The 132868-nt window shown below is 59.8% G+C and overlaps 40 protein-coding genes across 40 annotated transcripts in view; all 40 read right to left on the bottom strand.

The window, feature by feature from the left end:
• LMXM_24_0400 (conserved hypothetical protein) overlaps positions 1–727 on the bottom strand; it is a gene marked incomplete at both ends in the record, with an annotated part of 1983 nt that extends 1256 nt beyond the window's left edge. Inside the window, one exon of the mRNA XM_003875803.1 lies at positions 1–727. This exon is cut by the window's left edge and continues 1256 nt beyond it. Within this exon, the coding sequence (XP_003875852.1) occupies positions 1–727 (727 nt within the window).
• A 1332-nt stretch (positions 728–2059) lies between these two features.
• Positions 2060–4375, bottom strand: LMXM_24_0390 (conserved hypothetical protein; the record flags this gene model as incomplete). The annotated part of the gene is made up of 1 exon (XM_003875802.1): positions 2060–4375. The coding sequence occupies one exon, from the start codon at positions 4373–4375 to the stop codon at positions 2060–2062; it is 2316 nt and encodes a 771-aa protein (XP_003875851.1).
• A 2157-nt stretch (positions 4376–6532) lies between these two features.
• On the bottom strand, positions 6533–9508 carry LMXM_24_0380 (ppg3-related protein-like protein; the record flags this gene model as incomplete). The annotated part of the gene is made up of 1 exon (XM_003875801.1): positions 6533–9508. One exon carries the CDS (start codon positions 9506–9508, stop codon positions 6533–6535), a length of 2976 nt encoding a protein of 991 aa, XP_003875850.1.
• A 2242-nt stretch (positions 9509–11750) lies between these two features.
• LMXM_24_0370 (putative aspartate aminotransferase) lies at positions 11751–13046 on the bottom strand (the record flags this gene model as incomplete). The annotated part of the gene is made up of 1 exon (XM_003875800.1): positions 11751–13046. One exon carries the CDS (start codon positions 13044–13046, stop codon positions 11751–11753), a length of 1296 nt encoding a protein of 431 aa, XP_003875849.1.
• Positions 13047–18032: 4986 nt separating this feature from the next.
• On the bottom strand, positions 18033–19388 carry LMXM_24_0365 (putative CMP-sialic acid transporter; the record flags this gene model as incomplete). Its single annotated transcript, XM_003875799.1, has 1 exon — positions 18033–19388. The coding sequence occupies one exon, from the start codon at positions 19386–19388 to the stop codon at positions 18033–18035; it is 1356 nt and encodes a 451-aa protein (XP_003875848.1).
• Positions 19389–24826: 5438 nt separating this feature from the next.
• LMXM_24_0360 (putative UDP-galactose transporter) lies at positions 24827–26239 on the bottom strand (the record flags this gene model as incomplete). The annotated part of the gene is made up of 1 exon (XM_003875798.1): positions 24827–26239. One exon carries the CDS (start codon positions 26237–26239, stop codon positions 24827–24829), a length of 1413 nt encoding a protein of 470 aa, XP_003875847.1.
• Positions 26240–28974: 2735 nt separating this feature from the next.
• Positions 28975–29745, bottom strand: LMXM_24_0350 (conserved hypothetical protein; the record flags this gene model as incomplete). Its single annotated transcript, XM_003875797.1, has 1 exon — positions 28975–29745. The coding sequence occupies one exon, from the start codon at positions 29743–29745 to the stop codon at positions 28975–28977; it is 771 nt and encodes a 256-aa protein (XP_003875846.1).
• A 1502-nt stretch (positions 29746–31247) lies between these two features.
• On the bottom strand, positions 31248–34175 carry LMXM_24_0340 (conserved hypothetical protein; the record flags this gene model as incomplete). Its single annotated transcript, XM_003875796.1, has 1 exon — positions 31248–34175. One exon carries the CDS (start codon positions 34173–34175, stop codon positions 31248–31250), a length of 2928 nt encoding a protein of 975 aa, XP_003875845.1.
• Positions 34176–35115: 940 nt separating this feature from the next.
• LMXM_24_0330 (conserved hypothetical protein) lies at positions 35116–38238 on the bottom strand (the record flags this gene model as incomplete). The annotated part of the gene is made up of 1 exon (XM_003875795.1): positions 35116–38238. The coding sequence occupies one exon, from the start codon at positions 38236–38238 to the stop codon at positions 35116–35118; it is 3123 nt and encodes a 1040-aa protein (XP_003875844.1).
• Positions 38239–40528: 2290 nt separating this feature from the next.
• On the bottom strand, positions 40529–42178 carry LMXM_24_0320 (putative fumarate hydratase; the record flags this gene model as incomplete). Its single annotated transcript, XM_003875794.1, has 1 exon — positions 40529–42178. The coding sequence occupies one exon, from the start codon at positions 42176–42178 to the stop codon at positions 40529–40531; it is 1650 nt and encodes a 549-aa protein (XP_003875843.1).
• A 1686-nt stretch (positions 42179–43864) lies between these two features.
• On the bottom strand, positions 43865–44824 carry LMXM_24_0310 (conserved hypothetical protein; the record flags this gene model as incomplete). Its single annotated transcript, XM_003875793.1, has 1 exon — positions 43865–44824. The coding sequence occupies one exon, from the start codon at positions 44822–44824 to the stop codon at positions 43865–43867; it is 960 nt and encodes a 319-aa protein (XP_003875842.1).
• A 1022-nt stretch (positions 44825–45846) lies between these two features.
• LMXM_24_0300 (conserved hypothetical protein) lies at positions 45847–51210 on the bottom strand (the record flags this gene model as incomplete). Its single annotated transcript, XM_003875792.1, has 1 exon — positions 45847–51210. The coding sequence occupies one exon, from the start codon at positions 51208–51210 to the stop codon at positions 45847–45849; it is 5364 nt and encodes a 1787-aa protein (XP_003875841.1).
• Positions 51211–53479: 2269 nt separating this feature from the next.
• Positions 53480–54196, bottom strand: LMXM_24_0290 (conserved hypothetical protein; the record flags this gene model as incomplete). The annotated part of the gene is made up of 1 exon (XM_003875791.1): positions 53480–54196. One exon carries the CDS (start codon positions 54194–54196, stop codon positions 53480–53482), a length of 717 nt encoding a protein of 238 aa, XP_003875840.1.
• A 4633-nt stretch (positions 54197–58829) lies between these two features.
• On the bottom strand, positions 58830–60890 carry LMXM_24_0280 (dynein intermediate-chain-like protein; the record flags this gene model as incomplete). Its single annotated transcript, XM_003875790.1, has 1 exon — positions 58830–60890. One exon carries the CDS (start codon positions 60888–60890, stop codon positions 58830–58832), a length of 2061 nt encoding a protein of 686 aa, XP_003875839.1.
• Positions 60891–61718: 828 nt separating this feature from the next.
• LMXM_24_0270 (putative protein phosphotase) lies at positions 61719–65855 on the bottom strand (the record flags this gene model as incomplete). The annotated part of the gene is made up of 1 exon (XM_003875789.1): positions 61719–65855. The coding sequence occupies one exon, from the start codon at positions 65853–65855 to the stop codon at positions 61719–61721; it is 4137 nt and encodes a 1378-aa protein (XP_003875838.1).
• Positions 65856–66744: 889 nt separating this feature from the next.
• LMXM_24_0260 (conserved hypothetical protein) lies at positions 66745–76269 on the bottom strand (the record flags this gene model as incomplete). The annotated part of the gene is made up of 1 exon (XM_003875788.1): positions 66745–76269. One exon carries the CDS (start codon positions 76267–76269, stop codon positions 66745–66747), a length of 9525 nt encoding a protein of 3174 aa, XP_003875837.1.
• Positions 76270–77415: 1146 nt separating this feature from the next.
• On the bottom strand, positions 77416–79233 carry LMXM_24_0250 (putative ATP-dependent RNA helicase; the record flags this gene model as incomplete). Its single annotated transcript, XM_003875787.1, has 1 exon — positions 77416–79233. One exon carries the CDS (start codon positions 79231–79233, stop codon positions 77416–77418), a length of 1818 nt encoding a protein of 605 aa, XP_003875836.1.
• Positions 79234–80271: 1038 nt separating this feature from the next.
• LMXM_24_0240 (WD repeat protein) lies at positions 80272–81672 on the bottom strand (the record flags this gene model as incomplete). Its single annotated transcript, XM_003875786.1, has 1 exon — positions 80272–81672. The coding sequence occupies one exon, from the start codon at positions 81670–81672 to the stop codon at positions 80272–80274; it is 1401 nt and encodes a 466-aa protein (XP_003875835.1).
• Positions 81673–82709: 1037 nt separating this feature from the next.
• LMXM_24_0230 (putative protein kinase) lies at positions 82710–84341 on the bottom strand (the record flags this gene model as incomplete). Its single annotated transcript, XM_003875785.1, has 1 exon — positions 82710–84341. The coding sequence occupies one exon, from the start codon at positions 84339–84341 to the stop codon at positions 82710–82712; it is 1632 nt and encodes a 543-aa protein (XP_003875834.1).
• Positions 84342–85955: 1614 nt separating this feature from the next.
• Positions 85956–86975, bottom strand: LMXM_24_0220 (hypothetical protein, unknown function; the record flags this gene model as incomplete). The annotated part of the gene is made up of 1 exon (XM_003875784.1): positions 85956–86975. The coding sequence occupies one exon, from the start codon at positions 86973–86975 to the stop codon at positions 85956–85958; it is 1020 nt and encodes a 339-aa protein (XP_003875833.1).
• Positions 86976–87918: 943 nt separating this feature from the next.
• Positions 87919–88932, bottom strand: LMXM_24_0210 (putative transcription elongation factor; the record flags this gene model as incomplete). Its single annotated transcript, XM_003875783.1, has 1 exon — positions 87919–88932. One exon carries the CDS (start codon positions 88930–88932, stop codon positions 87919–87921), a length of 1014 nt encoding a protein of 337 aa, XP_003875832.1.
• Positions 88933–90024: 1092 nt separating this feature from the next.
• On the bottom strand, positions 90025–90732 carry LMXM_24_0200 (transcription elongation factor-like protein; the record flags this gene model as incomplete). The annotated part of the gene is made up of 1 exon (XM_003875782.1): positions 90025–90732. The coding sequence occupies one exon, from the start codon at positions 90730–90732 to the stop codon at positions 90025–90027; it is 708 nt and encodes a 235-aa protein (XP_003875831.1).
• Positions 90733–93678: 2946 nt separating this feature from the next.
• On the bottom strand, positions 93679–96120 carry LMXM_24_0190 (conserved hypothetical protein; the record flags this gene model as incomplete). The annotated part of the gene is made up of 1 exon (XM_003875781.1): positions 93679–96120. The coding sequence occupies one exon, from the start codon at positions 96118–96120 to the stop codon at positions 93679–93681; it is 2442 nt and encodes an 813-aa protein (XP_003875830.1).
• Positions 96121–97201: 1081 nt separating this feature from the next.
• Positions 97202–98809, bottom strand: LMXM_24_0180 (putative ATPase domain protein; the record flags this gene model as incomplete). The annotated part of the gene is made up of 1 exon (XM_003875780.1): positions 97202–98809. One exon carries the CDS (start codon positions 98807–98809, stop codon positions 97202–97204), a length of 1608 nt encoding a protein of 535 aa, XP_003875829.1.
• An 835-nt stretch (positions 98810–99644) lies between these two features.
• Positions 99645–100373, bottom strand: LMXM_24_0170 (conserved hypothetical protein; the record flags this gene model as incomplete). The annotated part of the gene is made up of 1 exon (XM_003875779.1): positions 99645–100373. One exon carries the CDS (start codon positions 100371–100373, stop codon positions 99645–99647), a length of 729 nt encoding a protein of 242 aa, XP_003875828.1.
• An 891-nt stretch (positions 100374–101264) lies between these two features.
• On the bottom strand, positions 101265–102134 carry LMXM_24_0160 (conserved hypothetical protein; the record flags this gene model as incomplete). Its single annotated transcript, XM_003875778.1, has 1 exon — positions 101265–102134. The coding sequence occupies one exon, from the start codon at positions 102132–102134 to the stop codon at positions 101265–101267; it is 870 nt and encodes a 289-aa protein (XP_003875827.1).
• Positions 102135–103911: 1777 nt separating this feature from the next.
• On the bottom strand, positions 103912–104574 carry LMXM_24_0150 (glycosomal membrane like protein; the record flags this gene model as incomplete). Its single annotated transcript, XM_003875777.1, has 1 exon — positions 103912–104574. One exon carries the CDS (start codon positions 104572–104574, stop codon positions 103912–103914), a length of 663 nt encoding a protein of 220 aa, XP_003875826.1.
• A 936-nt stretch (positions 104575–105510) lies between these two features.
• Positions 105511–106695, bottom strand: LMXM_24_0140 (ankyrin/TPR repeat protein; the record flags this gene model as incomplete). The annotated part of the gene is made up of 1 exon (XM_003875776.1): positions 105511–106695. The coding sequence occupies one exon, from the start codon at positions 106693–106695 to the stop codon at positions 105511–105513; it is 1185 nt and encodes a 394-aa protein (XP_003875825.1).
• A 1952-nt stretch (positions 106696–108647) lies between these two features.
• On the bottom strand, positions 108648–110315 carry LMXM_24_0130 (G-protein (beta)-like protein; the record flags this gene model as incomplete). The annotated part of the gene is made up of 1 exon (XM_003875775.1): positions 108648–110315. One exon carries the CDS (start codon positions 110313–110315, stop codon positions 108648–108650), a length of 1668 nt encoding a protein of 555 aa, XP_003875824.1.
• Positions 110316–111124: 809 nt separating this feature from the next.
• On the bottom strand, positions 111125–112441 carry LMXM_24_0110 (conserved hypothetical protein; the record flags this gene model as incomplete). The annotated part of the gene is made up of 1 exon (XM_003875774.1): positions 111125–112441. The coding sequence occupies one exon, from the start codon at positions 112439–112441 to the stop codon at positions 111125–111127; it is 1317 nt and encodes a 438-aa protein (XP_003875823.1).
• A 919-nt stretch (positions 112442–113360) lies between these two features.
• LMXM_24_0100 (conserved hypothetical protein) lies at positions 113361–114200 on the bottom strand (the record flags this gene model as incomplete). Its single annotated transcript, XM_003875773.1, has 1 exon — positions 113361–114200. The coding sequence occupies one exon, from the start codon at positions 114198–114200 to the stop codon at positions 113361–113363; it is 840 nt and encodes a 279-aa protein (XP_003875822.1).
• An 839-nt stretch (positions 114201–115039) lies between these two features.
• Positions 115040–115783, bottom strand: LMXM_24_0090 (conserved hypothetical protein; the record flags this gene model as incomplete). The annotated part of the gene is made up of 1 exon (XM_003875772.1): positions 115040–115783. One exon carries the CDS (start codon positions 115781–115783, stop codon positions 115040–115042), a length of 744 nt encoding a protein of 247 aa, XP_003875821.1.
• Positions 115784–116290: 507 nt separating this feature from the next.
• LMXM_24_0080 (conserved hypothetical protein) lies at positions 116291–117829 on the bottom strand (the record flags this gene model as incomplete). The annotated part of the gene is made up of 1 exon (XM_003875771.1): positions 116291–117829. The coding sequence occupies one exon, from the start codon at positions 117827–117829 to the stop codon at positions 116291–116293; it is 1539 nt and encodes a 512-aa protein (XP_003875820.1).
• Positions 117830–118528: 699 nt separating this feature from the next.
• Positions 118529–119848, bottom strand: LMXM_24_0070 (conserved hypothetical protein; the record flags this gene model as incomplete). The annotated part of the gene is made up of 1 exon (XM_003875770.1): positions 118529–119848. The coding sequence occupies one exon, from the start codon at positions 119846–119848 to the stop codon at positions 118529–118531; it is 1320 nt and encodes a 439-aa protein (XP_003875819.1).
• An 892-nt stretch (positions 119849–120740) lies between these two features.
• On the bottom strand, positions 120741–121970 carry LMXM_24_0060 (conserved hypothetical protein; the record flags this gene model as incomplete). Its single annotated transcript, XM_003875769.1, has 1 exon — positions 120741–121970. One exon carries the CDS (start codon positions 121968–121970, stop codon positions 120741–120743), a length of 1230 nt encoding a protein of 409 aa, XP_003875818.1.
• Positions 121971–122582: 612 nt separating this feature from the next.
• LMXM_24_0050 (conserved hypothetical protein) lies at positions 122583–123983 on the bottom strand (the record flags this gene model as incomplete). The annotated part of the gene is made up of 1 exon (XM_003875768.1): positions 122583–123983. The coding sequence occupies one exon, from the start codon at positions 123981–123983 to the stop codon at positions 122583–122585; it is 1401 nt and encodes a 466-aa protein (XP_003875817.1).
• A 465-nt stretch (positions 123984–124448) lies between these two features.
• LMXM_24_0040 (putative 60S ribosomal protein L17) lies at positions 124449–124949 on the bottom strand (the record flags this gene model as incomplete). The annotated part of the gene is made up of 1 exon (XM_003875767.1): positions 124449–124949. The coding sequence occupies one exon, from the start codon at positions 124947–124949 to the stop codon at positions 124449–124451; it is 501 nt and encodes a 166-aa protein (XP_003875816.1).
• Positions 124950–125366: 417 nt separating this feature from the next.
• Positions 125367–125867, bottom strand: LMXM_24_0030 (conserved hypothetical protein; the record flags this gene model as incomplete). Its single annotated transcript, XM_003875766.1, has 1 exon — positions 125367–125867. One exon carries the CDS (start codon positions 125865–125867, stop codon positions 125367–125369), a length of 501 nt encoding a protein of 166 aa, XP_003875815.1.
• Positions 125868–126332: 465 nt separating this feature from the next.
• LMXM_24_0020 (putative clathrin coat assembly protein) lies at positions 126333–127784 on the bottom strand (the record flags this gene model as incomplete). Its single annotated transcript, XM_003875765.1, has 1 exon — positions 126333–127784. The coding sequence occupies one exon, from the start codon at positions 127782–127784 to the stop codon at positions 126333–126335; it is 1452 nt and encodes a 483-aa protein (XP_003875814.1).
• Positions 127785–128461: 677 nt separating this feature from the next.
• Positions 128462–129817, bottom strand: LMXM_24_0010 (pyruvate dehydrogenase (lipoamide) kinase,putative; the record flags this gene model as incomplete). Its single annotated transcript, XM_003875764.1, has 1 exon — positions 128462–129817. The coding sequence occupies one exon, from the start codon at positions 129815–129817 to the stop codon at positions 128462–128464; it is 1356 nt and encodes a 451-aa protein (XP_003875813.1).
• Between the last annotated feature and the right edge of the window lie 3051 nt (positions 129818–132868).

Below are 132868 nucleotides of genomic sequence, written 5' to 3'. Positions count from 1 at the left end.
TGAAGTTGCACCAACGCCTACTCGCCCCAGCCTGCTCAGGGCGCAGGCGCTCTGCGAAGTACTCCACAATCGACTCCGTTGTCAAGCCAGGTTGCGTGCTCATCCCGCTTTCCTCGAAGTTGATCCTGGTGTACTTGTGCTCGACAAAGATCACATCCCTCGGCTGAAACTGGCGACGGCTGATCATCGCCACGCCGCCAGCGTACTCGACGAGCTCGATGTCCGGTGAGAGGCGCCGCAGTCCCAACTCGTCACACAGCGGGGCTTCGATGGCGTCAAGAGCCGCCGTCGCAGCTGCCGCCGTCATGCGCCTCTGCTCCCGCTCTGCGCGCAGGAGTGGGCGCAAGTATCGCAGCGAGTGCACAAGGGCGTCGAACGGGAAGCCGCCGCGACGCCGAGCCTCGATGAAGCGCATCCACGGCTTCCAAGCATGCGGGTCGAGTCTCGTCGCCGCTGCAGCCATCTCCCAACTCGCACGGAAATCACTCAGGCTCAAGTACGCGTTCGACATGTTCGAGTAGAGCAGCACGTGTAGTCTCCGCGCCTCCTCAGATGTTGTCGAGGACGTGGCCGACGTTCCCACAGGCTTGACATCCTGTTGCTGCTCGCCTGCATCGGCTTCGATGAGGCGGATGCCTTTCTTGTAGGTCACAATCGCGCCCCTGGCGTTGCCGGACGCAAACTGCGCGTTCCCTTCGTTCTTGAGCTCCGTCAACACCGCCTCCATACTCCGTCGCTACGTCGCTGAGGGAAGGCAGGTGTGCTGTGGTGGAGCGCCGACCAGCAACTGAAGTATGGGATACCGAAAAGGGCACCGCGGGAGCTGCAGCCTCCTCTCACGTGTGCCTGTGCGTTAACCCGACAGCGTCTGTGCCTCTCTGCACTGCTCTTCGGCTGTCGCTATTTCCTCCCTGGGCGTGCTCGTGTGGTTCTCTGCGCGCTGTTGTCGTCGTGTGTGTGTGTGTGTGTATGGCGGGGCAGGGAAGGCCAGGAGGCCAAGGCGCAGCGGCCAAGGACGGCGCTCTTCTCCAGCACTCCGTCGGCCAGAGAGCCGCGAGTGAGATTCAGGCGAGGAACGATACAAAGGCGTGGCGGAGATGGGGTGTGGCACACAGCGTAAGGCGCACACACGCACGCGCACGCTCTCTCTACCGCACAGAGGACTTACGTAGGATGGTGCGGTGGTGCGGAAGAGAGATCAATGACAGAAGACCGGTGTGCGGGCGCTTGTGAGCGTGCGTGTCGATGAATGCACGTGTGGCCACACGTAACGCAGTACCGCAACTATCACCGCCGCACACGCGCGTGTTCATAGAGGACAGGCGTGGGTTTGCATCACCGTGGAAGAGGTGAGGAGATGCTCGTGTGCATGTATGTATGCACAGAATGGACGAGTTTCGGAGGGAGGATGATGTATGTGTGGGGGGAGGGAGACAGGGGAAGAAGGAATTTGGTGATCAGAGGCCGCGGAGAGCGACGACCCTCGATGCGGGGGCGTGCAGACAGAAGTGGAGAGAGGCGCACGTACGCGTTGCACCTTGTAAGCAGACGGTTAAACTGCCCCCTTCATCCTTCCGTTTCTTCTCTCGCCAACACGCACACCCCCGCAGTCGTTTCACTGACCATGACGTCACACTGGAAGATGCGGAGGGGAGGCGGGGGCTCACTCCACCCTCTCCTCTGAGCACATCTGTGTCTGTATACGCAAAGAAAGGCGGCCTTGCTTCCTCAACGCCACCCCCCACACACTCTCCTCTCCTCCATGCAAGGGACGGTGTTCGTTCAACGAACAACACCTTGTCCTCCACCGGCGCACGCGCACATATCCAGTATGAGAACGAAGGACCACCGATGCGCTTCAGTCCACCGATTCCTTGCCGTAATTTGATGAAGCAGCCCATCATCTGAGGAGTCGCCCACGCACTCGGCAGCCGCAGCGCCGCCAAGAGACACCCAAAATAGCATGCACACAGGCTACCTCACACCGCCGCGTTATACCACGCAGGCTGAGAAGACAGAGGAGGCCTTTACCCCTCCTCCCTCGCCTTCGCCCTCCGTCTTAGCGGAGGTGTAACACATCCATCCAGCTGATGCGGTGCTCGGCGAAGTCGGACATCAAGACCGATATAAGCACAAAGTGATCCTGGTAAGACCCCACCGGCAGCGACGCCAGAAACCAGTCCATCCACCGGCGGTAGTTAAAGTACAGGAAGAAACTCAGGCGACCCAGCAGCTTCGCCACACAAGACGCCTCTGCATTGATGGACGCGGGTAGCTCACCTGTGTAGTTGAGCCACTCCGGCTTCGGCTGGGCGCTCTGCAGATCCTCGTATGGCGGGGGCAGCACGAAGATGCGCGAGCGCGCCGGCACCACCGCGGTGCTGAAAGGCAGCGCTGATGGTGGGAGTTGTGGACCGCGAACACCGTGGCATGACAGTGGCAGCAGAGGTCTTTCGAACTGACAGCGAGATTGATGAAGCAGCTGCACCGCTTTCCGCAGCCCCTCCTGCGAGTCCGCCACGGCCTCACGGAAGGCCTTCATGTAGAGAAGCTTGACACGCTGCTGCTCCCACCTGCCAGCGACGACAGTCACGCCGTAGGGGCGGGCGATCCACCACCACCATCCCGCCTCCCTCTCTGTGTCCGTTGGCGCACTGGAGCTGCGAGTGGCATGGCGGTGTACAAGTGCCAGTTCCACCAGCTGCTGAACTGCCCTCGCCACGTTCTGAGCACGCCTGTTGATATTCACGTCGCTGATCATCACCATGCCAGGCACAGTCACGTGCACCGCTGTAGAGGTGCTATTCACGTGAAGCTCGAGCACCCGCGGCTGCTCCCACGGAGCGCTGGCCGCGTCCTTGGCGGCACCGCCATCGTCGTTCCTTTCCATCGTCAGATCATCGTCGCCATCGTCGGTGTCAGGCATTGTCGCGTACACCGTCACGCGTGGTTGCTCAGGCGCCGCGTGGCCGTCGGCCGCCGCTTCAGTGGCACCGTTTACGTTGGTGGCAGGGCTGCCGCTCCGGTGCTGGGCATCCATGTGCCGCATCCACTCTGCTCCCAGGATGAGCGCGGCTGGGCGTACGTGACTCACGCCTGTCTCTGTCAAGGAGTGAGCAGAGAGCAGCTGGCTGAGGGACGACTGCAGCGACGAGTCACCCAGCACCGAGCTTTGATGAGTATCCTGCTGTTGGCTCGCTAGTGAAGTCATCGAAGAGGCGGGGAAGGACTTGAGCGGTCTCGTACCCGCGCCGTGCACCCACGCTCCAAGAGTTTCATACGGTGCCATTGATTCGCGCAGCTGCAGCGCCGCGGTGACGAGCGGCGGAGGCCACTGCTCCAGCACAGAGTCCGGGAAGATTCTCTCGGCTGGGTTGGGCAGGAGCCGCAGAAACTGCAGCCCCACTGACGCCTCCGTCGCAGAACCGGAGAGCAGCAGCCACGGCGCGCCGCTGAGCAGAGCGTAACGGTACCCCTGCAGCAGCCGCTGCGCGTACACGGAGGAGACAGCGTCCTGGTCAGGGGTAAGCCACGTGCTCTCCACCACCACAGCCGCCATTGGAAGAGCATCGGAAAAGGTGTCGTCGGCGGCAGACGGTGTGGGGCTAGGGCGTGGTACATCGTTTTGGCTAGCGGCCTCGGCAGCGGTGGCCTTCATCCGAGCAGTGTAGTTGGCGGCGAAGCGCTCAGCATCGACGGTGTAGAGTTGGAGAGGACGGGTGCGCACGTGTCCGATGGCGGCATCGTAGGCCAAACCTACGTCTCCGTACTGTTGCAGTACCTTGGTGTCATGCACGAGGGCTGCTGTGAGCGGGAGGGTATCACTGCGCGTCATCCAGAAGCGGAAGCCTGCGTCGTGTGCAATGTACAGGACTAGAATGCAGGTGAGCACCGTCACGTTCATAACGCGTACCCTTGACGCCGGGTCCATCTTCGCGACAACGGGGGGAGGGGGAGGAGTTCTAGCGCTTGTGCTTATCTGTGTGCTACCCTGCAACGCACGTGGGGATGCCGTCGCTGCGCTCAGTACGCGGCGATTCTCGAGGGCTCTTTGGTAATCCGCGGGCAGCAGCTCCACCCTGTGCCAAGGAGTCTGGAGAGTAGCAGGTGTGCCCTTGATTGGAGGCCGGCAACCTGGAAGCCATGGCAGTGGACACGAAATGAAAAGGCAGGGTGGAGGAAGGGGGGAAGAGGGGTTGTCGACACGGTGGCGAGAAGAGGGAGAGAAGATGCATGCCGTCTCAGTGCCACCTCCCAAACTCGTGACTTTCGTCTGTGTGTGCGTGCGTTGAGGATACGAGTGCATGTTCGCAATGACCCCTGAGGACACCGCAACACTTCCTCCCCGCTCCTGACACTTCCCGTCGCCGCACATTGTTGAGGAATTTCGGGCGCTTCGTCTTGCGACGCGTATCTTGTCCTGCGTTGTGCTCGTTGTCAAGGTATCTATTCGGTCGTCTACTCTGTGCTCCAACTCCTTACCACCAGCCCTGCCACAGGCCCCACCATCGGCGTCGTGCGAGGCAGCGGCACACACACACGCGCACGTTACAGCAATGTGCGCCGGCTCAGTCACGGGTGCACGGCCCCTGCCTCAAGCCCTACCCCCACCATACCCGGTCCGCAGGTGGCGACCTGCTATGTTCCTCGGGATGACACTCACCCTCCCCACCAAATGGGCGGTGGGGTCCAGGCGAGATACGCTCGGGTCACGCACACGCACTGCCCATCACACAGATGGCACAAGCGTGGGCGCTGCAGCAGGAGGCACCGACGCAGCGCCGCCTCCCCTCCTCCCCCAGGACCTGACCGCGGACATCAGCAGCGGCACAGCATCGCACTGGCCTCCCTGTGCCACAGGCGCCAGACCCTGTCCGCGACCAGAGGTGGCTCGGCATTGGCAGAGACAGAGGTTGAGGGGCCGCTAGGCTCCCCCTACAGAGAGAGTGGGTGTGAGCTGGTCCCTGAGACACCAGGCACTGAGGTCTCCTCCGTCACGAGGGGTTGTGCCCTTCGCTATGGAAACGTGTGCTCACCCGCTTCTCCAGACAGAGGCCCTGCAATAGCCGGGACTTGAATAGACGAGGAAAGCAACAGGAGAGAGGGACGGATGCCATGAGAGGTAGATGTCCAGCCATGTACAAGCGAGTGAGGCATCCACATAAATCGGACGTCAGTGGCGTGTCGTGAGCGGGCGAGGCCCGTCGAAGAGCACAGCGAGCTAACGGGCGGGGTGAAAAAACCCTCCCCCTCCCCCGACGACGAAGAGGATTGGGGGAGAGAAGATCAAACGCACAGAGACGAAATTTCTAAGGGTGAACAGGGAGGGAGGGGGAGAGGCAGAAGAACGGGTGATGCTGTGCCGCCGACGCGGCGTACACACATGCACACGTAGCCGGCGGCGCGCCACATCTATAGCAGGAGGACGGGTGGACGTGTGTAGACACGCCAACGGAAACGGTGCCTAAAGCCGCAACTACGTACATCACATACACACACACACATGTAGATGCGTAGGTGTGCGTAGAAGAAGCGAGGAACGCGCGGTGGTGCGCTGCATCCTTTAGAGCCGAGCAACCGCCAAGCAGCAATCAGCGCGCGCACGACGCCGGGAGAGAGAGAGGAGGTGGTGGTGGCGGGGGAGGGGGGGCACGCACCGAAAATGGGGATCACACAAGAATTGACACACGCACGCAACGAGAAACGTTTTGTTGTCTCCTTTGACAAAAGATCAGCGATTAGGAAGCAGTGGCACACGCGCGTGTGTGGGTGGCGATGGGTGGTGATGGTGACCTACCCCGACCTTGTCACGGGATGGGCGTTGACGAGAGAGGGAGAGAGGAGGCGGGCGACGTGGACTCCAACACACAGCAGTAACACAAAAAAGAGTTTCACAGTTATGCACAACCGTGAGGAAGACGGTAGAGGCGCTTCGTTCTCTCCCGCCTGGCCGCAAGAACACTGTCTCCCAGTAGCGCACGGCATTGCATCCCCCTTCCCTCCCCTCGACCCCCTCTCTTCTCGGCGCAAGGAGACGAACATGTCATGCCCTTCTCCATCCACAGCCGCAGTCACACGGGCACCACCACATGACCCAGGCACGTGAACGACCGCTGCACGGGGGGGGGGGGCTGCAGCGCGCCGGTGCGCTAATCTCTTCTGCGAAACGCGCACACATCAGCAGAAGATCCCGGCTGCTCCTTCTGCTCGCTGTGAATCGCGCTCGCCACCCCACCCCCTCCCCCTTCCAACCCAGCACCCACCACTCCGTCCCCCTTCCATACAAGTCGTCACGCGCCAGCGGTTCCCATGTTTCGCAGCGCCTTCGATAGTGTAAAGCCTGGCATGCTTCAAATAATTGTGGAGCTGACCCACGTGTGAAAGGGCGGCGCCCGCTTCCTCGCTTGCTCTTTTTCGACACATTTGGCAGACAAACCTGTACGCTTACGCTGGCAGCCCTCTCTGACGTCTTGCGTCCCCCCTCCCTCCCTCCCTCCCTCCAGCAGCAGCACCACCCACATCTTTACGGCACTCACCATGTGGGAAGTTTCAGCTTGGTTGGCTTCGCAGGTGTGGTGTTGGTGGTAGTAGACACCGCTTGGCTTCCTGCTGACGGCTTCGTTGCCGCGGTGGAGGCCCTTGCCGTGCTCGAGCCGATCTTGGCGCGTGGTGCAGGAGCCGGGATGGCCGAGGTGCTGTCGGAGCTGCTGCTGTCTTTGGCTCCGTCGTCGCCGTCGTCGTCCTCGTCAAAGGATGACCTCCGCATGTGGGTCGGCTTGGAGGCGGCGACGTTTTTGCCCTTATTTTGGATCGTGCGCGCGGAGGTGCTGAGGCCGCCGTATGTGGCCTTCCCAGGCACGGACGAGAGCGACGTCATACTGACGTTGGCAGAAGACGCGTCATCGTCGCTCTCTACCTTTGTGCGTCGCTTCTTTGAGTGCATGGACGCCGCGGCGGCCGAGGTGATCGCCTTGCTGGACACGACCGCCTTGGGAGGCGTACCGGTCGCTGCTCCCGCGTCGCTCGAGCCGTCGTCGGCATCGTCAAAGGAGTTGTGCACTGCCTTCGTTTGGGGCTGCTGCTTCGCCGTCGCCGCTGTGGGCTTGGCAGCCGCCCTCTGTGGCTTGGTGTGGCTGAGTAAAGATACGGAGGAGGCCGAGGATAAGGAGTCCGAGCTACTCGCCTCCTCCGCCGCGAAGACGCGCTTCAACGTTGCCACCTTCAGCGCGCGGGCAGCGGGGAGCACCTCACTTTTACATGACGAGGACGAGGAGCTGGAGACAACCGTTCGTGAAATACTCTTCTGACTCGTGGTCTCTGAGCCTCGTCTCGGATCACGCACCCGCGGCTGCGACTGCGCAGCAGAGGGTATCGCGTTGCCTTTACGTATCAGCGCTTCCGGGGGCGACTGTGCCGACGGCGACGCACCTCCGCCTTCCAACTGACGTGGCGCGGCTCGACTGACGGACGCAGCTGAGCTCCATGCGTGACTCGAGCTGCTGACAACAGTGCGCACTTCGACAACAGCAGACGCCACAGCCGCCTCCTCAGAACCACCGCGCCTGCCGCTCGCCTCATATTTTTGGTCCTGAATCCACAGCTTCCGTTCCGCATTCGTCGGGCTGCTTGATACGGAGAGGGAGCTCATTGACGAGGATGCGCGCCTGACGAGAGGCCGGTAGTACGGCGCCGGCAGGGCCCCGAGGCGCCGAGCCTCTTCTCTCAGTACGCCGATCGGCATCTTGATGGCAGCAACTCTTCGAGGCTTCACCTGCGATGAGATAGAGGAGCGTTCTGGCGTATCATGCGACGACCTTAGCAGCCTCGCGGAAGGAGGCACGTACGGCGCAGCGTACGCCTCGTATCTCCGCGTGCTGATGGCGCTACCCACCCCGCTACACGCACTTGGGCCGCTGCTGACGACGCGTTGACTCGGCCCTCTTGCATCCCGCAGCTCTGCCCGCAGGCGCATTATCTTCTCCTTCAGATGCTTCACCTCATCCTTCTTCTCCTGATACAGCGTTGCCCAGGTAAGCTCGCTTTGCTTACCACTGATGAGGCGCACAATGTCACCCTCATACTGCGCCAACGCCGCCTTTCGGTCGGCCTCGGCACAGTAGAGATCCGTCATAGCAGCATGATGGTGGCACACGCGGGAGACAAGGCGAACAAGGTGCGACGAGTCCGCGTCCTTGAGCGCCGGTGGCCACGGCGATGGAGTGTTTGCCGGAGCACAGGCGGCGGATGATGCTGCACCGACCGGCGAGACTGCCGCGCCACCGCGCGAGGCGAGCAGAGACTCTAGCAATTCGTACAACCGTCGCTGCTGAGGCGCCCCCGCATCCTTTGCAACATCGTCCCCCTCGCCGTGCGGCGTGCGACCGCTTGTAGACATTATCATCTGCACTTTGCTTGGCATCTCTGACACGAGCTGCGCGAGCCGGTCGTACTCGTCGTGCAGGAGAGGCCGTAAAGTGGCGGAGAAGGAGCGGGCCAGCTCGTCTTCGTCTTTCTTTTCCTTGAGCAGCTGTTGTTGGTGTTGGCATTCAGCGGCCGTGGCGCTGCTCTGCGACTGCGCTAGCATGGTCTCTGCAAGCTTCAGCTCGTACTTGAGAACGGAGATTTGGGTGTTGAGCTCCAGTGCCCGGTTACTCTCCTCTTGCGTCTTATGAAACGCCACCGTACGCAGAAAGCTGTAGCTCAGCATCTGCCGCGTGGCAATCTCGTCTGAGATGAGGTCCCCTCTCCTCGTCTGCTCCTGCAGCTGAACCGCCAGCGCATCCTTCGCAGCCGACATCAAGACAATGCAGCGATCCTTGTCAGAGATCTCCATCATCAGCGTCTGCACCTCATCCTCCAGACGCGCAATATACCGCTCTGCCTCTACCTCGGCTGCGCTGATGGCACCCGTCGCATCGGTGCCGCCGCTCGGTAGCGCACAGCGGCCCATCCGCTCCTGAATGTGGCCGTGGGGTGTGTTGAGAAACAACGACCCGCCCATCGCGGCAGAACGGCCGCCATCCTTGGCAATCCCATCCACGGTGCCGCAGAGCGAGTCAGCGACGCCGCCGTACGAGCACCAAGATGTCGCGTCGCAGGGCGGCATATCCAGAGTGCGGCTCGCGGGCGCCACCCGCGGTGCGCTGATGGCGTTATAGCTCACCTCGTCGCGTACAGCGGCGGCTGGGAAAATATGATTGTACTGTCCCTGCATAAGCAGCAGCCCTTCTAGCTCTTCCAGACAGCGGTGCTGCCCCGGAGGGGAGACAGAGTACGGCACCGGCGACCAAGGCAGCGGCACGTGGGTGCTGCGGTGGCCCGGTGCAGCCTGTCCGATGCCTTGCGGGTCGACGTGGCCTGCATCATCCATGTAAGAGCGGTATTCCGTTCCGCTACCGTGTGCGCCAGCACCACGCCGCTGTGTTCGTTCCAGCCAGCGGTCGAACGAAGAAGAGGCCCGCGCGTGCGCTTTCTTGCCCCGTCTGCCGCGATCCTGGTCTTGCAGCATCGCGGCCCGCCGTCAGGGAGCAAGCACGCAGCAGCAACAGCAAGAAGTGGGCAGACGATACCCCAGATGCCAAGTATTTCGCAAGCAGACACGAGGCAGGGAGTCGGAGTTGGAGAGCAAAGTATGACCAGCACGCTCCTGGGCAGGGCGAGGGCGCGGACAACGTCTTTGTCGGGCTCGTCGTCTCTTCCACTGGCCCCTCAACGCCTCCTCGTGGAGCCTTGCGTTACGCTGCTGTGCCAGTTCAGTTCGGGACGGTGCAGCCCTCGCTGCCGGAGGGGATGCCGGTCGAAGACGCGTGCGTGTGTGTGCGTGTGCGTGCGCACGTGTGTGCGCTGAGGGAAGGGATAGAGGTGGCCCGGAGGGAGGGAGGGAGAGAAAGCCATGGAGGGCACCGCCTTATGTGTGACACGAACGCACGGGCGACTTCTTCAGTGCCCTCATGGGGGAAAGACCTATACAGACGTCACGCACACAGGTGCACGGCGGACCTCTGAACAAGACCCCACGCCGTATGGGAGATGCTACGAGCAAGCCGAGACGGGCCGCCTGACATAGTGAGCACGGGTGTGTGGTGACGTGAGAAGGAGTGGGGAGACCCGCCCCCTTTCCCTTCTCTCGCTCTCCCCACCTCCTGTGTTTTGGAGGCGGTTCGCACACACACAAACGGATGGGCGCGCCGTGCAGCAATGACTTTGTGTTGACGCTCTTCTAGGTCTGTTCTGTCATTTTTCTTTTCCCTCCTTCTCTAGTTGCTGCAGTCGTGGAACGCTTGCAGTCATCGACGACCCATTCTCTCCACCCTCCCATCCTCATGGATGGGAGCGCGGTGCAAGCCGTGCGGTTGGTTTCAGGGGAATGGATATGTGACCCAGAAAAAGCATACCCTTCCTTCCTCTTCCCTTCAGCCACACCTACGTCGACACACCTGAGCAAGTAACCAAAGGGAGTGTCGCGCGTGTCTGTGTATGTGTGGCATGGCGTGCCGTGAGCTCAGTCAACGGGGTTCGAGGTATACGGAGGGAAGGGAGGCAGAGGAGGGGCGGTGGCCCTTGACGCCTCGCAATCCTAGAACCCCCACAAAACAAGATATCCATCATGGGCCGCCACCGGCTCCCGCTGCGCACCTCACGTGCATCAATGACGCGGGCACACACACACACACACAGAGACAGAGAGACATGCACAAGATACATTAGCTATCGAAACCACGAAGGCCTCTTCGCAGTTCCAGGGTGGGTTTTACGGGGCGTAGGGGGGGGGGGAGAGGAGGGAGGGGGGCAAGGAGCCAATAGCCTAGTGTTGACGAGCACGAGCAGAGATAAGTCCACCTGCGCGACGTCGACGCCCATGGGCCGGGCTTGCTGGGCATTCGCTTCTTCTTCCGCCGGCAGGAGTGAGGTGGGGTGTGGGGCGAGGGAGGGCACCACTGCGGCGGCACGTGGGAAGGCGCCGCTGCGATTTGAGTATGCGCATGCGTGCCTTCATCTGCGTTCCGGCACCACAGCGGTGGAGCGCCGCATCCGAACACCCTACGACTCAGCGGCTGCTCGTTTTCTTCCGGAGGAGGATCGGCTGGTTTCGCAGTCGAACCCTCTCTTAACCCATAAAAAGCGCTTACATGCCTTTGTGTACGGCAACAGGCGCGCACGCAGACATGTTCGTCGCCACTCCCGGGTGTTGGGAGGGGAGGTGGTGGTGGTGGTGGGATGGGGGGGGGGAGTGGGGGTTGCCTTGTGTTCTCACCGCACCGCATCTGTGCAAGTCGTTTCGGGCGGCGGTGCGACACTTGCTTCGTGTTTTGCTGCCTTCGCGCCGTTCCGCTCCTTTTCACCGTTTGTGTGCTCCGTCGCCCGCTACGTCGGCGCCTTCCCTCCCACTCGCACGTTCTCAGCGCTGTGCGGGTGCACGTCTGCCAACACCCGCATGTGGGCGCCTCCTCATGTGCGGCACCGCACAACTCGGTGGATGGAGATGCCCAGGAGCGGGTCTCGGACGACCCGAAGGAAAGAAGAGCGCACAGGGCGGGATGGGGCAAGGGGGTGGAGCTGCACCGCTCAACAGAGCTGTGGTGACGCATTTTGCGCTTGCAGTCCGATACTGAGGCCCCGCACAGGTAGCGCGTGTGCTGGTCTCCTCTGGAGCAGTGGACGAGAGAGAGAGAACACATGCGCACCGACGCAGCCTGCTGTTGGCACGGAAAGGGACAACATCAGCAACGCACTCCGCACCTGTCCATCGTCTACTGGGACACATCGTGGATGGACTGGGCGACGTAGGCCACATTTTCGGAGCTCAGTCCAGAAAATGCGATGCGACCGTTGCGCGTCAGGTAGACGCTGTACTTCTGCTGCAGCGCCATCACCTGCTCCTCCGTCAGCCCCGTCAGCGACATCATACCTACACCCTTCTCGAGGTACTCCCAGTCGCGTGTCGAACCACAGGCACGCAGCTGGGCCACTAGACGGTGCCGAACATCCTGCAGTCGGCTCGACATCTGGTTCAGCTCCGACTTCCACAACTCGCGCAGCTGCGGGGTCCGCAAAATCTCGTCTGCGATGCGAGCACCGAAGATGGGAGGGTTGCTGTACGTGGCGCGAATCGTCGACTGCAGCTGCGACAGGACATTCACCTTCTCCTTCTGCGTGGTGCAGCGGATGTGCAGGGCGCCAGTGCGATGCCCGTAGAGACCAAAGCTCTTTGCCAACGACTGGGCCACCAGGTACGTGGGGACCTCTTGCTGATTCAACGCGCGCAGGACGTAGGCATCGCGCTCGATGTCGCCCGTTGCAAAACCCTGGTATGCCATGTCGACAAACGGAATGAGATCGCTGCGGTGCATGACGGCTACAATCTGCTGCCATTCCTCTGGCGTGGGGTCGCACCCAGTCGGGTTGTGCGCGCAGGCGTGCAGCAGGACGACGGAGCCGGCGGGCAGCTGGCGCAGATAGTTGAGCATCGCATCGATGCTCAAGCGATGCGTCTTCAGGTCGTAGTACGGGTAATAGCTGGCCTCAAAGTTTAGATGCTGCAGGATATTCAGGTGATTCGGGTAGGAGGGGCTCGGGATGTGCAGCGTCGCGGTGCCGGAGCCACCAGAGGAGCGCTGCAGTAGCTGCACGCCAAGGTGTAGGGCACCGGTGCCACTAAGAGTCTGCGCCGAGGCGATGCGGTCCCCTTGAACGTCCAGCATCGGTTTTCCAAAGCATAGTCGCTGCACGCTATTCACGAAGGATGGCAGACCCGCGATGGGTGCGTAGTCCATCTGCATGTCGCGCTCTACAATGTGCGACATTGCCTTGCGCACAGACTCCAGCACAAAGGGCTTGTTCTGCTCATCACGGTAGACTCCGATGCAAAGGTTCACCTTGTTTGGACACATGTCTTTGGCGAAGTCCGCAGCAATGCCCATGATGGCATCTGGAGGCGCGCGCGGCACGCCCGAGAAGTAGCTCGTCGACCCAGCGCGGCGGCAGCTGACCGGAGCCAGGCCAGCACTGCTGGCCACGACGGCAGAAGAGCACAGGTGGCGAAGCATATGCGGGCAAACGGCTTATTGAATGCACGTATGTGCTGGATGTATGGACGTGTGGGTGTGTACGGGCTGTGATGTGTGTGTGTGGGTGTGTGGGTGTATGGGTGCACCTAAAGAACGAGGCGAGGAGGCAGGAGGGAGGGCGGTGTGGGGGAGGGAGATGGAGGATGGGGAGGGGGCCGAGAGGGGAGACACAAATCCCCACCAAAGGACAACACACGCGCGAGCACGCACGCCCGCAGGAAACAACAGAGGTGCAGCCATGCGCGACAGCGAAACTCGAACAACCTTCCACATGGCGAAGGAAAAGTTGGGCTGGGTGGCGAGCGGGCGGACGGCAGCAGCGGAGGACAGAGTTAGGGGTACGAGTTGAATGGGAGGTTCGCCGAGAGAGAGAGACAGACAGGCAGACATTGTGGCTCAGGCAATGCGTGTATCTGCGACTTTTTGATTGTGGCAGCAGAGGAGAGATGGCTGGCAAGGACGAGAAGGCCAACGCTACCTGACAGGGAATCGAAGTGGTGGTGCACCACTTCATGGAGAGAGAAGAAACGGGGGTGCAGCGGACGTGAGGTGCGGCAGAGGAGCGACAGCCAGAGTTCGGTTCTCAATGCGAGCAAGCAGAGCGACAACAGAGGTGCGTTTGTACAGAAGCGTCGAGGAGGAAAGGGGAGGAGGAGGAGGAGGGCTGACACGTCTCGCTTGAAACACAGAAAAGGAATAGGAGAAGGACAAGAACGCAAGAGAGGAGATGAAAGAGGCGGCAGTCGTGTGCGTGTGTGTGTGTGTGTGTGTGTGTGGTTTTTCCGTTCTTGCCATGCCCTCTCCGCGGCACTACACTGTGCCAGGCTACCTCACGGCAGCAGGGGGAAGCTGAAACAACAACAAAAAACACGAAAGTTTTGACGACGCGAAAACAAACAAAAAAGACGTTCGCGAGTGCCCGCATCGTTTTTCTTCTGTTTCTCAGCTTACGGTTTGTTACACGGAGCATCTGCGCGGACGCTTACGTGAACGTTCTCGTCGTTGTCGTCGACGGCGGTGATGAGTGTGCAGTGCGCAAGGGTGACGGAGATGTTCTCAGGCCTTTCTTCCTTCTCTTCCTCTGCACCGCCATGTTTCGGGGGCGGGGGGTGGTGGTGGGTGGGGTAGAGGACACGGCATTGTGATGGGATGGTTCACCTGTGTCAGCCCGAGTGCTCCTGCCGCGCACCCACGACGAAGCGTGAGGGTATGTGTTGATATGGAAGAGTGGATACGCGGGAGAAAGCTGAGGAGAGGGGAAGGAGCGCAGGAGGGAGAGCGGCCCTACGCGAAGGTGCGAGAAGGCCGAGGCGTTCTATGAATCCAGCGTGTTTGTGTGTCTAGGGGTGGCAAGGCGGACATAAGAAGAGCAGGGGTGTCAACGCGTCCAAGTAGAAGAGGGGGTGAGGGAGTGAGGAGACCGTGACGGGCTCCTTGCCGGCGGTCCCGGGCCAGCCGCATGCGCTTTTCCGCACTCCGCCATCTATATCTCGGCGCACACATTCCGCCGCGTCTTATTACTACGCTCGCCGGTCTCCATGGATCCTTCAGGTGGAGCTTTGGCCAGGTCTGCAAAACGCGTCCCACTAAGCGGTGACGGGAGTAAAGCCGCCGGGGCACTGGTCGAGCACAACTTCACTATCGTCTGTTTCTGGGAGAGAGCATGCACAGCCATGACGCTGCTTGAACGACGGGCCGTAAAACATCTCTTGAACCGTCGCGAGTGAGCTTACACATATTGGTGGGAGTCCTCTTGTCGCGCAGTCCGTATAGACAGTGCCACCCGCTCCAAGCCACTAGAGGGGGGAGGGGCGAAGTGAGTTGCCGGTATGCCTCGTGCCTCAAAACTAAAAACAAAAAAGGTTCAACGGACAAGCCGCATCCCGGCACGTGAACTGCAGCACAATGCAGAGGAAGATGCCAATGGCACTAAAAGGGAATGAGGCTACACTGAGAAATGATGAGCCTGGGAAGGTACAGTACAGCATGGTGGGACACGGCGGGGTGAAGTGCTTTGCAGCAGCACGTGGGTGTCACCAGCGCAGCGCATAACGTTCCCCTACAAATGCCGTGTCGTGTCGTGCAAGGACAACACAAGGAAGCAACAACAAGAGAGCTGGTCTTTGCGCACGCTCATCACTCAGCTCCCTGTGACTGAAGAAGCAACGGCAACGAGATAAGAAGATGAGTATGTGTCTGTGTATGTGGGTGGGGGGAGGGGGGAGGAGGTGGAAGAGAGAGAGAGGGGGGAAGGGGAGGGGGAAGGGGAGGGAAACACGGGATGCATTAACAGGAACGCCCCGTCTTATGGGGCGTATCCAAGAAAAAAGATATATCGAGAAGCGGGGAGGGGAGGAGGGAGGGCGGGCGGGAAAAGATGAAGAATAACACCCACCACCGACACACCCACACACACACACACAGACACCGAAACACTTATACAGAAGCTACATGTACATATAGATAGATGGACATGCACGGCTAAGGGGGAGGAGAGAGGGGCGTTATACATATACGTACATACCTATGGGAGACTGTGTTGGCGTTCGAATTGTGTGGGGAGGGACCACAACGCCTCACCCACTTTCGCCAGACATGTATTGCCGGCATAACGGCATACATAAAAGGGAGGGGAGGGGAGGGGAGAAGGTACCAAATTCCATCTATGTGTTCCCATCCGGCTGCCGCGCCCACAACCCGGACTGGCCCTTGGCCCGGTCTTGGCGTCTTCCTTGATGTAAACGTGCGTTTTCGTGTTCCGTTTTGACGGATCCTTGTTCAAAATGAGTTTTCAAGCCGCGCAGCACGCTCTAGACTCGCGGGGGGATGCGGCATGTCGAGGTGCCCTCCGTTGAGCTACTGCCCATTCTTTTGCCGCTCACCGTTTGGACAGATGTGTAGAGGCACCCGAAGCCGATATATATGTGCGCGAGGGGGGAGAAAATGTTGGAAGAGGGCGAGCTGGCGCCACCAGCAACCACGGACACGCCCACACACACAGGACATATCTCTGTGTCGGATCACGTAATCCGTATCCAGCATGGTCTATGAGCACGCCTACACGAGCACACACACTCACGAGACAAGTGTTTATACCGGTACTCCTGTACGCAGAAGATGGGAGATGAGACCAACCAACCAACCAAACAGGTTCGCTGCGAACACCAATGGCAGCGCAGCACACCTGCACGCAGCGACAAGTTCGACAGTGACTGCGTATAGATGTCAATGCGGCACCGGTGCTGAGAGGGTATCAGGGTATCGAATGCAGTTGTATCGATTGGGGGGAGGGGAGGGGAGGAAGCCCCGCCCATGGCGAACCTCACCCAGAAAGCCACAAGATGAAGGACCTCTTCTACCACCTCTACTCGCCTTCCCTTAATACCTACCCGCGGTGCATTCCCCTCCATGCACGCACACACTTACGGCGCAGGCCGCCCATCGAGAGCGCGCAACAGAGGGCCTGCCGCCTGGGAATGCCTACCTGTGCGTGTGTGCAGAGGAGGGCAGGCTGTCTGTCGACCTACGCTGATATGGTAAAGCAGCATCCGCTTCCTCCCTCCTGCACTCTTCTTTGACACGATTAGCTTCCCCTTGCGGAGAAGCGCGCGATACACCGGGCCTCTTCCGCCGCCGTCGCCGCCGCCGCCGCCAACCCTGTGGCCTCTATGCACACAGGAGAGAGAAACAAAACGTAGGCGAGGAGAGATGCGTGGGGCTCACTCGAAAACACACACAAACGATGGAAGGGCGGGGGGAGGGAGGTGCACGACATGGAAGGGGGATGTCGGCCATGCGGCCTGCACGCCCGCGACGCATACACATGAAAACAAAAGATAAATGAAACACTTTAACATAAGAAATGGCAGAAGAAACACCGAACAGAGGGAGAACATGTTAAGCAAGCGAGCAAGCAGTCGCACATCGCTACACCACGACAGAGTCTCTCCCCTTCGACAAGGCCACTGTCTGCCCCCCCCCTCCTCCCTCCTCCACGCGAAGAGTCGGGGTGGGGAGGGGGGAATTCAACGACAACCCTGACGCAGGAAGCGAGAATCCGTGGCCAGACACTGTGCCCTTGAGTACCCCCCGCCCACACAGTGTCACCCTCCACCTACCAAGAACGCACGGCTGCCTTGCAGGATGTTGCGCAGACACGTCTGCACCAATGCAACCCGCCGCCATACACGCACCACGTGAGGCGTGCGTAGCAAACACCTATCGCACGTGACGGCTTGTGAGCCAACTTCGGCTCTTCAACGCGCCCCTTCCGTGAAAGGGGTTCCCGCTACACTCCAGCTGCGACCTCCTATCAACAGCCCTGCCACAGGCCCCACCATCGGCGTCGTGCGAGGCAGCGGCACACACACGCGCACGTTACAGCAATGTGCGCCGGCTCAGTCACGGGTGCACGGCCCCTGCCTCAAGCCCTACCCCCACCATACCCGGTCCGCAGGTGGCGACCTGCTATGTTCCTCGGGATGACACTCACCCTCCCCACCAAATGGGCGGTGGGGTCCAGGCGAGATACGCTCGGGTCACGCACACGCACTGCCCATCACACAGATGGCACAAGCGTGGGCGCTGCAGCAGGAGGCACCGACGCAGCGCCGCCCCCCCTTCCTCCCCCAGGACCTGACCGCGGACATCAGCAGCGGCACAGCATCGCACTGGCCTCCCTGTGCCACAGGCGCCAGACCCTGTCGCGACCAGAGGTGGCTCGGCATTGGCAGAGACAGAGGTTGAGGGGCCGCTAGGCTCCCCCTACAGAGAGAGTGGGTGTGAGCTGGACCCTGTGATACTGCGCGCTGAGTTGTGTGCGCACCCCGCTTCAGGAGTAACTGAGCTTTCCGCATGCACACAACAACACGGGCGCTGCATCAACACATGCAAGTAGGGCTACCGCCCACTGAGAAACACTGATGCGTCTCCCCTCCCCTATCCGTCGCTCAGCTCGAGGAGCTGTTACTTCTTGAGGGCGTACATGGTGGTGGAGGTGAGCACAAGGAGGGAGCCCATCAGAAACGACCCGTTCAGCGGCGTGTGGAACAGATACACGGACGCCGTGCCGCTCAGCACAATCGCGAACGCCGTCGAGAACGACTTGACGATGTTGTCGCAGTAGCGCACCACCAGAGCCACAAGAATCCCGCCAATTGCCTGCAGCACCACCAGGAACCACACCAGCCCGGTGAAGCCGTCGAAGAACGTGCTTGCGAACTCATCAACCCCGCCCGCCCCCTCTTCCGGCTGAAAGATCTCGCACAGGAACACAATGAAGAAGTACACGACGGAGAAGAACGCGAGATGGGTGTTGCGCGCCGACAGGTGAAACTGGCTGCCGCGCTTCTTCACCACGAACTCCATGAATACACCGGAGAACGCGCTCAGGAAGCCGCCAGCGAGCGCAGCCAGCGTACCCTCCATTGACCACGTGCTGGAGGTCTTTTCGGTCGCCGCAGCGTTCTCCATCTCTGATCGTGCAGCGTCGTCTGCCTTACTGGTTGTTATATCCGCTCGCGCGCTCTGCGCACCCATCTGTGCCAGCGTGATGCCAAACATCAGCGCCACCAGCGCGCCCCACCGGATCGGCGAGAGACGGAAGTCCAGCACGACCCGCATCATCACCGCCAGGAAGAGGATGCGCACCTGGTACAGGACCTGAAACACGGTCGGGTCCAACAGCTTCAGGGAGTAGATGAGCAGCAGCCCCTGGATAGCGTAGACGATGGCGGGCACAATCATGAGCAGTGTCTCCTTGTACTTGTGGTCCAGCCCGATGGCATGGCGCATGCGGCTCAGAAATACACCGGCGAACCTCCTTCGGGCAAACAGAACCCGCAGCGGGACGGCGTGATCGGGGGATTCGGCATCCATGTCCTCTATGACGTCGTCGAGATTGTGCGAGAGCTGACACGACGCATCCGCGATCGATTTGGGTGTCTCGGCAAATGTCGCGATATTGCTCCGCCCGGAACCCTCAACTAGCAACGCCGCCGTTGGTGTGGTGACTGCGTCGGCAGAACAGCGCTCCTGTTGCATTGCCCGCGCCTCGTCCAGGGCGCACCACAGGAGAGATAGAAAGAGCTTCACCAACTCCGTCGTGGCGAGAAAGTGCGAAGCCTTGAAGGTGACCGTACGCACCTCCTCCTCGTCCGTTTCTACACCGCCAGCAGCCAGCGGGTACTCTTTCCCCTGCTGCTGTGAATAGCTTATCAAGACCAGATATCCAGCGTTCTGCACCGCGAGCAGCACCAGCGCCATGGCATTGAAGTTGAGCACGTAGCGCCGCACCCACAGTGGCGAAGGAAAGCTGGCCATGTCGACGCTGCAGTGGTGGTGGTGTGACGTCCTAGAGCGGGAGGAGCGGCAGACGAAATGTTTCTTGAGAGATTCGTCAGAGCAGGCGTGGGCGGTGGAGGGCGAGAGAGGCGTTGAGGGGGAGAGCGTGTGGGGAGGTGCAGGCGAGACACGCCGTTTGCGCAGACACGGGGAGGGGAGGGGAAGACACCCGTCGCATCGACCCGCATTCGGCGGTGCCGCTTCACGCGGGTGGCCTTAGACCCTTCGGACGCTTGGCGCCGTATATGCATGCGTCATATTCTGGGGCGACTAACAGACAAAGTGGTGCGTTAGGGGCTCGGCTCGCGATGGGGGCGGGGAGGGGCGAGAACAGCGAGAGGCGCGGCAAGGGCGGGCAGCGCGACCCTTGCGCACTGTGGCACACCAAACAAACACAGCTGCTCTTCCATCCGTACACTCTGCCATCGCGCACAGCGCATCCAACGGACGCAGACACGCGACCACAGCGCGCCACCTCTGCGGCCGCCCCACAGCCACATCCTGGGCGTCTCGGACGAACCGTCTGCCGTCGAATCGGGCCATGCGCCTGGCGCGCTGCTCGTCGCCAGGCAGAGGCTCACGTGTGGACGGTGCGCCTCGATATAGGCGGACCGCGTCTGTCGTGCGCGTGACAGGGAGTGTCGGCTTGGCGTTGGCTCTTCTGGCGGTGCAGACGTCGCAAGCTCGTCAGCGTCGCCGTCGTGCGCCAGCTCACGGCAGCCAAAGACAGGCGGACATGAGGCGCGCGCGGCGGGCCCGCAGCGCCACGAATGGTGGCCAAGCGCGCCGCGAGGAGGGTGCGCCAGCCTCTAAGCACCGACCACGCGTGGCCCTCTGCGTCGTGGCTGGTCAAGTTGTCCGCGTCGCGGGGCATGCCCCAGCTCCGCGGCGCCACATTCAGCGCGATGGCAGCAAGCAAGGGGGCCGCAGCCTCCTGTCGCTGCACCGATGCGTGCATGGTGGCTAGGGGGCGGTGCGGCCGCACCTGGCTTGATGTCTGCCTGTGCCGCACCCTCGGCCCACGGCGAGCGAGGGAGCTCCGCCACGCGGGGGACTTGCCGCCGGCATTTCTTCGTCTGGGGGAGGGGGGGGTGCACCCGCAGCCCACCGGGAAGCAATGCGTTGGTGCACGTGCGCGGCACCGCACTGGGTCGATGCTTGCACACCCGTGTGGTACCTTGCAAAACACTGTGACATCACCGTCATCCAGCGTGTGCGCATCATTTGCTGAATGCGCAAACTCGACACCCTGTGCGACGGCGTAGGGATAAGGACGGGTTCGGCGAAGAGCAACGATGGAGTTGAAGCTCCGTAGATGGGCCTCCTCGATGAGGTGTTGCTGTTCGCTGCGTGTCTTTGGTGGTGCCAGCTATGACTGCGACTGCCCCGGTTCGAAGGTGCTCAAGAGGGCTTGCGCGGCGTTTAGCGAGCACTGTCGCACCAAGCGGTGGTGCCGTAGAGAAATGTCAATGCGGAAGGTGCCATGTAGAACGGGCGGAGGCAACCCGCCCTCCCTTTGGCAGGTCGAGGCGCAGTCGCTGTATTTATTTCGGCCATTTATGCACCGTGTCGGCAACGCAGCGCACCGGCTGGGCGTCTACGCCGAGGAGGGCGCGCCTTGTTTCGGGTGCGCACTCAGCTCCGCAAACCGCTCCAGTTTCCAGCGTTCTCTCTTCCGCGGGGCACACTGCCGCATGGCTTATATGGCAACCATGTCTGTAGAGAGTGCCGGGAGTGTGAGGTCATCCGCGCAGACAGCGTGGTGCGGCCCGGGGATTTTGCTGAGCTTCACACCCAGCGAGCCCGCTACAATGAAGACAGGGGCATACAGCTCACCCTTCTGGGACTCGGCGTGCAAGCTTGGCCATCACCGCTCTTGTCTTGCGAAGGCGAACACGGGTGCGACAATCGTCCACGGGATCTATGATCTCGCGGACAAAGTAGGGACTTTATGCTGCACTTTTCCAGCGCCACGAAAGCGACCGCGTTCTAGCGGGTCGAACGCGAGAGCGAAGTCCGCGAGCACTGCTCCTGTCTTGGGTCCTGACTGGCGCCGTTATACTCTGCGAATAGGCGAGTCCACAGCGTCCACGGTGGAGCTGTGAGGGCGGAAGCCAGAGTGCTATGGTTAAAGCCTGCTTTCCCGATGGTCGCGCAGTCATCGCGAGACCAGTCGCTCCAGTAACTTCCAAGGGTTAGGGTTAGGGTCAGGGTCACAGGGGCCGGAGGACGTAGGATCATCACCAGGCATGTGTGGTCATAGGAAGGACCCCATGGGCCACTCTATCCGTCTAGGAGGACTGCAGGGGGCGGCAGCGCTCTCGTAAAGACCTTTACCTGAGCTCTCTTGCCGTGTACTGGTAGGACCTTGACGTTGTCACAGAGAGCGTCGTCACGCCCGGGGCGGAGCCGCAGTGAGCTTCATCAAGCCCACCATGCGCTCACCCCTCGTCCTAAGAGGTTTGAAAGGCGTGGCGCCGAGGTCTCGGTGGCACACGGGGGGGGGTGGCGGGGCTGCCGGATGTCGCTTGAACCTTTGTTGGCGCATCGTCAGCAGTCCGTTGGCCTGCTCTCTCGCACTGAAGTGGCGGTCGTCCTGTCTCACTGCTGGTTTGTGCGGTGCGTGTGCGGACATGGACAGCCTGGATGCTTGCCCGCGATGGAAAGCTGCTGGAGGTGAGGGCGCTGTGGGGCTCTATCCATCCTCCCAAAAAACTCCCCGTTCAAGCTCGCTGATGGCCATATGCCAGAGAGGGCAATGCCCTGGCGACGCGCGGGACTGCCTTCTCACGAGCGACTTCCAGTCGCCTCAGCTATAGACGGCTTCACCAGGAGAGCGGCCTTTTCTGGCGGTCTTCGCTACTAGTATAGACATCAAACCTGCCTTATCCTAGCGGGATACTACGTAGCTTGCGTATGTGGGGTGTGGTGGCGGTGGGTGCGGCTGCATGGTCGATTCACCGTCCCTCCCCGGCGCGCTTTCGGCTTGTCCTTGTTGTGGAGGTCAGCACGGCGCCGTGATACTCGCGAATCTTCACTTCTCTGCGGCTGTGGTGGGCACGGTCTTTTCGGACTGACTTGCCAACCACGGCGCGGTGTCGTTTTCAGTTCGCTTGGGGAAAGGAGCACACTGGGGTGCCAGCCATCAATGGGGGCACCGGGCCATATCTCTCCCCGAAGCGGACAGTGAGCGCGACCACACACTGGCCATTCTGCTCCGTGATGACGGGGACACAATCTTACATGAGGCAGACGAGCGCCAGGGTGCCGTCTCCGGGGCCCCGTCTGCGCTGGGCCATGCCGAGGTGTCGTTAGCGCCTGTGCATGTCACGTAGTTGTGACTGGCCCAGTTTCTTTTTTTTAGCGGTGGCCTCAGCTCGGCCGGGTCGTCTTTCCGTACTCCACAGCGGGTGGTGCGGGCCGGTGTCCGTCCCGAAAGTGTGAGGAGTGGCTGCGACATTGCTTGGCATCTCATCGAGAACTCCCTGCGTCTAGTAAGGTCACCGCCGCAAAGTCAGACCGCCACTGCGGCAACCAAGTCTCTGAGACCGAGGAGAGGGCACAAAGCCGTATCCCTGTCCTGCGGTGTGCGCCCCGAGACGCAACAGCGGTGCGTCTCCTCCATCGCTACACCGCCATGGTGACCACCAGAGGGGATCAAACGCCTTGCAGGGGGTGTCCGTATGGAATGCCTCGCTTGCAGAGCACAGGCCTGTATCGAGGATGCTTCAAGGAGGCGGGCCGATCAACACCGCGCAACGTCGACCAGCCCACGGCGATTGCAGTGCGTGCAGGGCGGGCGAGGACCAGGATCACGTTCAGCACAACAGCAACATCGCTAAAGCACGAAAAAAAAGGAAGATAGATATATATGTATCTTGAACCGCCGGCACGACTCGTAGTGAGCTGGTCCAAAAATGACGACGGCCGCGAGTCTTTTCGGCTCCGCGGCAGCGGCTGCATGGCCCTCCCCTCCCTCCCACCCCCCACACACAGAGTGGATGCTACACTCCGACTACCACGCTGAGATGCCCTTCTCCCTCCCCCCGACACCATCTGAGAGTGAAAGAAAAGAGACAAACGTCCACGAGAACAAGACAAAATACGGAACAAGGCGGCTGGAGATGAGATGAAGGCGATGCCCTCGCATTGTTGGGCGGGCGGGGGGTGGGGGTGGGGGAGGAGGGGGAGAAGGGGGGAAGGGGGGGGCGAGCGTATTGAGAGAGATACGCATACATTGGGAAAGCGAGCGGCAGCGGTAAAATCCGCGATGCCGGAAAAATGCCGAGACGGAGAAGACGCCCATTTCCAGCAAGAAGCCATACACACACACACACACACACACACACACACACACACAAAAAAAAACAAAATAGAAGGAAAACGTGAAGGGCGTGAGGGGAGGGATGGGGGGAGAGGGAGGGAGGCCCTACATCGACAGTCAACCGCGGAAAGCAGCCCCCCTCCCTCCTCCTCCTCCTCGCATGCCGAATCAAATAGCGAATAACTCCACACAGAGCAGCGCTAAAAGTGATGCGTGCGTGTGCGTGTGTGTGTGTGTGTGCGTTGGTCTGTTTGCCCTACGCAGCGTCCCCGACACGTGCGCAACATATCCACGAGGGAGAGAGAGAGGTGCGCGTCAGGCAACACGCACACACACGAGCCAAATCGGCGCGCCGGTGATCAGGAAGCAGTGGTATGGATGCGAGCGCATCCAACACGTGGAGCAGTCGAAACAGCGAAAACAACGGCACCGAGGGCAACAACAAACACGGAGAGAGAGGAGCGAGTGGGCGTGGAGCCGGAGGTACTGCACACAGATACACACGCGCAAAATAGGAATAAAAATAAACGGCCTCCGTTCACGCGCACATTCTTAGATACCACCACCAGACATGCATACAGAGGGACACAAAGAGCGAGTGGGTTGGTGCTGAATAGCGCTGCGTGGGAGGCGGGGAGGGGGGAGGGAGCTGAGCTAAGACTCCAGAGAGTAAGAAAGCGTAATGAATACGAAGAAAAACGACACGCTCCTCACGACTTGTCGTCATTCACAGTCTCCCCCTCGCGCACCCAACGCACCGCGCCAACGGCGATGTCACGCACGTACGCACGCAGGCACATGACGCCTGAAACGGCGACGGCGCGCTATCAGGGAGCGAGAGAGAGAGAGAGAGACAGCTTGCCGGAGACAGACGACACACACACACAAAGAGCACAGATGCAACGATGCGCAGCCATTTGTTTTTCCTCTTTACATTCGCCAGGCGTCCACGTAGAGCACTGCAACGCGCATTACACTGCAGAGAAGGAGCCTCCGTATTCCCACCGCAAGACACACACACACAATGTACATGTACATGCACATGAGCCCACGAACAGACTCCCCTACAGTGTGGGGTCCCCCTGAGCTGCCTTCACTCACTCATAGTGTACATGGTGATGGAGGTGAGCACAAGGAGGGAGCCCATCAGAAACGACCCGTTCAGCGGCGTGTGGAACAGATACACGGACGCCGTGCCGCTCAGCACAATCGCGAACGCCGTCGAGAACGACTTGACGATGTTGTCGCAGTAGCGCACCACCAGAGCCACAAGAATCCCGCCAATTGCCTGCAGCACCACCAGGAACCACACCAGCCCGGTGAAGCCGTCGAAGAACGTGCTTGCGAACTCATCAACCCCGCCCGCCCCCTCTTCCGGCTGAAAGATCTCGCACAGGAACACAATGAAGAAGTACACGACGGAGAAGAACGCGAGATGGGTGTTGCGCGCCGACAGGTGAAACTGGCTGCCGCGCTTCTTCACCACGAACTCCATGAATACACCGGAGAACGCGCTCAGGAAGCCGCCAGCGAGCGCAGCCAGCGTACCCTCCATTGACCACGTGCTGGAGGTCTTTTCGGTCGCCGCAGCGTTCTCCATCTCTGATCGTGCAGCGTCGTCTGCCTTACTGGTTGTTATATCCGCTCGCGCGCTCTGCGCACCCATCTGTGCCAGCGTGATGCCAAACATCAGCGCCACCAGCGCGCCCCACCGGATCGGCGAGAGACGGAAGTCCAGCACGACCCGCATCATCACCGCCAGGAAGAGGATGCGCACCTGGTACAGGACCTGAAACACGGTCGGGTCCAACAGCTTCAGGGAGTAGATGAGCAGCAGCCCCTGGATAGCGTAGACGATGGCGGGCACAATCATGAGCAGTGTCTCCTTGTACTTGTGGTCCAGCCCGATGGCATGGCGCATGCGGCTCAGAAATACACCGGCGAACCTCCTTCGGGCAAACAGAACCCGCAGCGGGACCGTAGTTGCCGTTGGTTCAGCAGCCCCCCCTAACGCCACTTCCAGATCCTTCGTTAGCTTCTTGCTCGCCTGCAGTGTCTCACAACCACTGACGTAGATTGGCGTGGGCCCTTGAGATGATGACCAGTTCTCTAAGGACGAGCTGACAGACGCGTCTTCATCACGTATGAGGAAGATGCTCGCTTCAGACGACTTGGCTGCCTTGCTCGTACCGTCGCTGCTGCCATGGAGGAGCGGTGGTGACTCGGCGTCTTTCTGCATCTCGAGCAGGACATGAACGCTGCACCAGGCAATGGAGATGACGAGCTTTAGGATCTCGCCGGTGGCCATGAAATGAGACCCGGCAAATGCTTTTAGCGGCCTCATCCCTGCGTGTGCTGCCTCCCGATTAGAAGCTGCAATCCGCTGCTGAATGTATCCCATCAAGATTATAAAACCGGCGTTCTGCACCGCGAGCAGCACCAGCGCCATGGCATTGAAGTTGAGCACGTAGCGCCGCACCCACAGTGGCGAAGGAAAGCTGGCCATGTCGACGCTGCAGTGGTGGTGGTGTGACGTCCTAGAGCGGGAGGAGCGGCAGACGAAATGTTTCTTGAGAGATTCGTCAGAGCAGGCGTGGGCGGTGGAGGGCGAGAGAGGCGTTGAGGGGGAGAGCGTGTGGGGAGGTGCAGGCGAGACACGCCGTTTGCGCGGACACGAGGAGGGGAGGGGAAGACACCCGTCGCATCGACCCGCATTCGGCGGTGCCGCTTCACGCGGGTGGCCTTGGAGACCCTTCGGACGCTTGGCGCCGTATATGCATGCGCCATATTCTGGGGCGACTAACAGACAAAGTGGTGCGTTAGGGGCTCGGCTCGCGATGGGGGCGGGGAGGGGCGAGAACAGCGAGAGGCGCGGCAAGGGCGGGCAGCGCGACCCTTGCGCACTGTGGCACACCAAACAAATACAGCTGCTCTTCCATCCGTACACTCTGCCACCGCGCACAGCGCATCCAACGGACGCAGACACGCGACCACAGCGCGCCACCTCTGCGGCCGCCCCACAGCCACATCCTGGGCGTCTCGGACGAACCGTCTGCCGTCGAATCGGGCCATGCGCCTGGCGCGCTGCTCGTCGCCAGGCAGAGGCTCACGTGTGGACGGTGCGCCTCGATATAGGCGGACCGCGTCTGTCGTGCGCGTGACAGGGAGTGTCGGCTTGGCGTTGGCTCTTCTGGCGGTGCAGACGTCGCAAGCTCGTCAGCGTCGCCGTCGTGCGCCAGCTCACGGCGGCCAAAGACAGGCGGACATGAGGCGCGCGCGGCGGGCCCGCAGCGCCACGAATGGTGGCCAAGCGCGCCGCGAGGAGGGTGCGCCAGCCCCTAAGCACCGACCACGCGTGGCCCTCTGCGTCGTGGCTGGTCAAGTTGTCCGCGTCGCGGGGCATGCCCCAGCTCCGCGGCGCCACATTCAGCGCGATGGCAGCAAGCAAGGGGGCCGCAGCCTCCTGTCGCTGCACCGATGCGTGCATGGTGGCTAGGGGGCGGTGCGGCCGCACCTGGCTTGATGTCTGCCTGTGCCGCACCCTCGGCCCACGGCGAGCGAGGGAGCTCCGCCACGCGGGGGACTTGCCGCCGGCATTTCTTCGTCTGGGGGAGGGGGGGGGGTGCACCCGCAGCCCACCGGGAAGCAATGCGTTGGTGCACGTGCGCGGCTGCTGCGCACAAGGGAGGGAAACCACCCTCGTATTGGTCACCGGTACGTTGTCAAGGACGAGCTAGAAGGAGGCGCCACAGGCGTGGGGGCGAGACATGCATTTCGTGCTCGGGGTGAACACGGACGTGGACGGAAGGGTTGGAGGATTTTGGAGGCAGTCCGTGTTTGAGAGAGAAGGAAAGCGAGTGAGCGAGGACGTCAGCGACATGTTTTTTTTCCCTCCCCCGCGGACGGTGTGGCACGCAGAGGAGCTGCACACAGGCGATGCCAAAAGAGGTCTCATGTGCGCCCTCGGCATAACTTGCCAGCAAGCCAAGCCATGTCTGCCTCTGACTACTGGAGGATGTAGCAGCAGCTAGAGACGCCAGAGCCTCATCTCTTGACGAAGGGCCGCTGCCCCGCCCCTCATGCGCCTCACGCACGGTTCTTGATCACCCGCCTCACCTCACCAGGGCGACCGCGCGCGACCCAGCTTCGAGTAGTCTGGCCGTTAGTCCTTGATCAACCACTGAATGCCGAAGCTGAGCACAGTGTTTCGAAAGATAGCGCGCAGCACAGCAAGGATGTGCTGGATCTGCACACCTCCACGCCCACGCGATCGGACACGGGCCGTTCGAAGACAACCTCCCATCCGACCTGTCGCTGACGAGCGACTTCTCGTCGTCGCTCTCATCGCCTCCTTGGCCGCCACGGTTCTTGACGATGGAATATGTGTACCGGTGCCTGTGCGAGCGAAGAGGCGAGTCCAAAAGGGAACATCGCACACATGCACGGGCGCGCCCACAGCCAAGATAACGTCGTAGACCACTCGTCAAGTTGCAGGCCCGACGCAGCACGGGCGATAATGAGGTGCTTGCGAGGAGGAGGAGAGTGCGGAGCTGTGTGCACACACACACGTGAGTATGCGCGCGCGTGGTGGGGTGGATGGGGATGAGTGGGTGGGTGGGTGGGTGGAACACAGCCGACCGGGCAGCGACACTGGTGACGAGTGCACCAATACCAACAATACGGCAGAGAGGCTTGTCACGCAGCACAGCCTCCGTCGCCCAAGATAGTGAGCTCTGGCGCAGGCATCTCTTTACACGACACGCTTGCGCAGGACAGGGCGTGTGTGGACAGCAGCAGGAGGTACAGGAGCAAGGTCTTCACAGGCCGACAAAGCGATAAAGAATCAGATGCACTGAGCGTGCTCGCTCTCGCTCTTCTGCCTTCGTGTGGGTGAGCTTGTGTACTCCCTCCTCAGCACTTCTCGGCGCGCTTCTAAGCTTGCGGAAGCAGCAACAAGAAGAGAAAAGGCGCGGCCGCGTCCTCAAGTCGAACAAGAGACAGTGGACGAAAGAGTACGGGCAGGAGGTGCGAGCTGAAAGCTAGAAGGGTGTGTGGTGGGGCGGCCACCAATGCATCTACGCACAGATTTTGTGTAGGCGTAAACACGCCGACATCTTTACTGCATCGGCAGAGAAAGAAGGGCTCCAGGGCACTGCTCTACGGGGAGAGGGGGAGGGCGGAGTCGCTAAGACACGCCAGCCTGCGTGCATGGATACGCAGGCGTTATCTACCTGCTCGCCTTCAGCCGCGTGCATCGCGACTATCGCGGTACCGCCCATCGCCCGCCGCCGTCGTCGAGTCATCCGTGATACTCGCGTAATCCAGTGTGGTGGTGCGCTCTGTGGCGTCAAGAGGCGACATCCCTACCCGGTCCAGGTCTACAGGCTCCCCGTCGCCGTCGACGGAAGTGTACTCATCGTTCCAGCGAACGGTATACCGGCTGCGTGTGCGGTGAAGGTAGTCGTGGCGCATCGCCGCGAGGCGCCGCCACCTCGGTCGGCGCCACCGCTCCGTGATGAGCGTGCTGTAGAAGAGAAAAAAGCCGACCAGCAGGTAGAACACCAGGAAGGCAACTTGCACGCTCAGGTGCGAGGAGCAGGTGGTGTGGGGATTGCCGTCGGAAAACTGTCCGACCGCGATTATCCATAAAATCTCCCACACTACGTACAGCGAGTACACCGCGATGAGAGGGTTAGAGAAACACACGAGCCACTGTGACATCTCTTCTGGAATGCCGGCGGCGATCTGCCGTCTCGTCAGCACCACTACCAAGACAGCGAAAATCATATTGATGAAGCAGTGCGCCATGCCCGCGTACACCCACCGCCCCGCCACCGTTTCGCACGGGTGCGAAAGCACTACGGCAAAGCTCCAGGCCAGCAGGCTGCCGTTGATGATACACGTATAGACCGAATAGACACCCGACGGACGATCTGACGGGAAGGCTGCCGTCCAGCACAAATGGGCTGCATCTCGCACGCGCAGTCGCAGTGTGTGCACGTACACCTCCATGATATGCCCCCGTGTTTAGAGACACACGCCTACATGCGTGTGCCTTCGAGGGTGAGGTCGCAGAGGAAGCGCAAGAAACACGAGAGGCGGTGAACCTCCCAATGTGCTGGTACGCTGCTCAGTCGGAGCCGCCGCCGCAGGCCAGGCAAGTAAGCGACACCGCGAAGAGAAGCAGGAAAAGGAAGGGAGAGAGGCATACTCGGGTTGTCACCACGACTGCAGTCCCTGCACGTGTACCAGTGGCGCAGAGCGCGTACCCGTCCTGCTGCCCTCTGCGCTAAAAAGAGAGCGATGTACACAAGTGCAGAGGGCGGAGTGTCAGACTTCGGTGCACGCGACACGACGGCACGCCCATCGATGCCGCTTCCCTTCCTGCCTTTATGATTATTACATACATATACATGTATATGTATTTGTGGGGGGGGGGTGTTGTCTTTGCTGCACCTGTGGCGTGAAGAAGTCGACCTGCACCAGTGAGCCCCCGCCCCATGGAGGCAACAGACGGATGGGGGTGGGGAGCGGCGGCGACAAGAGGGCGCACATGTTCGGACAGAATCGAAAACTCCGCCCCCCCCCGCCCCTCCGTCCCTCCTCTTGATCATACACTGAACGGCTCAGCGCGGGCGACGGTCGTCGAGTGTGAGAGAGAATGTGACGGGCAACGGTGAACGCATTTATTTCCTTGACTTTATATGGACCAAGTCCCTTTCCCTGCCACACGACACACTGACTACCACCACCCCTCCACCGACCAGCCCTGCCACAGGCCCCACCATCGGCGTCGTGCGAAGCAGCGGCACACACACACGCGCACGTTACAGCAATGTGCGCCGGCTCAGTCACGGGTGCACGGCCCCTGCCTCAAGCCCTACCCACCCCCACCATACCCGGTCCGCAGGTCCCATAACAGTGGCTCCCACTATGCCGGTCGCCAAGTGGCGCAGCCCTCTCGGGGATGACACTCAGGCTCCCCACACGAGTGGGCAGTGTGAGGGCCGGTGTTGAGAGACACACTCCAGCCCCGCTTACACTCTGCTTGGTCACACAGATGGCACAAGCGTGTTCACTGTCGCAGGCTCCTCCAACGCCACGGCATTCCGGGTCTGACCACCGACATCCGCAGCGGTACATCTTTTTCGCCTCCTCTAGGGGGTAGGTGCCTGACCCTGTCACCACCGTGAGGTAGCCAGCGCCATCGAGGCGCTGATAGCGGAGTATAAAAGAAAACACTTATGCACATCAAAAGAATATCGCGCGTCTTCCTGCTTCGCATGTCTCTGCAAGCCACTCACTTTGGTCCGGCGGAGCGCTCACACGCGCCGACCATCCTTGGGGGTCTGAAGAATGACAGACCACCGAGGAAGACGGAACAGAAAGAAAGCGTGCGGCGCACACGCGCTCATGAATTGGACGAAGCACTCGGCAAGCTGCCCTACGTGGATGGTTTCCGCACTGGACGCGCCCGTCCCCTCCTGCCCCCTTCTGCCACAACCGTCCGGAGCCTATTCCGCCGGCATCGGGGGGAGAGCAACGGGATGCCTGGAAGGAGAGAGACGAGTGAGTGCGAGCAGCGCGGCTCCGCACGTCAGCAGCGCAATGACGCCGTCGAAGAGCAGCTTGGGGCAGAAGATGGGGAAGAGCATGAGGTGCGTCTTTTGAATATACCCGCTGAAACAGGAGATGGCCGACTGCACCAGCATAATATACGTATAGACGGTTAGAACAACACTGGCGGAGACCACCGCTCGCGGCGCGGGCGTGGAGAGTGCCACGGTAGCTACGGAGGTTTGTCCCTTCCGCGCCTCCTCACACGCCGCACCGTCAGTATGGCTGTCTTTCTCCGCCACGGCGGCGGCGGCGGCGTCAGGCCACGCGCGCAGGGCAAACGGAACCAGCAAGAAAGCGTGAAAGGTGCGACTGAGCACCAGTACACCGCCGGCATACATGTTGTAGCCGCGTATTCCTACGAGCGACGAGTTCCAGTCGATCGTATTGAGCATGCACTGGTGGCCTTCCGCGAAGAAGGCGACAAAGGCGGAGAGGTGCAGCACAACACCCTGCGTGAGTACTGGCTCGACGCGGAGCAAGCAACACAAAGACGGGAGACTGGTGCCGTACAACGCCACCACAATCGCCGTCCCCACGCGCTCGTTGCATAACGAGCTCAGCCACAGCACCGTGACGAGATACGCATAGGCAGTGTGGCCAGGGGTGGCGGCTAATGATGGCATTCGACTACAAGCGCGGCGCTGCAGGACTGACGACAACGCCGCCCACCTACATGCCAGAGGGTAAGCTGCAATACAGAGGAGCGGCGCGACGTGATGGGCCACAGGGACATGGTAGACCAGTGCCAAGCACGCACACGTGACAAACACAGTTGTGCGTCCCACATGGCGCGGGTACAACGCAGACCAGACGACGCCGCCGAAGAAGATGCCTGCTCGCTCAAACCGCAACCCAGCAGGCAATGTGCGCAGCGCGCGGTCGACAGCGCTCTCCGTGCTCACCGTGTGTGTGATGTGGGCGCGGTAGCGCAGCAGCATCGGCACGCCGAGTCGCAGTCCGACAACGAGAAGGCCGAGGAAGATCGTCTCGCGGGAAAGAATGGTGGCAGCCCGGCAGGCGCCGTCAAATCCTGTTAAACGGTACGACCGCTGCGCAGTGGTAAGCTTGGCGCCGTCGCAGGCAGACGACGGACCTGCGCGGCTCGATCGGCGCTGTGTCCACGACTCTGATACCCGCGGCACCAGCAAGAGCACAAGGAGCGAGCTCAGCAGCCCGAGCACCTCCGAGTCTTCGTTCACGACGAAGCTGTTCGAGAACACCGAGCACAGCCGGAGCAGCAGTGTGAGAGCTGTCCACCGCATAAGCCAGCCGGCACCGCTGCACGGCAGAACGTGCGCGCGGATGGTTGGGGACCACAGAAGGGACATGGCGCACAGCAGCAACCCGGTGGAGCCGAAGAACATGCCGAGGCGGCTCATGTCCGTGCGGGTGCGGCGAGCGTAGAGGCTCATGTCAGCTAGCTGCTGCGTGACGGATATCCCCGGCCTCGTCCACGGGGCGTCGCGTGGCACCTTCATCTCCGACTCCTTGAAGTAACGCTGCAGCTGGCGCAGATTGCACCGTTCGACGGCGTCGATGTCGGCAGAGGAGTTTGCCAGCGCCATGACCTCAGGGATCACGCGGCCAAGGTTCGAGTACGGAATGGGTCTTCCCAAGAGCACAGCCACGGTGGTCGTTACATCCACCTGATACGTCGCGCCGAGTCGGTCGCGCGGCACCCCAGCACGGGCGTGGCAGCTGCGGAGTCGGTCAAACTCAGCGTCCACACCATCTCGCCAGCGTTGCTCAATGAGCTCCTGCGCTCTCGCCAAGTTCGCACCGGGGGACGACGGCGGATGCGCGTGCGTCGCGCCTACCTCCGTGCCTGGGAAATACTCGGCGAACAAGAAGGTGTCCGTCTCCTGCGCCGAGCCACCACCGTGGTCACCGCTGTTCGTCATACCGTGGTCGCCTAGCACCAGCAGCATTGCGTTCATCGACGTCGCCCGCTCCCGTAGCGTGCGACTGACGTTGCGCAGCATCTGGTCCAGCTGCAGGATCTTGTCATTCATGAACGGGTTGTCGGAGTCGACGCGGTGGCCGACGTGGTCGATGCCGAGGAAGTGCGCCACCACGAGCCGTGCATGCCCTTCCTGCTCCTCTGCCTCGGCGTGGGAGGTGACCCTGGCCCGCGATACGGCCTCTGGCGTCTCGGCTGCCAGCACGCTGTACACCTCCGCCAGCACGGCATTGTCGTTCGTGTCGAAGTCGGCCACGTCGAAAGAAGGAATGCCGACTGCCTTCTTCCAGTAGCGCCGCGCCGGCGTGTTGGGAAACATCTTCTCCCACGTGTCGTCGCCCAGCAGCACAGCGCTACCGTTCACTTGACGGAGAATACTGTCCAGCTCGATGGCCTCGCTGTTGAAGTTGGAGCCGGCTTCGAGAAAGGCGGGCATGGTGCCCGTGGCGATGGCCTTGATGCGTTGTGCCGTCGTCGTTGGGGCATCGGCAACAAGGAAGAACGCCACGGACGCCGACCGGCTCGAGCGCAATGACTCCTCCATGTAGTGGAGCGTTGGCCCGGTGTAGACTCCGTCCAAGCGCTGATGCCCCAGCGCGTCCTCGTGCACGGTGCATTGGCCGCCCGTTCGGGCGAAGGGGCGCAGAGAGGACAGCACAAAGTCGGGCCGCAGGGCATCAATCAAGATGAGTATCACCTGGTCTGCCGGCGGCATCTTTGTCTCAAAACACGACTCTGTCGCCACCATCCGCATCACTGTGGAGGTGGAGAGCATCGAGGTGGTGAAGAGCAGCACGCTGCCGGTGTACAGGGCCATCACCAGCAGCACTGGGCACCACGAGAAGCGCTGATGTCGCGCCATCGTGCGTCCAGTGAAGACGATGAAAATCAGCAGATACTGTGCAAGCACTCAAGGGGGGGGCAGGGAAGATGCACTCTTCTCTTGTGGCGCGATTCTCTCCGCCTCTGCACCGGCGGTCGGTGCTTGAGCACGTCGAGATGGTGATGGCCGCTACATCCAGTGCCCATGACAGCGGAGAGGCGAGAAGTCGAAGCATAACCGAAAAGGCAGCGCCCAGAGGAGAGAACCAAGAAGCAAGGAGAGAGGGGGAGGGCGAAGTGGGTAGCGTACATGCGCGCACACACACGCACCCGCACGCAAAGAGCTCCAGCGTTGCTGCGCCAATGCTCGCGACACCGCTATCCACTGCTCGCAGAAGAGGTGAGTAGCCGGCACGTGCCACGACTCACCATAAACAAAAGAACAAAAGTGTGTCCCGCACGCCCCGTTCCCAGCGGCCATGGGAGAGGGAGGACCCGCCAACCGGCGAGCCGTGCGTGTACGTGTACGTATGCGTGTGTGGTTAGGTTACAGTGTGAACAAACACCAGCAGCCAGCGGCGAGTCACCCCGCTGCGCCGCACTGTGCCAAATTCTCTCTCTCCTGCCGTACCGCGGCGATCCGCTCCACCCCATCATCCCTCTCCCAATACACGAGCGTGTGGGCCTCCATCGGCCTCGGCACAGCTTGGAACGCAAGAGAATGGAGGAGCTGAGGGCGGTAGACGCACTCTCGCCCTCTCGCCCTCCCCCTCACCACCACCACCACCACCACCACTGCCACTGCCACTGCCACCACCACACACGCAGGCGGAGCGGCGGATACACAGACGCACAAGAGTGGGACCATGGGCACGGCAAGTTTGTGCAAAAGGCATAGGTGGTACTGAGAAGAGCCAGTGGGCCAGATAGGGCGGCGTTCACAGAGGACAACGAATTGGCATCCCCCGCTCGACCGCCCCTCAACGTCGACGATTTTGCTTCATCTCTCGCCACACATTGCGGTGCCGTACCTCGAGCGTTCGCTTCAGCGCGCGCATCTTGGCTGCGTTCGGGATCGTCTGCTGCGTGTGCCGCACCGTCTTTTGCTTCGCATGGCGCACCGCTTTGGCCCACTCCTCGGCCGAGATGCGGCGGCGAGCGTCAATGCGACCCTCCAGCGAGGCGTCTTGAATCTTGGTGCCCAGGACCTCTTCAAGTTTCGCCTCTGCCTTCTTGTGCGCCTCCTCGTCGCGCAGCAGGCGGCGCTTCTGCTTCACCTCCTCGCGCGAGAGCTCATCCTCTGGAGTCTCCATCAGCGACATCGGGTCGTTGTACTGCATCGCCGTCTTCTCCACCGCGGAGTGCTTCACGCCGACGAGGGTGTTCGGGAAGTCCACCTGGGGGTGCCGATTCACCGCGTAGAGCGGCAGGTCGTGTGGGAAGAGGGAGCCACTGCGGATGCGCTTCAGCAGCTTCCAGCCGCCAATGTGCTGCCAGCGCATCGTCGTGTGGCGGCGGACGTTGCTGTGGTCGCCATAGAAGCGGCGGTAGACGCGGGCGGTGATGAGGTCGCCATCCGGTGTGCAGAAGCACGCCTGGATCTTGCCCCGGCACGTAGGGTCGCGCACCACGCGCAGGTATGACGGGCTTGCCCGCATTACTCGGCGCCGCATGTCCTCCAACTCCTCGCGAACGACCAGCATCTCGGAAGGCGTGATGGCGCGCTGCCGCTGATACCCAGCGTCAACGAACGCGCGGTTGTACCGGTGCGTTGCTGGTGGAAACTGGAGCGGGTAGACAAGCTTGTTGTACCGCTGCGCAGAGGTCTGGGCTACGCGGGGGACGGCCAAGGGCAGCTGGCCCACCTCCGCGGTGTTGGTGACACCGCTTTGCAACGCCTGCGTAGGTGTCGACGAAGGAGCCACGTCATCTGCGGTCGCTGTGCCCGACAACTTCACCGGCACGCCGGTCGAGGGTCGGTGCAGCGCCTCGTCACTCAATCGATCGAAGACGACGTCCTTCAACGACAGCGAGGCCGCGTAGAGCTCTCGCTGCTTCGCATCTCGTGCCTGAACCCGCTCCGCCTCCTCCCGCTTCACCTGCGCCTCACGCCGCTCCGCCCGCTCCGGCACGAGCTCGTTGCGGGCAAAGATCATGTAAGAGATCGGCTCGATTCCCACCTTCAGCGGCATGTGCCGTGCCCAGACATCGATGAAGGTGGCACGGTACTGTGCCTCGGTCGTACAGAGGCGCATCCGCTTGCTCTTCACACCCGCCTTGCAGTGGCGCAGCGGACAGCGCTGCTCGTGCGGGCACGGGCCTACAATGGTCGGCTGCCAGTCCCACAGGCCAATGCCCTTTTCTTCCAGGATCGTGTCGCGGGCCTCCATCAGGAGGTTGAAGTTGTGCAGGTTCGAGAATTCGACAAGCACGAGTACGCCGCGTGTCATCTTCCACAGCTGCTGCACGAGCCGCGTCCGGTTAGCCGACTCTGCGACTTCACTGAGGGAGTAGGCAGCCACCACGAGATCGTGCTGGATGGCTTCGTCCTCCGGCAGCAGGTACCGCTTCCATGCTACGTTAGGGATGTCATCGTGGAGCACCATCGTGCCAATCTCCATCATGCCTGGGCTGGGCTCGATCGCCGTGACCTCCTGCAGCGGCTGCAGCCGCCGGCTCGCCCGCTCCTGTGCGGTGGCGTTCTCCATGTCGACCAGCTTCTCCCACCACGTCCGCTCCGCTGCCGCCGCCCCGTCAGCGCTGCCGTCACCGTCCTCCTCGCCGTCGAGCACGTCGCTTGGGTCTTCTGCCATGCTCTTCTTCTCGCCGAGCGGATCGCCGTCTTCCCACTCGGTGCCGTCGACGACTTCGCGGTAACGGGCGTGCGACTCGCTGATGAGACGGCGCTTTTTGTTCGCTGCAGCGTTGGCCGCGACCTGCGCGATCTCGCGGCGAAGGTCGGCCGGCAAATCGGCCGGGTCAACCTCGCCACGCTCCAGCAGTGCCGCCACCGCCATGAAGCGGGCCTTCCTCTGCTCCGTGTTGTTTCGGCTAAGGCGTCGGAGGTCGTAGCGCAGCTCACGCAGCTGCTGCGCCTGCGCACTCACGTTCCCAGTCATGGTCTGCCGCATGGAACGGTAAAGCGGGTAGGCGAGGGCGCCGGGGTCGTACACCTCCTTCGCTACGAGAATGGCCGTGCCGGTGCCGGCGCCAAAGTCCAGCATGCTCTTCGGCACAAAATGCGGAAGCTGCTTGCTCAGCTCAAAGAAAACGCGGTGCATTCCGGCGTACATGGCAGCGCCGCGGAAGAGAAAGTAGCCGATCGCGTCATCCGTCGAGTAGAGAACGGTGCGGCTCGCCACAGCGTTCGCGATGGCGAGCTGTCGCTGGAACTTGATGAGCCGCTGCCGAATCTTGAAGCGCAGCTTCGCTTGCGAGCGCTTGTCGTGCAGGTAGAGTGGCTTGAAGTTCTCGCCCGTCTCCTTGCGCTCGAAAAGCTCGCGCTTCTTTTGGTTGAGTGTGTCGGGTTCGCCTTCGGGGATCATGTCGGACGGTTTATCGCGCATTGCGGGCGGTCGCTCCTCGCGGTTGCGGTACTCGATGATTGGGATGATATCGCGCAGGCACTGGCGAATGAGACCCTTGTCCTTTAGCCGAAACACCTTCATGAAGGCAGCCTGCATAGAGGGCGACATGACGACCACACCGGGGCTCATGTCGCAATAGTCGTCGCGCACCGCCCACTGCCGCATGGCGGGGCGCCGCTTACACATCTTCTTCAGCATCTGGTATTCATAGGACATCTTCGCCGCAATGTCGATGACGCGGATGCGGCGGCGGCCATGACGCATCTTGGCACTGAACTGCCCCCATGTCTCCTTCCCGGCGATCGTGGTACTCGACCCAGCCGCCTGCCCCGACTCCCCGGGCTGGTGCATCGCGCCGGGCATCGCAGTACCAATGGCGCGCATCGACGTGTGGCATGGAGATGGTTGAGAGGCCTGCAGTGGAGACGAGGTCGATGAGAGAGAGAAGTGAGATGCACAGAGGCTCATGATGGATCCCCCTCGCGATGCCCGACCGCCCACAAGTCGCCGCAGCATTGTCCTCGTTGCAGCCAAAAGAGGAAAAGCAGTAGAACAACCGTGCAGGCGCTGTGTGTGTGTGTGTGTGTGTGTGTGTCGTGGTGGTGGTGGTGGGTGGTGGTGGTGAGCTCCGCTAATGGGACTGTGCGTCGTGCCCAGCCACGAACGCGCCAGGAGACGCAGAGCTGCTCAGGAGTGGGATTTCTTTGTCCGTGTGTGTGTGTGGGGTGGATACCAGTAAGGAATCGCTGTAGACGCGAAGAGAGCGGCCAGCGCACACCGCGCGGCAGTCGATCTGAGTTGGTCCACACCTGCACAGGCACGGTCACGCCGACTTCCGCGAGTGCACAACAACGGGCGAAAGAGGGTGCTACTCGACAAGAGTAGACAGAGAGCTCGAGAGAAAGAAAAGAGCACGGCGCAGCATAACAGGCGCGAGGAGGGCGGAAGAGGGTGGGGGCGATAACGACGCGGGCCTGCAGACATGTCAGTGGGCTTCCAGCCTACACACACGCACACGCACGCATCGGACTCGGTGTGAGAGAGCCGGCGCGTGTCTCATCAACGACGTAATGCGCAGACGCCCTCCGCAGGGCTATGCAGCGAGCGGGAACAAAGGAGAAGAACCCGCCGCTGACGTGCACGTACGGCGGCGCAGGGGACCGGCACGTGGCTGCCGCGTCGCTGGACCGCAGGCGTCTTCCCAACGCCTGAAAAGGAGTCCAACGTGCACCTGCATAGACGCGCTTGTGCGGGTGCGTGTGAACAAGGTAGGGGCGCGCGAGCGTCGGCTTCCCTGCCTGTTCCGGACCTCTTCGGTTGTTCTGCGCACGTCGACTTTATTACCTCTTCATGAACCATGAGCGTGGAGGTGAGGTACATGCGGGGAAGCTGCCTCGTTTTTAACGTGCGAAGAAAAGGCGCTTCTTGGTGGTGGTGGTGATAAGGGGGAGGGGAGGGGGGGGGGGGCACAGAGATAAGCCGGCGATCGTCGCGCAAGTAGGCGGTTGGGTGGGAGCGGGGTGGTGTGTGTGTGGGTGGGTGTGAGTGGGTGATTAGCAAACTGCTTAGGCTATAAGACGGCGTCAAGTAAGAAAGCATAAGCGAAGAAAACGGAAGCTGCCGAGCGCGGGCGAGAACCCCAAACAACGAACACGCGCACATGCGCGCACCAAGGACTCGCACAGAGCGCGGGGTGAGGGTAGTCGTAGAGACTACGAGAGCGGCAAGACACGAAACAAGCCGGCATAGGCCATACACTATAAGAACAAGGCAAAAGGCGGCGTAGACCGCAACCTCCGTGAGATATCAAGCTAGCCTCCAGAAGGGGGAGGGGAGGGGCTAGTGGGGCAGGTGATACCCACGGAAGTGATGGTGGTGGGGGGGGGGGAACAGGGCGGCGACGAGAGGCAGTGCAGCCAACGCACCTAACCATATATGCGCGCTCTCTTTCACTCGCGCAGGCACAGCAAGGACGCACAGCGAAGGAGTGATCACTCAACATGATCCGCATCACCACTCCAGGACATCGCATAGAGCCCGCGAACACCTGAAAAGATGAGGGGGAAAGGATGGAGAAGGGTTCGAGAAAGACAAGCGCGCCCCATCCAAACCACGGAATGCGCCAAGCGAGTCGCGACGTCAACACATGGTCGACCTTCACTCCACACCTCTGCCTCTCTTCTCCCGCTCTTGATGTTGGCTGCTTTCCTGTCCTTCGACGGCTCGCGAACGCTTGCCACCTGCATACACTTGAAAGGATAGACAGGATACGCCGCACCGATGCGTGCGCTCCTTCGTGTTTCCCGTCCCCCCCCCGTGCATGTTCTCAGCCTGCGTGAACGCCCTATCCTCGAGATGCTCATTTCTCCTTTCTGAGGCCCATCGTTGTATGGATGGGGAGGAAGGGGGTAGGGTGGGGGTAGGGGCAGGCCATCTACACCTGCACACACAGACTGGCAGACCCCCGCAGAGAGACGTCGACCAGACGCACGAGCACACGCACAGGGTGCAGAAAGATGTAGACGGCGACAGCACCAAAGCGGGTGGCATGGAAGGGAGGAGGATAGGGAAAACGGTAGCAAGCACGTGCGCTGGCGTGCACTGCGCGCACCTACACGGCATGACCATGGCGCACACACACACAGACACGGACGCAAACGGTGCCGCCCTCTGTATCCCCTCACCTTGCACTCGCGCGGAATGCAACCATGCCGACGCGTTCACAGGAAAAGCGAGAGAGCCCGTTCCCTCTTGCACGACTCTCGTGCGAGCACGTGTCTGCGCGCATCCTTCATCGCACCGCTGTCTAGAGCTGTTCAAAGAAGTCGTTGCCCTTGTCATCCACAACGATGAAGGCCGGGAAGTTCTCCACTTCGATCTTCCACACCGCCTCCATGCCAAGGTCCTTCATGTCAAGGCACTCGACCTTCTTGATTGCATCCTGCGCCAACACGGCCGCTGGGCCGCCAATGCTGCCCAGATAGAAGCCGCCGTACTTGTGGCACGCTTTCGTCACCTGCTTGCTGCGGTTGCCCTTTGCGAGCATCACCATGGAGCCGCCGTGCGACTGGAACAGGTCGACAAACGGGTCCATACGGCCAGCCGTCGTCGGACCAAAGGAGCCGGACGGAAGACCGTCGGGCTGCTTCGCAGGGCCGGCGTAGTACACAGGGTGCTCCTTCATGTACTGTGGAAGCGGCTTGCCAGCCTCAAGCATCTCGCGCATCCGGGCGTGGGCACTGTCGCGCGCCACGACGATGGTGCCCGTGAGGCTGAGGCGGGTCCTGGCGGGATGCTTGGAGAGCTCCTGAAGAACCTCTCGCATGGGCCGGTTCAGGTTCACCATGACCGCCGGCGTCTTGAGCAGCTGATCCTCCTCCACATCCGGCAGGTACTTGGACGGCTCTGTCTCCAGCTCCTCCAGCCACACGCCATCCTTGTTGATCTTGCCAAGCGCCTGGCGATCCGCGCTGCACGAGACACCGATGCCGATGGGGCAGGAGGCGCCATGCCGAGGCATGCGGATCACGCGCACGTCATGGGCGTAGTACTTGCCGCCAAATTGAGCACCCATCCCGATGTTCTGGCATATCTCCAGCACCTCCTTCTCCAGCTCGAGGTCGCGGAATGTGTAGCCCGTCTTCATGTCCGGCTTTGTGATCAGGTCGTCGTAGTAGTGGCAGGAGGCGTACTTCAACACCTTCATGGTCGTCTCAGCGCTCGTGCCACCAATGACGACGGCGACGTGGTACGGCGGGCAGGCCGAGGTGCCGAACATGGCCAGCTTTTCCTTGAGGAACTTGCGAAGCGACTTAGGGTTGAGCACGGACTTGCTCTCCTGCAGCAGGAAGGACTTGTTTGCCGAGCCGCCGCCCTTCGCGACGAACATGAAGCTGTACTCCATTCCCTTGGTGGCGTAGAGGTCAATCTGCGCTGGCAGGTTCGTCCCGGTGTTCTTCTCATCGTACATGCTGAGCGGTACGTTCTGGCTGTAGCGGAAGTTGCGCTTCTGGAAGATGTCGTACACGCCGCGGCTGATGGCCTCTTCGTCGTTGCCGGGCACAAACACCTGATCGCCGCGGTAGCCCGCGATGATGGCTGTGCCGGTATCCTGGCAGCCGGGCAGCAAGCGGGCGGAGGAGATGTTCGCGTTCTTCAGCAGCTGCAGCGCTACAAACTTGTCATTGTCGCTAGCCTCTGGATCGTCGAAGATCTTGCGCAGGCACCTCAGGTGCGACGAGCGCAGCAGATGTTCTACATCATCGAAAGCCGTGGAGGAGAGCAGCGTAAGTGCTGCCGGATCCACTCTCAGCATCTCCGGCAGTCCAGCGCCGGGCTGCACCACAGATACGTAGTCCTTGGTCAAGAGACGGTACTTGGTTTCCTTGTGCGACACCTTCGACACTAGGGGCACGAAGTGAAACTCCGCCAGCAGCGGGGCAACGCGGCGGAGCATGGCGCTTATCCGATGTGCCTTTTCGTTGTTATGTATGTATAGGCGTGCGTGTATGAGGCGAGGGGGACGGTGGACGGCGGGAGGGGAGGGGAGGAGAGGTGGCGGCTGTGCACGGGTGAGGCGATGACAGAAGGAGGGAGTACAAAGCGAGTCGATGCGCTTCTATTGCTGGCAGCAACGGAGCCGGTGCCGTGAGGAGAGGGGCGGTGAGGGGAGAAGGCGGGGGGTGGGGTGGGGTGGGAGAGAGGCTCGGTGGTGCGAGAGAGTATTGATGCGATGTGGGTGTCGGATAGGTGATGCGACCTATGCGATAATAAAGAGTGTCTCGCATACGCTCAGCGAGAGAGAGAGAGGCAGGGAGAAGGCGGGCGATTGGAACCGCCGAAGGTCTCCGTGAGGGGCGCACGGCGAACATTGCCGCACCGTCGCGCAGGGGTGTGTTGTTCACCCCTCCCTCCGGAGTAGAGCGCGTCTTTTCATTTCATTCGCCTTTGCCTCCCCAGTGCTGACAGTCGCGCGCGCGCGCGTCTACGTGAAGAGGAAGGGGCGCTCCCACGATATATGCACGTGCCCTCGCGCTCACACCCCGCCTCTTCTCCTCGCTGGATCCCAGTTCTGCGTTCTTTGTGTGCATATCGTGCGCGCTGGGGACGGCAACTTTGGTATCATCGCACAGACGCCTGGACGATTTTCATCGATGGCACTATTTGCCGCGGCCACGACGAAGCCCCAGGAAGGGGCAGGAGGAGAGGCTCCTTAACAAGCGCCGCCGCCGCCCCCCTTCCTCCCCCAGGACCTGACCGCGGACATCAGCAGCGACACAACATCGCACTGACCTCCCTGCGCCGCAGGCGCTAGACCCTGTCGCGACCAGAGGTGGCTCGGCATTGGCAGGGACAGAGGTTGAGGGGCCGCTAGGCTCCCCCCACAGAGTGAGTCGTCGTGCTGAGACCTGAGAATACCACGCACTGAGATGTGTCCCCGTTGTCATCAGGGCAGTAGAAGCGTTAACAAATCCGCACAGAGAGGAACAGGGCGACTGCACATCCACCCCTTACACCTGTCGAGCGACGATCCCGATGCCTGAGATGAGGGCCCTCACGCCTATTATTCTCTGATGTGCGGTGCAGTGACATGCTGGTCCATACCACAGCGGCATCGATGCTACCTGCTGACGTTTTTAGAGAGATTCGAGAGAGAGCGAGCCAGCGCGCGAGTGACTGCACTCAGGCAAGCATACCTGGGGTGGCGTTGATCTCTCTGTCTTGGACAAAGTTCCTCTCCTCCTCAAAGTAGACAAGGCCGTAAGCGACTCAGAGGAGGACAAGTCAAGCGACGACTCGTGAACAGCGGAGAGTGAGGAGTGGGCTCATCTGCGCACAGTCGTGGTGGGGGATGGAGGAACGGTGATGTACCGATTATATTGGGCTCCCCATCCCCCGCTCAGTTCCTACAGAGAGCACCGGCTGCCGCCTTCAATGCGGAAGACGGGCCGAGGCAGTGGCAGACCATCTATGGAGTCTATGACCGAGAGAGGCGCAGTATCGTTACAGGTGCCTGCATGTCCGTGTGTGCGGAACCGGGACCCGTTGTCTTTTGTAACCCTTCTACGCTGGTAGCTGCCCACGCGCCGACAGTTACAGCACGTAAACCACTGCCGCCTCTACTGACTGTGCAGCGTGGCCGTCACACTTTCATGCGGGCGAGTCGCCCGTCGCTGGAGTTTTGGCCAAAGGCGGCTGCGAAGTCGCGAAAGGGCACGGGGCGACAGCTCAGCGGGAGCGGCGCATCCTTTTCACCATCGCTTCTGGGGCCATCCGAGTTCGCCACCTCGCCATCGCCGGCGCCCCACAGAAGATCAGCGAGGTCACTCAGCGAGATGGGCATTGCGGTTAGCGCCACGAGTTGATCGCGGCACCGCTCCAGCGTCAGCACCCGCCGCGTCGGCTCCTGGTCGAGAGACCACGGCACAATGACCGGCTTCGGTGTGCTACTCGACACACCACCGACGGTGTCGCGCACGAGCTGCACGTAAAACTCCGCCACGCCACGTGTGCGTTTCTGGGTGTGATCGCGCACCGCCTGAGCAAAGCGTTCCTGGTCTGAGTAGTCGATCTTGTACAGGGAGGGCCGCGACGGCTTCCCTACCGGTGCGGCGAGGACACGTGCACTAAGCTGCTGGCGTGACCCCGCAAAGGTCAACGCCGCCCTGACGTCGTCGGAGCCGCTCTTCTGCGGCAAACACTTGACACCGGTGCGCCTTGGGCCCATCTGCATCGGGTCCTTGTAGGCGTCCGTGATGTTGACCACCTGCACATGCTGCTGGGCCCCCGCCGCGTCGCGTATGTGGCGCATGCCGTGCGGCGTCTCACTCCGCTGCGGCATCGATACACGTCGCAGCCCATTCACGGGGAACTCGCGGGTTGCCGTAGACTCCTTGTTGTGGTTGTGCTGGTACAGAATGCCTCGCTGCCCTGTGATGGAGGACGACCCTGCCGCAGCCCTGGTGTTGCACTGCTGTGACTCTGACGCGGCGGGGGAGAAGAGGTTGAGTGTGCCGTGATTCACCTTGAACTGGCGCGGAAAAGTACGGCGCCCAGAGGGTGGCGGGGCCTCATCTGAGGTTGGCCAGACGTACGGCTTCATCGACTAATGAGGATGATGGCCTGTGTGTGTGTGTGTGTGTGTGTGCGGGTGTGTGGGTGGGCGGCGATGGCGAGACGGCCAGTGCACAGCGCACACGGATGCGATGGTGCGGTTATGGGATCTGCGCGTGCGTTTCTGCGTGCGTGTGCTGCACACACATACCAAACAAAGAAAATCGAGGCGGCGAACAAGGAAAGGTGCAGAGCCGAGAGCCCGTCGAGTGGATGACGCCGTCGGACAGACAGGAAGAGAGGAGAGACGGACCAGAGACACAATCGGTGACGCGGCGGAGGAACAGCTGCGGGAAGGAGTCATGCAAACCCGCCTGTGGCTGAACCTGCCCTGTGGCGTGAGAAGGCACGCACAGGTGCCCGCCTGGAGAGAGAGACACTGCCCAACAAAAAGCGTGTCGCTCTCTCGTCATCAATCTCTGCAGACAGCTGCTTCTGCTGACACGCGCGACAGCACTCGACCGGGCAGAGGTCGTGGATGCCAGAGGGGGATGAATGCACTGATGCTGTCGTGGGTAGCGCCCAGGCCCACTCCCTCCATACTGTGTAACGCCGAACGGGTCTTCCTTGCCCCCGCCCTGCCACGCCCAACGCAGCCCTCCCATGAATCTGAAGAGCTCAGAGGCACCGGGGAAGATAGCGCAGCGCACCACGTGAGCGGCTCCATCGCTTTGTGTTTAGTTAGCGTCATCCTGATTTACCAAAAGAAGGGCGGGACGGGATGAGCTTCCGCTCTTGCCGCGCGCAGGGGATCGTGGATATGTATGTGTGTGTGCGTGTGTGGGTGGGTGGGGTTAAACTAGTGAGCCCAGGACGTGCGCGGATATAGCGCAGCGCGTGCGGCTGCGTGTTGGCCGCGACAGGCCCGCAGATGCCATTGCGCACTTCATCAGTGGTCTCGACCCCGTCAACATACATACACGCACAAACACACAAGCACAACATGGGCTTCTCTTTCTCTTGCGGTCCCCCCTGGCCATCCGCTTCGGGGAGGGGGTGGAGAGTGGTAGCCTACTCCGCGATCCATGGAGAGCGACACAGCGGGCAGACGTTGTTGGAGCCTGTGGCCCACCACGTGAACAGGCAGTTCGAGTGGAAGGCGGAGTTGTGACACACGGAGCAGCGCACGTCTGGCAGCTTGTGGTTCACGGGGCTCACGACGGCAAAGCAAATGGGGCATGGCTCGATGCCGCGGAAGTGCGCATCGAGGTTCTGGTGGAAAAGGTCAATGCACTCCCACACATTCGCTGAGCCACCGAAGAGGATGGCGGACATCTTCAGCATCCACGAGCGCCACTTCTTCATGGAAACGCCACACTCACGACCTGTCTCGTACTCGACCACAGGCGGGTGCAGCGGGAATGCCGCCGGGAAGGTGATGCGCACGGAGACCTTCGCATCTTCCATTTCGTAGCTCAGGTCAATGAGCTGCTGAGCCACGTTCACCTCCACGCTGCAGCCGTTTCCGACGCTGAAGCTGCTGCTGCCGTCGGGGCTGTGCCTCAGCACCGACAAGAAGCTCTCTTGAATGAGGATACCGGTGATGTGCTGGCCGACGAAGCTGTAGAAGAGTGCGCGACCTTTGCGCTCCACCGTCTCCAGCCAACTCTTCGTCAGCGACAAGATGTTGCCGTGCAGCAGCTGCGTGAAGACGGCGAAGGCACCACGAGCCAGCTGCGCCATCTGATCCGGCGCGTCGACGCGCGTGAGCGCAACCAACTCGAAGCCGAGCGGCCCGGTGGCGCTGCTGTCGCTTGCGGCACCGGGGTTCAGTGAGGCACCAATGAACGTCGAATCCAGCCTGGTCGAGCCCCGCTCCATCGGAGTCAGCATGAGGGCAAACAAGAGGTCGAGAAGGGTGTACACCTGTCGCTGCCAGTCCTTGTCACGCGTGATGTTGCTGCCAGCGCCCTGCGCCTCCTCTGTTGGTGGCGGTGGGGGGCTGGTGAGGTAGACACACCACGACAGCAAGTACGGGAAGAGGAGCATCTTCTGTTTCTGCGTCTTGGTCAGCACCGAGTTCTGGTGCCGAAACTGTGCCACCTTCGCCGGCTGCGCTGTTGAGTACTCCTCCCGCAGCGGCTTCAGCGAGAAACGCTGCATGATGGTCTGCATCGGCGCAGCAAGCGGGACGGTTGCGCGCATGAGCGTCAGGTTCGCCAGGAGGCACACGCTGCGCATGACACCCGCGACTGTCGATACGCCGAGCTGCTCCAGCTTCCCAATGCTCGTCGCGAACAGCCAGGTGTAGGCGAAGCACAGCACCGAAGCAATCTTTTCCACGCTTGTCTGAGACCCGCGCAGTGTCATGACGTCACTGGTGAGCAAGTCACCCATGAAGCGTGACGTGAAGGCGATCAGCTTGGCAAGCGGGGCTGCCTCGCCCTCCTTCGTCGACCGCAGCTGCGACACCGCCTCGCAGACGGCGTCGAACACGACGAGGTTTACCGTGCTGCGCAGGACGCTGTCCATGCGGCTATGGAGCACAACGCCGCGCCTGGCCAGCACCGCCGCCATGACCACTCGGCGCAGGGTTGTCAGGCCGGCTGGTGCGCTGCCCATCAGCGAGCCGCCCGATTCTTTCTGCAGGCGGCCGTTGGGTGGCAAGTGGCGCAGCCGGTGGCAGCGGCAGAGGGCGTCAATTATGACGCGAATGAGCTCGCTGTACACATCAGGGGTTGGTATGCGGGTGCACGACACCTCGGCCAGCAGCTCCAGCCCAGACAGCGGTGCTTGCTTCGATGCGTACGCTATGAGGCTCTTCACAGTGCCGTCAGCCACCGCGGGTAGAGAGGCGAGGTGCCGCAGGACCACGAGGGTGAGCTTCGCCGTCGTCAAGTCCCACGTCGGTAGCTGACAGCTCGCCTCCAGCAGCAGCCGCTCCTGTTCCGCCGGAAGCTGTGCCGCGATGTTGAAGCGCAGCATATCGGCAACCTCATCTAGCACTGAGAAGAAGGTGGTGTAGGCCACGGCCAGGACCGGCGAAATGCCCTTGGCGCCCTCGGCATGGAAGAGGGCCGTCACCGCCGTGCTCGAGACGGCGCTCACCAGGCGGATAGCGCGGCGCAGGAACACCGTGTCCTCCGCCGGCGCGACATCGCGCAGCACGGCCGCCAGCGTCGGCAGCAGGTACGGCACCCCAGCAGCCGTCATAGGCCCCTCCGTCGAGGTCACGAGAACTGCCACCTCCACCGCCACCTCGACCACGTCAAAGCACGCCAGCATGGCCGGGAAGACGCTCCCAAAGAGCGTGCGACACACACCGTCCGCCAGCACCTCCTTCGCTGCCGCCACGCGCAGCAGCTGGCAGAAGACTCGGGCAACCGCTTTGGGGTCTACGCTGGCCATCGCCACCGCTGCGGCCGCCCCATCGACGCTGTCCGCCAGGCGGACAAGCTGCGCCGTGCGTACGACGGTTGTGAAGGTGGGACGCAGAAGGTCGAGAGAGAGATAGCCATCATAGAGTGAGAGGGTCGGCTCGTTGCTGGCCAGCGCGGCAGCTTGCACCTCCACCGCCGCCTGCTGCCACACCGACTCCGACGTCGCGAACGACTGCAGGCACGCCGTGGAGGCGTACGGCACGAGCTGGGAGAGTCGGTAGACAGCGAAGAAGGAGAGCGGCAGATCGTCGTCGTCGCTGAAGACGGAGTGGAGAAGTGCCATGGCCACGGCGTCGCGGTCCTCGTGGCGGACGGAGTAGCTGTCCAGCAGCTCCTCCACCTCCGCCGTGACGGCATTGCAATCGGCGATGCTCGACCAGTGCACCTTCCGCTCCATCGCGTACGCTAGCAAGTCATCGTCGCCCTCGCTGCCGCTGCTGCCGCTGCCCTCGTTGTGGCATTGCTGCCCTTGCAGCGCGACTCGCATTGCCTTCACAGAGATGTACTGCTCCACAAACACGCGCGTCGCCACAGCGGCACTGATGTAGGAAAGAGGTGTCAGCAGGTGGCCCACAACGTACGCGGCGTCTAGATGCAAAAGCCCGGCAAAGGCACCGCCGCTGCGCAAGAGTTGCGCCCATTTTTTCATCCGCTCCCTCGCTTCCGGGGCGAGGTTGGCTGTATCGCCACCACCTGCGGCGGATGTGTCAGCATCCGCCGTGTTACTGTTGAGACCGCTGTCGCTTGTCGACGGCGACGCAGATGACGTCGACGAAGTCTCGGAGGAGCTGTAGCTGGACGCCGAGTCGCTAGTGGTTGTCGACTCTACGTCCGAGTCCGCCGCGCTCTCCGTAATCATTGCTAGCGTTTCCTTCACCGAAGTGCATAGAGCCTCCAGCACACCGCGTCGCTGCTCCTCCGAGAGCGTCATCTCACGCTCGACGTATACCGCGACGCACTGGCGAACACAGTTAACGTCGCACTGGGCGACGGCGCAGGTTAGTACCTCACACAGCCTCGCCGGGTCCTGCATCAAGTGCCGCAGCGCAGCTTCCTTCAGTGTCTGCTCCTGAGTGGACGCTGTCGCCTCCATCAAGTCCTGGGAAGCGGGGCGGTCCTTCCACTCCAGAGCCGCCTTTACCAAAGTCGCCAGCGCCGCCCTGCTTTCACGTGTATGCGCCTGTGCCGAGGTCTCTTCGCCATGGGTATGCCTCACATACGCGCACAGGATGCCTAGGACGGCGTCCGCCACCGCGTCGGAGGGGCAGAAGGGGGTGTCGCATGTTTCACAAAAGAAGGCGGCGAGTCGATCCCACTTGTGCTCATCAGGGCTGAGGGCTACTTGCTGCAGCAGCCACGTGTTCGCCACATCTGCGACCAGCGCCTTGCAGTGTGCAGTGCTCGCACCCTCTGTCCGCGTCGACGTCGCCGTCGCAGCAGGCGCTGGTGGCGGTGGCGTTGACATACTCGCGCACAGCCGCCCCAGCAGGCGAGCCTGGAAGAGAGCAAAGCTGTGTTGCACGGCTGGTTCGGGGGAGTCTGGGAGCACGCGAAACGCCGCTCCTGGTTGCGCGCCAATCACGGTCAAACACTGCCTGAACACATCCTCGCACCGGTTGGCGGTCTTGAGGAGGCTCTTTGCCATAGTGGCTATGATGACAGCCTGGTAGCGCGTCGCCTTTGCCTCTGTCTGCATGAGCTTCACTACGTTGAAGCTAATGACCGTCAGCAGCTCCACGCTGTCCTCAGACGCGCGGCTGGTCTTCTTGCGCACGCAGTGCAGCTCCCAGCACTCCATCAGCGCCGTCAGCACCACCTTCAGGTCGTGGGCGCTCACGTTTGGCGTCTCGCTCAGTACGCTCAGTCGCTCCACCAGCGCCGCACAAAACTCATCCAGGATGCCATCGCACCGCGCGTCCTTGGAGAGCGAGGTCAAGAGAGGGAACAGACACGGGAAGATCACCTCCCCAAGCTCACTTTGCTGGCACCCCATGAAGCAGTTCACCACGTCATCGAGAAACCCGCCCTTCATGTGGCTCACCACATCCGAGACGTTGGTGCGGCACCAAAAGAGGAGGAGCTCCCACGTCCGCGAAGCCATCGCTACGTTCGGGTCCAGGATCGATCCGAAGAGTGCCTGCGACACGAGTTGGTGTATCTTGGGGCTCGCAGGGCAGAAGGACACCACGTCGCGCAGGAGCGCCAGCACCGCGGAGCGAGCGAGTGGTGTTTTGACGAGCAGGTAGGACTTGGGCGCCTCTCGCGGCGGCAGAAGCGCTCCCAGCAGCTGCGGGTCCTGCACAAACTTCAGCACTTCTGTCTGCGCGGCGCTCACTTGCTTGATCATGTACCCCATCGACTTGAGCGCCGCATAGATCTTGTTCGCGTTGTGGTCCAGCGAGTCATCCTGCAGCGGTTTCTTCGAGGCCATCACCTCCTCCACAGCGGTGCGCAGACTCACCATAACGGCGTCCATCAACTGCTGCAGCATGAGCGTTTTCTTTTCCGCGGGAAAAGCGGCATCGAAGGCGGCCGCGGCTGCCTGGCAGACGGAGGTTTCCATGTCGTTCATCCCCATAACCCAGACACCTGACAGAACTTTGAGCTCCGGCACGATCGTCTTCTTCAGCTCCTTACTTTTGCTCATCAGCGCCTGGAGCAACTGATAGCTCGACGTTCGAATCGCCGGCTTTGGGTGGCGGGCATGCTGGATGATCGCCTCAACGGTGGCGCTGGCAAACTGCAGGAGCACCTGGTCGGGGGTCGATTTCATGAGTTCTAGCAGCCGGTCAAACGCCTTTTGCTTCGTTATCTCGCTTGTCTTGCTCAGCAGCTTCAAGCTCACGACGTAGTCGCTTTCGCGCTCAGCGTCCGCCCTGCTCTCCAGGCCGGTGGCAAAGCCGCCCAAGAATGAGCTAAGGCCGGCCGGGGTGCCCATCGAGGACACCATCGCACGTGCCGCGCTGCTCTGCGAGCTCTTGACGCCGCGGGACATCTGAAACGTAAAACAAATAAACGAAGGGAGTAGTGATGCGGTGATGTGGTGACGGGGGAGGGGAAGGGGCGGAAAACGGGTTACTTGCCACAATTATGGTCGCCCCGCGGCGTGTTCGACTCTGTGCGAAGATGCCGATGATGGTGTGTAGAGAGAACAGAGGAGAGCCACGCGCAGCAGAACGATGCTGACTACGTACGGTGCAGCAAACACCGATTTCGCTGCCTCGCACGCCCCGCCTGCGCAGAGCCGGCGGCACAGGCACGCGCGAAGAAGGCCTCACTTGACCACAGACACACAAGCGTCCAGTCGCACACGCAGAGAGGGCGCGGGGAGAACGATTGCGCCGCCGGTGGAGGAGGAGGTCCGTAAGGCGCGTGCGTGACCGGCGTGAAGGGGACAAGAGGTCACGCCCGTAGACGAGAACATAGAGAAAACCTGCGCAATCAAGCCAATGCGCAAGCGTCGTGGGTGTGTACGGGTGGGTGCGTCGATGCGAGGCGGTCCGTGCACTTACAAGGCAAGAAGTGGAGCAGAGAGAGAGTAGAAGGTAAACGATGGGAGACCGTAGCTGAGAGCGCACTGCGCATGCCGTCTTAGTCCGCTGTAGATACTTCAACAGTTTGTAGAGCGGGGAGACGCTGGAGGGGATGACGCCGTGGTGCGAGGCTCTACCACTGAGAGGAAATGGCCGCATCCACCACACTCACACGTATGCACCCTCTACGCGGCGACTTGCGAGCTTGCCCTGTTACGTCCAGGGGAGGGAGGGGGGAGCCTTGCAAACGGCCCGCAGTCCGACTCCCTTTCTCTGGTGGCGGGTGTGGCCCGCCCTTCAGCCTTCGTTCGTCTACGCTCCACGTCTTCCGCCTCGTCCCTCCGTGGACGGGAGACCGGGGGTTCCACCAACACACAAGTGAGCAGACGGACACACAGGGGTACTTACAAAACGCGCGCGCACACCTACCTCACATGTGCCCGTCCACGCTTGCTTCGTGGGATGAGGGGAGGAGAAGCGGCAGCAGCGGGAGTGGGCAAGCGAGAGCGAGGCGCCGCACACCGAGTTACATACGCCGGAGAGACGAGAGGCAGGGTGGACAAAGGCGCCGTCTACGGACTCGAGTGCGAAACACACACACACACACGCACGCAACAAAAGAGATAACGACACGGCAAATGCGCTGCAGTGGAGCAGCGCCAACGGCAATTCTAAAAAAGCGCCTCGGCGAAGGGGGACAGCTGTGGCACCTGGCAGAGGTGGGACGTGAATTTATGGGCGCCGCAGGAAACGATGACGGTTCAGGGGATGATGGAGGCGCGAACACGTTCCCCCCTTCCACACACCCTCTCTATGCGCGCGTGTGCGTGTGTGTGTGTGTGGGGGGGGGGCTCACATCGAGTACAGCCCTATCAGCAGGACACCACCACTTTGACAAGCACGCGCGTGCGAGCGAGCGAGATGAAAAAGAAAAGGCAACGCACGCGAGAGCCCTTCAGTCTCCATCCACCCCCAACACAGATGCGCGCATGCTAGTCCACGAGTTCACGCACGTAAGGGGAGCGCGACAGTGCAAGAGGGCAGCAGAGAAGAAAAAAAAAACAAAATGGAACGAGCGCATCTATAGATTGCCTTCATGAGGTGCACGTGCTTGTGTGTATGCGACTGTCGCCCTCGCAACCGCGGGGAGGGGGTGTGGGTGAGGCGGTTAGTAGGTGAACACATGGCAGCTCTGTCATGCACGTCTCCTTTGACAAGGCTTGTGTGTGCGGAAAATGGAAACGAAATGTGGCTGGTGGCGCATCCGTGATGCCCCGAAACACACACACACACACACGCGCACCTGTATGCACGACACAGGGACGGAGGGATAACAGAGAAGGGAGGGCCGGTGGTGCGTCAGCACCTTTTCGGATATAATGAGGAACCAAATAGCGCAGCCGAAGCCACTCTACTCACTTGACGGAGGAGAGTGAGCGAGCAGAGGTAGAACGGTGGCGGGAGCGGGGATGTACGGCTGACATTATCCGTTCGGCACCTCCTGCTCGCCACCTTTCCTCTGTGTGTGGGTGGGGGTGGGGGAGGACGGGGAGAGCGGGGAGTGGGTAATAGCTCGCATCTCGCCTGTCGTGTGCGGCGTGTCCGTGAAAGACTGCCGTGTGATGGCACACACGACCAAACATAGACGCGGATGTGTGCACCCCTTCTACCACGCACTGGGCCTTGCCGCCCGCCTCAGCTCGGCCGCTTGCTCTCGTTGTCTCGCGCCTGCTAATACACCCAATGCTGCATGATAGACGTGTTTGGTGGTGCTGTGTTCGCCCGCACAAAACGTCCGACCGGCGGCCGCTTCAGCTCTGGCACCTCCGTCAGTGGTATGTACTTGAAGAACTCAGGAAGGTTGTAGCTCACCGGGTGGCACAGCTGCCCCTCTGCCATGAGGCAGCCCAGTCCCTCCGAGACCGGAATCGAACGCTCCCGCATCATACGGAGCAGGGCGTCCACCACGTAGTACACATTTACAAGAGCCGCGTCTTCGCGACGCCTCACACCGTGGAAGTCCTCGACGAGCAGAGCGTTGCGGGGGTGCAGCTTGCAGCAGCCGACGGAGTTGTCGACAATAAGCACGCGGTTCATGTCGCGGCCGAGCAGCCGCAGGTCCTTCGTGTGAATGGGCTGCGTGAACCACATGCTGTTGCGGAAGATGATGTCGTCAAAGATGATGCCCGTCTTATGCAGCTGATCCACCACCGGCAACGCCGTCTCTTTCGTGGATGCTGTCCACAGCACAATCTCCAGCTCCTTCATGTGGCGCAGGGCGTTCAGTACGTGAAGGCAGTACGGCCGTAGCACGGCGGCTGACTGACGGGAGTCGCGGTTGCTGACAAGCGTCTCGTCGAGATCCAGCACAAGAGTCAGCAGCCGCCGTTCATCCTGCGCCTCAGTCAGCAGCGTGTTCAGAAACAGCGGCTTTACGAGGCCCACCATATCTTCGGCATTGGGGTCGACAGGGTGTCGCGCTGCGACAACAGCGGAAGTGTGAGGGTCTGCTGGGGTCACATCCTTGAACCTTACCGCTGTCCTTCGCTTGCTGCTCGTCCTTGCGGGGTAGAGCGAGGAGGTGCGAGTCCGCACCGTCGCGGCTGGGCTGTCCGTGAGGCCGTCATCCACCCTGGATGCGGCTTCGAGGCGGCCACCGCCGGCGCTGGCGACGGCAGCCTGACGCAGCCGCGCCTCATCCTTCGCCTTCGGGGTGCCACTGACGACGTCCTCGGGCTCGCCCACGGAAGCAACGCCGCGCGCTGACGACAACGCTCGCAGACGGTCGTTCCACACACGCGTGATCGTCGACAGGGACGACGGCAGCGGCGTGAGAGGCAGTCGATCCGGGGAAGAGCTGCTAGCACGACTGTGGATAGACGTTGTCATTGATGCAAGATGAGCAGGTGAGCAGGAAGGGCGGTGGCCGCCGCAGAAAACGAAACGGTGACAGAGGAGGCAAAGACAACAGGGCAAGCGAGCTTGGAAGCAAGCTCCACCGCACGACGCACCCCCTCCTCGTCTGACGGAAGAGAGGCGGAGAAGAGGGGGGAGGAAGGGAGGGAGGGAGAGGCGGATGCGAATCTAGAGGGAGGTGTAACGGAGACGTGAAAACACGAAACAACAAAAACACAAGGAAGAACGCAGCCAGGGAAATGGTGTGCAGCTGGAGACAACGGCTGCAGCGGCTAGACAGGGACGGAGGGAGGGAGTTGAGGAGGAGGCCGGGCAAAGACAGAGGCCAGCCAGCAGATCACACATGCGCCGCCCGCACCCTCGAGTCCGACAAGAAGAAGATGCGCAGTAGAAACAGTGAGGAGAGGGAGGGAGACGGTGCAAGGGAGTTTCGATGCGCTGCGACGGCCCTGTATGCGCCTGTGAAGAAGAAGAGGAGCGGCGAGGGTCGACGGCGCCGGGCACAAAGCGAGCTGAGTCTATGAAACAGAAGACAGTGAGTGTGCATATAACAAACGATGCGCGAAGGGCTCTGAAAACACGAACTGAGAAACTTTTCTGCCGGTGCACGTCGTATGTGGGCGTGTGCGTGTTTGGAGGGTGTGGGGCTTACGTACGCCCTCTCCCACAACCCGCGCCTTTCCACTCTAAAAAAAAAACTATCGCCGTGTACGCACGTACGGGTGTCTGCGTGCAGAGGTGCGTAGGCCTTGACGAGCAACGAGCGGCGAGGAGACCCCTTACACGTGTGGGGAGAAGAGGTGAAGGACGAGCAGGAGCGGGGAACACGTCCGCGATGACACAAGGGCAGTATCTAGGGAAGCCGTCTGTGCGATGGAGAAACGGAAATGCACCACACCGAGAGCAGGGAAGCGGCCAGCAGGAACTTCTCTCAAACTCGCGCGCACACAGAGGAGCACAACACAATATCTGAGAAAGAGGGGGGAGGGAGGGTCGGGTGAGCCTGCCGGGAAAAAAATGTCTGCGGTTGTCTGTGGTGGAGAAAGGTGAAAGAAACACGATGGATAGGAAAGGTCGGCGGTAGGAGGGGGAGGGGGACACCAGAGGTTCCGATGCAGTCTGGGAAGGGACGGGCGTGTGTGATGCTGGTGTGTCTGGTGTGCCCTATAGCGCGACAATGAACGGGTGCAGGCTTGCAAGAAGGACTTGTGCTTGTATATTGCTCCGCTTGCAGGAGCAGCAGCAACTCACGGACGTGCTCGATGAGGGTGCGAATGTGTTGGGCAGGAGAGTGCGCGCGAGGGAGCACTCCTCGGAAGCCAATGGAATGGATAAGGGAGGAAGGGTGCGTGGGTGGAACGAGAACGACAGAGATATACGTGGCAATGGCCGCGGCCCAATCGCGCTCTAGGTACCAGCGCGTCACAGTGAGAAAAGGAAAGAAATGTGTTCGTGGGAAAGCGAAAATACGCCGTCAAGCGTGACTAGTGTGTACGAGCTAGTCACACACACAACAAAGAAAGGTGCCGAGGGAGCACGGTGAATCTATATCCGGGGGCGCTTGCGATGTCGATACGTGCACACACACACACACATACACATACACAATGCGCGGTGATAGGGTAGTGCGTGTGGGTTGAACGTGGTGCGTTTCGCCTTACCCTTCCTCCGTAGTTTCTGCCTGTCTGCAACGCACGAGGGAGAGCTCTTGCGAGCAAGTGTGTCCCTCAGTGTGCGTGTCTGTCTATGTCTATGGGAGAAGATGCAGTTCAGTGGGGAGGTAAAGGGAAGGGCGTCTGACCAGTATCGCAGTCGCCTTGCCACGTTTTCGTTGTGTTCCCTTCCGCTCTGTCGCGCTTCGTCTATCTGGGCGCTTGCGAGTGACCGGGGGCGCAAAGTGCGCAGCGTTTCGGCGGAGGAGTTGGAGGGGAGCCGGGGTGGGGATGAGGCTAGCCGCACCGCAGAGAGGAAACTGAACAAAGACACGCGCGTATAGTTCCAACAGCGGCAACGCTCTAGAGCAAAGGAGTGGAGGCCCAAAGAAGAGTCCAAAGTGCGTGTATGCGCCAGTGTGTCGGTGCGCGGGGGGAGGGGAAGCGGGGCGACTGCGCACGTGCGTGCGTGTGTCTCTGTCGTATTGGTGAGTCTGTGTATATATTTGTTAGGCGTATCGCTCTGCTATTCCCTCTAGAGACCTTGGAGTGAGTACAACGGAAGCACCGGCCCTCCACACTGAGGGCGGTGTCTCCAGCACGTCTTCTGCTCTCGTTGATTGTTGTGGGGTGGAGTATGAGTGGGGGACGAGGGAGGGGCAGGGATAGCAGAGGGCTGTGAGAAGAAGTGTGCGCGCGCGGACAGCCGAGGGATGCGGCGGGGCGAAAAGGGAGCTGGTGGACTCGAAGCATGTACGAAGAATATGGGAGTTTTTTAGACACTGTCTAGTTACCTCTCGTCTCGTGCGTGCGTGTGCTGACCAGTCGCCGTTGTCTCCGCAGAACCTCTTTTGAAACGCGCATGCGCGTGTGCGTCAGGGACCGTCGCCGTCGTTGGAGAGAGGATCTGCAGCGAAAGGCGGGCATGATGTTGTCGATGCGCGCAGCGGAGCAGGCAATTGATACGGACGAAGGCAAGGCGGGGAAGTGCGAGAACGAAAGCAAAATAGGTTCGTGAAGAGAGAGGGGGGGGGCAATGACAGGGACTACTCTGCCTGCTACCGTAGACAAGAGGATATGCGGCGGAGGGGAGCACACGCTCATGCGTCTGTCGCACACTCTCGACCTTGATTCAACAGCTTGCGCGCCGACCTCAGTCGTGGAGCGCGTACGCGAGCGGTGCACGCATCTTCACCTATCCGAGGAAATAGAAGGTGGCAGTGCAGTGCCACTGCAGAGAAGAGGTGAAAGACATCCTCTCCTGTAGACTGGGCGCAGCACTGGTGGCGTGTGGCTGTGCCGGCAGCCGCTGTTGCCTCTTTTGCATAGTCGCACGCACCGGGGCGTCCCTCCTCCACCAATCACCATCCCGCTGTCTCTCGGTGAAGGGAGAAGGAGAGGGGAATGCCGATGTGAGGCCTGCCCGAGACCGTCGTCGTCTCTGGCTGCTCCTCTCTCTGTTTTCCGTGTTGAAAAGGCCTGTGGTGACGTCGGGGAGGCACAGTGCCACATCTGCAGCCAAGCACACCCACACGCACGCGTATAGCGATGTGCAGAGAAACAAAACATATTCACGCGCATAAAAAAGCCACCACACACCCCCACACAGACACACACGGCCACGGCCACACGCACAGGTTCACTGTACATCGTACTCGGTTACATCAGAGAAGCCAAGAAAGCATTGAAAGCACATAGCAAGAAAGGGGAGAGAGATGAAGGCTGGAGAAGGGAAGACGTGGGAGCAAGTCGGCGATGGAAGAGGGCGGCTGCGACGGACAATAGAGGTGGGGCGTTACTCCGCGATGCGCAGTCGATTCGTGGGCGAGAGAGGGATGTGGAACGGAGAACACGTTGCGCGGAGGCGGAAGGACCCGACACCTCGCTCCGAGCGTTGCACCCACTCCTCTGCCTTTACTCCCGTCCTGCCCTCCCCTCTCCTCCTCCTCCCCTTCCATCCCCGCCGCTGCACGGCCACGACCATTGCGCAAGCCTCCATGTCACTGCACTTGCCACTCTCCTGTACAGCGGGATCCAGCGATCCCTTCTATATGACACCTCCCTACCCCCCGTGCTCTCCGTTCTCTCCGTATGCGGGTGTCGTCTGGTGCGCAGTCTAAAAGCACTACTACTCTGCACAGCACACATCGAGGGAGAAAGGGAGAGGGGAAGCACACACACACACGCACAACAACATCAACTCCGCAGCGCACCTCCATAGTCGCACCTTTCACACCCAAGCCCCCTTGGGCGCAGAGGGAGAATCGAGGCGCAGCGGCCGCGTCGGAGGTGCGGCAAAGAAGAAGCAACGAAAAGCGAAACCAAACACGTCCATCCGCGCAGCTCGTACAACACTGCCATGTCGTCTCCCACACCAACTCTGACACCGCGACATGCGTGTGCTGGCCCGCTAACGATCACGGCAAGGGCACCACAAGAGAGAAAGAGAAGAGCAACCGAGAAGCGTGGTTGTGTGCAGGAGGAGCCAGCACACATCCCGCTTTGTGTCCCTTCTACACACCCAACAACGCGCGGTCCTTCATGGTGACCTCTACCAGGTGGTTCAGCTTCTCTACCTCCAACGTCTTGATGTGCGCCGCATCCGTCGGCTCTCCCTTCCCGGGCTTCGACACCTTGCGCAGGTTAGGGGACAGCTTGAGAGTCAGAACGGTGCCGCGAGTGTCACCGACGAGCAGTATCGGGTCCGCGTCACTGAAGACGATGTGAGTCAGCTTCGCGTTCTTCACGACTGTCTGCGCGCACAGGGGTTCCGTCTTGTTCTGTGCTACGTCGAATACACACACTTTGCCACCCGCGGTGACGGCGGCAAACACGGTGGAGCTGTACGGCGCCCACGCGACATCCCCGACGGCGTCGCCGAGGTCGAACACCACCAACGGAGACGGGGAGCCCTTCATCCACAGCTTGACAGTCCAGTCTGCGGAGCAGGTGAGGAAGATGTCCGGGTGGAATGGGCTCCAGCGCGTCGTGTAGACCGCCATGCTGTGCCCCTCATAGCGCTCGACGCACTGGCCATTGTGACTGACCGTGCACAGAAGCAGGTTGCCCTCCTGCGTGCCGACGACCATCCTGTCGTGGGTGGGTGAGTAATCGAACGACATGCCGCCGAGCTCATTCAGCAGCATCTGCTCCGGGTCCGCGGTGCACACGCCAGTGTTAAGCCTCAGCACGTCCCGCGACGTCAGCTCCCTCTTGTTCAGCATCCAGTTCGCCACGCGGCCATCTGTGCTGATGGAGTAGAAGGACAGCTCGAGTGTGCTCTCCATCCACATGATCTGCCACACAGGATCCATGTGCTTACCGGTGCGCACGTTGGCGCGGTAGAGCGGGCGAGCGTGGTTCGCACCCCCCGCGTCGTGGGTGCTCACCCGCATGTCGAACACGCACACGCTGCCGTCATAGAGGCCACAGGCAAGCAGCGCGTGCTCACGTGGGTGAAAGGCGATACAGAGCACACCGCAGTCTAGGTGAAAGGAGAACTCCGGGTGCGCCGGAACAGGGGCGCCGGAGCCCGTTGGCACTGCGTTCTTGAGGGTGAAGAAGTGAACGGTGCCCTTGCTCGGCTTCAGGAAGTCGTAGCTACCATAGCCGACAGCGAAGAGGTCCGGGTAGCGACCGCTGAGGGCGATGGCAGTAACGGCCTTCTTGCGCGTCTTCTCCGTGAAGAATCGCCACAAGGGCAGCAGCGTGCCGTCCTCCTTGTAAAGATCGCTCTGGTCCTCCCAGTACTTGAAGTCGTCAATAATGTCGTGGCAGTCGTTCTGGTTCACCATGCGCTCCATTACCTGCAGCGCGCTGCGAAACTCCGGCGACGCCAGCAGCTCCGCCACGCCTTTCGGGCCGACATCCGCACCGTCGCGGATAGACGCTTCCGCCGCGGCATGCAAGAGCGCGTTCTCTTCATCCTTGCTGGCTCGTGCGGCTTGGGCGGCACGCCGTTGCGCCGCCGCTGCCTTCTCGGCCTGGATGCGCTCCCCTTCGTAGGCGTCGTAGATGGCCCACGCCGTGGCGAGCCCGCCGAAGGTGGCCGACGGCGGCGGGTCCGTCATGACGGTGCGCTCTTTCATCGGCTGGTTCATCGTCTGGCTGCCGCGGTCGCTATAGTTGAACTGGTTCTTGAGGATGCGCGTGGACACGCCTTCCTCGACCAAGTCCGGGTTCGTCTCCGCCGCGGCGGCCACCTCCACCTCCTGGATGCGGCGATGGCGATCCTCCTCCTGCTGCAGCGCCTCAGGCGAGTCCTTAGCGATAGTGTTGCCGTCCATGGCGAACAAGGTCGAAACCTGCCGTGTGCTGGGGAAGCACTTGTACACGCGCGCATCCTTCTTATAATCGTAGTACACCGGTAGCGACATCACATGTGGGTCGGCAGCTTTTAGGATGCGCTCCACGATGACCTCGGCAGCCGGCTTGTTCGACTCCCGCCCCGGCGCCGCGGCAATCATCTCTGTTTGTCCGCTGCTGCTCTGCTTTCGAGCGGCATTGCCGGCAGCCGCGGTGTGCATGGTGCGGTGCTTGCTGATGGAAACCCGAGGGCTTGCGAGGGTGTTCATCTTGCCGAGCCGCGTTCAATACAGCGGTGAAGAGGAATGGCGTTGAAGGCAAGGAAATGGCGCGCAGGCGAAAGGCACCCGTACCAGCAGAGTCTTCTGAGGCGAGCGAGGCGGACGGTGTCGCGTGGACGCCGTACGTGCCTGTGTCTGGATGGGTCAACGGTGCCGACGGTCCGTGCAGCGTGTGGGGGCGCCTTTGCGGAGGTGATGGAAATCAACGCCTCACGTAATCGCAGCACACAGTCCCCTTCGTGTAATGCTATCACGCCCTTTATATGTTTGGTGTGCTCTCGTGTGTGTTGCTTCGCTGATAAGGGGGAGCGGGGGTGGGGAGCGATGATGATGGAGGCAAATGGCATAACCGCGGCATGTCGTGACCCTCCCTCCTCGTCTGACTCCATGGAGCGGAGGACGGGCGGGCGAGGACAAGCAACGCATCGCATCGACGGACAGGCGCGCCTGCGCGACCCGTCCTTGACCGAATCGGGACTGCGCATCGGTCCCCGCTTTCGCTCCTTGTTCATCCTTGTCTTGCTTCTCTGTGCAAGTTAGGACGGAAAGGGAAGAAGAGCGACTCGACAAGGCGGTGCGTGAGAGAGGGGCATTGCGGGTAGAACATGACAGCGTTGAGCATATTACAGCGGCGGTTCGACTGCCAGCACGAGCCCAGGAGGGCCCGCGCAGACGCATCGCCAAGACATGAGGAAAGGATAGCAGAAGATACGGCAGCAGTGGATACGCGAGACGCGAGGAGCAACGAAAAAAAATGCGGAGAGAAAGGGATTCATTGCGTGCGCAGACACACACACACACACGCCCACACACCAGCTACAGCCTTCGAGACGATGTGCTAGCTGCGGCTCGCCGTTGGATGTAGGTCTTGTACGCCGAGAGCACACTCCACTGATCGCCCGGGCCAACGATGTGATGATCGCGCAGGCGGGTGTGCAGGGTATCGCACACAAACTGTTCAAAGTCTGCCCTCCCCGCCTCCGTCTCTCGAACACCGGGGAGACTGCTCAGTGACAGCTGTCCAAGAGAATCGGCGAGTTCCTGCGATCCCCACGTGGCAAGGCGCAGCGTCTGAGACTCCACCACGCACGCCGCTGCCTGCAACACCGTCTTGCACCTTCGGCTGCACGTATTCAGTGTCAGCAGTCGGCCTTCTTCGGATAACTCAGCTCCGTACAGCTCAGAGGGCTCATCCGGCGCCCCGCGTATCAACATGGAGAAGCGGAAGCGGAGGAAAAAGTGGATGAGAGCGCCAGAGCCGAAGGTGTGGCAGCAGCGATGCGCACGGCCAGCAGGGCAGCAACAGCAGCACTCCTCCACTCGATGGGGTCGCCACCACGGCACCGCCGCCGCGTTCCTTCCATCGCTGTCCAACGCTTCCTCAGGCTTGAGCAGTTTCGCGGTCGCCTCACGAGGTCGATTAAACAGAAGCTCGCGCACGAGCCGGAGGCGCCGGGTCACGCCTTGGCTCTCCAACGGGGTGGAGCGCTGTAGGGTGCGAAAGGCGTACTCACCTGTGTGCACGGCCGCGAGAAGGTTGGCAAAGTCGTCCTCGGACGGCGCACCTTCGTCTACCGAGGTGTGCGATGAAGGCAACCATGTGTCGGCCTCGCGTTCCTGGGCGCTCCGCCCTTCAGAATCGGTGACGCATGCGCTGTTGAGGAAGCACGGTACCGGGGAGCTCTCTGCTGCTGCCGCTACTGGAGGAGTGCACCCTTGTTGAACTGCTTCGAATGGCAAAACGTCGTCTCGCCGCGACTGCTTCAGAGATGAGGACGCCTCATGACACGCGTCAGTGGACCTCTTCCTGGCGACGCGACCGCCTTCCGCAACGCACAGGACCTTGTCCGTTGCACCAGATGGCGTGTTGCACGCAGGGGTCGCTCGCGTCATTGCTTCCGAGTCGGAAGGTGCGGCAGCGGCGATGGGCCTGGTGCTGGCGGCCCGAGACAACGGCGAAACCGGTGCTGACGTGGGGGCCTGGGTGGTTGCCGCTGGCAGCACAACGGCAGCGCTCATGTCACATCTGCCCTCGGGTGCCAGCCCTGTCATGCGCTGGTGAGGAAGTGGCATGGTATTACTCGGTGGCGTCGGGGATGATGGAAAGGCCGTGGCGGAGACCACCGCACCGCTTGCCGCTGCGCATTCTGTGCTGGTCCTCGGGCATCCATCGCTCCCGTCCACGTGGTCGCCGGAGAGCGCTTCGAGTGAGAGCAGCTCGATCGCGGTGATGTCATTCTGCGCCTCAGCGTACTCCGCCGTAATAGCATCGCGTGGTTCTTCCATCACGGGCGTCTGTGAGCAGTGATGCCGCATGCTGAAGGGACGGAGCGGCGCAAACAGCACGCTCTCCCTAGCGTCGTCACCGCCCCTCTCGTGCGCACAGGCAGTCCGCCGTTCCGCGGAGCAAACGCCTGCTGCTGAGCGGAACGAGGAGGACACCGGAGTGATTGCATCCGACGATGTCGGCGTCGGAGAGCCAGAGGTGCCGCTGTACAAGCAGTGCACTGGCGTCTTGCCGCCACGCTGGTGCCGCGTTGCAGCACTCCTCTCCTCCTCGCCACCCGGTGCCGTCGACGCGCGCAGCAGTGGCACGCCGCCATGCGTAGCAAATACCCGCTCATCAATCACCGCCGCCACCGGTAGCAGGGCAAAGAGATCGTTCAGCTGTGCCCACAGGGCGATGCCCCTGCGCGAGCCATAGCGCTGCCGGCACTTATAACGCAGGCAGCGCTTTCCCAGCAGGCGGTAGTTGCCGTTCACTGCTGGGTCCTCGTGAGGGCCGCGAAGAAGGTGCACTTTGCTTGGTTGCAAATACGCCCAACAGCACAGCAGCATGCACACCTCCACGCTGTGCCAGCCGACGTCCACGTAGTTGCCGAGCAGCAGCAGCGGCGTGTGCATCGTAGACCAGTGGGCAAAATGGGCGACGCTGTCGAGCAGCACCATCAGGTCCGCGAAGCTGCCAAGTAAATCCCCGCCGCACAGCAGCGGTGACGACAGGCGCAACACTGGACGACTCGTCTGCATACGTATCTTGATAGCCGTTAGCAAAGAGGAGAATCTCGTGTAGATCAGCTGCACGAAGGCCGGTGAGTCCACGTACGAGAAGCGGTCTGTATCCGCGTCGTATGAGCGTCGCAAGGCGCAGTGCAGAAAGATCGCGTCTTCGGAGGCCGACGTCGAGTCAGGGCGGCGCCGCAGGATATCGCGCAGCAGCGCCTCTGTTCGCGGGGTTACTATCTCGTCCGCGACGATCGGGTGCTGCCAAGGCACGCCAGCAAACCGGTCAAAGACGCCCACTGGCGCACCCCCATCACCGCTCTTGGTGCTGCTGCAACTGCTATCTGCGTGCTGCGTGTCGCTCAGGTGAGCCAGCGGCCGATATCGATGCGTCTTACCGAACACTTCGACAATAAATGGGTTCATCGTCACGCGCGGACACAAGTGCAGCTTTTCCCACATATAGGGATGCTGCCATGCACTCTGTGCAGCGGTGAGGTCGCTGCTCAGGACACTGGAGGGCTCGGTGACCGCCTCATCCCGTGACAAAGGCGTCGCGTGCGCGCCTGTTGATTTACCTCCGCCCTCCACATTGCCGGAGGTGCGCTCCGTCAACTCCAAAGAGACCCCGCCGCTGGAGTGGCGCGCTACACGGTCCCGGGCCGCGCGAGACCGTTGCAAGTGCGGCCTCAGAGGCTGTGGGCGTTGTCCAACCTCCCCCGCTGAAGGTGCCAGGGGACCAACGCGTCTTCTGCGAAGCTGCATCATGGCATCATTGAACCCGACGCTGCCGCAGCTGAACTGGTAGAGGCCCTGTGGCCCCGGTGGTGTTGTGTCACCCTGCATGGCACGCAGAACCTCCCAGTCCGGGGAGCGCACACTGGTAACGGGGTCGAAGGTCCAGCACGGCCTGGTGTGGTGGTGCGTGCGCGCTCTCGACTCACCTTTGAAGATTCCGCGCCGCGCCTTGTCCCTGCGCGGCGCTGGCTCAGCCGTCTCGTTGCAGAGGGATGCCGGTGGGTTCGCTTGCTCGCCAGTGAGGCCCTGCGACGGCGAGCACGCCGCGGCCCCGAGCCACTCCTCCTCCGAGTGGGCGGGCGGTAAAGCAGCACCGGTGGTGGTACTCACCACGTCCGCAGAGCAACGTGCCACCGTCGCGGTGCACTGTACAAGAAGGTCCGTTGGTGTCTTCTCCGTCAGCGGTGCGCTGATGGCGCACTTCTCCGTCGTCTGGCGGACAGCGCTTGCATCCTTTGCTGTAGAGGTAGTCGTGACGGCGATGCTGCGCGACGCGTGGGTAAGGCAACACCCACGCATTTTCGAGACCCACTGTGCTGCCAGAAGCGAGGATTCTGAGACTGTTTCGCGTTCCCCTTCCTCGTCAACGCACAGAGGTGGCAAAGAGCAGTCTAGGCAGGGCGAAAAACATGAGGACGGTGACGTGCAAGGCGACGACATCTGCCCCTCCAGACTGACCGCTGCCCGATACGCCGGCACCGCCAACGGTGGTGGCGGGCACGCATGCAGCGTGCCCGGAGCGAGCTTGTGCGGGGCCGGCGTTACCATGTAGGAGGTTGAATCGGCACCAAAGGATATTCGTTGAGTTGCGCGCACCTCTACGGGAGAACCAATTCGCATCAGGCGCTGACCATCAACGTAGGTGCGCACCCCAGGCCGCAGGAGTGTCAGTTGCACCGTGTCTGTGTGCGGGTCGACAGAGAGGCGTACCGCACTCACCCAACTGGCGTCCACTGCCGCATCACCCACCGTTACCTTGACCTCGGGACTATCTCTGTGCCACCTCACAACCGCGCCGCCACCGTGGCGCGGGACGGCAACCACTTTCGAGCGACCGGTACTGAGGCCCTGCGGGGGTAGCGGCACTTGTGAAGCGGTTGATGCCAGTGGTGGGTCGCACACCGGCTCACTCACACGTGAGCTGCCTTTCATGAGCTGTGGCATTCATCTGGTGCTGACGCAGCACGTCTCTAACGCTGGAGAGAGGGCTGATCGAGGTGCGTGGAAGAGGTGACTCACACAGCAAGCGAGAGAGAAAGCAGCGTGGGGCTCCGCGTTGCGTCTGCGCGTGCGTCGAGTGTCTGAAGGCCGCGTCTTTGACAGAAAGGGTGAGAAAGGTCAGGGGGAGGGACAAGTAAACCGAAGCGTGAATAGGACCTAGAAGGTCATCAAAGGCACCTGGGTATATGAGCCCAAGCACACCCTCGCACGCATCCGGCAGCGGTGTCTGCCTTGGATCAGGCGACTTGCTTAGGGGCGGCAGCAGTGCCCCCTTTTTCCCTCGCGCTCTCTCTGAACGTATGAGTTTGCTGTGGCCTCCGTGCTACCGCTTGCTCTCCCCCTCCTCCGCACGCATGACGCGAAGCACGCGTCACCGGCAGCGATGTGTGCGGTATGCACGCTGGCTGAGGGCGCGTATGGTTGTCGTGTTCGCATTGTTCCCGGTACCACAGCAATACTTTAAAGGTAGGAAAAGGCAAAGAGGGCGACAGACAGAGAGGGTGGGGTGGGGTGGTAGCGGCGGGGGACAGCGCATCCCTGCGTGGGTCCCCGTAACTCGCCCGCCCATAGACACAGGTGGCCACGAAACGCTTTTCAGCCGCCGGCCCCCTCTTCTCCTCCCTCCGCCTCGCTCTCGCCGGCAGGAGGCGCCATCGCCGTGCACCGTTACAGTCAGCGACAAGCACGCCACCCATACACGGGCACATGAGCTCGCCCCTCAACAGCGGACAGTGCGGAAACCGTGAGCGAGCCAGAGAGCGAGGAAAGCGGGGAGAACGGCGGCGCAGGAGAGGAAAGAGAGAGCGCACAAGTCGTGGCGCTACATCATAAACTGAGAGACACACGGCACAATGCTAGACCACACGGCGCTGTTCACCAGTCGCACAAATCGCTCCACCAGCGCCTGCTCCGCCTCGCTGAGGAATGTCATGACGCGATGCTGGTGAGCGGCGCGAGAAGGCTTGCAGTACAGACTCAGCTCCTCGACCACGACACTCGCGCCAAAGGGCCGGTGCGGATCGGAGAAGCACTCCATGGCGAGAAAGTAGCCGCTCTCCTCCGCCTTACTCGGCGCAAACGTCACCACAAACCAGCCGGTCAAGCACGGAGACATGAACAGCCGTGTGATGTCGTAGCCGCCAATCGGACCGACCGCTGTCGAGGCGGCGGCGGCGTGCCTTGGTAGCACTGCCCCGGCCGGGGAGCCCGTGTCGAGGTCGTAGTGGCGTGCATGTGGCGTTGGCGCGGATATTTCCTGGGCCTCGCGGGCGCTTCGCTGGCGTCCAATCACGCGCAGAACATGCTCGGGATACAACTGCGCGCACACGGCCTGCAGGCGCCACCCGTCGCCACTCCACTCCACCGGCTCCAGAATCATCTGCAGCATTGGCACATACGAGTGAAGGACGATCTTGTGCGAGTGGCCGCGCAACAGCTCGAACTCGTCATAGCTCGGCAGCTCCCGCTCCGTGTTGCCACGCCTGGCCGTCGCCGCCGCCACGCGCCCGTCCGTCAGAAACTTCCGCCACGCCACATCCAGCCGCTCCTGCTGGGTGCTGTCTAGCAGTTGATTCAGCAGCAAGTGTCGGGCGCTGAGAGCGAGCTGAGAGAGGTAGCGGTTCGACTCAGGCGAGGCCTTGTTCACGCCCTTTGTGTTGGTGAGAAGCACGAAGAGCTGGGCCAGCTCCCAGATGATGAGGCCCCCATACGTGTACATGTCGTTTGTCTGCTCGCGTTGCAGGAGGTTGTGCTTGTGAGGCGAGAGGTACAGGACACCGTCTGTGCCGACGTGCACGTCGCCGCTGTTTGCCGCGCCGCCTGAGGTCAGGTTCTTCAGCCGCATTACCCGCGGGTCCGTGATGGTGTAGGCCGCCACAATGTTTGCGCAGTGCATCGGGGGGAAGGGGTGGTACTTGACCAGATTCTTCACCGCCATGTAGGCCTTCTGCTGCCCCGAGAGCGCGACCGAGTGTGTACGGATGCAGTGTGCCAGGCTGCGCACCGCAGCGTCGTACAGGACGCTCTCGAACAGGAGCGTCTGCTTGAAGTCTGCGGCCACCTTCGCCGTAATGCCCGGCGGGACGGCGTCGCCGTTGATGACAAAGAAGTCGAGCGCGTAGTGCACCACCTGGAAGCCCACCTCGATGATGAAGAGTCCGCTGGTAGTGATGGGAGAGACGATGGCCTCCTCGCCGAGCGCGTCCGCGAGTTGGCCGTAGCGCTCGTAGAGGGTGCCACAGCGCAGGAGGTCCACAAACGGGATGACCCCGTAGTAGAGGTGTGGGCTAAAGAGCACCACGCCGCCGTCTCCGCTTGTGACCTTGCCGTACCGGCATCGCAGACGGTTGAGCAGCACCTCGTCTGTGGTGGTGAGCGGGTCGTTGGGGTCGAGATCGATGATGCACATGGAAGGGTAGAGCTGGTGTAAGTGCTCCGTGTAGAGCTGCAGCGACGCGTCCACAGGGCGGGCGTAGCTCATGTTTTGCTGGGTCGGGGTAGGAAGGGTCGGGTCCAGGACATCGTCCTCGTGCCGCCACCGCTCACGGCGGAGAGAGAAGTCGGGCACGCGCGTGCCGAACACCTCCTTGCTCTTCAGCTGCAGCGTCACGATCGCCTTCGCCAACTCGAGCACATTGTTCTGCGGCCCCGCCCGCCACAGCATATCGCACTTCGCCAGCACCTCGGCCACACCAGAGCGAGCGTTCTGTGCCTCCACGATGATGTGCGACACCAGGATGTGGCGATGATAGACGCACGCCACAAGGGCATCCGCCGGCACGCCGCTCACCTCGCTAAGTCGGCAGTTGCGCGCGTCCGACCTGAGCTGCTCGTTCTGAGGCAGGGTAGCAAGAATGGGAATCTGTGGCTTTAACGCACTACCCGGAGAGTCGCACAGCACGCGCGACTCGAGCAGCGCATCGACAATGCGCACGCATTCTTGCAGTGAGTACTGTGGGCACTCGTCGAACAGCACTTTGATGGCGTCCTCGACAGAAAAGACGTAGTTAATAATGAGGCCTCGGTTGTACATCCCCTCGAGTATCACCACCAAGGGCTCGTCCCGCTCCGCGTCCGGCTGCGGACGGAAGCGGACGTTATTGACGCGCCGCCGGTACGCGTCGAAGCTGATGGACAGCAACTTGTTGCGAATCACATTCGTGTCGTCGCCGCAGCAGTTGTGCGCCAGATCCGCCTCGTTGAAGAAGGACGGCACGGCGTAGCCCATGCGCTGCAACAGCACGTCCTCCAACAGCGCCGACTTCTCCTCCATCGCCAGCACGACGTAGCCCAGAAGGCGCACAACGTACTCCGTGTCGCGCAGGTTGAAGAGCGCTAGCGAGAGGCCCTCCATCAAGGAAACGGAGAGAACGATACGGTACTCCAGCAGCGGGCAGCCACGCTCGCACAGCTGGTACTCGCCCAGCAGCGACATCTGCGATTCCTCGGTCGTCACGGAGGTGATCGGAACACCTGGCACGACGTACGGCACGACCCGGGTCGGCGCCAACGGCGCTGTCGCCTCGGGCGAGTCCATGACGTCGTAGCCGCATGTCACATAGAGCTCCAGCGGGTCTGCCATCGCGTCGTTTTGGATGCTCTCCATCCACTTCCACGAGAAGTTCGCCACATGCACCACGCCCTTCGCGGCGTGCCCGGCGGTGTAGGCGAAGCAGGTCGGGCCGTAGTGCGAGAGTGCGCCGCATATTTGATCCATCAGCATTGGCAGCACCGCCGGGCTCATGTTATCGAGCGAGAAGTGCCGGTAGCGCAGCAGCGACGAGTCCTCTGAAGATGTTTCTTGGCTGATGCGCAGCAGCTCGCCCACCGTCGTGTGGACGGAGGAGCGCAAGAGTGGGAAGGAGGGATGGCCCGGCGAGGTCAAGCCGAAAAACCGCAGCTGTGCTATGGTCTTCTCGACGCTGTGGCCCAGGTGGGCCAAGATGGTGTTCTCCGAGTCGCCGTTGATGTAGCGTTCCGCTGGGATGCGAGTCAGGTAGCGGTCGAGGACAATGACGTGCGGGTTGTCGGGATGCACGTGGAGACAGCACGAGACAAGCACGTCCGTCACTCCATCCACGATCTTCACAAAACGCCACGCCTGCAGCGCTTGGCAGTCGCCGTGCTGGCGCGGCGCCGAGTCCTTCGCTGGTTCGAGGTTGTAGTGCTCCACGAAGTTGCTCGTGGCGTGCGTCGGCTCGTCCTGGACGCCGAAGGGCTTGAACTTGTACTCGCGAAGATTCAGGAAGAGCAGCGCAATGGCAATCTCTCGCTGCCGCTCCTGGCATGTGCCGACGTCGCGCGACGACTCGCGGGAACCGTCGTGGTCAGAATCGGGGAGGGCGGTATCGAAGATGGTGCGCAGGCTCACCACGATTGGCTCCAGTCGCTGGTTCTGCAGGAAAACGAGGTCATTGAAGGAGATCATCTTGTGCTGCACATAGTTGAGGTGCCCCTGCAGCTCCTGCACCGCCAGAAGGTAGCAGAAGTCTTGTAGCCGCTGCAGCGGTCGCCGCACACTCGCGTTTGGCGTTGCGCTGAAGAGTTGCACCACGAGCTGCGGGCAGCGATCCGAGGACGTCAGTGGCGGCGGGCGGGAGGTCACCGACACAGTGTGCGCCGTGTCCTTGACAAACACCAAACGAAGGTAGTGGAACGTGTCCCCTTCGACATCGTCGGCGACGAGGAAGCACTGGTCTCTGTTGAAGATGGCGACAAGCTCAAGTCGCGAGCAGTGGCCCTGGATGCGGTGCAGGATCTTCTTGCACTGATGCTGCAGCTTGTAGTAGATCGGAATCTCCAGCACATTGCGGCCGCTCAGGTAGAATGGAAACCCGGCCGCATACGCGTCCTGCGAGTCGACCGGCGGGCTTCCGTGGTGCGCGGAGCCGCTGCAGCCTGGCGCGCCGCTACTCTGGCTGAACTGGTCCCCCCATGCTGGGGGGATGAGCTCGGCGCTGGCGTTGAAGGACTCGCGCAGCTGCTTGAGCAGATGCAGCTGACTCACCTGCTTGATCTTGTTGCACACGTGAGTGCGGAGATGGCGGCTGTAGTTGTGCATCGTCTCCAGGGCAGCGGGCGTGCCTTGGGCGTCGTATAGAAGAACGCGAGCGCCACTGACGCCGTGCGACGACTTTGCCGTGGTGCACACAAGTACCCAGCGCTCGCCAAAGTGCTCGCGGTTGGGTACCACCATGTAGGAGAGAGGCAGCGTGGGCAGGACCCACATCCAGTCCTCATCCACGCAGTGGCGGAACACATCCTTGATCGCCTCCTCCGGAACTACGCGGCCGACGTTCGTCTTTTGCTGGGTGAACTCGACCGGGAACGTGTCGGAGACGAAGCGATGGGAGCTCAGCAGGGCCGGGGTCACGACATCGCAGAGAAGCGCGTGCAGCTCCGCATTCTCCATCAGCTCTGTCGCTCTCATGCTCTCGTTGTGCGACAGGACAGGGTCGCGCAGCCACATTTCTCGCGTCTTATCATCCCGTCTTTCGCCTGCTGCGACTGCGGCGGCGCCGTCAGTCGTGACGCCTGGAATGACCATTTGTGTCGCCGGCTCCGCCTCGACGCGTGCTCGGAGCTGCCGGAAGGAGGTACAGTAGCACGCATTCTGCAAGCAGTAGACAGCGATGCGCCACTTGAGCCTCTCTGCAATTTGTTGCATCACCTGCCCCACTCGAATCGGTAGCGAGCCGCGGTCCGTGCAGCTGCGGAAGGCGTCATGGCAGCGCTGCCGATTCCACGCAACAGCCATCGGCTGAGCAAACAGTTGATCCACCTCCGTCGTCGCCGCCTCGTCCTCCGAGCCTAGGTAGCTGGGTGCGGCTACAAAAGACGGGGCATGCGACGCGGAGGCGCCGCCCACCGCAGCAGGAGCCTCCTCCGATGTGAAGCGGTAATAGAGAAGACGCAGCGTGCGCCGCACGGCCGTCTGGGGTGGGTAGAAGGACTCATCCTCGCACAGGGACAGCAGGTCCGCCGGCACCGTTTTCACGAAGAGGCGGAGCTTCAGCCGTTCCTCTGTAGCGTCCACAGCCTCTGACGACGAGGAAACCGTCGCGGCGGCGTCCTTGAACGATGCCGACGGAATCGTCCACTCAGACCGCTCGCGCAATGTGTTCTGCCGCCTCTCGGCACGCCTATTGAACGCCGACGAGAGCCACCGGCATTCCGCCTCCTCTTCCACGCATACGCCGCTAGTCGACAACGGCAGAAGCACGCATGCCTTCACCGCGACCGGGAGTAAATCTGGATGCACGCCCTTCTTGTTCGCGCCGTCTTCACTCGTCACGTTTGCCCCCGTGGCGCTGAAGCCCTCGCCTTCGTCGTCATAGTCACAGTCTTCCTCGTCATCTGCCTCTTCCTGGATGGATGCGGGGCCGCTGCAGGATGTCTCGTCGCGCAGCCGCGCCCGGTCGGCCCTCGTCTTCGGCAGCCACAGGGTGGGGTGCGCCGAAAAGCTCCGCTGCTGCGACGCCAGTACATCTGTCAGCACCTCCTGCACCTTGCTTCTCCACGGCACCCCCCCGGCCGCTTCGCAGCAGCGCCACTGCACAAAGTTTAGCAGATGCGTGACGTCCATCTCTACCGCGTAGTTGCCAAGGTGAGCGTAGGCGTCTGTCAGCTCCGCGACGGCGGGTGCCGCCATCTCCGCTGACGCGCGTTTGATGAACGCGATGAGCTCTCGGGCGCAGTAGACGGACGTAAAGACTGTGAGCAGGTGGCGCAGCGACAAGACGACGGCGCGGTCAGCAATGCACTCCGGCATCGCCGAGTGCGATGGTGATGCCACGGCACACTCCTCGCTACCCGCCGCAGCTGCTGTGTCTCGGCCCGGCAAGGTTGGACGGGGTTGGTGGTACTGCTGAGCGATGGCGTACTCGAGCAGTTGCCCATCAAGGGCAGCCAGCGCAACCTTGACCACATGCCTCCCCGTCCCGGCCTCCGTGTCGCTCTCAAGTACCAAGACACAAAGTATTCTCTTGTAGCGCATCGGACTCAAGACGGAGATGTACACATCCGTGTCGGGGTCTACAGCGTCGGCCCCGGAAGACAGCTGTTGCACGTAGTCCGCTTGCAGAATACGGGCCTTCACGACGGTGCTGCGATCCCCGACGCAGCTCACAATGTTCAGCAGCCGATCGCGCAGCTGCGTACACCCTTTGACGCCGAGCGAGGGAGGCGAGCGCAACTCCACGTACTCCGTGTATCGAACGTGCAAAGCGAACAGGATCGACTCAACCCGCGCCACAATCGGGCTGAAGCCGCGTTCACGCATGTGCCGAGCGAGAAGGGATCGCTTGCTAGACTGCTGCGTGGCAATGACTTTGCACGTGAATACGGCAGTGGCAATGTGCATGTCCTCTTCAATGTCGTGCGTGTACGTCCATAGAGACCACCGCGCTCGCTTGAAGGGTGTGACGAGGCGCCGCAGGGAAATCTGCGCCGCAGGCACCGACGTCGACGTCGGCGAGGGTATTGCCTCCAGTACGTCGAATAGGCACACGTGCGAGTGTGTCTCAGGATCGCCGACGCGCTTCATGAGCACTGCCTTGAGCGATGATGTATAGTACACGATGAGCGCAAAGCCTGCGTGTAGGCGGCGCGATACAATGTGGCTGAAGATCTCCTCAGCGAGGAACGGGTAAAACTCGCTGCAGCCGAGGATCCAGCGGAAGCACAGCGCATTCAGCAGCGGCCACGGGAAGGACGGCAGCCGAATGCGAAAGTACAGCGGGAACCCTAACTCATGCAACCCTTTCTCCTGTATGGCGGACAGCGTTAAGGCCCTGCCGACGGCGGAGCCAGCGTCCACGCCGGTGTGCCGCTTCCCTTCCGTGTAGCTCGTCAGCAGTCCCATGCCCCGCGTGCTGAGGCTCGCTTTCACCAACTGAAGCGCCTGTTGGTTTTCCGTATGATGCGACGTGCGCACCAGCAGATGCCGATCTTTGCGTGCCGTCGCCCTGTTGCGATCCTTCACCGCCTCCTCGATGTCGCTTAGCAGCGCGCATATGAGTGCGTCCTGGGTGACGCGATCGCACAACACGCAGCTCACGCGGCACTCGAAGGCGCCGGCTAGACCGAAGTCGCTGCCGGAGCTCGTTTCGTACTGTGGGAAGAACTGCACCACAGAAAAGACGTTGCGGGTGGCGTTCGCCGAGCCTGACCAAGACGAAGGCGTCGTCACAGTCTCCGTGAGCACATATGTGAGATCCTCCTCGCGGCCGACAAGTCGGTGGCGCCGCTCCATCGCTCCACGTACACAGGCGCGCGCGGCGGCCTCCGTCGGCGCCCCATTCGCGACTTGGGCGCGGGTGTAGTTCACTAGCATGCTGGGCGGCAACTGCTCGAAGCGGAAGAAGACGCCTAGAGAGGACACCGTGGAAACATTAAACCACTGCGACAGCACGCCCTCCGCGGAGGAGAGATGGGCGAGATCAGGGATGGCACTCATCGGCGTCTGCCGCGGGTCCGCATTGAGCAGCTGCATAAGCGCCTGCTCTGCTTTTATCCACATCATCACCCGCAGTCGCAGCAGCGAGAGATACGCAAGCCAGTGACCGCTGCCCTCGCCAACCGAGTTTGTCGTCTCCTCATTCCACCGAGTTTTGCAGAAGTGGTCAACCAGCGCCTTTGTCCCTGACACCAGCAGTCGCCGATACACCGCTGGCCGGTTGATGTTCATCTCGTAGTGCAGTGTGATGGTGCCACGGTGGAAGTTGTGTTCGTAGCGCGCTGCCATGTGCGACGGGGCAGACTCATCGCGATAGTCGATCAGAACGCTCCAGCCCTGGTTGAAGCGCAGCGCCGCCAAGGCACGCAGCACCTCCTTCATGTTGGCACCAATGACGAAGTCGGGCAGGTCGTGGTCGCCGTCATAGAGAATCACTGGCTCACCAACGGTGTCCGCAAGCAGATCGCGCCTCGCGGCTCCCGGGATGGTCATCGGAAACCCGTTGATGAGGTGGACAAATATCTGCTGCGCCAAGCACCGCGCCCCCTCAAACTTCCGGCACCACTCGTTGTTCAGCCGGGGTGCCGCGAGCGCCAACCAGTAGTCCACGTTCACGGCAAAGCCGCCAACAGACGACAGGAACCGGGCGAGCGGGCTGAGCTCGGGGGAGTCGAGCGCGAGCAGGCGATTCAGCGCCACAATGGAGACGATGAGGTTCTTGCGTCGCACAGTGCTCTGCAAGAAGGTGAATGTTTTGGACGAGGCCTGGGCGCCGACGTTGCTGACCAAGACAAGCGTGTTGCATTCCGGCGTTTTCTCCGGCATCGCGCACACCAGGTACTCCAGCGACGCCCTCAGCGACGACTGCGGCCATTCCTCTGGCGTGCTGCGCTCTCGGTAGACACTTTCGTAGCGGCAGAGAAGCTCTCGAAGGCGGTCGAGGAACGTGCCGTCGCTGAGGAGCGCCCGAGCATCGCAGTGAAACAGCAGCGTCACAGCCGAGCAGCGAGAGTACTCGCCGCCGTCAGTTCCCAGAGCTGTGAAATGGCGGTACTCGGGAGGGTACATGATGATGCTGGGCTGATGTCGCTGTCGTTGGCGGTGCATGCCACTGTGGGCCGCCTCCGTCTCGGATGAGGTGGGCCGGCTGAAGGGGACAGCCTTCTCCACCTCATGCGGGACGTTCAGCAGCACTACACTAACAAATATAGTGGGACTCCACACCTTTTGCAACACGCGTGATCGAGTCTGCTCGTCGGCGATGGCGCCCTCGACGAAGTTGCGCAGCTGCTGCAGGTCCTGCTCGCGAGCGTGCAGCGTCGTCTCAACCACCTGCAGGATCGATGCGACGATGGTCGGCATTCGGTCGACCAGCACGACGCCGTTGCGCGTGATGCTAAAGACGCCTCGGCCGTAGTCGAGCGCGATCCAGATGTGGTAGGACTGGTACAGCACCTCTATCTGCCGGTTCCAGTAGTTTGCCTGGCTGCTCGCGGCGGTGTCCCACGGCTTGGCATCGAGGTCGTCAGTGCCGTCGAAGAACACGTTCGAGGCGTCACCGTCATTGGGGGCGTCAAACTGAGGCGACGCGGCGTCCTCCGGCGACGAGAAGGCGCTCGTGTTCGTGTTATGTGTTGTGCAGGTGCTAGGTGTGACTGGGAGCAGCCGGTCGCCCAAGGAGACGCCGCGCTTGAGCTCCTCCAGCGTGCGGACGAGTGTACGGCGATCAAGCTCGGTGTTCAGCGGCGTTGGCGCGAATGTGGCGCTGTCCCCCCTCGAGGGGTAGAGGAGGTAGTGACGGAGCGCATAGTCAATCTTGGCATCCGTGCTGAACTCGTCCGCCCGGTTGAACAGTAGATAGGGGTTCACCGGCGACGCATCCGTCGTCATGGTAGTGCAGCAACAGAGGCAGAAAAACAACGAACAAAGTCGATACAAAGTAAGGTCACGGAAGGCACACGGCAGCGCCTCCCATCAGACGCTGCAGCGACACCACACCGCTGCTGCTTCGTCGCCCTCCGTCGCCAAGCAAGCGAGCAGGTGATTCGAGCACGACACCTCGGCGCACGAGCACAAGCACACGAATGGACGTCACCAAAGGCGTGGGACTCGCTCTGGTCCGTGTGCGGATCTTGGCCGATTGGTTCGGCTGAGTGAACGTTCTTGTGCGCGTGTGTTGCTCACGCGAGGAACGGCGTCGGTCAATCGCGCTTGAAATACGCCCACAGATGCGCAGCCGCGGTGTTGCAATGAAAGAAGACGAAGACGAGCCGATGTGCAGGTGTGCGCGTGTGTACACACATGTGCACCAGAAGCCCATCGTTCCGAATACGTCGAAAACCACCAAAGAACAAAGTGAAGTGTGAGAGGGAACATGTCGCATGGCGACCTTCGCCGAGAGATGTGCATGGGCACGCACGGCACGCGGACGGTGTCACATGCGCAGAGCAGCTCCTACCGACACATGCACCCGCATTGCTCTGAAAAACCTCGATTTGAGTACGTTGGCTATGGTGCCTGTGACGCACGGTGACACATGAGGGTGGCCAGAGAGCAAGAGGAATGCGCTCGTCACGACACTCGTCGCTGCTCGGGGTAGTGGCAGACGTTGGCAATGCTGGGATTGCGTAATGTGTAACTTAATCGAACAACAAGGAGAGTAGCACACCTGCTTACGTGCTTGTTATGACGAGAGGGAGGGGGGCGGCAGCGGCAGACGGACGCGGGTACCAAGGTCTACGAGACGCTGTTACAGTCCACAAGGACCGAAACCAACAAGGACAAGGGGAGAGGGACGGCTCCGCACACCTCTGCAGCACTCCTACGAAGATGCGCAGAAAAGAGCGCCACACCACTTCTCCAGAAAACCAGTCCCTGCCAGCGGTGCCACCGAGCCATGCGTGCATGGACACCTGCACCCACCAGCACACACACACAAAGAGCACCTCATCGTACCGTCCGTCCGTCTCTCTTCATTTTACACGGAGTGCACTGCACTCACCCTCTCCCTCCCTCTTCGCCTCTGCGCTTAGGGTCTTATGCCTTGCGCTTGGAGGAGCGCAGCTTAGACACCACCGCCTTCAGTGGGTCTGCTGAAGCCTTCTGCGTTGCCTTGCGCAGACGGTTTGACTGCGTCTGCTTGGCTTGCACACGCCTCTGGTACGCGCCTACGTCTTCTGCCGTCGACAGATGCATGTACTCCGGCACCTCGAGGATGTTGCGCTCCACCCTGATCCTCTTTGAGGACCGCCGCATAACTCGCTGCAGGGCGTCCGTGTCCTTCTGCGAGAGGTGGTTCGCCAGGTACGAGCTACGACTCAGCTCCGCGGCGACGGAGGCCACCCGCATCTTGCGCGTCGACGTACGCGTGATGTTGCCCAGCACACTGTCCACGCGGTACTGCAACTTTGCCACCTCCGCCCGCTGCATCTGCCGAAACGGCCGAATGACGTCGCCGCGCTCTGTGCAGTACTCCTGCAGCGGACGCAGATACTTGCGGGCCTGCGGCACAGTGAAGATCGCGATGGACACGCCCTCCTCGCCGGCACGACCGGCGCGGCCGATGCGGTGGGTATAACGAGACAACGCGATCGGGTCAGTCGCCTCCACCCCGTCGAACAGAACGACGTTGCGCACGTGCGCAAAGTCGATGCCGCGGTGCAGTGCCGATGGCGCCTCGGTGTTCGCACGACCACACACGGAAGCCGATCGCGGCCGACGCCGCGATGACGGCGACCCAGACTGACCGTCCGAGCCCTTCTCACCCGGCTGCGACTCCTCCAGCGAAGCCTGCAGCTGCATTGCGTTCTCCAGTGTGCCATCGGTGCACACGAGTGTGGACGCCATACCAGTTTGGAAACGGCGCAGAGTGTCGAGTCGCACGTTGATGGGGAGGTTCGCATCGTACGCGAGCGTTGCCACCCCGAGTTGCTCCAGGAAATTCTGCAGACGATACGTTTGCTCGTCGTCGTTCACGAAGATGAGTGTCTTGCCGGTGATGAGGGCCATGCGGTAGAGACCAAAGAGAAGCGTGTGGCTGTGGCACTCGTCCGTGGCCACCAAGTAGTACTGGTGCAGTGTCTTCTTCAGTGGGTCCCTCACCCTGACACGGGACTCGACAACCGGGCCCTGCTGCGAGGCTGCGTTGTCCTTGCCATCGCTACGCACCAACTCCTCCACGTCCTCCGACGTGAGCACCACATTGACCGGGTGCCGCAGCAGTTGGCCTTTGACGGCCGCGACACCCTTGGTTAGGGTGGCGGAAGCTAGAATGACCTGCATGTTCGGTGGCAACAACGACTGCACCGTGCGCAGGGATCGCTCCGCCATCGAGGCCACCACGTCGGCCTCGTCGAGGACGAAAAAGCGGACGTGCTGGAGGGTGTCGGCCGTTACGGTGCCCTGGCTGCACCCCTTCGCCAGTAGGGCCGCGGTGGTAATGACTATGTGGGCAGACTGAATGCGTCTTGCCGTCACGGCGCCTCCAGACGTGAGGTTGTCGATGACCAGCCGGGGCTGCACATACTTGGCTATTACATGCGCCGCCTCGGCCGTCTGCTCGCACAACTCGACCGACGGAACGACAATGAGGACACGCGGGCTGGGCAGGGCTCGAGGATTGCCGCGTTGCTCCCGTTCCGTGATGATGCGCTGCACGGCTGGGATGACAAAGGCGCCGGTCTTGCCAGAGCCCGTGCGGGATTGGATGGAGATGTCTTTGCCTTTGAGGGCGAGTGGCACGCATGCACTTTGGACGGCAGTCGGCTTCTTCCACGCTAGGTCTTTCAGGGCCTCGAGCACCCGCGTGTCAAGCGGCAGCTCAGACCACTCCGTCTGTACTTCGGCTTCGGACATGAGCGCTACTTCGAGAAAGATGTGGTTTAGAACAGGGGCACAACTGCCGCGGAAGAGGGGTCAGGTGCGACGCGCGCACGTGCAGCGGCCAGGAAAGTGAGCAGTGGAAGCAGAGCACGGAGATGAACAGTAGAAGTCAGATACAGGGAGGAGTGAGGGAGCGCACACGCAACAGCAAAGCGGGCGGCTGCAGTGCAGCGGTGTGCCGTCAGACGTGGCGACCTGACACATGCGCGCGTGGTGGAAGACGGTGGGGAGGGGAGGCGGGGGGACACTGGATGAAGGCCACCGCGATCAAAGCGATTCACAGACAAGAGGAACAACAAAACGCCGCGATAACCGGTGCAACGCCACGTCCACTGGAGTAACCCGAGAGCCATGCAGCCGTGACTACCGCAGTGCGGAATGCAATGAAGAGAATGCGCGCACGCCGTCGTGTCTCTCGCGCACACTTGCCCTCGCTTCTTTCACTCATGCTTAGCGGTTCTATGCATCTGTCAAACGGCGCACACGCGCACCCACGCACGCCCCTCGTCAAGTGCGCGCGCACCGCGTGCGATCCCCCTCCTATGCGACGACATCGTATGTTTTCTATGACACCCTCGAGCACCCTCTCTCGGCTAATGCCTCTGAAAGACAGCCTGCGCTTCACAGAGACAGAGAGGAGAACGGGTGGGCGAAAGACACTGGCGGCCCCTGCATGCCCACGTGCGGAAAATAGAAGCGGGCCGCGGAGCAGGACCCGAAATACGCACCGCTCGTTCAACGCGTTGCCCCGCCAAGCATCCACCCACGAGATTAGAGAGAAAATAAGGCAACAGCGACCGACTCGCAGGGGAGAGAGACGACGCACACCGTTGCACCTCTGCGGCAGAGCCCTCACCCATGACAGCGCACAGACAGGAGGACGTAACAGCAGACCCTCGCCCTTTGCCGCGTCAACAGGCGGTGAGCCCCCTCCCCCGTGAAGACGGCCGCCGCAGTGCACGGCAACATACCGCTTTGCTCACCCATAGTACCTCTGTTGCATGATGCCCATCAAGCACAGTAGAAGAAGTCTCGCGGTCTCCATAGCATGATGGCGTTGCTGTCGGTGGACACAAGTTGGCCAGCACCATCTTCTTGCCAACTCCAGCCCACGTCCATGATCACATCGGTGTGGCCCCAGTGCTTGAACAGCGTCTTGTGCCGGGTCTGATTGTAGATGCAGACGATGCCATCATGACCGCCGGAGGAGAAGAGGTGCCGCGAGTGTGGGCACCACTGAACGTTGGTCACCTCGCCGTCATGCAGGCAGTCCACCTGCACCGGCTTGCTGCTCTGACGCAAGTCGAAGAAAAGGACGCTGCCCAAAGAGTCGCCAACGAGCAGCTCGTTCCCGCTGAGTGGGGAGAGGGCAAGGGAGGTGGCCGCGTTTTCGATGGAGAATACCTCTGTGGTGTGCTGCATGCGCACATCGTTGAAGTACACGGCGCCAGTGGAGGATGCCGCCACGAAGGTGTCCGGCGACGTCCACGAGAAGTTGACCTGCGTGACACGCGCCTCCTCGTCCTCGAGCGAGAAGACCTTGAACGGCTCCACCTGGCGGCTGTCGTCCTTCGACAGGTTGGCCACGCGCCACACACAGACTCGCCCTGTGGAACCAGACGCCACCACACCCTCGGCACTGGTGCTCCAGTCCAAATTCTCCGAGGCACCGTTGCCGCCCTTCAGCGTTAGCACGTGCTGCCCCTCACCGGTGCGACGGTCCCATCGGTCCTGCTCAGTCACCACCACATTGAGTGCACGCATGCGCTTCTGGTACTGGCCCCGTTCCTCCTCCGTCGCGTCACTGCTGAGTTCATTTGGCGGCAGCGGCGCGCGGGGCCGCGGGGGCTCATTTGGGAAGCGGCCCAGCGGCACTCGCGACCAGTCAAGCACATACAGGTTCCCGTTGCTAGAGGACGATGCGATGAGGAGCGGGTTTGCTGGCGCGTAGCGGGCTGCCAGCACATCCCCATCGTGAAGAATGCGCCGCTCAATGCTGAGGCCGCAGGTGTGCGGCGCCATGCCGTACCCGCCAACCTCACCAGTGGCCTCGCTGTAGGCTACATCGGATCCGTCCAGGGCCTGCGTGGCCTGCGGCACCGTTGCAGACAGAAGCTGGATGTAGCTCTGCTCCTGGCCGCCTGTGCGCGTCCCGCTCAGTATGGTGTGCGTGGTGAGGCCACTCTTTGTCGTCACGTACGGCATGAACTGAGCCACCGGACTCTCCCAGACGAGGTCAATGTGAAACAGATGCTGATACAAGTTGCGTACATGTTTGCGCCACGTGCAGAAGCGCACCGTCTCTTGATAGGAAGTCACCTCCTCAGCCGCTGAAGTGGAGGACGTCTGCGAGACCGCATCGAGCGGCGGCGGTACTTTGCCGGTGCATACGACATCGCCGCTGGACTCCATCATGGGCGATGATGGTGATGATGTCCGCCACTGTAGCTCTGCGTGGGTGAGCGTGTATGCCGTAGTGGGTAGAAGAAAACGGAGAGGTTGATGCGCAGTGGAAGGGCGCGGGGAGGAAACTGCGGGGACGCTGTCAGCAGTACGTGCCTGTCTGCGCTGCACAGTTGTGAAGTGGGGCACGAACACGAAACAGACGAGCCTGCAGGAGGACAAGGCGAGAGGGAAGGGAAGGGAGAAGGCGGCATGCGCGAGAAAGAGTGCAACGAGGCCCCTCCCTCCGCATCGGTGCACACGCCACGCGGAATGCCTTCGCCAGAAGCTCCGGCAGCATGCAGAGAGACAGCATCGCTTGTCATGAGTCTACAGAAGCTGTCTTGCCACACAGGAGAGCACTCCGCTCGGGACGTGCGGGCAGGCAGCTCTACAGGTGGGCACAGGGTAGCCCTCGGCATGTGGGACCGCTGATGGCGGCGGTCGGTGTAATGCAGAAGGTGCATCCTCACCGCAACTCCGCTGGCTGTGTTTCGCTTGCGCTTATGGTCTACCCTCTTGACGACAACACCATGACCCCTCCATCCCTGGGTTTTGTAGCTGAAATCTACGCAACGCGGCTGAGCCGCGGACACAAACCGAAGAGTGCTTGCAGAGAAGAGTGTGTGCACCACCACCCTACCCCTCTCGCGCAGCCGACGATGTGGCATGCTGACAGACGCACGTGTTCAAGCAATCATCCAGAGAAGCGCTTGGCTCTCGCCTCTCACTGGGTATGTACCTCCTTGCCACCGGGGATGTGCACCTGGTTTCGATGAGGTCACAGATGTGCAGCATGGCGTGCAGCGGCACACTCGCAGACAGCCGAGGCGGGGAGCACGACGCCCCTTTATGCGTGCGTGCGCAACAAGATGCGGTGGCGATGGCACCGAAGGAGTTCTGGAGAGCGGCACGAGATCTTGCGTCAGCGGCGGCGTTTGAGCCGCCGTACCCTCCGAGGCACCAGCGCACTTGCCAGAAAAGCTGGAGCGTGCGCCGTGGCATTCCTACAACGGCTTCGCAGCCTCCGGAAAGTTCGGCGACAGCTTCGCCGTCACAGACAAGAGGTCTTTGCTGCCCAGCGCGCCTCTGTCCGGTGCGCCGGAGATTGTGACGCCGTCAAGCCAGGGGTGATGGCATATGTCGGCGAGGGAAGGGCGCCGCGTTGCGTCCACTGTCATCATGCGCGCAATGAGGTCCTTACAGAGCACGGATAGATGCGTCATGGACCGGTTGAAGGCGACGACTGCGTCAGAGCGAGGGGGCTTTGGTACGGTGCCAGAGCAGAGAATGTACAGTAGCACTCCCAGAGACCACACATCCACCGCCGCAGTGATCTCCTGCGGTGGAGCCCCGTCCGCAGGAAAGCACGCGAGCTCCGGTGCTGCGTAGACTGGAGTGGCGGCACCGGTGGTCTCTAGCTTGCCGCCCCCTGCGCCGCCGCCTTCGTACTTGGCACTGCCAAAGTCCGCCAGCTTCAGCCTCACGTCGTATGGCGAAACTGCCTTTGCCTCCGCCTGGTGATCGTCAACGACGGACAGCGCGGCATCGCCGTCGGTCTGCAGCGCCGATGACACCAGACCCTGCGCCGTCGCCGTTGCCGAGGCGGAGGTCGTGTCAACCTCGCTATCGGAGCCTCTGCCGACGACGTCAACGAGCACGTTCTCCGGCTTGAGATCACAGTGGGTTATGCTTCGACCGTGAATGTACAGCATCGCCTCGAGGAGCTGGCCAAAGAGATGGCGCGCTTCAGCCTCGGTAAAAGGGTTGCGTCCACGCCCGACAATGTAGTCGAACAGGTCGCCGCCGCGCACGTACTCCATGACCAGTGCGACACAGCCGCTGCCCTCAAACGCGTCCACCACCCGTACAACGTGTGGGTGATCCATGCTGCGCATCATTTCGATCTCCGTGTGCAGTGAGGCCGCAGCCTCCTCAGAGGAGAAGCGCCCCCGCTCAATCAGTTTGATAGCGACTGGTGCCCCCGTCTCCCGGTCTATACCAAGCCGCACCGCCGCCAAGCTCCCCTGGCCCAGCACCGGCCCTAGCTCGTACCGCTGCAGTCCTTCCACTACTGTAAAGCCTGACGAGGAGTGGCCCGGCAACGGAGCAAACTCAAACCCACACCGGCTTGCCTCCTCCAGCGTGGGGTTCAGGAAGGACAGTGTGTCGCGCGGATGCAGCACCGAGCATCGGCCCCGCCCCACGCGGCGCCCATTGATGAATGTGCCGTTGAAGCTATTGTCGTGCACGAAAACGTCATCACCAAGGACGGAGAGCACGCAATGAAGCCGCGACACCGCGTTCGAGGGAAGCACCAGGTCACAGCAGTTGGGGTCGCGCCCAATGCGAAGGCCCTCTACACCAAAGCGCGTCGCACGCACGTTTGTGCTGGCGGTTCTGCTAAGAGGAGTGAGCTCGAAGAGCTCCGGCTCGGCGTGCTGCCGAGCATACGGGTCTTCCTCGCCGTCTCTGTCCGCAGTGCCTTTGCCTTCAGAAGACGATGTTGGCAGAGGCCGAAGCCGCCGAAGATGCGGGGACGTCGAGCTGCCTCTCTCGGTGGAGTAGGAGCTGGAGCGCCCTCGCTTGAGGTTCGCTTGGAAGGGCTCTCGCAAAAGTTTGTCAGAGGCCCCCTCCATGTGGTCGTATGCGTTGGTGTGCGTGTGTATGTGCGGTTGCACGCCAGGGGCGTGGTGTGGCAGGTGGGGTAGCGGACGAGAGGCTGCAGCGAGCAGGGGGAGGGAAGGAGGGCCTCTCTCACCTGGGTGTCACCAGCACACGAAGGAAAGAAGACAGGAGGGCAACAGATGGGCCAGAAGACAGCGCAGTCGCAGGTACGCATACATATGGGTAGTAAAACGATAGGAGTCAGAGAAACCGAAACGAGGGGGGAAGTAGGGTGCCAGCAGCGGACGAAGAAGTGCAACGAAAGAGGCGGGTCATCGCTGCCGCTGCCAAGCGCCGCTTGCTGTCCGTTGGCATCATCATACCGATCTGCACATCGACCAGTTGTGAGGGAGGGGAGGGGGGAGAGCTGCTTCCCGTGCAGCTGTGGTGCACGTGTGCGACGACGATGCAGATCATAAAGGGCAGCAAAACAAACAAAAGAGGCAGGAGAGACGAGATGTCATCGTCCGTGAGTTGGCGCCAACCCACGCACCAATGCAGCGTTCACTGGACGCGCGTGCCGCCCCTCTCCGGTGCCGTTGTTCGACGTCTCTTGTCCGTTTAAGCGTGCCTCGCGTCGGAGGGCACCGTCGGGCGAGCGCCGACGCCAGAGAGAATACCGTAAAAAGCAAATGGGGAGGGGGAGAAGCCAACACAGAGGGTCGGGGCATAGAATTTGAGGTTCAGCCATAACAAGGAGCTCACACGCGAGGAGGGGGTTATCAACCAGGTTTGCCCGTCGAGTCGCGCACAGGCATGCACGTATGCTCGCACGTGGGTGCAGGCTTATTGTGGTCCATAAACAGCACATCTCCTCCACCCCACCAACCCCCGGCTCTCGCTCTCATGCGTACATTTGATGTGACGGTGGAACGCCAACAAGGCGGCCCAGCACACCGACACGAGGTGCTACGAGGTCCGTAGCACGTGACATGCGCCAAGAACGAAGCAATACACGTAAGATGGCCACGAGACCCAAGAGGGAATGGGCGAAGAGACCGAAGAAACAAGTCTCGCTCTTGCACACTGGGCGTGCACACACGCGCCGAGACGAGGAAGCAAAAGGGCCGGCTGGAAAACTGTGCCCAGGCAAGCGCCTCCACGCAGACTTGTTACGTACGCGTATGCATGAGTAACCTGATGTGCTGCGTCGGTTCAAGTAGTGGAGTCGGTTGAGTTGGGAACGCATGCGCACTCGATGACTGCTGTGACACCATCGACAGCGAGCCACAACACGAAGAGATGGAGGAAACAGTGCGCAAACGAGGATACGCATATATTTCGCAGCGGTCGGCGAAGACGTGAGGCAGCAGTAGGGAGGGCCGGCGGGCAACGAGGTCGCATGGGCGGGAGCGCGTGCGCGAAGAAATACAGTCGATCCTCTCTCCTGCGTGGAGGGAGGCGCATCTTCTGTCTTGTTTACTCGCTCTGCGGTCCTCCTCCAAAGCAATCGGCAGAACACACCTCATACCTCACACCCCATCCCACCCCGGCCAGTCATGGAGGAGGCCGTGCCGTTCGGCAGGCGCGTGCCTGGCACGGTCTTTACTGCGCGCCATTGCCGCTCTTATACTCATTCGCATCGGCTACTGGGGAGCGCAGCCAAGGCCGCCGCTGCCAGCGACTTCTGCACCGTCGGTGTTGCCCTTGAGGGGTCGGGCAGCCTCCACCCTCCCGAAGTCCTCGAATAAGATGTCACCGAGTTCCATGGCGTCCATCTCGTGCAGCACAATTGGGACCGCAATGAGGGGGTACATGCACCCTGCCTCACGCAGCGGCAGCGGTGTCCGCAGGCGTACGCCAGCCTTCGACTGCAGGATTTGCCGCACCACAAGCAAGAAGCCGGGCTGGTCCTTGACAGCGTCGAAATCCCCAAAGTAGAAGAGCTCGAGGCAGACCTCGCCAGGGGCGCACTGCCCATCGATGCCGGCAAACGGGTCTGGTGTCCGCATGTCCCAAAACGGAAAGGGCGCGTCGACACCAGGGGACTGGATCGCGAATTCGGTGTCCACGCCCTCCTTACGCGGGCCATACTGGACGCGGGAGACGATCTGGTACACCGTCGTCTTCTTCGGGTCGTAAGTCAGAATCTCGCACCCCGCCAAGCCGGGCATGCCGTGTGGAGGCTGAGGAACTCGTTCGGGACCAGCGGCGTCATCTTCGTCCTTCCGCCAGATGTCGAGGAAGACTGGACGTTGGCGAGGGGCGTTCAGGCGCATGGCTACAAGACGATCGTCTGGAACCGGCACATCCTTGCCAAGCATCTTTTTGGCCAGAATAAAATCGGCGTGCGAGAATCCGTGCAGGTCGTCGTCCTTACTTGTATCGTCCTGGTCGAGGTTGCTCATCTCGAGCAACGACTCTCTCACGACATGCGCCGTCATGATGGGGTCGCACGACTGACCCATGATATTGAGGCTGCGCAAGGTAGCCGTGTTCTCGAGCAGGTGATCCAGTATCAGCAAGAGCTCCTTCGATGAAAAACCGAAGCGAATCTGAATGAGCCCCTTCAGCTCCGCAATGGTGGTGTCCGGCGACAAAATCGCATCACTGTCTTCGATGACGGAGTACCTGCCCGTCACAAACCACTTCACCGTCACCCTCATCTTTACGTCAAGTGTGCGTGATCAATGCAGGGAACGAAACGAGCATCGGTCACACAAAAGAGAACGACGGATCCCTGTACGTCCGCGCACGCGCACCAGTGCTGGGCTTCAATGCAGGAATACGGGGGGGGGTAGGGATGCCGTCTGCTGATACAGCGTGTGCGGGAGTCGCAAGCGCCGTAGATGAGCCTTCGCGTCCTTTCGTTTCGTGGCAATCCTCCTGTTCGATGACACCGATGCCCCCCTATGCGTGGGCGCGTCGAAAGCGCTGAGAGGCGGTCGGACTCCGAAGGGTAGCTGATTGTCTGACGGTGGGCTCCCACAGACAATGTGCACGCTCCGTCGACGCCGTTCACGGAAAATGGATGAGCCCGCGCTAAAAGTACCGGCGAAGACGAACATCCGTGCCGGGAGAAATGAGGGCAGAAGGAGAGAGGTGTAGCGTGCAGAGGACGCACTTGGAGGTGCGGTAAAGCCGCGTTCGGCGCGGAATCCGTGGATCACAAGCACCTTTGCTGACGTAGTGTAGCCCTGCAGACAACTCACTGCAACTCATGAGCAGGGAGATGTCGGCATATTGCAAAAATGTCTCTTCGGGGTCACTGGAGAGGCGCTCAACGATCTTGACCACGCCCGGCCGTGTTCCGCAATGCAGTCAGACGACAGCGACGTAAGGGCAGTCAAAACGAAGTACAGAGTTACGCTAAAGATGGCGAGATCGCACGCCCAAAAAACCGCAGCTCGGCGCACAACAGATTCCCCCCCCCCACACACACACAGAGATAGCGCTGGAGCGCTGCGGCGGACGCTATTCGCTTGGTATCTACAGGGGCCCGCAAACGTTCATGTGAGAGAATCAGCGAAAGTATGAGGGAAGTACACGGAGAAGGTCTCACCTCGGCACGCTCCATCTGCGCCGCCCGGGCGCCATTCTATCCCCGAGCTAGTACTTGCGCCACTGTGTGTTGCACTTGTTGCACGTAATGATCACCGTCATCGGCTCATCGCCCGAGCGCGTCTGCCGCTGCTCCCAGGATGAGTCTCGGGCACCGCAGACGCGGCACTTGAAGAGTGTCGAGTTGCTCGTCCGCATTGCCTTCCTAATCTCGCTGAGGTTTGTGTCCTTGGAGCGCTCCTCGATCTTCTCTTCGATGTGCCTGCGCAGCTCCGGATTGGCCAGCTCAAGGTCGTCCATCGTGACGAGACGCTCCACCAGCAGCTCTCCCTCCATCACCTTCCGCCGCAGCTCGCCGTTCTTGGTGTCCTTGATGTTGAACAGCAGCGTCTGAAAAGTGTCCTTCGTCTGCTCCATATCCCCCGGAATCGCCTCCACGATACGCACACACAGATCCATCACCCGCTCCGACTCGTTTGACGGCCGCTCCTTCATGAACACGCCATGCAGTAGCGCCGCCCACCGTTGATGCAGCGCGATCCTCTTTGCCGCGGTTGTCACGCTAGGTGCTGGCGCGCATGCATGAGATGTGGCGGCAGCAGTCGGTGGCGTAACAAGCGTGGAGTTTGCGAGGGACGAGGTGGGGCTGGAGACGGGCGTCTTGCGAGGGATCTTGCGCGGCAGGTTCGAGTAGGGAGACCGCGGGGTGACGGAGGTGCTTTCCACCCTCGCGTGCTTCGGCGAGACCGCCTCGGTATCAGCACGGGCATCATGGCGGACTTGCTCCGCTGCCAAAGTCGCAGCGGAGGGTGAAACCGAGTTGCTGATCTGACTGAGACCACTGAGAGTGTTGGGGGTCAGAAAGTAAGTAATGGGCTCGGCGACACGTGGGCGCTTCAGCGGGGAAGGGGCTGATGAGTTTGGGACGTCCTCCGCCCCTCGCGACGGCGCTGCTAGCGGTGACACAGAATGCGTCGGCACACCAGACAGAGGCGGCGAACTCGGCGGCGGACTCAGCGGCGGCGCCTCGGATGAAGCGGGCAGCTGGACGGAGTCTGACATGGTCGCACGCGGCTTGCTGCGTAGACGCTGCAACGAGCGAGCCAATGAGGAGCCGCAACAGTACTGCACAACAGGAGGCGAGGAGACACGAGGCGATAGGGGGAGGGGGGCAAAGATATGGCGTGACAGAGCGCGAGTCAAGTGAACAACGCTGCTTGCAAGCAGAGCTGCTTCGAGGTATGCGTGCGACTAGACAGGTGAAGAGAGCAACGCCAGCGGCAGTGTCCCTATAATGCGTGTATGTGTCTATGCGTGTGTGCGTGTGTATGTGTTTACGAGAATAAAGAAAAGGAGCACTACGATACCTTCGTGTGATGGCGTGCAAGCAACTTCGAGCTTGGCTGCGACAGACGGTCGGTGCGCTTCGCTGCCAATGAGAGCGCTAGTCAACGAGGCACGGGTGTACCGCTGTTTCTCGCGCGTTTCGTTCCCTCCCTGCTTCTACGTGCGTTCCGGACACCTCTGCGGCGCACACAACAGGAAAGGGCTCTCGAAGGCAGCGTGAAGGCACCCTGTGTGAGCACCGAGTGGCTCCCACACCTCCGGGGGCGTGCAGTCAGCTGAGCCGGAGACACGCATCGGTAAGAGCCAGAGAGGAGGAGAGGCGCCAGACGATGCGTAAGCAAAGAGTAGCATAGCGAGGTTTTTGTTTGAGAGGCGCCGTGTGTGTGCCGAAGCACACCCCAGCTCGACGTGAAGCGGTGCGTCATCACTTTGACTCTGAGTCACGTTTGCCGTTGCAAGACATCCAAGAGGAGGTGGCAACGACTGCGCGGCCACGTGCAGCCCCCTACACAAGTCGGGAGGTATTCATTCACCTTTTATGACAAGTGCACACCGCTGCTTGTCCATTCCACGATTCACCTCGAGATAAGCCGCGAGGCATACACGCACAGTGGTGTCGAATGCGCCAAGAAGGAAAACCATATATTTTCCATGTCTCTCGTGTGCTTCCTCGACGCGCTGTTCGGTGGCACTTCGAGGATGGATGGATACAGCGCCGCGAAACAGTCGTGGCAGAAAGTGCCTTGACAGGAGCCCAGGCACACAGGCAAGCACCGGGCGCACTCACTACCGTCTCTCTTATCGTACTCATTGACGGAAGGATAGGGAGCACCTGCAGCACCGCAGCAGCGTCGGCGTCTGATCATCTCCCTTCCACTTCACAAAGTCGGTGAAGCGGAAGTTCGCGTAGCACTCACGAGATCCACACTCCGGGCAGGTGAACATGTTTGTAACGGTGAGGCTGAGCCTCTCTAGATACTCCACTGAGTGCTGGTTCAGCCGCTCAAGTCGAGCCTTTTCCAGAACTTCGCGCTCAGCTTGGTTGAGGAGGCTCACTTCGTCGAGGGCAACGAGCTCTTCAGGACGCAGACGACCACTGAGAACGCTCTCTCTCAGTTCCCCATTAAGTGGATCGGCAAGCGCGCGGGTGACCGCTCGGGCCACCTCCGCACCGTCAGCCCTCTGTTTTAGCGCAGCGACAACTCGGCCCGCCACTTCGTCGACGTTGGCGGATGGGCAGTGCGCACCGCTCTGCGAGAGGGCCTGTCGGATGAGGCTACTAATGTCAATCCGAGCGTGCTTGCGAGGCGCCTCGCCACTAGCGCGACTTGGCTGTGAGATGTCGGCGGAAGAAGCCTTCGTGTCATCAGAGGTCGGGTAAACATGTCGGCGGCGAGTCACGCGCGACGGGTGCTGCAACGTCACGAGCTCGACAAGATGCATATTCAGGGCAGCGGCAGCGATTGCCTCAGCGTTTGAGACACCGCTGTCAGAGCTCCACTCGCAATCCGACATGCCATGCTTTGCAGGGCCTAGCACATGCAAAATGCGCGACCTATGGTCTGCAGTAGACGTACGTGTAAACACATTTCATCGACAGCGTGAGGGGTGTGTGCTGGTGCGAGTGAGAGAGATGGATGGAAGAGAGGAGGAGGAGGGCGAGAGAGAGAGAGACGGACAGGCAGAGAGTCGCACCAGCGTCACACCCGCACTAGTGGAGCCCGTCCTTTCTTGTAGAGGAGCAGCGATGCACACACGCACACGCACACACCCAAGCATATCTGTGTGTGTCTGTGTGTGTGTGCCACTGCTTGTGTGTCCAAGCAAGAATGCGGGGCTGCACGTCTGCCCAGTTGCCCCATCTCACCAGGCGGAGAATGTAAGGTAGGGGGGCCCGGAGAGGGAGTTGGGGCGTACTCGGGAGACACGGAGAGTGGGAACGACGAGAGAGAAGGCGATAGCGAGAGAATGGGGCCGTCCATGATGTCACTGCCAGAAGACAGGCAAGGGGGAGGGCGGTAAGTAGCACCGACACAGGAACAGAAACGTGATCGCCTCCACACACTGGACGCCAAACGGAAAACGAGAGCTCCGCCCCTCCTCTGCCCTCGATCGTGGCTGCACCGTCATGCCCCGAGAAAAGCGCACGGCGATACATACACAGACCAAACCAACCGAAAGAGGTCAGGCAGGGGCGGGGTGCACACTGAGCTTGCTGGCGGAGGAACGGAGAGAGGGAGGCGAGTTGGACAGAGTGCGAGAGTTCGCGATCAGCACTCGTTCTCCGAGGCACCCCCCTCACGATAGCACATGCACAAAGAAAGAAACAGAAGGCGGTTGATTCGGGTGCGCGCGAAGATTAAACTGGCGCACCGTCCATCGAACCAAAGTTGAAGAAGGCATACCCTATCGGCATCTCTCTTGGTTTCTGAATCTCAAGAAGAGCAGCGATACGGGGAAGCAAGTTTGAGAGGGGCGCCTTCAGCGTTGCCGTATCGGCGCTCTGTGGCTTAATGCGCCATGAAGCCACTAAGTGGAAGCGGTGCATCGATCAGTCCTGATGACTCTGAGAGTCTGAGCGGCGCAGCAATGCGCCAGCAGAGAACGGCTGCGGCGAAAAAAGACCCCAGTCATGAGAGCGAAGAAAAGGGGAAAGGAGCGCACGAACTGTACAATGGAGAACACATAGGATGGAATCAGGCACCACGCCACACAGAGAACGCCCAAGGCGTCAAGTCTGATTGACACGCACGCTTGCGGGTGCTGCCGCCGCCCCCGCATGGTCGGCGTTACCTCTGCTGCTCGATATGGGCAACCCCGACGCCGCGGTATTGAATGTGCCGAGAATCAGTGTGCATGGTGGCACAAGGGACGTTGAGGACGCACCGTCTTCGCGCACTCGCACGGGTGGAGCACTACAGCCTCATTGTCGATTAGCAGCGCATACTGTTTCGTTTCGATTCCTAGAGACCTTTGATGGGTCTTTGCCAACACATCTGGCTAAAGCTCAGCATCTGAGTCACGAGAAGGGAAGCAACGTCCAATAACGCTGGTGCGAAAATCCACTTTGATAAGTACTACCGCAGCTGAACAGCCACACGCGCACGTGCATGCTCCCCCCTGCCCCTCTTCCCGCATCCTTCGCATCAACCGAGAGGCAGCCGCACATGCACACGGACATGCGACAGCGAGCCGGAGGGGAGGCGGACACAAATTCGGTCACAGAGAGAAAGAGCAGTACAGTTCGAAAAGAATAATGTAAGCGAAGCCCTCTTAGCGTGCATTCTTTCCTCTGGCTGCGAATTTGTGCGCTGTTATGGCGTGGCCGGCCACCCGTACCACCACCCTGGAATCCCACTACAAAGAGAGACAACGACGCACCTCACATGCAAGCGAGGGGGCTCGCCAACAGAAACGCGACATCATGCACAATGGGACCCCCCCGCAACACACACACACGTAACCGCGACGCCACTACACGCGAACAGAAAAACAGAGAGAGCAAGTCGGAAAGGCGAAACACAGTCTTCGGACAGAGTAAAGGGAGACGGAGACGACAAAACACAAGAGCCCAGAACGGTACCATTCTCGTTAGCGAGCGTGTGTATGTGCCCCCGCGCGAGAGCCGGAGAGCGAGAGAGGTGACAGCGACGGAGACAGAGGGTACGTCCGTGGAAGCGGCCTGGAAGCAAACAAAAACGTAAATTGTACATGTGTGTCACACAAGCACTGCTCTTTATGGCGGCAGCGTTTCCGTGGCTTGTATACATGTGGGAGACAGACATAAAAAGAAGAATGCAGAGGGAAGAAGAGAAACACAGAGAGAGCCTGCGCGTCACCAGAGCTGATAAAACGCCACCCACCACCAACCTTCTCCCATCTACGCGCATGCGCAACTATATAACGCTGTGCATATGTGTGTACCTGTGTGTGTGTGGGGGGGGGGTATGAGCAACATACATGCATATTCACGCGCACGCACACACGCGCAGATACACGCACACACAAGTTCTGTAAGGGCAGACGTTGGCACGTCCGAACGCAGAGATGATAAGCGTCGTCCGAAAGAAACGAAGTGCAACGGGTACGGCAGCAGAAGCAGCAGGATCTCTGGAAGAAAGAAACACAAAGAAGCCAAATGGAAATGCGCATCACCTGTGCGCACCGACGGGCGAGAGGCCCTCCTCCCCCCTTCCGCTCGCGATGGCCGATCGGAAAAAGGAAACGGAAAAGAAGTAGAGGATGGAGAATAGCGGTGAGGGACATACGCCTTCAACCCTCCCCGTCCCCCGCCGACGGTGTATGCCCATACAAGAAGCGCGGCGGCACTGCACCCAGTGTACGCAGGAGCAGAAGCAGCAGCGTCAAATCGGAGCCAAAGAAAAGGATGAGCGAACGCAGACAAGAGGATCAGGATAAGCGTAGGCGGTTGTCCTTCTCGCTCTGTCCCTCCTTTTTCTCTCAAGGCCTCTTGCGGTTCATGGCCCGCGCCGGTGATTGCTTCGCTGTCGCAATGCGGGGCAGACTCACCGTGCTCGAACCCGGTAATATAGAGAGCTTACTGCCGTGGCGACGCGTTAACGGCAGCGGTACCGTGCTGGTCGGTGGCGCCGGCTTCCGCACCTTTGGAGGCGACGGCAACTCAATGAGCTCCTTCTCACGCTCGCTCTTCAGCAAGTCACGCAACTTTGCGCGCCGCTCCCCCTTGTCCGTCTCCTTCGCGTGCTCTAACATCGCCAACTCCGCCTTCTCTCGTTTGCTATCCACCTCGTCGTTGAATCGGCTTGGCGCAGCGGTGTGCGCGCCAGCGCGGCTCTTGCATTCCGCTACGTACTTTGCAGCCTCCTCCTGCACCTCCTCATCCACGTCTTCGCATAGCCGGCCGACCATGGCTGTAAATTCCTCTTCGAGAGCGCCGGCGTTGCTCTTCCGCAGTGTCTGCGACAGCAGCGGCAGGCTACGCGCAAGCGCCAGACGTACCGCCGTCACGCTGTCGCGCTGCAGTTCGAGGCAGCACTCCAGCATACGCTCCCGAACACAGCGCATGGAAAAAAAGCGAAAGGATGCAGAGACAAAGTAGATGTACGTCTGGCGCGCGTAGCACGAGTTCGATCGACCGTACTCGCTGTTCAGGCGGCTAAACATCTGCGCCTTGACGATTGCATTGTCGATGCGGGAGGCTATGTGCATAATGAGCGTGGCGCAGTCGGCCTTTAATATCGTCGCCCCAGTCTTGGCGTACTCCCACAGCCGCGGCACGACCTGCTCCGTCAGCGTCCTTTCCTCGAACGAATCAATATAGTGGTCCACAATCTGCATGACATGCTGCATAGTGTGCCAGTTCACCACGGGCTCCGACACCCACGAAAGGAGAGCGCCAAGCACGGCAGAAAAGAACGACACGCGGGACGAGTCTTTCAGCTCGCTGCGGAAGTAATCAAGAAGGTTGTTGATGTGCTTCACCAGCGCCGCCCGTACGGACGTGTCGGGGTCACCGATGAGGCGCAGGAAGGGCCGCTCCAACAGGTCGGCAGTTGGCGAGTACAGCAGTGGAAGAAGCTCGTGCATGCCCGCAGCGGCGCTGACCCGGGCAGCAACGCAACTATCAGAGGAGAGGGACAAGAGCGCTTTGCTCAGGTGCGTGGCGAAGACAGTGCGAGGAAGCGATGCCACCACAGCAGGAAAGTTAAAAGCGCACTGACGGCGCGCCTCCTCTTCGTGACGCGTCGCAGCGGCACAGAAAAAGTCTGCAAAAAGCTTCACGTCGTCGTCTGACATGATATCAGTCTTGATGGCGTCCAGAAAGCGACCGAACTCTCCGACGAGCAGCCCGACCACCTCGCTTGGCGGATTCGAGATAAAGTTCTTGATGATGGGGAACAGTTTCTCGCGCCGGTAGACGGGGCCGAAGAACTCCACTAGGTCGATGAGGCATGAGAAGGCAGCTCGCGACACCGCCTGCTCCTCGTCGCTCAGGAGCTCAAACAAGTCAGGCGCCACGCGTGTCTTGGCCTTTTCTACACCCAGTGCATGCGCGATCGCACACAGCTGCTGGCACATTCGCTGGCGGACGCCGACGTTCGTGTCCTGGCACAAGGCCAGGGCTCGGGAGAGTATGAGTTCCTCTACCTTGTCAGAAGCTATATGCTGGCAGAGGGCGCCAAGAAGCTTGCAACTCAGTTCGCGCTGATCCTGCGGCTGCGCGTGCTCTGACTTGTTCACGGCGAGCGCAATAAGGTCACTTTGCAGCACACCAACAGGCAGGTAGTCGATGAGCCCGAGCAGCAATTCACACCACTCTATGCGAATCTCTGGCGTCTGGACGGTCAACATTGTCTTGGTAAAGTCATACATCTTGGTGGCCGTGTTCGGGTCCAGCAAGCCTACAAGCTTCAGAAGATTCTCCGGCGCGCGACACTGCAGCTCAGGATCTTGCGCCCACATCGAGTCCAGCAGCGTCTCCAGCACCTTGGAGATCCCCTTCGAGGGCAACTCGACAAGTTGCTCACGGACATGACCGAAAAAAGAGATGCGCTGCATTGTGCTGCCATTTGCCATTATGTACTTTGCCGACTCCTCTACTGAGAGCTTCTCCTTCTCCACATACCGCTGCACCGCCTCCTCGCGCTCCAGGGCCGCGTTGAGGGCCTCAATGTTCTCGGCGCCAGGCACCTCGCGCACTAGTGCTGTGGGGTCATCAGGAAGTGCAGTGGAAGGCATGAAGCCCGAGCCATCGTTACCGGCTGAACAGTGCCTAGGAAGCGGCGCGGCACAGTTGTCGCCGTTGCCGCCAGTGCTGCCCTTGGTCTTGCCCTTCCACTTCTTCTGCGGCAACGTTGACTGGGAAGCCCGGGCCTCCTCGAGGAGCTGCTGGCGTAGCTCGAATGGCGACCGGTAATCCATCCGCTGTTTCGTCACACAATACGGAAGAGAAGACGCAAAGGTAGAGAAGAGCAAGACACGGAGGATACGAGATGTTACGACGAACCATGTGGCAGGGACGGATCCCGTTCGCGCGCGCGTCTGTGAGAACGAGCAGGGGGTGCCGAGGCAGGCAGCAGAATGCGTGTTGGTGAGGAGCACGGAAAAACACAAGCGGGCACCACTTCGCAGCAGTGCGGGAAAACCTCCGCTGAAAGCGTGACGCCCTCTGGCCTAGGGGTGCAAGCAAGACAGACCACAAAAAAAAGGTCGGCGTCTCAAGAAGGTTCCTACAAGAGAGCGGCGCGCAGCCGTGGTGTGTGCACGCGGCTGATTAGACGTAGGGTGGAGGAGGAGACTCAAGGAAACCGGTTCTCCACCGCTCCTCACCCTTTACGCAAGGCGCCCGACGTTGTGAGTGTGTGTGTATGTGTGGGCCGCCTACTCTCGTCGTATAAGCTGATGGCCTTTGAGCGACAGACAAGGTCCGCCACAAGCCCCTCGACACGCAGACACGGCGGGCTCCAAGCACGCGAGAGTTTTCAAACAAAAACGTACAGTTGATGCCTCTTTCCAGACGGAAAAAAAAAACAGAGACGAGTGCGATCGACGCGCGCTCCGCTGTACGTGTGCTTGCCCCGTCCTGTGGCCACAACGAGCAGGAGCGATAGAGAGAGTGGAGGGAAGATGCGCGACGGAGAGGAGAGAAAACGTTGCTGAGCGACGCACGTGGAAACTTCTGCAGAAAAGTCCATTTAAAAACAGAAGACCTGAGGTGGGGCCGCAACGAGACGGAGAGAGCGGCAACGGCTAACGCAGAGAAGGGGGGGGGGGGAGATAGCCATCCCGGAGATCGTCTATTAGACCTACTTCACCGCTCTGCGGCACATGTGCATAGAGATGCAGTACCTTTAGGAAGAGCAGCAGGTCGAGGTGGGGGGCCAAGGACACGAACTCTCGTCTGCATCACACAGGCCCACACACACGCCATGCAGAGCGCTTTGTGCCTTTGATCTATGAGATTATGTGTTGTTTGATTAGCAGGCGTTGTGAGACGCGCCCATTACTCGAAGTGGGGGTGGTTCACACGCCTCAGCACGGAGCAGCTCTCGAAGAGGTGTCCCTGAATCTCCGAAAGGGTCGGCAAGGGCAGCGATCCGGCTGTGGCTGCGTCCCAACCGTGACGCAGCACGCTTGCTTCGAACACTTTTCGCAGGACGTACTGAAGCGACGCAGCAGCGCAACCGACTGCGTGGCTGGCCACCGTCACGACGCACTCGCGCCTCTCTCCCTCTGCGCCGTTGAATCGCTCAAAAAAATGCGTGCACCACTCCTCTGCTCCGTCCTGCGTGAGGGGCGGAATGTACACAAGCGTTTCAAGTCGGCCCTGGCGGAGGACGGCAGCGTCTAGCACCTGCGGTGCATTCGTGATTCCAATGGTGAGTACGCCACTGTTGTCTGTGACGCCGTCCAGCTCGCAGAGGAGACCCGCCAGCATGCGCCTTGTGACGTCGGGCTGGTTTTTGCCGTTGCCGCTGCTCTGGTCCCCGTCTCCATGCTGCATCGCGCCGCGAGACTGTGCAATGACATCCAGGTCCTCCAGTACCACCACCGCCGGAGGGCGTGTCCGTGCTCGACGGTACACCTCCCGCAACTGCGCCTCACTCTCTCCAAGGTACTTGGAGAATAGCATCGTGCATTCCACAAAGAAAAATGGGATAGAAGGAAAGTCGGCGGCTATCTGGCGGGCGAGGCTGGACTTTCCGCACCCCGATGGGCCGTGAAGAAGCAACCCGGTGGAGGAGGGGAGGGATGCCATCAGCCGACCGCCACCGCCTGGGCTACTGTGAGTGGCGAAGACAGAGACAAGAGTCCTGATGCGATGGCGAACCTCGCCTAAGCCGTAAAGACGGGGAGGTACGCGCTGCGCGCCAGTGGAGGAACGCCGGTGGTGGAGGAACCCGCAGTCCTCCTGAACCAGTGAGCGCAGCTTTTCTCCCGTGGCGCCGTGCGAGGCGGCCTCCAGTGTCATGCATGTGTTGAAGAGAAACATTTGGCGTGAGGTGAAGGGGGTCTGCACGCTAATGAGCAGCTCGCCACGTGATTTGAAGAGTGGCTGAGGAACGCTGCGCAACAGCCGCCTCGCTCCCGCCTCGGTAAGCTCGCGGAGCGGGTAGAGAGCAGGTACCTTTTGTTCTAGTAGCCATGCCGGCACCGTGTCCTGACTGGGAGCACTAGCAACAATCGCACACGACGAGCTCGTCAACGCTGCCTGGAGGAGACGCTGGAGGGGTGGCAGAAGGCCGTTCATGCTGCATAGGAGCCAGAGGAGGTCAATGTCATCAGCGACGACGATCGAGAAGGGCCGAAGCAGTGCTGTACGGGTAGAGAGCGCGCCTAACGTCGAGCTGCCGCGCGCCACAGAGTCGTAGGTCAGCGTCCACAGAGTGAAGTCATCGTCGGGCGAAGCAGCTGCCGGTGCGGTAAGAACACAGTCATGCACTCCGGCCGCGTGCCGCGCCTTGGTCGTCACCTGCAGTCCACTTACGAAGCTCTGAAGTGCCGTACTTTTGCCCGTACCTTTACCACCGACAACGAGGTGGAAGAGCGACTGCCCCCCGAGCTGCCGGAGTCGCTGCACATCAGCGATAAGGTGTCCATCGACGGACATGGCGAGGAGTGGCAGATGGTAACCTCCTCCCTCCCGCACTCAAGCGCGCGCACGATCGGCAACAGATAGGCTGGCGGATGAGTGCGGGGATAAAAAGAGAGAGCGCGGAGGCGTACCTGCAGGCGTCAAGCGATGGTCCAAATGTCTACACACACACATAGGCAGAAACAAACGACGAAAGGGGAGCCAGTAAAGGCGTTAGCAGAAGCGGCCAGAAAGAAGAGAGGGGCGGAGGAGCCGACATTAGTTGAGGTGATCGGACAGTCAGCACGTTGGGGCCAGAGAGCGTTTGCTGACAGCATCTTTTACGCCAGGCACTTCGTGTGTGTCGTGCCGGCGCTTGGAAAACCAGCCTTGCCTTCACCCTCGCCCCACTCTCTGCGACGGAGCCAACGCCATCTTCCCAGAGAGGGCTAGAGAGTGACCTCCGTCACTGACGCTTTCTTTCAGCCATGAACCGTCAGAGGTTCGCCGTCACAGCTGCGTGATAAAAGCGAAGAAGCCACAGGGCAGAAAGGGAGCACAGACAAACCCCATTTTATGGGAAACCTTTGTAACACACACAACACACGTACACATCAACATGCACGGCTAGACGATTCACAGCGGTAGGCCATCTCGAAAACGGCAAACCTGGCAGCGGATGAACATGCGCACGCGGAGTCGAAAGACCGACGGCAACGACGAGGAGTAGGAGTCGTTTTGTAGCGGCCTGAGAGGTTCACATCGGATCCCTCAACGTAAGCGCAGGTCCAAAGCAGGAAAAGAGCTGCACTGCAGGATACACAAGACATACAGGTACGAAGAGCCCTCAGGGAGGCGAACGCTGGTCGCTTTATTCATCCTTCTCGACGGCTTCCTCGATTCCGTCGTCCTCGATAGGCGGCAGAACGCCGTTGAGGGAAAGCATCTGCTCGACTGTAGCAAGACTCAACTTCTTCCGGGCCTGCCAGTCGGCCAGTCCAGTGATCTGCCTCTTCAACTCTTTGTCCTTGTATAGCAGCGCGCACGGAAGGAGGCCGGCGGGAAAGTTAGGGATTGCCTCGGTGTAGACCATCGAAACGAACTTGACCGATCGGTGCCGCTGTGCCACCGTGCGAAGCACGGTCAACAGTGCCTCACAGTCGCTGTGGCCCGGCTTGATGAGCGCCGCCACCACCCAACACGACGAAGATGCCTCTGTCACCTCTGCGACGTAGTCTGCGCCAGGGATGTGCCGTAGTACCCCAAAGCGCTCCACCGCCTTCTGCCGCTGCAGCTCCATCAGACGTCTTCGCCGGATAGCGGCCAGCGCTTCGTCCTCGTCGTCCGAGTCCACAATGAAGCTGGTGCCTTCCGCTTCGCCGCCTTTGTCGTACGCGTACCCTCCACGCTCAAGCTTGGCTGCGACTTTCTCCGCCTGGGGGTCATAGGCTGTGAGGCACGTGTTTTGGCTCGTGTCGGCAATTTGTTGGGCTAGTATCTCCAGTTCATGTGCTTTATACTTGCCGACGCGGTTTCCATACCGGTACTGCACGTCCTCCCACTCCGTCGTGCGAATGCGCTGATCAGCCGTGCGCTCCATTGCTGCGGCTCTCGCCTGGATTCGAGATTAGGGAGACGTACCTGTGAGTGGGCTTCGCAAAACATACGTGCGCACCGCGAGTGAGACTGAGATGACCTCCTTGCTGGGTGAGCCATCCGATGAGAGCAGAAAACGACGCGAAGGTCAAGACACGGAGGAAAAAGCGGTGAAGGCGGGGCATACAAGGGGCCGATGAGCACGCAGAGCCAACGCCATAAGGCAGGCGGCTTTCCGAAGATCTAGCCCTCCTTGCTGAATCTGCGCAGGTGCCTGCGCGGACGGCGGGGACCGTGCCGTCCAAAGCGGCGCACTGGAACGCGTAGATGACCGATGGTGAGTCTGCGCATTCAACTACTCTACACGCAAACGGCTTGCTTGGAGGGCAAGAAACTGGTTACTGGGTAGGCTGCTTGTCGCGATGACACGCGCTCAGACTTCACGAGCATACGCCTCTGCATCGTCAAGTTGCACTCTCCACACACAGCGAAAGCGAGGGACATGCAGACCCTAAAGAAGAAAGCACATAAGGTACATGGACGTTAGGAAAGGGGAAGCGACCAGCGCGAGGCGTGGCGCTAGAGACGTCTAAACGGAGCCACAAGCACGCAGGCGAAGGCTGGTGCGTGCGAACACCTCACGTTGATGGTGCAGTTCTCCTCGACACACGTGGTGCACGGTCTATCAGACAGATGAGATACAAAGAAAACAAGGGGGCACAAGAAGCAAAAATGAACACAAGAGGACTGTACATCCACCCACCATGAACAGCAACCACAGCATCACGGAGAACAACAGCCGCGCACACCAGCCGAGGGGGTTGTCTATAACGCTCATGGGCACCACGTGTGGCGAGATTCGAGTAGTAAGTGCACCGAGAGAAAGAAGTGAGGCTCAGCGAGAGCCCACCACCGTACTCATTGCCTCCCGCTTCAGGCTCCTGACCTGATGGTGGCCAGGTTGGTACGTCCCATTGGTGGCCATGGTGATAGTGCGCTTCGTGCTCGACCACGTTGGGATCGGTCCGGGGAACTCGCTCCGTGCGGCACGCACAGGAGGCACTTCCGGCAAGTACACCTGATTTGGGCACGCGCGAATGTGCGTCTTGACGGCCGAGATATGCGTGTGAGGGTAGCAGCTGTGCGGCTTCTGAAGTACCCCAACGCTGCCGTTCTCATCAAAAGCATAGACCAGCCTGCCTGCCTCCTCCATCTCCTTCGCGGTGGGGTCTCTTCCTTTGTACTGCCGGAACCCCTCGCGGTACGCCGCCGTCGCAGCAACGGAGGCGTCGTCTGCCGGCTGCGGGCGCTCAATTGCGGACCCCGTCGCTGCCTCGGCATAGCGGTAAACAAAATCCATATCTTTGCCCGAGAGCGCCGTGCGGTTGCGCGAGGTCCGGAATGGGTCAGACCAGCTGCGTGCGCCGTTCACAAACTTGTGCGAGCAACCTTTGAAGTACGTTCCGCTCAGATTCGTGTCGGAGGTGATCCGGCTAGCAATCATCTCATCCTTTTCCTGCTTTCTTGTGGTGTAGTGTAGCAAGCGCTCCATGTTAGCGCCGGCGGTGGCGGCCCGAGTGCCACGCTTCACGGAGTTGTCGGTGGGCATCGTGGCCGCAGATGGGAGGTTGGCGTCCGGGAGCGTGGTCATCTTCTTGGAGAGGCACCGAGAGTTTGTCTCGACTTCCGCGAGATGGTTAAGCAGATCTGCCCGGCACTGCTTGCTCAGCGTGCTGGACTGCACCTGCTTTTCAAGAGTGGCCATGGGTACCAATGAGTTCAGCCAAGGCACGATCGACGACAAGATGATGCAGCTCGTCTGCAGAAAGAAAAAAAAGTGCCTGTCTTCTTTTGTTTGAGGAGGGTGGGGGCGGTTGTCTACGAATGCTGCGCTCGCGGGAGTGGTTGGCCGCCGCAAGCGTGCGGGTCGCCTAGGATAAGGGGGAGAGGAAGTGGCTGTGAAGGACTCCAAGGATCTGCACACGCAGTCCCGGTAGACGGTTCGGCAGGTGTGCATGAGAGCCGGGGTTCAAAGGAGACAGAGAAGCAGCATACAAGAAAAAAAGTGTGTGAAGAAGAAGTGCGACAGATACCTGACATTGCGACGTCGCGGTGTGACTCACTTGCCCTCCGTGGAGGGGGAGAACACCACACAGCTGCAAAAGGGGGACGGGGGATGCGGACACGGCAACCTGAATTCCCAAACTGCACCACGGTCGCACGGAACGGTTGCCCCTACCTTGTCGTGCGCCCGCGGTCTGTCTCCTTCTGCTACAAGTGCTACTGATCCCTCTAGGGAGCAACAAGATGATGAGCGCCGTAGATTCTTTCTTCTTCAATGTGGCGCGCAACACTTTGCTCTCACTATCGCCCTCATCCGACACGAGGCGCATATCTTCCTTGCAGTGCACTTCCGCTCTTTTGGCCTTGTGTCAACTAACTTCATTGGCTGAGTGCCACGTGCAGACGGGTGAATGTCATGAACACATGTCCTCTGGCACACATGCGCAAGATTTTGTTATTGCTTTCAACGTGGCCATTCTGCCACACAGCATGCCTCAGACACCACCCTACCGCGCCTCCCCCGGCCAGCCGGCCACAGGCCCCATCGCGTGGTTCCAAGCAGCCGTAGACACACGCGGTACACGAAATGCGCCGACTCCGTCACCCGAGCACGGCCCCTGCCTCGAGCTACACCCACCTCCCGCTCTGCAGGTCGCCACACAGCCGCTCCTGCTATGCCAGCCGCCACCTCGTGCATCCTCCTCGGGGTGGTTGAGGCATCCCGTGCCAGGAGGCAGTACGAGGGCCGCGTGGGCTGCGTTCGCGTCACGTTGGAGTCCTGCCCATAATATGGATAGTGTATATATGACTTCGCTGCCCCAGGACGCTCCGCCGCAGATCCATCCACAGCCCCACCTCCGACATCAGCAGCCTCACGTCGCTCTGACCTCCTCACGTCGCAGGTACCTGACCCTGCCAGCACCGGATCTGGTTCGGCATTGACAGGGGAGAGGGCGGCTGCTTGGCTTCCTCGCCCGCAGCGGGCACTGAACCCTGAGACACCGCGCCAAAGGTGTCCTCCATCATCACAGAAGAGAGACGCACACGCACAACTCCCAAAAAGCAGCCCTAGACGTGGAGACTCAGCAGCGTTTCCAGGTGCTAGCTTGCACGCCTGCGCGCAAGTGCGCGTGCAAGCTTAGACAAGCTCCGTGCAGACGACTGGCCACGGCGGCACTGCGAGAAGGCAAAACCCATGAGAGGTGGGAGGGAGTCACACACCTCGGAGAGACAAGCAAGAAACAGCCGACGGGGACGAAGTCTATTCGTGTATGTGTATAAAGCGAAATAAAACAAAGAGCAAAACAAGTAAATAAAAAAGCGTCAGGGTTGTAAGAGACGGGGGGGGAAGCGCAGTGACAAAGTGCACCCAGCACTGGTGCTCAGAACGAAGCCTACGGATGGTCAGAAAAGAAACTCAAAAGAAAAGCAGCCGAGCACACCCTAACGCCGGGCATGCGTTGAGGCTAAGAGAGCCCTCACTTCTTCGGCTGCTGCGCAGCCGCATTTGCTGGGATAGCGCCGATGGTATTGCCGTCAGATTTGGTGGCTGCCGCCAGGAGCTGTTCACGGGTCGCGATAATGGCGCTGATGAGACCCAGTCCAGCGACATTGGCCGCGCCGATGTCCACAGGGCACACATTGCCGATGGCTGAAACCATATCGCAGGCGTTGCGCGTCAGCACCAGGCAGCGGTCACCGCGCTTCGGCATTTTCGGATCCCGCATGAGGTCATACATGTCGAGCACCACAGCCACGGCATAGCCGTAGAAGAGGGACGCGCGCGAGACATACGACATCTGTGACAGGCTTGGAGAATTCGGGTTGAAGAAACGCCCGGCGAAGACGATGTTGTCGAGGAGGCTGAATATGCCGTCAAATAGCACCCGCAGCACAAACAGAACGTCGCGGGGCTGTACGATGCGCTTCTCCATCGCGTCACTGATCTTCTGCACGTTACTGAGCCACGACAGCATGCGTATCCAGCAGCGCGCATCGGACATGGCCGCGCCTGTCTTCATGAAGTTGGGGTTGCCGTAAAGGGCGGCCAACATCTTGAAGAAGCACCCGGCGCCCTTGATCATCTTGTCGCGTGAGTCGGTCACGGCCATGTAGGTGCTAAGAGTGCCAACGACGGACATCTTGAACTTCTGATGGGGGGGTGTTGAGGGAGAAATGCGACACGAAGAGGGTCGGAGACTAAAGTTTTGTACCAGGCACGAGTGGTCTGGCTGCGTGCTTGCCTGCAATGGGGAAACAGCGCTGAACAGAGAAGCGGCAAGAGTGCAATCGTGCAAGGCGGAGGAGTGGGGCAGCTGATGCACAGGCACACGACGCGAGGTAACAGCGGAGAAGAAGAGGAGGGTGTAGAGTCAGACGTCAAGGAAACGGTTCGATGCAGCAGGAGCCGCCGCAACACAGGCCTGGGCTTGCAGGTGCATCACACCACCACTTGCGCAAGTGCATTTTCCACATGGCGGTAGAGGGCAGCTCAAGTGCCACACGAAGGAGAGAAGTCGTTACAGGAGATGCAAGACCAATGGCGCTACCTGCTCCGCGCCTTGAGAGGCCTCGTTTTCTCGTAGGGGCGTTACTAAAGATCAAAAATAGAGCTACACAAAGGAAATGGGTGTGAACACAAGATACGTCGCGTCTACTCGCGGACACGCAGAAAGCAGCGGTGACCGTGAAGCCGATTAAGCGCACCCATGTGCCCTCCCGCAGCGAAAAAGAGGTCGGGGCTGATCTACTCTCTGTACTTCTGCTTCGCATTCCGTTGCCCTCAGCGACGTGACGGCACCCTTCACATCCGCCAAGAAGTACGTTAGCAAACACCCACGCATTCACACCTGCAACGAGAGAGAGACCCTGACAGACACCCGCAACATTCCAATCTCAAATCCCACGTGCACCCTGCACCACCACCGCCCTACAAAAACTGCGCTGACGGCGGCTTATCTCCACAACGCTAGGCAAGTCCTTCCTCGCTCCTACCCCTTCTCTTCGCCGTCGCTTACAGGGAGAGGGGCGGAGAGCAGCCTGAGCGTTCTTTTCCTTTCGAGAAACTGCTCCTTTGATCACCTTTTCAGCATCTTGAACGCCTCGTCCTTCACTTGCTGGAGGTCCTTGTTCGTGGGGTCGAGTTTCAGGCCCTGTGAGGCGGTGGTGAGTGCGTCACTGTACTTCTTCAGCGCAAGCTCAGTGGCGGCTTTGCGCAGGTAGCCCTTCGGCCACGACGGGTCGAGTGCAATACAGCGCAGAGCATCCCAGTAAGCTCCCGTGTAGAAGTGCTGGTTGAAGTAGCAGGCGGCGCGGTTGCTGTAGTAGACGTGGTTGGTGGGGTCGAGGTGAATGGAGAGGGTGTAGAACTTCGCAGCCTTGACGTTCTCGCCCTGCTGGAACACCTTGTTGCCCTGGTTCTTGAACCGCGCCGCCTCATCAGCACGCTTTTCCTGCGGTACCTGCGCCTTCTCGAGTTCCTTGACAGCATTAGTCTTGTTGGCGGCCTTCGCCAACTCCAGCGGCGTCTTGCCCTCCTCGTTCTTGGCGCTAGCGTCGGCGCCGCAGCTGCACAGTAGGCGGACGCACTCCGAGTCTGCATGCTCTACAGCAATGTGCAGCGGCGTGCTGCCGTCGTTGGCAATGGCGATGTTGACCGTCGCGCCATGCTCAATTAGGAACTCCGCTGCCTCCATTTTCTTCATGAAAATGGCTGTGAACAGAGCCGTTCCGCCGTGCTTGTCCACTGCGTTGATTGGCACTTTAAACTCGTAAATGACGGCGCCGATACAGTTGACGTCACCAGAGTGGCACGCCCAGTGAAGCAGAGTCCCCGCTTCGTTCTCCCCGTAGATCGTCTTGGCCCCCAGCTCCACAAGAAGGCGGAGGCAGTCCAGGTATCCCATAGATGCGGCGTAGTGCGCAGCCGCGCTTCCTGAGGGGGACTCCTTGTTTACATCGGCTCCCGCGTTTGCCAGAATGCGAATGCACTCCAGCTGTCGTCCCTTCACACCCATGACAAGAGGCGTGTTGCCGTCCAGGTTCTCGATGCTCAGATCCGCCTTGTACTCTAGCAGAAGGCGAATCATCTCCGCATCACCGTTGAAGGCGGCAAAGTGGAGGGCAGCGTAGCCACCAGCCTCGACGGAGTTCACGAGCTCAGGCTTTTCCTTCAGCATTCGGCTGCAATCTGCCGTGTCGCGCGAGCGCGCAGCGCGAAGAAACTTCTCCACATCCTCGGTAATGCGAGTTCCGTCGTCCATGTCTCCTTTCGTCTTAATTAGGGGATAAAAAAGTGTACTGGCACCCGAATGATGCCGTTACTTTGCGTGCGCCGCTTCCTCCTCGCCCTTCTCTATCGCTCTCTACGAACTAATCTGCGCGATCGTTTGTGCTGTAAGTGGAGGCCGTGGTCGTTTATCCGCCGTTCGAGGCAACGCCACCAGTGCACAGAGCGTTTACCCCCCCCCACACACACACATACACCAACAAAAAGAGAACAAGGAATCAAACAGAGGAAAGTTGCGATGGGTGGTGATAACCATAGATGCCCAGAAGCGATCGTCTCCATGCAGGGTTCGCCTAGCGCATTCTTCTTTCTGCTCACCAGGGCTATTGGTCTTGACCGGCGAAAAAAAACACAAGCGTGTTCTGTTCAATGTCGGTTACGTACGGTGAGGCAAGAGGGGCAAAGCCGGGGTCGCTGCGGAAATGCGAGTGGTGAGCGCGTCCGGCAAAACCAGGAAGACGTGCAATGCGCACTTCGTCTGAGATGGGTGACTCTTCTTCGTGTTTCTTTTCTATCGCACGGATGCCACACTGACGTTTGTCGTCCATTCCCGGCAATGACATCCTCACACTTCCTCCGCACATCACTAACCCTTGTAGCTGTCGGTGCACACATATGCATCAGTGTACAGTTCTTCCTCCCCCCCCCCGCCAACGTGGCCATTCTGCCACACAGCATGCCTCAGACACCACCCTACCGCGCCTCCCCCGGCCAGCCGGCCACAGGCCCCATCGCGTGGTTCCAAGCAGCCGTAGACACACGCGGTACACGAAATGCGCCGACTCCGTCACCCGAGCACGGCCCCTGCCTCGAGCTACACCCACCTCCCGCTCTGCAGGTCGCCACACAGCCGCTCCTGCTATGCCAGCCGCCACCTCGTGCATCCTCCTCGGGGTGGTTGAGGCATCCCGTGCCAGGAGGCAGTACGAGGGCCGCGTGGGCTGCGTTCGCGTCACGTTGGAGTCCTGCCCATAATATGGATAGTGTATATATGACTTCGCTGCCCCAGGACGCTCCGCCGCAGATCCATCCACAGCCCCACCTCCGACATCAGCAGCCTCACGTCGCTCTGACCTCCTCACGTCGCAGGTACCTGACCCTGCCAGCACCGGATCTGGTTCGGCATTGACAGGGGAGAGGGCGGCTGCTTGGCTTCCTCGCCCGCAGCGGGCACTGAACCCTGAGACACCGCGCCAAAGGTGTCCTCCTGTCGTGAGGGGTTCCGTGTAGAGTAAGAGACAACAGAAAAAAGAAACAGGAAACGAACGCGGATCCAGGAAGATTGACACCGGAGGACACGAAGGATTGGAAATGAAAAAGAGAACAGAAGAGCAACACATGGCAGCACGCAGCTGCTGCACTCCACGCCGGATTCAGTCACCAAAGTAAAGGCATAAATGTAAAAGAACACAAACAACCAAGCACACGCTTGATCGGTACGTCAATACCGCCTCTCTCTTACACACACCGCTGCCCCACCCGGCTACTCTGCGCATCAATGCTCTTCAAGTCCTTACTGAGACAATGACGCGTGGGTGTTTAGGGAGAGAGGCCATGGGCGTCAGCTCGCACTCCTTCTCTTCATGTTATAACATTACATGCAACAAACGGAGGAAAGTAGAGAAAAGAAAACACGGAGGAGAGTGCAAGGGCACCTCACCTGTGTAGGCGCTGAAAATGAGGTCGGGACATCGACTGCGGAGACACATTGCTAACAGTTGTGGGAGGAGATCGGGAAGAGGGGTCAGGGAAAGCGTAGGAGAGGAGGAGGGGGTCAGGTGAGGCACCACATAGAATCTACACTCAGCCCACGCTGCTGCAGTATGCGACTACGTCACGCTCGAGCTGCTTCCGCCTCCATATTTTTTTTGCGTTTAGCTTCTCTTTGCTGACCCTGTAGCCCCGCATGGATGCACGATACACCCATTAAACCTCAAAAGAGTTTAGCTCGTACGCAGGGGCAAACAAATCCAGTGTGTGTGCCTCGCCGCCGCCGAAGAGGATGGTGCCGGCATTGTTCCAGCATACGGCGTTGTAGCGAGAGGCACCCCCGCCACAGTCGGAGCGCGACGACGTAGGTACGGAGGTGCTGCTAGAAAAGTTGATCAGGTACACACCTGTAAGCGTCGCCACGGCACACTGTAGAGAATTGCTAACAGACATACTCAACACAGCGCTGTCCATGTCGCGATGCACGTTTGGGCTGCGCAGCATTCGAAAGTCCTCCACAACAACGCGCTTGTCGAGTCCAGCTGTGAAGAGGTTGTTGTCACAGCTCGTGATGCAGGAAACAGTGTTCGTGTGGTGCGTTGCCGCGCTGACGTTGCGAGGGTCTCGGAGGTCGTAGATCAGCGTCGAGCAGTCGCGAGACCCGGTGATGACCAGATTCTCGCGGTCACTGGGAACGTGAATGGTGGTGATGATGTCCGTGTGATCAAAGTAGCGCTGCGTCACGTGCTGACCGTCGAAGATCATGAGGGAGTTCGCGTTCGACGTTTGCACGCCGACGCAGTACCGTGACCCGGACGAGTCCTTCAGACACTTGAGGCTAGAGATGAAGTTAGCGTCGTCGGGCTCAGTGCCGCCGCACTCCTGCCACTGCGCCTTGCGATTGCCATCTTCATTGTAAAAGATCACGGCCGGCGGAGTATTGGTGTACCGCCCCACCGCGCCGACGATCAGGGTATGGCCGCGGTTTGTGAGGTCTAAGCAAGAAGCGTAATGGCGCGAAAGGAGGACGTTCTGCAGCAGCACGCCGACGCCGTCCCACGTTCCTATCGTGCCGTCCGACGAGGAGCTCACCACCACCTCGCGATGGTTCGCACCACCGCAGTAGGCAAGAGAGAGAATGGGGTACTCGTGATGGCAGCTGGAGCGACGCAGGCTCAGCGCCGGCTTGTACGGCGACCATCCAAATGCCTCCATAATGTACTCCACGTCGTACAGGAATGTATCGTTCATCTGTGCGAGGCGAACCGCGCTTCTCAAAGCACTCAGCATCGCAGTGTCGCAGTTCCGGACAGCCTCGTACGAGACTTCCATTAATTTGCCCAGGCACGTCATGCCAGCAGTCCGAGTCGTGTCGTTCTCGATCATTTGCACCAAAGTCCCAACGACACTACGGACGCTCAGCAGCTCCCTTCGCGTCATCATGGCCAAGGTCTCCGCATAGCCGATTAAGGGTGCACGGCTACAGTCCAGGCGCCGTGGCTTCGACAGAAACGTCATCGCGCGCTGCACGATCGCCTCCCTTGCGTGCGTCTTCGCCTCCTCAGGCAGACGACTAAGCACTTCTACAAATGGAGCAACGCTCTCGCCGCTGTCCACACGGCCTTTGCTGAAGAACGCGATTGAGCACATTACCTCTAGGCTATCCGCAAAGGACGCAGGATCTGAGAGACGGTGGACCAGCTCGCTCACTATTGTGTCGTACTGCTTTGCCTTCACCGCATCCTTGATGCGCTGTGCTAGGAAGCTTGTATCCGTCTTGAATCGCACCACCGCATTCGGGTCTAGCTCGGACACTGTCTGCTGAAGGTGTGCCGCCTTGTACAGCTCCGAGTGTGCGAGTTCAATATTGATCGTGATTTTCATCTTTTGTGTGTGGGTGTGTGTGTGTTTCCTCGGCTAGCACCAACTACAAGACGAGAAAATGAACTGGCCAGGCGACTAAAAAAAAATATGAGTTGAGCGTGGAGAATAAAGTGCGATCTATGCGTGAGGGGGTGTCGTGAGAGGTGCGCAACCGTAGTAATAGCACGAGCACAGTGCCAGTATCGAAAAATGGATGCGGAGATTGGACGGGGGGGGAGTGTGAGCACCACATCCAACAGCGGAGGAGAGCAGTGAACGAAAGAGGAAGACAAGACTAAATCATATTCTGTACTTCAGTCACCCTAATATTGATGTTTGCTCGCCCACATACACATCACCACCCCCTCCCCACCTCAGCCAAATTTGTCAGCAGCGATGAAAATCGCGTGACACTGTGCTGGAAATCGTGGAGGAGACGAGAGGGAAGATCTCCAGATAGGCTTTTCCGCAGCGTCTGAAAGAAACCAGCAGAGGGAAACTTCCGTGTCATCGGTTCGAGAACCTTTGTCTGGTCCTGCACTACTTTCAGTACCGCGGCCACTTCGGCGATTCGACTCTGTTGGGCTCCGTTTTCTTTTCTTCTTTCCCTTGTTGCGCACTGCCTCTGAGACACGAGCGCAGTTCAACGCAGAACACATCGCTCGACCGAATTCAGCGCTACTTCGCTTCATTTCTCCCTCTCTCACCCTGCGCAGCCTGCGAGGAAGTGACTCAAGAAGCTTCGTCGCGAGCAGCCCCCGAGACTGCTGCCGTAGGTGGCCAGAGAGAACAACACCAAGGTCTTCCGCACCCGCCTCAGCTGTCGCCTGTCAAGCAGCGTTGGCCGTTCGCTTTTTCCCGGCAAACCGGCAATGGCGCTTTTCGCCCTCGCCTTGTTGCTTGTTCGGCTGGCGTCGATGCGCGTGCTGCTTCCACCCCCATCGAACAACGGGGAAGCAGTACACAACAGCAAAGTCACCGGCTGCAAAGACGGACCAAAAATGAGGTGTCAACTCGATCTCGCCGACTTTAACTCCAGCAGGGATCTCGCAGCAGTCCTTGTACTTCGTCACAAGGCCTGCCACCTGCTCAACGGGCATGTCGTTCTTTAGCAAGTCAAAGTACTGGAGAGCAGAGGGCTTCCTGGTCGAGTACAGCAGTGTCACCCATCGCGCATGTTGCTCGGTAAACCCTGGCTCGAGTGGACAAAACAGCGGATACTCCAGCCGCACACTGAGCGTTTTGGAGAGTTGTTCGACGGATTTGTACGCGCCTGGAAAAGCGCTGAGGTACGTCTCCAGGATGAGGCGCTCGGCCGCGCAGTCCTTCTCGTACCGATTATCCATGTTGTACGCGTAGCACTGCTCCTCGTGCACTGTACAGTAGTAGCGTCGAGTAGGCGCCTCGTAGCCGCGCTTGAACGGTCCGACGACGACCAAACGCACCTCTGAGGAAGATTTGGGTGCCCAGACCCCAAGCAGCTGTGTTCCGTCCAGGTATGTGTACTCCTCCACCGTCGCGTCCTGTGCTTTGTAGTTGGCCGGGTCACTATCCTTGGCGGCCGGATAAGGAGGGTGAAACTTCAGCATTGCCGCCTCTACCTCCAGCGAGAAACACCACTCTCGCTGGGCGTTGTTGTCTTGCTGGATCATGTCCGTGTGCTCCTGATTCAGCGACATGCCCGTAGGTTCGCCAGAACGGATGTCACTCACCAAGAAAATGTCATGCGTTTCGTGGTAGGTACGCCGAATCCGCAAGCACAGCTCCGCGGTGCAGAGTCCTTCGATGAGCTCCAGCACACAGGTCCCCTCCTTCGACGCAATTTCCGTGACTTGTGGGCAAAACGGCGCTGGGTCAATGAGAACAAAATCAAGCGCCGGAAAAAGAGAAAAGAGAAACGGCAAATGAAGTCCGCAAGCAGCGCCGGCGTACACGACAAGCACCTTCTTCGGGGATGCACCGCTGCCGCAGCTTCTGTTGCGCATGGAAATCTGTACCAAAAACTCCACTTCCGACAGCATCAGCTTCCGCTGCCCGTAGTGCAGCCCTTTGAGAAGTGGGCACTCGAAGGATGCCGTAGAGGTATTATTCTGGTACGGCCTTCGCGGCGCATCCTCCGTCAGTACGCGGCGCTGGTCAAAGAACATTCTCCTTGGTTTCTTCCTTGCAGCCCTATCAACGGCATAAACCCGTGCAGCGGATGCCTGCAACCAGGAATCTCCCGAAGAGGCACAGGAAACCAGGGAGAAGAACAAAACAAAAACGGCAACAGCCGAGAAGGGCACGCCGCAGTGAGTGCACGCCGTTCACCAATCAAAAAGGAAAGAGGGTAAGGGGGGCAATGATGAGTAGGCCGCTCGAGGCAGCTCCGTAGCCGAAGTGGTAGGCACATCCACGTTGGTTCTGTGATATCGATAGGCAGCAGATCATGGCCTCGCTGCCTGTGATGCCTTCCCCTGCACCCACGGCGCTACGTTATGTCGGGAGCCGTTGCAAAAAGGCAAACACTGAAGTCGGGCATTCCTATTGGCGCCACCAACGTGTCCAACAGCTGCGTGTTGCCGTGTTCGCTTTCATTGCACTGCTCGAACATGCGCAGACAAAACAAGAAGAGAGGTACATCAGCGTGCGCACAAGTGCGCAAACCAAAACACCAGAGTGTCATCTATACATCCGGCACCCAAAGAAGCACCGACGCAGCCGCGCGCGCACAAACACACGCATACACATACAGCACCGACCGTCTTCAGTTCACCAAAACCAGCCCACTGCTTCAGTCATCTATATCAGCTGCCGCTCCCGCATCCCTCGCCCGGTCGCCCTCAAGTCGCGGACTCTAACAGCAACAACCGCGGTATGGCACAATAAAGGCAGCCCTGAGCGGGGGCACAGCTGCGAGACGCGCTTGGAAACGAGCACGAAGAAAGGAGACAAAGAGGGAAAAAGGTACATTTCATTCTTACAAACGAAAAACGCCTGTATTGATGCAGCGCACACTCGCTGAAGCACGCGTCTAACCTCCTACTCACGAGCCTGCGAGAGAGGCGGCAACGCACACGTGAGGGCTCACTTCTGATCGTCGAATACGAAGACGTGCTGCCGGCTAAGCTTTTGCATTGCAAACTCTACGGCCACGAGTTGCTTCTCTACGAGCTCCTGATGTGCACGCTGCGACGGTGTTTCCAACTTGCTGAATCCTTTCGTCTGGTAATCCTTGTTGAGTGCGTCCCAGCGACGTTGAAGGCCATCAAGCAGCTGCGCCAGCTCCGACGGAGAAATTTCCGACCACCGCTCCTGTGCAGTTCTGTCCGCCGCCTTTTCGTCTTCGAGCATCTGCTTGCGCGCTTTTATGTCTTCTTTGATTTCTGTGATGTACTGCGGCACCTTGGCAAAGTCCTCTCGATCCGTCGCACGAGGTTTCGGGGCTGGTGTTACCTTGGTAGGCACTGCCAACGTGTTCTCCACCGCGTTGGCGACTACAAAGTTCTTCTCTGTCCGTAATCCCATGACAGGGCGCTCGTTACGCAAAGGCACGTCGGGCTTTGCCTTTTCGCGGTGGTATTCGCTCTTCTTAAACGCGGAGTTATCTACAGTCGGTGCACCGCGGCTGGCAGTGAGCGGACCTTCGTTTTTGCGGAGAAAGTTCTCCGGGGTCACGGTCGGGCCAACCTCGCGGCCAAAAGTCCCAATGGGCTTCCGCGAGGGGTGTACCGACGCGTCTGTGAACTCGCCCCCGGCGTTCGCTACAACAGCGCTTGTGCCGTGAATGCCAAAGGTGGACGCCGTAGGCGGTGGTGCTCGGCGACTCTTCTTGGCGGTGGCAGCGGGCTTGACGGTCACCACGTTCCCCCCTGCCCCTACGGGGTCGCTGGCGGTCACCAAGTCGTACACGCACTCACCAGACATGTTTCGGAGCAAGGGTCAATGTTCCAAACCTTTCGACGGCTGAAATGAGCGTGCGTATTGATCAGCGGAATACCGCACAATTCGCCCGATGGCAATGGAAAAAGAGAGAAGACTCCAAAGCGAGAGAACCGTTTCGGTACGCGGGGACACCATCAAGCGACAAGGGGAAGGAGGGGGAGGGGGGAGTACGCAGAGAAATAGGTACCACATAAAACCTTTCACCAGCACGTCCACATAGTCGAGACGCCCATCACGAAACCACGCACACACACACAAATGACGTCACTTCTTCAGACGCAGTCGACCTTGGAACGCAGCACACCTAGGCTCGGCTTCTGGAAAAACTCATTCGACCAGGTTCGGCCTACGGCATCCTCATGTTATTCTTGCATGTATCGCTGCGTATGTGCGCGACGTTAGTTTTCTTTTCCTTTCTTTGCACAATGCTGTGAGAGATGTGGAAGGTTAACAAGTCGAGCAACTCTGTCGCCTCTACAACACAAAGTCCTGCTCCATACAAAAACACACAAGAACATACAGACAGAGAGCAGCGTCCGTGCGCTGCTGCGAGTAGCCTCAAATGTTGATGTTAAGACACCACATCCGCTTCACTCGACGCCACAAGTACGGAGAGACAGAGAACAAGCCGTCACAAAACCCGGAAGACTGCAGCTGCGTATCGGGCTTCCCTCGCGGACGACTCCACCTGTGTGCCGCCAAAGACAACGTTGTGGTCACAGGCACACCTCTACCAGGCACGCGCATAGCCGTATCCAGTGGAAACGCCGTACAAGACAAGTCATGCAGTCTACCCAGCACACTACCCGACACGCCCGTGGTCAATTCTTTGGCGGCAGCTTCGATATCTGATGAGGCTCCTTTGGAGGCGGCGGGGGTGGCTTTGGATGGTCGTAAACTGGAAAGCGGATACGCATCTTCCTGTTCGGCATGTAGGCCTTTCGCAGCATCCAGAAATGGGCCTTCATGTAGTAGCCCATGATCAACGGAAAGACAGCCAAGAATCCCAGAAAGGAAATCTCGAATGAGTTGGCATCCTGCGCGAGTGCCGAATGTGCCTTGGGGTTCTTCTTGTCATAGAAGACACTGCATCGCTCACCTACGCGAAGCACAGGAATCGCCTGAAGATACTCCGCCTCCGTGATCGTGTCGTAATACCACCCCTCCATCCAGTTTCGATACGGAGAACCGGTGGTGCCACGAGTCGAGACGTATCGCTTGCCATCCACGTCAAACTCGTACTTGACCGCATACCGCGGGACGATAATGTACCTATAGTTGAGCTTCCGTAGCTCTAGCAGCTTTCCTTGTGTAATGCCCCATCGTGAGCCCGCCTGGTACGCGCTCAGTGAGTCGTAGTAGCACTTTGTGTTCACGTACACCACGCCCAGCAGAAACAAGGCAGGGAGGCGCACCTCAAGCGCCATGTCCCACAGCCACTGGGGCTGCTCCTTGCGAAATAAAAATTTGTATATTCTGCCAGACGACATTTTCTTTGCAAGCGCTATCGAATCGCATGTTGCGCTCGCGCCACCACGATGAGACAGAGACCCGAGAAGATACATAGACGAGTCGAGGGAAAAGAAAGAGGTTGAAAACTCAGAAACACGGATCCCACCCAATGCTGCTTGGAGAGGGGTGAAGTGAAGCCATCGTGCCCACTTGGAGAGAGAGACGATCCCGTTTCACTAGGTCGCGCGCGCGAGAGGCGTGGAGACCAGGACCGTCAATCGCTGCAAAAGAACCAAAAAGAAACGACTGCGCAAACAACACGTCCTTTTACGCGCTGTCCGGTTCACCTCACCAGCCACTCAGGGCACTCGCGACTCGTCCCAGCACTGCCAGTACATCACACGCACTCTCACACTGGGAAGGAGTGACATGACCGTGTATTCAAGAGATGTTGCTGCGCCCGTGATGCATGTTATTGCGCATGCAAGCCGCTCATCCGCGTAAGAAAATTCATACAGCAATAAGAGAAGGCAGGAGCAGCCTGCAGAATGCCACCAGCGTCGCAAGTATACAGTGCACCGCCTCGCACAGGAGGAGCACAACGTCCTCTGCATGGCAGACTAATCGGCGCTACCACCTGCACCGTCAGCCGTTCCCACCACTCGATCAAAAATATGGCTCACCATTTCTGGATCGAGGCACGTAAGACAGGCCGCAATGTCGCAGGCGGGCTCCGGGTGATTTCCGTCAAACGGGCAGCTGTCGGCTCCCGGGCACGGAATGAACGCGGGCTCCGCGTTGTCCCACCGCGCGATGCACCGATCGCACGCGAAACGAGTACCGAACGATCGCTGTGTGGCGGGATTGCAGCAGTAGCGGCACTTGAAGACGGCCGTCAGAGTGTCACAGGTTCTGTGGCCCTTTGCTAGACAAGTATCACAGACCAGTTCTTGCGGGGAAGACGACGGTTCGCGCCCCTGCATCCGTGAGCACACCTCATCGCCGCCGTAGAATACGCCCCCGCACCTGCCACAGAGATAGAAAAGGAATTTGTGCTCGGCCTTTGTCGCATCAAAGTGCCTTAGCTGCTCCGCCTTTTTCGCAGTCACCTCCGTGTACAACTCGCTGATCTGCTTCGATTGTGTCAGCAGAGGGTGGCGAACCAAGTGCTTGCACCCGCCAGGGCAAACAGCGCGGGTGAATTTCACGTGTTCACCCTTCGCCGCGAAGTCCATCCAGTTGCCCACCCACTGCTCAATGCACTCTTTGTGAAAGTAATGCCCGCAGTCCAAGGTCATACCGTCGTCACCATCGAGCTCGCACAAGCAAATGGTGCACAGGACTTCGCTATCAGTTGGCTGCGAGCTCGAAAGGTGGACTTCCCCGACAGGAGAAGCCGCGCTTCCACCCTTCGACGACACCACTTCTTTGTCGTTTGTGTGGAGAACCACATCATCCAACGACGTGAACGGCACAACTGGCAACACCGCGTCCAGCTCCACCATGCTGCCAGCCTCAGTGACGCCCACCACGCGCTCGTCGCCGTCGTGAAGCAGCGCAACAGCGAACTGCTTGTAGTGGCCCAGAAAACTCGTTATGCTACCCCCGTTCATCACCTCTGTCAGGCCCTTGTTGAAATCGTAGCCGAACACCTTGTTGCAATCGCTGAGAAAGACGAAGCCGTGGTCGGCCGGCTCGGCGCGAAGGAGACGGTACGGAAGAGAGATAATCTCAGTCACACTGCAGAGCGGGTCATACACGGATACCTCGTTGCTCCCGGCGGAAACGCACATGACCTTGTTGCGGTGGAAGAAAACCTGCGTGTGCGCGCGAGCTAAAGTCTCGACGGTCTCATCCGCCCCGCTCTCCAAGTTGCGCCGATGCAGCATCGAGGGTGACGGCATTGGGAGGTAGTAAAGAACCCCATCGCCTGCGGAAGCTGCCGAGACGACGCCGCCAGGGATGACAGTTTTCCCTGCAAAACCAAGCGCCTCAGTTCCAGGGTTTACAACTTCCACCACAGCGCCGCTATCGCAGTTGTAGCCGATGACAGGCATTGCCGTGGGACACTTTTCGTGTTGGATGACAGCTGCCGAAAGTGTTGGGGGGAAGAGAAGGCTTGAGTGACACCAGGTAAAAGGCTTTCTTAGCGTGCACATCCACACGTCCGCAAAAACAAAAGGAGGGCGTGGAAATTGAGGACGAAACTGAGCCTCTTTGACTGAGACTTCGACGCCTATCGCGGCAGGAACATGAGTGAGGATGCCTCACAGCGCGGTGCCGCGTACAGAGGAGGAGCGGTAGATGGAACTCGACTTGCACGAACTCACAAGCATCTGATAGGCTACTTGTTAACAACCAGCAGGCCGCAGCATCACTGCTTGCGAGAGCCATTGGCGCACGCCGCTAGAACGCAGGTGCGGCGGTGAGCATACAACTGAGGGTAAAGGGAAAAAAGCGCTTCTTGCTGTGTTCGTCTCCGTACTCTTTGTTTAGCGATTCTCGCTCGCTCACTACATGTCCTCAGAAGATGTCTGCGGGTTCGACAGGGGTTCCATACAGACGGAGAAAAGGAGAGACAGCTGAACGTAGCAGCATCACCGTGCTGGAAAAATGGCCGAAAGGCGTTGTGTGACTAGTACGAAAACACAAACTACAGTAATGAGATTTCGGCGCCGCCCCGTGTTCACGCAAGGACACGATTCGCATCACAACCAGGGCAGCGCGCAGCACACACACACACATCCCCCGAGCCAGCGAGGGTAGCCCACTGCGAGAACTCCTCATAGGGAGAAGCACGCACGGCGTAGGTAGAGAATCCGCAAATGGCAAAGGAAATCGAGAATGCGGCGTGCGTGCTAGCGGCCGTGGTGCTTTTCTGCATTGTCACGCATGGCGCGCAGTTTTTCTGCAGTGACGGTGAAGATCTTCAAATCCATCTCGCGCTTAGTCGCCTCGTCCAGGGACTCGCGAGCAACGCCATCCTGAAACGTCTGCGCCCTGCGCGACGACGCACGCGCTTTTCTCCACTCGTCCACGAAAATGCGCTTGACCTGGCTCTCATACTCGGCGTCGTTGCCCCACCACGGAAGCATCGTGTCGCTCGTGACGTGTTCCATAGTCTCCGGGCGTGAGCTCGCCTGACGTTTTGCCCGCATCGCCCCCTCAATGTAGATGTAAACGAGCGTCATCAGCGAAATGAGAAACACATATAGCACAGAGGACTCCAGCTTCATTTGCTTCACTTCCTCCGTGTTGTGCATGACCTCTGTCGCTGTCCGTGCGGCCAGGCCTGCCACATCTTGTCTGTCCTGCAGGGTGTTCTTCTCATTCAAAATATCGATCTCCGATCTGGAGACCTCTGCTTCGTGCAGCGTCTTCTCGCTTGACTGAGGGCCCTCCTCTGCCGAGTTTGACGCTGTGTCCGCAGAAAAAGCGGACTCTGGGGCCCTATTTACGCCTGCTGGCTCCGCGCCGGTGGTGCTAGCAGGAATGCGCACCTCCGGCGGCCCTTCTCCGTCTGCAAGGAACAGTGGTCTCTCAGTGCCATCCGTGAGCATCTGCACATCGCTCACTCGTACCTTGCCGTCCTCAAGCACACGAAGCTTGACCGTTTTGAGGCCTGTTTGCTCCATGACGTCCTCAATGTCCTCCAGCAGCCACATCGCCTCATCGCTATTTGACGTCAGCTTCTCCGAAAGTTCGTGTCCCAGGCGACTCTGGATCTCCTCGATTTGTCTGATGTGATCCTCGAGCGTCGAGATGGGGATGTACGAGCGAATGCTGGCCCGTGCCTCCAGGTAGTTCTGCGCCTCATGATCATCGGACTGGAAGTTCCCCAAGTTGACGATCTTATTGTCGACCGTCTCCACGCCGTAGTCCTTCATCACGTCCTGGTATGCCAGGCTCACCCTCAGGAAAGACTCGGCATCCCCACCTGCGTCGGGGTGTGTGCGGCGGCACGCCAGTAAATACTTCAGCTTCGTCAGAGCGAGAGGCATTCCTGGCCGGCACTCCAGGAGCTGGTAGCGCAGCGGGTAGCTCTCGTACTCCTTCTTCGCCTCGCGCTCCGCCAGTTCCTTCCTCTGCGCCTCAATCTTTTGGTAGTCCTTTACCACACCTATTGCCTCAGGCATATGGCTCAGTGCGCCACACAGCCAAAAACGAGTGCACCTCATGCGGTCCAAGGGTACACCCAACGCAAAGCTCTTGTTCAGAACGATGTGTGAGAACAGTCTCGCGCGTTTCCTCTTTCCGCACGACGGATAACTGCCGAGGAGCTGCAAGACAAAAAAGCGCCCGCAACCCACAGTGGCACGTCACCCGAGAAGGAGTGGAGATTGAGCAAGGGAATGGAAGTGAAGTCAAACTACTCTGAAGCAAGTACTGAGAAGCTGGAAGAAGCGTCCATCCATGAGGTGTATCGTCGCCTCTGCACCATACGAGCGATCAAATTTTCTTTTCCAAGAAGCCGGCGGCCGTGAAAAAGGTGGTAGTGCACAGTGAACGCGCACGCACGTGGATACGATTCCGGCTGCTCTATCCTTGTTTTTTTTTCGTTCATAATCTGAGCAAAACGCACTCCGTGAATGACCAGTACAATAGATCAACCACTGGCACTTGTAAAGCACAATAAAGAGAGGCAACCGTAGAGTAGTAGTTGAAAGACGAAGGGACTCGCAGGAGCACAGATCCACGTGCCTGCCATCCTGTCCCACTTTTATGCGTCTAGAAAGCAACACCAGGAAAACACGAAAGCAAAGCAATGAAAGAGAGTCAGGCCTCTGCGCAGGCAAGCAAGCCATCTAAGACCTGTAGCAGCCGAGTACATCGACACCAGCAGCATAGCGATTTCAAAGTCGACGTAGTAGAAAACCGAAAACCCGCCCGCGCACACGTCTTTGCCGCTCACAAGGAGACACAGTTAGCAGATAAGATGAGCAATCTGGGGGAAGCGTAGGAGAGGGCAGAAACATCAGAATACCGTTTTCTTGGAACCAGCACTGGTACACACGGCCCACACCGGTTTGCGCCACCGTACTATTCTCCACCGTAATACAACTGGCTCTTTCAGTTCTCGTCGCTTTCCTGGGAAACGTATTGCTGCGCATCATACTCTTGGCCTCCAAAGTACTTGTCATCGTACTGTTGGTCTCCCCAACCCTGGAGCCCACCCTGGGACCCCTGTTCCAGAAACCGCTGTGGGACATTTTGCGGCGACGCGTAGAGACCGCCGCCATGTTGCCAATCACCGACACTATTGTAGCCGCTTCCGTACCCTTGCGGAGGGCCGTACTGATAGCCGGCGCCGATGTTAGCCCACGGCGCTGCGCTCAAGTGAACACCAGCGCGGATATCTCTCTCCGACTTATTGATACTCCGCTTTCCAGATGCCCGTCCGCGCTGAAACAGACAATATGAAACGATGAGAAATGCTGGGCCAAGGATAATAAAGAAGATGAGGTACCACATCTTCTCCACGCATTGCTCAAAGGTGCCGTTAATCGAGAACGACTGCGGGTCACCACGAAAAAACACCTGCACTCCGCCGGCTAAAATGTATACGATGCTGTGCTCAACCAGCACTGAGGCGTATTGGGCGTACGTCACAAGCGTCACCAGCGTCGCCTCCCGGTTGCTGGACATGACGGTGAACGGCATGACGTTGACGATAATCGCGGAGCCGTTGATAGTGATTTGTGTGCTCGTCAAATCCCCGTAGGTAATAAGCTCACAGTCCGTGGGAAGAAAGCTGCAGAGAGCAGACCGGAGGCTGGCGCGGGGGTCGGACTGGTTGGTGACTGCAGTGTAGAACGTGAGGGACAAGTTCCGCCAGCACGTTTCATTGCTGCGTGGTGGGAGGAGCGCGTCCCAGTAGCTGCAGCTGTTTGTGTAATTTATGAACGTTGGCTGTTGGCCGATGTTTGTCAGGCAGGTGTGGCTCAACGCCCCGTTGACAGCGAGAGTGTCACCGCTTGTCCATTTGGTGTAGGTCCCGTTGATATTGCTGATTGCCGTCTGTACAGCCTCCGGCTCTCCGGTGTACCACATGCTGAGCATGATCACCAAATGAGGCGGTACAGCGTGCACCACCGTTCTCAGGGGCGATGGCGGACTTGCCGCATTCTGGAGTGCGGCTGTGATGTGTTCAGTGAAGCCGGTCGTCACCATAAAGTCAGAGTTTACTGTAGCATTTTCCAAGATAACCTGAGCTTCGAAGTTGAACGAGGTGTCGCCATTGGCGACACCCAACGACGCGAAAAATAGAATGAACACAGCTAACAGGGAAGAATACGACATGACCACTTTTCGCCGCTCGTGAAACGAAAATAAAAAAATGAACGACACAGAAAAGACAGCCGCGGATTGCATCTGTGGTGATGCGATACACAAGTGGACGGCGTGGAAACGCACTACGAAAAGAGCAAGAAAGTGAGAGCACAGTGAGGCAAAGGCAGTGGAGGAGAAGCCACAAAAGTATCTGTCATTGTCGGAGAGAGGGAGAGAGAAACATACGGGCTGCAACACAGTATGGCTACAAACAAGCAAGGGTCGGCATCTCCGAAAGAAGTCGCTTTGCGCACACAAGACTTCTGGCTTATGGTTTTGTGCACCACGCTCCGGCGCCGGCGTCAGCCTACGCGCACACTCGTGTACGTGCACGTGTGCGTCCTGCTCGCACAGCACACTTCTCTCAACGCCTTTCTCTTCATGATTTTCTCAGAAAAAGAGGTGTGAAGGAGCGGGCCACTTCACCTGAAGAACTCTATTGCCGTAGCACAAAACTGGAGCACAAGGTGAAAACAAGCACGACAGCAGCTGCTCATTTGACGCGACATGGTACAAAGCATGAAACAGCCGGCGCACTGTGCCGCACATGTCGCGCCTGTATGCCTCCCCAAGTCCCATCCCTCAACCGTGAGGTGGGAGCGCCGGAATACAGCGCTCAAGAAGAAGAATGCACTCAGCAACAGCGTGCTCGTCGGCCGCGTTGCTTGGCAGCACTGTGTAGCGCTGCATCAACGCCTGCAACCCAAGCGCAGCCCGCAGCAGCCGCTCCGCTGCCTCAGGAACACGACATTCATCCATGGCATAGTGCGTGCACTCCGACAGGATTCTTTTCTTGAGCTTCTCGAGCAGCATTTGCGGCACGGTGATGCCCCATCCCGATATATTGATCAGCTCCGACTGGTCCATGATGCGAAAGCAGTCGGTCGCCGTCATCTCATGCGCAACAAAGAAAACCTGTGCAAAAAGGGCGTCGTGCAGCGTTTCCCAGTCCCGAAGTGCCGCAGCCACGGCTGCACTTTCAGCAGAGCAGCCCTCATGCAGCGCGGCAACGATTGTGAACGCAGCGAGGCACTCCTCCTTCGTAAAATCTGTTATCCTCGAAGCCGCGGTCCAGCCGGTACACAGGCGCAGATTCAAATCGGCGTGCCGCACCGCGAACGGCATCGTCATAAACCACAAGAGCACGTTGGTGCTTACACCGGTGAATTGATCTGACGGGGTAGAGAGGACCAGCCTCTCAATTTCGCCAAGAACAATGAACGGCTTCTCGTAGCCCTCGATGTGCGCAAGCTGCACATACACGAGGAGGAGATCTTCGAGTGGCAGGTCGGGAAGCAGGTAATGAATGCGGCGCACACAGAGCCGAAAGAGCCGCTTTCCGGCAGACAGTGTAATTGGGGGGCCGCTGACCTGGGTATCACCGCCCAGCAGCGAGAGCAACCAGCACGTTGCCCTGAAGTCCAGTGACTGCTCGTGTTCGGCAAAAAGGTCGCAAATGGAGTCTAGCACCTCCTTGGAGAGGCACGGTTTCCCTCTTGTCCAGCACACTTTCATGCATCTCGACTCCATCAGCTCCAGCAGCATCAGCGCAGACGAAGGAAATCGAAGGTGTCGCACGAAAACCACGTCGACTACCACATCGATCGTGCACGTTCCGGTAGCGCATGCTGCCGAATATGCGGCACTAACCGCCTCGTCCTCCACCACTACATTCCTGGAAATGTGACATGCCGTAGGTGGCGAGGTTTGGTGAAGCATGTGAGAGAATTTCTCCACCAAGCTGCGCTCCTTTTTCGTCATGGATGGAGTCAAGCTCGCCAGGGGCTTGGTGCTACTTTTTTCAAGTCTGTCCATCAAAACACCGGAACGGATCAAGACCTCCACCACCGGCAGCGCCCGCGACGGCGTTGTCAGCTCCCAATGGCGCTTGTCGAGGAGATTCAAGTGATGGCGCGCCAGGGCCTGGCGATCCTCACGCACGCCATGAGAACCACAACGCAAAACTGCGGCCCATCGAATCATTCTAAGCGCATCCTCGCCTACTTTTAGAAAGCAGCAATCGGCTCTGTGACAGAACGTGCCGCTAAACTCTTTGGATACTTCGCGACAAACAGTGAATGCCACCAGAAACGCAATGCGAAGCGTAAAGATGCCGTGTCAACAGGCAAAAGTAAAAAAGAAAACAAGAAGACATGAGGAAGTTGAGCAGCACTCGGGGAAGAGGGGGGGGGAGAACAGCCGAAAAGGCAAATCTGCTAACTCACGAGTTCATTGTAACGCGGAAGCAGCGCGCGGACGATCAGGCTTGCTTTCGCTTCAGCGTGTGAGACGACGACGCTCAGCTTTCTCGGTGCATCTCCCCATCAGAAAGCATACCTACCCCTGCAGCGCAACTGCGCTTGTCATCTTTAACGTTGCTTTTTTTTTCGCTCCCATAAAACCAAAATCAGAACAGAATGTTGGCCTGTAAATTCATGCGTGCCGCACTCACTTCTTGGGGGCGCTCTTCGGGGCCGGGACGCGCTCCTTCTTCTCCGACATGAACAGCTGCACGTGGCAGGGGCTGCACATGTATGGCGTGATGCGGCCGTGGGCACGGTACGTGCGGCGGCGCATGCGGGCAGCCTGGTCCACCTGGACGTGCTTGATGACCATCTGGTTGGGGTCAAGACCCTTCTCGATGGCGTTGGCCTCGGCGTTCTTGAGCAGCGACATCATCGCCACAACGGACTTGCGCGGCCAGCGGCCCTTGGTCTGGCCCCACTCCTTTGCCTGAGCGGTGCGGCCGATCTTGCCGTTGTAGCGCTTGAACGGGATGCAGCGGGTCTTGGCGAGCACCTGGCGGTACAGCTGCTGAGCCTTGCGGAGCGGCATACCGTTGATCACATTCGCGGTCTCGAAGGTGTTCTTGTAGTGGCAGCGGAGGTCGCTAACCTTCGCCTTGGCGCTCTTCGACGACACCTGCGGCTTTCGGGAGTAGTGCGTCATGATTACGAACCGACCTAGCCACCGAATCGTTTTTTTTTTGTTGTTGTTGCGTGAATAGTGTGTGAGATACGAAAGAACAAGATTCAGACAGCAAGTGAGGAGGAGTTCCAAAGGTGTGATGGATTGAGAACGCGCGATATCCACTGCCGTTGACATCATCACACGAGAAGAGGGCAGAGACACCCCAGAACAGCGAGCCCAGCGCACCTCCTACTACGATGCCTTACCTCATCACTGCGTCCGCACAAAGCCAGCTGTCTGTCTGTCAGGTATTTTCTCGCGGTAGCATAACATGTTTAGTGTTCACATCTTCAAAACAAGAAGCACACGACACGCAAATCAGGAAACGCACGCGCAGACACAAAAAACGCCTCTAAGTTGTCACCCACCTCCATGGCGGCTGAAGTTGTGCAACCGCTATTTCCGTGGCGGGCCGCCTCGGGACGGAGAAAAGCTACGGCCCCGCGGCGAAAAGTTGTCTTTCCTCTGACTGAACTTCTCCGCTCGCTTCTGCTCTTGTTTTTCCTTTCGTTCGTGCTCCATTGCCAGCTCTGCCCCCATCGCTGACAGCGACGCCACGGGCACGCCATTCTCCTTTCGAATCATGAAAAAGTTGCTCTGCGCGCTGGCAAAGGCACCAAGACCTCCGTACGGCACCAGTGCCTCTCGCAGGTCATCTGGAAGCGTAGCAGCCCATCGACTGATCGGAACAAATGTCTTGATACGCGGGAAACATGTGATGAGGCGGGCAACAATCTGTGGCTCCGTGGGCGCGTTCCGTCTGTCCGGATACGGAGGACCGCCGCCCCGCGCATATCGCCCACCTACAGGAGGTCGTGCTCCACCCTGCCCGCCGTAGAACCGAGCCGCTAAGCCAGCAGGCAAAGCTGCCAGAGACCGAAGACAAAACACTCGCATTTCCTAACCGACGCGTGAGACGTCATAAAGAGGGCAAGGCAAATCCATTCGCAACAGATCCAAAGATCGAGTGTAAGGGAAAGGGAGAATGATAAGGACGCAAACAGTCATCGTAAGCTTCCAGAAGCAACACCGTGCGCAACGGCGTCAGAGAGAGGGTACGTCGCATTCGCTATGTGCAGTCCCGTTTACTAGCAAGGCACTCGATCCTACCTTTTGCCTCGCTTCATTTTATCCTTCATAACAGTAACTTTGCGCAAGAGTACAGCAAGATAAGACGAAATAGCCCCGAAAGAGAGTCGAAAACGATGACAGAATGAGGACCGTAATAGAGGAAACCCTTGGCATCCTCTTTCTCGAATTTCCTCAGAACCACGTCAAACACCAAGCACGGCACATCTGCGGCGACGGACGTCGTTCACAGAATACAGTCCAAAAATAACGCTCTCCTTGGAAAATCAGTGTCTAGTTGGATTCCAAGTGGCACCTATCGTACAAGTCCTTAAACGGGTCCGCCGGCTTCTTGAACCGCACCGGCGGCGGCGGTTGCTTCGACGGCGATTGCACCAGAGGATACGGCGCGCCCTCTCCAGCAGGCGGTGGTACACCACCTGAAAAGACATGCGGCGGCGGTGGCGCTGGCGGCAGCGCGTTCGCTTGGAGCGGGATAGGACCGCCAAATCCCCAGTTCTGAGGCACGCCAGTTTCCCACTGAAACTGCTCGGAGCCATGATGGAATGATGTGGTCGCCGGTGGTGACGGTGTCCAAGAGACAGGAGATGCAGTAGGTTCTACTGACTTCACCGGCTCCTGGCTTGCCACAAAAAGGTCGTCCAATGAAAAGGCGGGTGCAGCTGGTGTGCGCGCTGGGACTGTCTCCGGGTGCTTTAGCGCAACTGGCTCCGGCGGGCGCGGCGGTTTAATCTTCTCATCCTTCGTATCAACGCGCGAATCTTCGCTTCTGCGGATACCGAGGCTCTCCAGCGTGCACGGTCCCTCCTTTGCCATTTCACTGGCGCGTATGTCGCCCTCCAAACGAGTCAGCAGGGACTCCGGTAGCGGCTTTAACTGTGGCACCGGCTCCAGAAAAACGCGCGAGGAACACAAAATGGAATCAAAGTACTGCTTGACGGAAGCAAAAGCACTGGCATATCTGCGGTACAGGTCGAGCCAGCGCCGCTTCTCAGACAGCAAAAACTCCTCAAATCCATCGAGCACAAAGATGACACGCTTCGCCAAGTGCTGAAAGAGTTGCTTTCCGTCCCGCACAAGCAGTTGATACGCCTCCATGGTGCAAAAGTTGTTCACCACAGCTTCGTGGTACTCGACTGCTGGCACCGCCTCGAAGAGTCGAAGCAGAATTTCAAACACCGGCTGGAGCGAGTTTGCATTCAGTGTCTCCAGGTACTCCTCAAACTCATGAATCTCAATGCGCCGACCCTTCCCCAGAGCACTCTGCATAATACAGCGCTCCTCTAGATACTTCATGTACTGCGTAATAAAATAGGCCTGTCCAGCCCCATCGGCAGTGTCCGCCAGGTTCTTGATGTGTGAGGGATTAAACACATTCCTGTAGCAGCAGATCGTTTCCACCATGCTGTCCGAGGCATCACACAGCAGCCGGTGAAACGACACCATCGTCTTCAGCACTACAATCCAGTTGTGAGTGTGAGATCGTTTCTCCAGTTCTCGGGCAATGAACTCATTGATTGGAAGTCCCTCTCTCAATCCAGACCCATACTGCCCATACGAGGCCGCCACCAGCTTCTGCATGTACTTTTCCTTGGGTGCTTTCAGCAGGTGGCTGGTAGTCTTCAGAATAGACTTCACGATTTCATCGCCACTGAAGGTGCTCAAACCGATCGTCGCCTTTTCCTTAAAGTAGCCGGCACTCTGCTTTGTATCTGTACTGTTCATCTTTCTGTTCCTTTTAGTCACCGAGAAGAGAGAAAAGAGAGCAAGCGCTATCTTGTTGCGCGTGGGTTAACTGCACAGTACGAAGTCGTGCCAGCATATCATACTGCAAATCAAGCAAGAAAGGCAGGGGGCGAGTCAAGAAGAAGCGCTCACTTAGACATTTACAACACAGCATGCTCAGTGGATGAAACCAGCGAAGAGTAGAGAGAGGCCCCACTAAGTAGAGGTACTACCGCACAGGTAGCAGCAGTCGCTGTAGAGCAGAGCTCAAAAACAACGTCTGCACATGTTTCGTCCTCAGTCAGATAATTTTAGCCTTATTTGTTTTTCCTTTTCAAGGTAAATGCAGACACTAGAAGTTCGTATATAATGAGGGACACATGCCGCCTCCAGCGGAGCCGGGAAATCCACACGCTGTGAAGCACATCACCGAGTGAAAAATGATACCTCCACAAAAAAAAGAGAATCAGGCTCGACAGACAAAAAGCGGTGCCTACTATCACAAAAACAACAAAACAGTAACAGAAGCAGTCGGCTAAGAGAGAGAACGCACATGGAAAAGCAAAGTGCGAAAAAGGAAAAAACAACAAAAACATAAAAAAATCATCCTGAGACAGAGGCACCTCTCCAACATATCAGCTGTGGTGACCTAGCCCCCTCCATCATCTCCAGCAGCATCATAGAGACACACCAGCAAGTCCGGTAGAAGGGAGATACAGCTGCCTATCTGTCCCGTAGCCTTCAATGGACGCCAACGTGATGTTCCCACCAATCACGCGCGCGGCATTGTACGCATAGGGGAGCCGAATCGGGCTGGACGTCCACGTTGAAATCGTATCCTCATTATGGCCCTGAATGTTTCTGTAAAGAGACCAGCAGGACAGCTGCTTCGCAGCCTGGCGTAAGGTCATTCCGCCCGCCGTGTCCGATATACGCAGAACAAAGCGCTTGTTTGTCGGCCACTGCGCAAGCGTGACTTCAATGTTCGTGCACGCCTTGCCTGTCTGTTCCTGACGATCTACGTTAGCAGAAACAGCGTCCTCCAGCATCGCGCAAATGATGTCGTACGTGATATACGGTACCCCGACGAAGACCAAATTAGGATCCCCAGCCAGTTTTAGCTCGATCTCCGCATCATAATTAGCCTGTGCTTCCTTGATCGCGCACTTTGTGAGGACCAAGAGAGAGCATTTCTTGCAGATCTGCCCAACAAAGTCATCTGCATTATGGTCGAAAAAGATGGGCACTGTGAGCCCGTCCGGATCGTTCACGGCGTACTCCTCCCTCGAGACACCGAGGATTTTGGTGGAAAGATACATGTAATTGCCTACCAAAAAGCGAAGACGGACGCGACCCAGGCAAAATGCCTCGAAAAAGGCCTGCAGCTCATCATACGTGCGCATCACCTCTTCGTCTACATGCGTCCATCCCTCGCGGCTGGCAAACTCGACCATACCATCGGTGATGAGAGAGCTCACGTTATAGTGGCGGAGGAAAACACGTCGCACCATGCGGTCGCACCGGAAGCATCCATCTCGGGTCGTTGGAACTGGAGTGCTACGAACGTCGTGAAAACTCCACTGGTACCACTTCTTCAACATTTGGATTCCCGGCATTTGTGATAGGCCGTACGGTGCATGGCTCAAGTGACGTACGCGACGGGCAATCCGCACAAGGTACTGGCGAAAAACGATCTCCGAATGCTGCATCAAATCATTCGGTGTGTTGATATAGAGCAAGTTCTCGAAGAATATATCCTTCACCTTCTGCTTGGCGTAGAACTGGTTCAACTCTGTGAACTCTTCAGGCGTCAGCGGGTTTTCCAAGTTCACCTTGCTCGTCTTCACCTCCTCCATGCTCTCCGCAATAATTTCCTTCGCCGCCTCCGTCACCTTCGGCGACGTTGATTCCACCGCTTTGCGAAACGCCTTCCACTCAATGAACTCCTTCTCAAAAGAGTCCAGGCGCTCCACAAGCTCTGTGAAGGTGGGTCCCAAGAGCGGGATACTGCGGCAAAAGCCTCTACGAAGCATCTCTCGATTTGCTCTCGCGACGTGAATGATGCAGCTACATAAAATGTGTAAAAAAAAACGAAAAGGCCAAGGAGAAGCAAAAGAGAGTCGAGACTTGGTACAGCGGCACCAACAAGGACGACAGAAAGCATCCTTTCATGGACAGCAGTAGCCACTTCGTATGAGTTCCCCGCTGCCGATGGTAAAGTGAGACTTTTGCACAAAATACATTTCAGCGCGGCCTATTCCCAGGGGCCACTAGACGAAAGGCACTTGACTTTCACATGCATGTGGGCTAGTTGCACATCCTTTTCTGCCAATGCTCGTGACACGAATGAGAGACGAATGAGTAGAAATACCTTCCACCACAACAATCTGATCATTCCGTAAACCATTCTTTTTTCCCTGCACTGTACCTCTGTGCATTTCATACTTTGAGGGCACCACTCCCTCCTATCGCATACTTTTGCACATGAACAAACGGCATCGTCCCAACCTTCCCAAGGTCCTGTCTCCAAACACAATAGGTATACTTCATAGTTCCATTGGTAGAGAAGCAAGTCGCGTTGCCATCGAAAGTGAATGACGTCAAATTAAGTATTGTTTTGATGAAGAAATAGAGACAATGGAAAAGCAAAAAGAGGACCAGATCTGTCCGCAGGATGGACAGCTAGCCACTCGAGTCTCAACCGTGGAGGAAGACATGAATACCCTGATTCAGCATACAGGACATTTGGAAGGGTTCCTGGAGACTACCCGAGAAGCTGCGGCAGCCGTGGATGAGGGTGGCGAAGCAGCAAAGCCCAGCCCCTGATGAGTTTGGTGGCGTGCTTCGACGTCTGTTGAGGGACCTTGCACAAAGACCGAGTCGAAACACAGTTTCTTTGTTGCCACCGCTCTCAAGATGATGAGCATGAAGAACGAGTCGAAGAGCGTGGTGGAGACCCTTGTCACTCACACGTCCGTTATTCTCAACATGCACCACGAAGCTAAGAAGGTACCGCTAACTCCCCAGAGATGTGAGAGCGGGTTGATGGCGCATTCTTCTGACCAACAGAGCCTTACAAAGAGCGAGGAAGCCACTGATGCGGACAGTGTGTTTGCTCTCCAGGACCTCAAGGCGTGGGGGTGCACATACAGGAAATTGTCGGGCAAGACAGCGGAGCTGCTTTTTGCGCAAGAAATTGCCTGGGGGCGGGGACTTTGTAGCGCCACCTGAGGGAGCCGAGACGGCGCTACATTTGCTCATGTTGTTCGTCAGCAACGCTATAACGTGCCCTGGCTATTCGGCGCGCAATGGCTCAAACGGACAATGCCGCGGTGAAGCGATTGTTCGCTTAGGCGCACAAGAATGACTTTCCGCAAGCGGCACCGCTGTTCTTCGCGGGGGCAACACGAGAATCAACCCGATGGAGCTTCCGATGTGATGCACTCGCGCGCCACGACGTGCAATTGTGAACCCAAATGAGGTGCTCAGCGCCATTCGTGTTGACACAACCCGAGCCACATTGCGTGGTTCTCTCAAAAGAGTGGGTCTCTCAGGAGTGTCTGAGGTAGACCACCGATTTGGTGAATCGCCGAAAGGACGAGGCGCCGTAGTTCGTGTCAGGGAAGGGGGGGGGGCTCCGACGGCGACTGTGGTTACAGACGCGTCCTTGTCTGGTTGGGGGGCTGGCTCGTTTTCTGAAAGTGGCGAGGCTCGTGCAGCCGGTAAAAACGACGTTGGGACGCCATAGATGCTGGTGCAGGGTGAAGCGCGGACCGTAGGGTTAGGCTCCTCGGGCCTCTGCCGCGCACGTTGCCATGCATTGAGATCTTTTGTGTAAGAACCACATCACCTTTGGAATTCATCAGAAGAGGCTTCCCGCGGTGTGCGACGGTGGCAGAGGAGATTGCACGCAGTCGAAAGTTTCTCCGCATCCTGAGCGTCTTCCTCGCATTCCGCTATATGCGTTCAAAAAAACATACTCTTACGGACGGGTCGTTTCGTGGATGGCCACCAACTATGAGGGGCGGGGATCCTTGAATGGCGGGGAAAAAATAATGATACGCACATCCTCGTATTCGTGCGTAGTGTCATCGTGGTTGCGAGGCGGCCGATAACAGCTTGGCATTCGTCTGCGCGCAGCTAGGAAGTTCGCCAGCTAGGAAGAGTAGGAAATATGCATTAGAATGCATAATGCGCATATTCTTTGGCCTCGCTCTCTCGGGTTTTCATTTCCCAAAGTTATTTGCATGGAAAGTTTATCCTGATGCCCCGTTTTTGTTCCCCACAGCCTTTTTCGTTTCACGGTTTTCCCCTACCAGGTGTACGCGCTGAAAATTCGCTCTCGCTAATCGCTTAAGCCCAAGCCCCCGCCAGCAACGTACACACGCTTTGTGCCGCAACATCGGCGGCACAGCCACACCGGCTGGCATGTCGCTTTCCGCCCGCGCTCCTGCTCGGCGTTTGGTGGCGCCACCATTCCCCCATCGTCGCCTATATGTTCCGCCAACCCCTCGCCGTTTTCAGCACCACGCCGTCTTACTGAGGGCCCAACATGCCGCAGAGCGGCAAAACACCACAATCCGAAAACCCCCAACCGCGACCCAAGGAGAAATACGCCCGCATAGCAAAAAGTCTATGCAACCCGCCGCTGGAAACGGCGTTCATCCCCTTCTCCTGCATATTTGTTTCGCCCATCAACCAGCCATAACCACGCCCACGCGTGCAACCGCACATTTCCCTTTCCCTCTATCGTTGTCGTCCCGTCTTTCTGGTTGCTGTTCCGTTGTCTGTGCTTGCGCGCCTTGTCCTTGTGACGTGGTGGGGCTTTAAAAACAACGTGCGCTGCACGACTGCGCTGGCTGCGCTGCATGATGTGTGTCCTTGGCCTGCTGCTGCGTTTCTCTGCATTCTTAGGTGTGTGCGTTCCTGCTGCCCTATCTGCGGACGCGTGCGGTTGGGACTGTGATGGTGATGGTTGTGGTTATGGCTGTGGCTGTGGTTGTCGTGTTGTTGTGACTTGGTGTGTGTGGTCTATTAAAGGTTGTTGTGTGCGTGTGTTATGGTACGGGGGAGGGTACGGGTTA

This window comes from Leishmania mexicana, chromosome 24, assembly GCF_000234665.1.
Source record: "Leishmania mexicana MHOM/GT/2001/U1103 complete genome, chromosome 24".
Taxonomy (NCBI): domain Eukaryota; phylum Euglenozoa; class Kinetoplastea; order Trypanosomatida; family Trypanosomatidae; genus Leishmania; species Leishmania mexicana.
Note: the sequence above shows the minus strand (reverse complement) of the source record. Positions and strands in the feature narration are given on the sequence as shown.